The sequence below is a fragment of the Condylostylus longicornis genome, unplaced genomic scaffold, assembly GCF_029603195.1.
Source record: "Condylostylus longicornis isolate FDR11 unplaced genomic scaffold, ASM2960319v2 ptg000016l, whole genome shotgun sequence".
In the NCBI taxonomy this organism is placed as follows: Eukaryota; Metazoa; Arthropoda; class Insecta; order Diptera; family Dolichopodidae; genus Condylostylus; species Condylostylus longicornis.
Window position 1 is genome coordinate 5801583 of NW_026577985.1, and position 144179 is coordinate 5945761.

Here is a 144179-nt window from a genome sequence, read left to right on the forward strand (position 1 = left end):
CCATTTTTAATTTGATATTAAAATATTTTTCCTTTTAATATTATAATGCAGCATTTTTAATTTATACATATATACTGAGATTAGTATTGAATATTTTAGTATTAGGTATACTTATAATATGTTTTTTTATTGTATATATGTGTGTAATATTATGTAGGTATTTGCTGTTTTAAAAGAGAAAGAATTTGTATTAATATTCGATTTATATTAATCCATCTATAATCTTATTGTTAGAAATGAATCAATACATGATTTAGTGATTTAATAAGAGAGAAAACAACAAATAAAAATTTTATTGAATAAAATTATAAAAATTAATATTATCGCCTTTTGTTTTTTTGTTTTTTTATAAACAATAATGTTTTCATTTATATAAAATCTATTTAGCGATTGAGTACATATCAATACTTATATATGTAACACTTTTGTCTATTTTTCGATTTTAAATTAAGAAATAATTAAAATACTGAATAAACACTTAGTATAAAAACGATGAAATCTAACCTATTAATTGAGGATTAAAAAAAGTAATGGGCTTCTTTTTATTTCAAAATGACTTTTTATACAATCATATATACGTATATATACAGGTATATTATGTAAACACGCTTGTTCGGGTCGCAAAATTAATTTTAAAGTTAAAATTTATTTATTTTAAGAAGCAAAAATATAGTAGAATACGGTTTATTTGGTAAATAAATTAGATTTAAAGAAATTTATTTTTGAAATTAAAAAATTTCTAAAGAATAATATTAAAAAAAATAACTATGCATTCATTAAATATGCCTAATTATTATCAATATTTTCTAAAAGCAGATTATTAGATACAAACTAAAATCATCAGATTATAATCAGATGAAAATTTTGAAATTAATCTTTTATTTTATAGTATTTTCATGTTTTACACATTAATTGTGCTAGCAATAGTATATATACGTGTTAGCAATAGTATTTAAAAGGGATATTTTAATTAATAAAATAAATTATTTTTTTATAAGAATTAATAGAATTAAAATACAAAATCTTTCAATTGTTTTTAGAGCTCCTGATCATCCTGGGCCATTTGTGAAAATGCAGTAAATTAAACTCATTAATTGTACCACATATCTCCTTTGTTCATCAAATAAAGTTTAGAGTTTATGTTTGTTAAACCTTTAGGTCACCAAAAGAACTCTAATCTATATGAAAATTGTTTTCTCATTATAATATTGTATACTTTTTAAAAAAATCTTAAGGTAATTATTTTACAAACGTTATGAAAGGATTAAATTTATTTAAGACTTAATTTTTCTAAAACATGACGATTACCGTTAGTCGTTTGCATTTATTAAGTTTTAAAAAAACTTACGGGGGCCAACAAATTAATTGCAGAAAATTAATTTTTTTTTTTTAATTTATCTTCTCATATCGTAATCGGACGGCGAACAGCAATATATATTTTTGCAACAAACAAAAAAGAAGTTAATAAGTACAGTTTTGTAATTTTTTTTCTTTAAGAAATGTGCTAAAAGAGCTCAGTTTTTAAAAATATGTGAAAAGAGATGACACTTTTAATAATGTTGGAATGTTATATAGGTATGCGCTATTGTAATTAATATAAATAAAAGCAGCTTGGAATTTCATCTTAAAAAACTCAACTTAGATTCAGTATGTAATCAAAAGATTTCGTGATTTTTTTGCCCTTCAATTCAACTACCTATCAGAAATATATAAGAGGTCAAAATAATATCAATAAATTACTTATGATACCATCGAAAATCATCAACTCTATTATCTTTGAAATTAACATTTTTTTTCTATATAGTTTTTAAAATCCTAAAGAATACCTAAATATATATTAATATATGATCCACATTAAAAATAAATATCTAAAATTGTTATTTTAACTTGTAAAATAAATGTAAAAAGAATAATGTATGTTTGTATGCAGAAAACAAAATATTATCACTTTGTCATCACGATTTTCTATATTTCATTTATCTTATTATTTTTAAATCTTATATACCTATAAATATCAATAGGTAATTCATAACACCTACCTTTATATTATAAAATCTATTCAAAATGATATTGGTAATATTGTGTTAGCTTATGTGTATTGAATATGTTACATGAATATATTATTTTCTTATACATACAAACATATATTCCTTATGTATTATTATATTTCGATATATTATATATCAGGAATAAGGTGGCACTTTTTACAAAAAAAAAAAAGAGTAGCACTTCTGTCTATTTTTAAAAAATGAATTTTCAATCAATTTAAAGTTAAGTAGTAGAATACGATAATTACGATAATAGCAGCATATTACTATCAAATGCTTGGACAGTTTTAAGTGCTTAACACTGGGAGTCTTAAAATAACAAAATCTTAAAATAGAATTGTTATTGAGATAGAAAAACAAAAAAAATACCGAAAATAAAAAAATAAACTTTTGAACATTATAATTCAAGTAAACTGTATTAAAAAATAATTTCAAAAATCTTTGAATAATAAAATAATGGTGATAAAAATAATATCAATTGTGGGCATCATTCCTTTAAAAAATTTGTTGAGTGTTTTTGAAAAAGAATAAATCAACAATAAATCAACAAATAAAAATAACAGAAATAATTACAATAAATTTCACGTCCAGTTAACTCAGGCTTAACAGGAGGGTATTCTAATAAAATATTTTTTAAAAAGTAACTTCAAATTAAACTAACTCTTTTATCGTATTTCATTACGATATTTTATCAGATGAGTCAAAGCTGTAGGATGCAGATAATTAATGTTGAATAAAAATAATAACACTGCTAATATTTTTTTCGTGTTGCATATTTATGGGCGAGGAATTGTAAAATCTTCGCGTAAAACGATAAAATCTCAAGGTGACGTTTTTCCAAGATTTCGAAGAAAGTCGAAGCTAGGCATTTTTAAGGTTTTCAAAGACTGCAATTTGATGGCAAGGGAAGTTAAATAAACATTTTATTTTGAAAAAATTTTGAAGTTTTTCATTTCAAAATGTTCACAAAAGTTGTTTTGTCACATATACTCTTTCATAATTCTAATTTTATTTTGCAATCATCCGCTCGGGAAAATAACGTTACTGAACATTTTTTTTTTCTGTTTTTTTGCACTCATTTCATTTCGTTTGTTATTTTAATAAAATTATGAAAATATTCTTAATTATTGATTCATAATGCCAACAAAAATCTGAAATTATAAAAAAAGTTCCTGATTCATTATCATATCATAAGAGAGAGAAAAAAATATAACTAAAAAAAATTTTTTGTTCGTGTCATTTGAGAGTTTTTTTTTGTTTTTTTGCATTTGAGAGTTTTTTTTTGTTTTTTTGCTCGGATGGTTCATTTTACTTCAATTTGTAAACTAACTTAAAAAAAATTAGTGAGTCAATGAGTGACTCAGAAAAATATTTAAGCGCACAGAAACTTATTTACATTGTAATGGGATGCGTGGAATTTGGTTTAATTAATAAGGGAATTTCTTCTTAAATGAACTTAAGCCACCTATAAATATATTTCTTTCGTATACTAACTTGGATTTAGAAAGAGAGAGATGAATAATTTGTAGAAATTGAAAAAAAATTTCTACTTGCTTTTAAATTTTCATGTCATTGTAAGAAAATCTGTTGAAATCAAATTTAATTTGGGACAGAAAAATAAAAAAAAATCACATTAAAAATGCATAATATTTAAAATGAAAAGGAAATGACAATATTGTAATTTCGATAATATTGTATAAAATGCGTGAAAATATAAAAAAAAATTTATTTCAATTAAAGTAAAAAATTGAGGAGTGAAGAGAATAAAAAATTGAATTCAATATTGTACATGAATTTAAATAAAATTAAAAAACAAAAATTTAAATGGTTCGCAAAATAAGAATTACAAAAAAAAAAAAAAACGAAATAAAAATTATTATTTTTTAATTTTGAATCCGGTCCAGGCGCACCTTTTTACATGCACATAGTTGAACGCGTCTATAAAAATATTAAAAAAAAAATGCGGTTCATTTTAAGAGTTTAAGAAGAAAAAAAGAAATTGTGTAGTGATGTTCCACCTTCACATTATATTGTTATTGTTATAGTTTTATTATACAAGAACGATTTTTAAGTGATGATATTACTGACCTACATTTTTAATTTTATATCATTTATTATTATTTTCTTTAAAAAAGGATCGTAAAAAGTCAAAAAAAGCAACTTCTTGTTTTTTAACTCAATTGTCTCTTTAATACTATAAAGTAATTTTAAACGCATATTTTAAAACTATGGGGAGAGGGTGCAAATATACCAGAGTCCGAGGTACAGCCTGTTGAAAAAAAAATACCAGATTTTTCTTTTATCTTATATGATAAGCATATAAATAAATGAACTTTGAAACGAAGCGACATAGAGTAGCGATCGGGGGGTGTTTTACGGGCTATTAATTGTTCTTTGTTTTCGGCTTACAATCAATTTGATGTTAGTCGTAGTTTTCGATATAAGGCTCGTAAATTAACCTGATAATAAAATAAAATGTTATTTATTTTTTAATATTATGGTCGCCATTTCTATGAGACTTATTTATGTTACAAAAATTATATTTGTTTCAGAATTTGATTTCGCTTTTGATTCCAGCAAAGTACAAGTATTGAACTCCAACTTCACTTTCCCGACTGTGACTTCACATTATAAGCAGCTCTATTAAAAAATACTTCATAAAGCTACAACTATGTATTGTGTTTGTTAAATTAAACTAAAAAAAATTTTTCTGAATAAAATTTTTATTAATATTTTGTTTATACTACAAAATTCATATTTCTATGGATCCACAAATTTATATTTAATTTTCAAATTAAAAAAAATAAGAACAAAAATCAAATTTATTATTTTATTTAAGTATTGAAAATTGATAAAATCTTCAACATCTAAGCAAATAATACTTTAATTTTACATAAAATTATTTACTAATGCCTTTTCTTACCATAATAAAATTATAAAATAACAAAAATTTACATACTTAGGCTACATAGATCTCATGAATTATAATTCTTCCGGGTAAAATATTTAAATATTTAAAAGTTTAGTGCAATAACAGCGAAAAAAAATCACAAAGAAACCGGTCCAATTTTACATGCCACCTTCGCAGTCAAAATGCAACTTATAAATTCAAAATCCGCCAAAAACAAATTTCTATATGATAACATTTATATAAAACAAAAAAATTTCAAAAATATTTCTATCTTTATATTTCTTTTGATATGCAAAAATCTGATTATATTGTTCCAAAAAAAAAAAAACTATTTCATATTTCAACAAAAAAAGTTATTAAATGTTTAAAAGATGGTTATAAAACTTTGTAATAACAATAAAAAAAATATTTTTAAACTAATACACAAGAAAAAAAATAAAATGAGTTCATCTATAAATCAAAATACCATTAAACGTCCATAGACCTACAAGCATTAAAAACTTTAAAATTTAGGAAAAAAAAATTTTTAAATATAATAAATAAAAAAAAAGCAAATATATCGATTCGCAATAAAATTCGATTATCGATTTATTAAAAAAAATTTCCTCTTTTTCTAAATAATATTGCAAAACAAAATGGAAGCTAAATAAAATAATTTTGTCTGTCTGTAATTCTGTCTAAAACGTCGTTGAAATCTAACATTAATGTAATATTAATTTGATAATAATAAATTAAAATTTCATTATTGCCTATTACTAGGTTTTAAGCTAACTAAGCTGAAACTCAATAATAGGTGTAAAGTTTATGTGTTTATTTAAAAACAAACAATTCGACAAATTAATGCTATAATTCGTTGCATTAAAACTTATAGTAAAAATTTTTAAGAATCAAGATTTAAATTTATTATCAACTCCTATTTATTTAATTTATCAAAGTTGTCCAATATAGTTAATAGGTATTCAAAACGGTTAACTTTTCAAGTGAATTAATATAAGTATTTTAGCCACAAACAAACAAGCGTTCAAAATGGCTTTCTTATAAGAAAACTTTGCAATATAATTTTAGTTGGTGCTAACTTATTATAGGCAATTTAGTACACATTTTGTTTTTTAGAACTGTTCAGCAAAAATAAGTAAAACTTAAGAAAAAAATTAATTTCGGTTGCTTAAATTTTTAATAACTTTCAACCTGCGTTTTTTAAGAGCTTTATCAAATTTCTGCTTTTACAATTTTCGTTTTACTTGGGTTTTTTTTATTTTAAATTTTTGTTTTTTAATAATCATAATCATTCTTCTATTGTAAACGCGCTTATCGCATTTCGATAGTATATAAATCTAGCGTTGTTTTTTTTGTTTTTTTTTTTTCACATATTATTGGAAGAGGTATGTTATTTTCCTTTTTTCTTCATTTTTACTTACATATACACAGATAATGCCGAAAAAAGGCACATTTTCTAATGCTTTCTATAAAAGTAATATATTGGGTACAATAACAAAATAAAAATCAAATCAAATATATTTTTTAAATAATAAAGAAATATTAAAATAAATATTTTGATCTCTAATGGTGTTAAGATATTTTTATAGCTATTTGTTCATTGTTTTAGACCAACGAAGAGATTTGTTTTTGATTTTAGAATTTATTTTTATTGTGCTGTATGTGTATATTATGCATATATTAAAAGAAATATGAATATATTTATAGCACAATAAAAATTATAGAACAAAAAATAAATATGAAAAAAATAAAATGGTGATAGATTTAAGTTTGTGGCACCTTTTTAGCTGAACAAACTATTTAAAGCACTTAAAGAGTTGAAAATATTGATTGACTTTTAGTATTTTATTCTGTTATTTTGTTTACACTACCGAAGACACGGAATAATGGCTCTCTCAGTAGTCGAATAATGCCTTTCTCTTAATCCTATTTGGTTTAATTGTAGTATTAGCAACATCAATGTTGAGCATCTAAAAGAAATGATTTTCTTAAATTTCTGATTAAAATCCCAGTAAATTAAAATTATTAAAATTCTTAAACAATTTTTTATTCTTTTCAGCAATTTTAAGCTCTTTTTATACAAATAATAAGTTGTTAATTATTTTAATCAAATTTTTTTGAATTTGATAAAAAAATTCATCAAATGAATTGTAAAAATATATTCGTCAAATAAGGAGTATAAAACTTTAGAAACAACCATACTACCGAGACAAATATGAAAGTTGTAAAAATGCAGACAAAAATAATAAATACTCATACCTGAATCTTTATGAATTTTTGCCGATCGAAATTTGATATCACGCTCAAATAAATAAAAAAAAATAAATACAAATGAGCACAAATAGAAGTTTCTATTGTTTTTTAAATATTTTTCAATAATACCGAATTATATTTTATAATATTTTTTATAACTTTAACATTGTTTAAACAATACAAATTTTATGTTAGATGTTAAATGTTAACAATAATAATCACGTATAATGTGAATTAATTTGATATGTATGATGGCTTAATAGGCCTTAATTTTAACAAAAAATCAAAAACTGTTTGTTGTATATGGATGGTAATCGATCAAATAGAATACTCGAAAGAATTTGGAGGAAATCAAGAAAATTTTGAACAAAACTTTATTGTCTTCAACATCTAGATCAAAATGTGTAATTTTATTGTTTTTTCAATATTGAATTTATCAAAAAACTAATATTCTCCAAATACAACTAAATAGCCATACGTATTTTAACGGTATTTCGATTATAATAAGATTTTATAATAATAATTTTTATAGCGTACTTAGGTATAACCGTCGAAAGTAGAATTGCGTCTGTATAAATCTAATCAGAATGGAATAACATTCATTAGTTTTTCCTAACCAGTGAGTTTTTCTAAAGTTTTTGTTATTCAGATATTTTTCGGTATGAGGAAACTGTATTTCAACATTTCTCAATCAAAGGAAACTTTGCATAATGTGAAATGAAAAAGCCATGCTATATTTGGAAACTTTATAACAACTTTAATTCACTTGTAGAAAATGTAATTTATGTATAGGTATGAGAACACGTATTTAATAATTTTTTTTTTTAATTTAACTGCTTTTATATTATTAAATATTGTAAATCCTAACTTTTAAGAAAAAACAATGAATCTTACCATATAAAGAGTCAAAATATAATTCCAAATTTTGTAGAAGAAGAAGAACTAACAAAAAAGCAGCAAATACCATAATATGAATTTATAACCACTTAACCTAACTATTATAATATCTACCTGTAATATTTTAGTAAAAATCTATATAAAAAAGAAAAACAAAAAAGGAAAAAACATAAAAGTTATCGCATTTTTCAAAGTTTTTTGATCTTTGACCCCCCTCTTCGATTTGATCTTTTAAATAAAATCAATTTCTTTAATTGATTCTAAGCCCAAAAAACCAAAGAAATAAGGACGTATTGAATTTTATTCTTATTTATTAATTATTTATTCGCATAATAATTTTATTTTTATACATTTATAATATTTATATTTTATTATACATACACATATACATATACATAAAAAATATCAAATTTAAATTTTTATTAAATAATTCAAACAGAAAAAAAAATAAAAATCTATAATAAAATCAACATGAAGATCAAAAAATTTATTACAAAAATAAAAAAAAAAAACAAAAAGAATAAAAAAATATACTCATTTCAAATGCAGTACACATCTTTTAAAAATGCAACCTGGAAAATCAAAAGTTTTTAAATTTAAAAAAAAAATAAGAAGAAACATAAATAAAAAAATATGACAAACTAAAGAGCAAAAATGAAAAAGCAGCACCAAACAGAATGACAACACAAAAAAGAGAAAAACAATTTTTTAATACAATTCAGAATACCAAAAATGTCGTCTTTGGTAGCATTTTAACAAAAGCAACTGTAACAATAATAGCAATAATAATAATACTTATATTCATAACAATAACAATGACAGTCTATATGCAACAGAAAACTATAACAGCAAAAGCAAAGATCAGAAGTAAATAGTGTATTGCTCACTGTTTTGCTTTTCTGATGTATTTATTCATTACAATTAATGCTCTTAATAAATGCACGTTCTTGGCTTACTGCCATTGCAAAAATTTACACACAACAGAAAAAAAAAGAAAACGCAATAGAAAATACAAAAACACAATGATTTTTATATATAATATTTAATATAATACACATACATAATAAACTCAATAGCGATATTAATTGTACCGACGCAAGAAGCATATTATAATATTTTGAAAATTTCATTGCAGATTTTGAAAAGTATAGTTTAAGATCAAATTGAACAGGTTTCGAACATTCATCATATTTCTCATTCGATATAGCAACATTATTTTGCGATAATAAAAAACAAAATTCCTAGAGATAACCTGTCCTAAATTTTGCTATTTTAAACCATTTTCAGGAAGCTTAATTGACTTAAACTCAATATTGAATATAAATTACATGTATACCTATATATTTTATTACAAAGTGTAAAAGTTCAAGTCGAACATTATTTTAAAAGGCTGCTTCCTTAGGAATATTTTTATTTTAAATTAACTTGATTAGGTCAACCAATAAAGAAAAAAAAATTTTTGTCCAACTCAGTGCTTAAATTTATTCTTAATCATATAATGTGGACAAATTTTTATCCATTGATTTCAACGAGTTGTACAAACTTTTACTCAGAGGTGCCACATACTTTTGTAGTATGCATAATTATGCGCAATGTATACATACATGCAAACCGATTAATATAGATAATATTCCTTTATAAATTATTTTTTTTTTTAACATTTATTAATTTAACCTCATAAATTAGTCACTTAAATTGTATTGATATTATTTTCTTCAAAATCCATTTTGTCTACTTTTGATTTTTTTAGTGTGCAATTTTTCATTCCATTGTTATATTTATTAAAAAATAAAGTAAAATAAAAAAAAAACGTAGCAAAAACCATAAAAAAATGTAACGTATATTCATAACAAATTAACATTATTCAGGGACGTAACATTTCAATGATGTAGGGTTGTGTATATATATATATTAATTAAAGCATTTTAAGTATGTATGTGCGCAACATTTTTACGTATACAAAATTATAGCGTTTGTTAATATAAAGTGTTGAAAGTGTACTTTTGCTGAAAGAATACACAAATTGAATTGTTATTGAAAATTAATGAGTGAAAAAATTTTGTGTAGGTTTTGTTGATGAACATAAGGGGAAACTCTATATACATATATGTATCTTATAAAATTATATAAAAACTTTTAAATAAGGAATTTATTTTAAAATTTTTAATTTTAACATAACGTAGTGAAAATTAATAAATTATTATTTAAATATTTTAAGTAAATAACTGCTTTTCGTATACAAAATTAGCCGTGAAAAAGAAACGAGCAAAATTTGAATATCAAAATGTTGAAATGTACTATTTCAACATTTTCTGTAAGGGTTAGGATATCCAAGGTCAAAACCTTGAACTACATTTTAACTAAATTACCAAATTATGTTTTTTTTATCAATGTTATGCATTAATCAAACAAAATCGATTAAATTTTCACATCAAACTTTCAACAATTTCTAATCATATCGAACGAAATTTATTAATTATGCTTTTTTGTAACATACCCAACAATTATGATACTGTTATACATAGTAATTAAAAGCTTCATGTAAAAAATAACACTGCTGAGAACGTTAAAATTGTCATATAATGCGAGTGGTCTTTTAAAATGTAACCGTTCTGTTTTATCAAATTAATTTTCGTTTGTTCGATTCTACCTAATGGCTTTCGAAAGAAAACTTTTTCCATTGCAAAATATTTAAATATAAAATTTATATCAAATATTATTAATTTGTCGGACGACATCTATTATTCGTCCTATAAGCGAAAACTTATAATTTGTCAATATTGTTCTCCCTCGATCAATTTTATGTTCAACGAGAAAAAAAATAGAGTTGACCTTGTCAACTCTGTGATACCCGTACGAATTTGTTATCCTATGTGCGAATAACTAATGTGCCATAACTAACTATGGGACAGACTATGACTTTAAGTTGCCATATTACCATATTAATTTATGCAAAATTTCAGTACTATGTGTTATTCAAAATACTGGTTGTGCCAAACTACCATTGATGTTGTATGGCAGCTACCAGAAAGAGCCAAGAAATTTTAGCGAATTTTATCAAGCACATCGGCCCTACTAATATACTCACTTGTGTGAAATCTCAATATCACAGTTTTTATAGTTCTGAGATATAGTCAAATAACTTTTGAAGTTGTATGGCAGGTACCAGAAGGAGCCCAGTAATTTCAACAACTTTTATGAGACACATTGGTCCTACTAATATATTCGTTTGTGTGAAATTTCAATACCATAGCTTTAATAGTTTCTGAAATATAGTCAAATAACTTTTGAAGTTGTATGGCAGGTACCAGAAGGAGCCAAGTAATTTCAACGACTTTTACCAGACACATCGGCCCTACTAATATATTCACTTGTGTGAAATCTCAATATCACAGCTTTTATAGTTTCTGAGATATAGCCAAATAACTTTTGAAGTTGTATGGCAGCTACCCGAACCGGTACCCCGATCATGTCCAATTTAAATAGGGTTCTGCCACTTACTACAATAAATCATTTGTGAAAATTTGGTGAATTTAGCTCAATTAGTTTTTGAGTTATCGTTCGGACGGACGGACGGACGGACGGACGGACAGACAAAGCTAAATCAACTCAGAATTTGACGCTGATCAAAAACATACACTTGAGTCTATATCTAACACCGTTATTTCTTAGCGTTACAAACGGTAAGGCAAATTTGGTATACCCTTCGAACATACGTTCGTACGGGTATAATTACGTAAATATTTATATCACTTTCACTTAATTTTCTGTTTTGTTTTACATATTTCCTAAAATGTAGGTGTGCACCCTTAATACGTTTTAATAAATAGTAAAATTTTGCTTTATATTCTCTAATACTTTTGCAAAATATTACTAATTCTATAAAGATTGACCCACTTGGCCTCTCGAACTATTCATTTTTTTCAACCTTTCTACTCAGTCGTCTTTCATTATCGCGAAACTTAAAATCATTGTTAGGCATTTTTCCATAAAAAATTAGAAAAAAATATTAAAATGTTAATTAACAACAATTTGTTAAATTTTTTAATAATATTCTTTTACTTGTTACAATACCATAAGTGCATTTACCATTTTGCTTTTTTACTTTTTTGTTGTTGTTTTCTCAATTTCTTTTTTATATGTGCCTTTCCAAAGAAATTTAACTGCAGTTGGCGTGTGCCAATATGAATATTAAATGTTTTTTCTAGTTTGCTTTTATTTGTTCTATTACAGTTCATAGTTATAATTTCAGGTGTTAATTTGTTTCTAAGTTGCTGTCTTTGTCTTAAAAATAGAAATACAAAAGAAAAATTCTTTTTAATATTCAAAAAAATTAATATGAATTTTTTTACTGTCTCTCTTTTGTTCATTCCAATTTTTTTTATTTCATTTACCACAGTTCCCTAATAAAATGTGTACACTACTTCTTTTTTCTTATTTAATTTTAATTTAAAACTCGCGCGTGAGCATTACGTGTCACATTACAACATTTTTAATCTGTATTGAAATACATAGAAGAAAAAAATAGAAATAAAGTTGGGTTAAACCAATGGTTTATAATATAGCACTTTTCCTAAATTCTTTTAACATTACTTTCATTTAGACAGGAACGTATTTTAATAATTGCATACATTTAGGATGAGTCATGTATTCAATCTTTGAAATGAAACAAAAAAACAAATTTGTTGCATGATGCTTAAATTTAAGGGCTAGATGGGTGAGTTAAGAAAATTAATTCTATTTTTATTTATTATTTTAATTAAATAATTAGATTTACCGTTAGCTTTCTGCATTTATATAAATTTGAAAAAGTTTGCGGTTGCGGAAATAAAAAATGTCACAAAGTCAAATTTTACAAATTTTGAATGCGATAACTTGATGAGGAATGAGGGTGGAAAAAAATTTTCTTCTAGCAAAATCAACTATTTATGTCTACTGTCTAAAAGTTACTAAAATTTTAGTCTCCTACAACTTATCGTCTAGGAGAATAGCATTATCAAAAATTTGAAAAATTGGGTTTTAGATAACATTAAATTTTAACAGCTATTTTGTTTTTTAAAAGTTCCAATATGATATGCCGCAGCAGAAGACAAAAGCCACTGCTTTATTGGTTTCACTGTAATAAATAGTTTAAAAATCGCATTTTAAGGGTTTTAGTGGTATAACTTTTAAAGGAGGGGGAGATAAATCTACAGAGTGAAGCTCATAAGTACTTTTTTCTGATTTTTTTTTGGAAAAGTGCTAAAAATGGAAATAAAATGAAAAATAAAAGAGTTCTAAAAGACTGAAGAGGGAAACGTTTAATTTGTCATTTTTTTACTTTAGTAAGATACAAGCAACCCAAAATTGTAAATGTCAAAGTATTTATATTGAACCATTGAGTTTTTTTTTGTCTCAAAGCGTATCGGCGGTATTCTAAAATAAAACTTGTCAATAATATTGAAAACTTTCACTTAATAATATAATTTTCATTAAGGTGCACTACATTAAAATTTATGTTCTACTATAGATGGAGTTTTAAATTTATGCAAAAATCGGAAGATGCAGAGTACAATGCCAAAAATCATAACTATTTTTGCAATCTCACAATAGGTAGGAATAAGTAAATTTACGTTTTAAACATTCTCATTGTTCATTTAATAAATTTCTAAACATTATATAATAACGTAGCTATCCCATAAAATTTAAATCTTTCATGAAATTTAATTTTTACATTTATTTTAAGTAATTTTTCAAAAGATTAACGAAAAAAAGTATAGAAATTGATAGCTGCTAACAAGTTATGTAACTTCATACATCCAATGCAACATAATATTAAAATTCAAATTTTGATAAAACAGAGTAAAGTTGAGATGAAAAATGGGAAGCAAATAAAAAGTATTATAATGCGTTGCCATATTTTAAACATTTAATAGTGCGACATAAAAATCAGTAGTTAATATATGCAGAAGTCATAATAAAGATCATATTATGTGTGGACTACATTATAATATTATATGGAAATACAGTGACTTACAAGATTATTTAACAGATGATTATTGACAAGAAGATATAAATTAATAAAATGAACCTAGATGATGACGTAAAACTTCGATATTTAATTACAATTGTACTTAAAAATACATTCAACTATAAATAACAATTTGATGAATTACAAACATATATTTTTCTTTATCATCTTATTTGTAATATTTGAAATATGTGTACATTAAAACTTACTGCTTACACAATTGAATAATTTGATACACCTTAAAATTGCTGATTCAAATTATTACCATTAACGAAAGCACTTACATTTAAAATAAAAGCAAGATTTTCAAATTGCTTTTACATAAAAATATTAAAGCCACCGGTTGTTATACGTGTGCCTAACTTGTTCTCACAAATACTTTATTTTTATCTGAAATTGGAAACTGATGTAATTTTAAGTGTTAAACTTATGTTTTAAGAAACAAAGTCTCCTCTTGGTAGACTTTAGTTTGAACTCTTCTCTGCGTAATCATATAAAAATTGGTGAATACAATTACAAAACAAAAATACAAAATATGGAAAATTTGAAAGGATGAACAAATTATTCAAGTATAAATCATTTGAAATACCTTTGTATATCAGAATTTTTTTTATAAAATAATTTTGGCAGTACACTTCTTATTTTAATGTGACTGTCAAGCTTGTACAAAATTTTCAAATCGTTTTCTATATTGTAAAAAATATTGGTGATGTTGAAATGTAGCAATTTAGATGATGTTTATCTCAAGTATTACAACAAAATTAATAATAGTTTTTCAATGCAAATTTTACGTGTACTCTTGTATAACATATACAACATATATGTATACACATATATTATTACAGTATTATTTACATTGTATTTGGATACCTTATATACATATATATGTATACATTGTATATTTTAATTAGTATAAAAATCAAAAATATATTTGTACACAATTTTATTTTTTTTATTTTATATTTTATTAAGTTTTACAGGGGAGATGTTGTAAAGTCAAATATAATAAATGCAAGATTTATAATAGACTCGTTGTGTATGATACAATATTGTCACACATTTCAACTTTGTAGCCTCTTTATATATATACAGGGTAATTAAGAAAACTATACAACAACTTATACCATTAGAAGATCGAAAATTGGTAAAACTTTTGATCCGAACTGTGTGGCAAATCTCAAGGGTTTTCAAGTTCCAGGGGTTTTAACGATTACATTCATTCTGAAAAAGATAGGAAATTTTTTAAACCTTGAAATTTAAAAAAAAAAATACTTTAAATACTGCCCTCAGAAATATTAAAAAATTTTTATGGCACAGAAGTACATATAGTACAAAAACAAATATTGTGGGCAACAAATGATCAAAATCAAACTAGATGTTAATAAAACTAAAATTAAATTCAATTTAATATTGCTTTATCAAAAAATTGGGAAAGATAAGAATTCCTTACCCAAGAAATGTACGAATTTCTCAAGACAAATACCAAATTCTCCTAGGAAAGTCACCTAATTTGGGAAAAATATATGTTTTTCTTCGTTCAAATCTATTTCTATTCAATCGCATATTTTAAATTAATTGCTTTACTGGAACACTTCTTTAGTTGCATCAACCTTATGACAATTTATTAATCCCATTAACTTATTTATTTATTACCTTCATAATGTTAATACCATATCATTTACAAACTCCATTTTGTTAAAAAAATTATATTTTGCTGTTAAGAAAAAAAAAATTCTATTAAAATAAAATAATGTCAAAATTTATATGGCATACCTTTAAAAAATCCCTCCAGCTGAATAATTTTAATAACTACAGATCCTAAATAGTGTCCAGATTTCGAAAATATTTTTTTCAAATTTTTAAATTGCACCCAAACTGAGAAAAATGCATTTAAAAATTTCAAACCATATAGGTACCATTTCTTACAAAAATTGGCAAAAATTAAAAACCTAACAATTTTCTTTACCAAGAAAAGTTTCGAAAAAAATTTTTTGATTACTAGATTTTTTACTGTTTTTCGTCATACAAAATTCTAGTTTTTCTTTTCAAAAATTTCAAATATTTTAAAATCCATTTTTGTTTTTCAAATTAAAAGTTTTTACAAAATTTCGCCTCAATTTTATTACTACTTGTTAAATTTCAATAAAAATATTAAAATTCAGATTTTTTTTCAAAATAACGGCTCATAAAAATGTCAACTGTTTTTCCGAGTGACTCTTGCCATCCAAAATTAATAATAGTTGATAATTAGAGCGTTTAAAATGAATAAAAATCAAAAATAGTGAAAAATAAGGCCTTTAAAATCTTCACTTAGAAATGTTTTTAGTGCTACTTCTTTTTAGTGTATATCTTCTGTACCATAAAAAAAATTTTAATACTTAAGAAATTAAATTAAAGCTTAAGAAGCTGGGAAAAATTCTATACAAAAATTTCAAGGCTTTAAAAAATTTCTTACGGGATCCATTTGCAAAAAACTGAAAAAAATCGAGGGAAAAATTTGATTTTCCCTAAAGTTCGAAAGCTTGGTATTCGGAAGGTACATAAAATATAGAATTAAGCAAGATGTTTTTTTAAGCCCTATACTAGGCCTTTCATAAACTCTTTGTTTGAAGTTCCTATTTTTCCAGAACGGAAGTTATAATCTAAAAAACTTGGATAAGTAAAAATTTCGTGAAAATTCGTTAAAACCCCCGGATATTCGGAAACCCTTGAGATCCGCCACCCAGTCCGGAACAAAAGTTTTAGCGATGTTTGATCTTCTAACCAATGGTATATGTTGTTGTATAGCTTTCTGAATCACCCTGTTTATGTTTGTATAAGTATATTTTAATATTATATTTATGTTATAAATTTTTATTTAAAAGAAAAAAAAACCATTGAATTTAAAATAAATTGGAATAAAAATTATTATCAGATCAAAATCATTTAAATTTATATTGATATTAATTCTTCTTATAATGTTCAAATATATGTATATTGTGTAATTATTATAAAAATTCATTATGCATAAAAAAATCATTATACATTTTTATATTTACATGTTATATTGGGTTTGCATATGTCAATAATCATAAATTTTTATATTAGAGATTAATCCCCAATAGGGGGCAAATGTGTCTTGTTGATCCAAAAATGAAATGTAATGAAACAAAGTAAATAATATTTAACCACATTATTAAGAACAAAACAGTTTGTTAAAAGAAAATTTCGTATTTTGTTCATCTTGTATTTTATCACACTTACTCAAATTTTTAAATCAAATTAAACATATTTCAAATAAGAAAACTTTGTACAGATTCCGACTTTTAATTCTTATAATTAAGAAATATCACTTTTAAATTTTGATTTAGGTATTCACATTATAAAACATTTTGCTTAGTATAAAAGAGTATTAACGATGCACTAAAATCAAAGAAAAATAGTAATGAAAGAAATGTTTTTGGTGAGGATGTTCAGGAAGCAGGTGCTCTTTCGCTTACCGATGGTTTTTGCGAAAAGTTGTTTGATGAAATACGCTTTTTCTATTATGCCGAAATTCTGCGAAATCTGCTACGAGAACTGAATTGTGTACGTCAATTTTTGTGTAAGTCCCAACACTTAATGTTTGAACGTAGTTTCTCACTGTTGAGTGATCCCAGAAATTGTAATCTTTTAGTGTTCTATCCAGGTACGAAAATAACATGTTGCGACTATTATAAAAAAATTTATTAGCAGATTGAGTTTCAATTCACAAAAACTTATTCAATTATATTTTATTAATGTTAATTACATTAAAACCACATTATACAATAGATAAAATTTTCACAATTTGTTAAGAAATTTCAATATTCTCAAATGAAATATATTTAAATAAACTTAATGAAAATAAAACCATTAATATAAATGAACGACTTTATTATTTTTAATTAAAATTAGTTTCTTTCCTTTAAAATTAATTGAACAATATTTTAAATCTTAAAAAGTTCAATTAAATTAAAACAAAACAATCAAATTTAATAATTTATTTTTCTTTTTTTATTTTACAGGTAACCAACACTCTTATTGCAACAAAAATATACAAACATATGCAAGAGTCACATTTAAAATGTTGATTATTATCACCTGATTCAAATTAGGAACAGAAAAAAAACAGAAAAGTTCAGTTATACAGGTAATCAAAGAAAACGAATATCGTAAAAAAAATTTGAAATAAAGTGAAACTACGTTATTGTCACGATGTTTTTTAAATTTGAAATTACTTACATATTTTTATTTTTTTCCTTCATTCTTCTAAATTTTTTTTTACATGTCTTATTTAAAAAATAATCCAAATTAAATAAATTACAAATTAGTTAAGATCTTCATACATGTTTGTGATCATCTTGTGTGTTTTTATATGCTCTTTTCCAATTGTTTTTTATTCGGTTTTAGATATTTTACACTACTTTAATATATACGTAACAGTAAAAAATATGTGATATGGAGTTGTTTCAATTGAAATAAATTGAAGATATTTTATCAAATTGAAAAGTATTAGTTTCGTAATATGTTAAAATTATAAAATGTTACGCATAGTATTAGTAATACATACAAGCAAAATGTCGCCCTAAAAATTTCTTGGAAAGCAAATATGCTGGTAAAAAAGCAATAATTTTTGAACTACAGACAGAACGCTGAGGCTTTGACCTGTGGAGTTTCTTTTGCAACGCGAACTTTTGATTTTGTTAGGACATTCTCATAGGTAGCAAACGTTTGAGTTAATTGAGTATATTAATAAGTAATTAAAAAGTAAAAATACTTTTTCCCGCTAGTAGAAGGGTTTTAAATGTATATTTTCAAAAATAGCTCTACACATTTATCTTCCCTTAGAGGAAAATGCATTGAAAAGAAAACAAGTTGCTAAAATTTCTTAATGTTAACAAAATTATAATTATAATTAAATGTGGGGGTTTCCCAGTGTCACCATTTTTTACGTTTCTAACGAAATTCTTCATTTTTTCTCGATTGCAATGGAATGCAAGAGCAAAAATATTGAACAATTTTCAATTAAAAAATATAGCAAAAATTGGCCACGAAGTTTTCCACGGTGGTCTCTTGGCCTTGTTGTTTATTTCTCATTAGGATAAAATTATATATCAAAAACAACTAAATTGTTCAAAATTAAACCTAAATATTTCAAATTTTAATTTAAACGCAATCAAAAGGCTTGTCTTGCAATATCCTTCATATAATAAACCATAGATTGTAAACACAATGGTATTTTAATACCTCAACTTATTTAATCTTTACACATATTCTAATTTTTAAAATAGAAAACGCGAAATTTAAAATTTTTTTTACAATTTTTAAAAAAGTTATGTAAAAAATGAACTTAAAACAAAAAAAAAGTTATAGTTTTTTTTTTAATTATTTGTAAAATAATCTAAATCGTGAATGTAAAAATTAAGCTTTAATGTTCACAAAACAAAAACCAAAGGCAAAAATAAATAAAATAAAATTATAATTGGAACGAATAAACAACAAGAAGAACATCAATAAAACTAGTAAAAAAGATAATGATTTTACATAGTTAATGGTAAAAACAAAAGCCAAAAACCAATTTAAGTCATCCTCACTCTTGCACTTAATCGAATTATAACTGGAAGATATGAAATTTATCCCAAGTTCCAGTAAAAAACAAAACGAGAAAAAAAGAGAAAGAATTAAAAAATAAAAGTTAAAAAAGTGAAGAAAATAAAATAGGAAAATAATTTTTCCCATCGCAGCAATTTGATCACAACAATTTACACTAAGTTTTTTACACATACCACAAAAAAAAGTAACAGTCTGCATTTGGTTCTTGTTGTTATTTTTTTTTTTTTTTTTGTTGGCTTGTTCGTGAAAATTTGAAAAAAATTTCTAATCTTTAAAAAATCACTTTTTCTCTTTTTTCTTTTTCACTCTCTCCCTCTCTGTTTTCTTTCATTTATTTTGTGTACTACTCCTGTGAAATGAAATTAATTTTTCCTTACAGGTGAAATTTTTGTTTTTCCTATTCACTTTTATTCTCAACACCCTCCGCTTTATCTTTCAGTTATTATTCTACTTTAGTTTTTGATTTTTTTTTAAATACAATGACATTTTCTTTTCGAACTCTCGTTTGTTTTGGCTTTTTTTATTTTTGCAACTTGGGACAACTAAAAATTATCAAGAGAAGCGATTTTCATATTAGCACAATAAAAAAGAATAATAAATTAAAGCAAACATAATAATAACAAGAAAAAAGCAAAATGCTTTTCAATTATTGTAAAGCTTTTTTTAACGCGATTTTTCTCTTGATACCTTGATATTTTTGCGATATGAACGCTATTTTGAAATCATGTTGCTAAATGAATATAGAAAATTATGTTGCACTTTCAATTCCAATTCATTTTTTTTATGTATAATAAAAATCGATTGAGTTTTTTTTTATTGGAAAAATTCCATTATTATTTCTGTGCTTATTTTTGTATTATTTTAATGTCAAAGAATTAAATTGAATAAACAAATAATCAAATCAGGTGAACATTCAGGAATAAAAAATTAATGTTAAAAAAATAAATCAATTTTTCTTTATAAAAACAAAAATGTGGCTTTTTTTCATTGCAGTGAAAACGTAATTTGTAAATGGAGAAAAAGCAAATATGAGTTGTTAAAATTTGTCCTTAATTTGTGATTTTAAGGCTTGTTTGTGAGTTAATATTAATAACAGGTTTTCTAACACTTTATCCCAAAATTCGGAAAATACAGCTCAAGAAATTCTTGCATAGTTGAATATTGCTACATTTGGAAAATGATTATTATAAGTTGTACAAAAGGAAAGTCATATGGTTTCCAAAGCTATGCATTTTCTGTGCTTAGAAAGACCAGTTTTGGAAGAGTTTTCCGATTTCCTAATCTGTAATGGAATATATTATAGTAGTATGGTTGGAAACAAATACAAATCAATACTTGAAATAAAAATACTTGAAATAGAATTTGCTTGAATTTTTTAGTAAAATTTCTTTTTAATGCTGATTATAACATTTGTTGTACATTTTTTAAAAATCTTACGTATACAAAATCCGAATGTTATCCGAAATGAATGTGAATGTGTTACCTGTAATGCTCGCCAATTAGTTTCGGTAACAACCAGAACTCATATATTAAATTCTAAGAAATTAATTTGTTCCATAGATATAATAAAAAATGTAAATTAGTATGATTTCCGAGTCCAGCTGAAATTGAGATACACTCGTGCACACCTACAGACAGACAGACCAACAGGTTGCAAAAAATAGTTTGTTTATACTGCCCCACCATGGAGAAGTGTGTTCTTACCGCAAAATCGATATGCAAAATTCGATATAAGCTCATTCGATTTATTTTTTCAATTATTATTTATGAATTTTATAACATTCGAGTCGAAAGTAAAGTTCATTTTTATGATTACAGTTTAAATTACAAAGGCAGGGCTTAATCCAGATTTAAGTTTAACAAAATTTCTAAAAAATTATTGTCCTTAGTTTCTTCTTATTATAAAAAGAGTGTAATATTGTTATTCTAAAAGTTAATTCAGCAATTTTGTGGACAAAGAAGATTTCGGTAACACTCATTATACGCAGGGGAATATATCAACAACCTATTTAATTATTGCAGTACAACCAGAAATACTCAAAATTAAGTAATTAATTACTTAATCTATTCATGAAGATATTATTTAAAAATTGTTTAAATGGAAGTTCAGCAAATATAAAATCCCGGCTTAATGGCTAGAATAACGTAAATGCCACGTCATTATTTCTATCAGGAATGTGTCAATATTATATTAATTAATTTATTAGGCTCACTTTGATCATAGTTTTTATTATTGTTATTATTATTGATTTTATGTTTAATTTCCATGAATAATTGCCAAAATATATATATTGTTGTTTTTGTAAATAATAACTATTCTCGTCATTATATTGTCGTTAACGTTCACTTGATTTTGTTGTCGTCATCGTCGTCGTCATTATCTGTAAAACGCATTAACTATACATACATATGTATTTATATCTAATTGCAACAACAGCACCACAATTCTTATGAACTAATTCCCACGGCTATGATCTTTTATGCTCTATGTTCTTGTGCTATATTTTACAATAATAGTTGTATAATTCGTTCGATAGTTGTTGCACTTCATTGGTTTTCAACTTTATAGCCGATTTATATACATACATATTATATGTATAGTAATGATGGTTAAAATTTTTATAATCTAATATTCAATAAATGTTCACTTATACCTATATTTTGCATTTTTGTTTTTTTTTTTTTGTTTTTGTTTACCTGTTCATGTTGTATTGTTAATGTCGTTATTTTGCATTTTTTTCCTCTTTTTCACATTTTGTTATAGGGTTATTGAAAAAAAAAAAATAAATTTCATTTATTCTTTACTCTGACTCACCCAAAAGTCAAATAATTCGAAAAAAGCGCGCCATTTTTTGTTATTTGTTTTTGTTTTTCTTTTGCTTGCATGAATTTCTTCCTTCTTTTGATTTTTTAAAGCGTTTTTTTGCACTTTTCATTTACGTTCACGTAGCAAAATTAAAACAACAGATCTCGATGAAGAAAAGCAAGAGAACTGAAATAACATAGAGAAAGAAAAAAAGTGAACGCGATATTTTTGGTGTTCTGTTTTTATGTTATTGGGATGTGGAGTAATCGCGACAGGAACTGAATGCAATGCAATTTTATACAAAGTAATATACCAACGGCAACAGGAGCAGCAGCAGCAGCCAAAAAAGCAGCTGTAAAATCTTTTGCTTAACAACTCGTTGTCATCGTTTTTCTCATGTTTGGTTTTTTTTTTTCAGTTCTTTATTTTTTTTATTCATTCTTTCGATTGGCATTTGCTCTTTAAGTATTTTCCTTTTTCTTATTTGTTTTGCTTAATTCATTTTAAAAGCCCAGTATTATGTATGTACTTTGTGCCTTATGGAACTCTGAAAGTGTGTCTTAACTTTTAATAGAAAATCTTTTCTCTTTTTTCGATTTTTGTTTTATTTGTTTTGTTCCGATTACAAAATTCAGTAAGTGAATCGAATGGTTTTTAGGTTGAGTACAGCTTAAAAAAGATAGGAAGAAAACAATGTAGAGGAAAGTAAAACGAAAAAATAAAACATAAAAATTGGTTTTGTCTACGGGTATGTGACGGTAGTTTTAATGGTGTCAAAAAATATTTTTTCAAGAAAATTCCAGTAGAATTTTTTGATAAGAATTCGATTAAATGTTTCAAAACAAGAAAAACTAAACAAAAAAAAATTGAATTTGACTTTTGCAAATATTAATTATAACACCATATTTTTTAATTTTTGTGTTGTTAGTTTTTTTTTGTGTTTTTTACAAAGAACATGATAAATGCGACTACAAAAATAAATCGTGAGAAGAATTAATAGCAAGGGAAAAAGTGTTTACTCTGATTTAATATTCTTGTACTATAATGCTCTCGACAACTGAAAATATGGAAAACATTAATGACTATGCTTAGCAAAATATAAATAGGGCATTTTGAGAAAAAATATCTTCTATAAACACTGACATTGCTTAACCTCAAAGTTAATAGTAACAGTACCTAAATATTTTTATAAATTAGATTTTTATTTAGAAGTAATGACCTTTTACGAATTGAAAATTTTTTAATTTTGTAACACGACAATTCATTTTTAAATTTTATATGAAAATATTCGTTTCCTAAAAAAAGTGCAATTTATTATATTAAATATAAAATTGGAGATAATCCTTAAGAAAAGCTGAGCACTCTACTGTATTAATTAGGCAACTTGCAGAATATTTGACTTGCTTACAAAAGATTTCGTAAGGCTAGAAGAAACTAATTTTTGTGAATAAAGTGAAGTATTCACAACATAAAAAATATAAATTTGTTTTGATTTATAAGTAAATCAAATGATAAACTTAGTAGTCTAGACTTAAGTAACATGCAGACACTAACTATGTAGATACTAAAAATAAGTGATTGATTCAAATTCACCATTTTTTCTCTTTTTTATACTATGAAAATTATGACGTTAAAATATGTGTAATTACTAGCATAGCAAATCTGTAATTTAAATATTTGCAATGTAATTAGTTTTTGCAAATTAATGTTCGTAACTTTATATCGCATACTGTTCGGGTTGGTTAAACAAATTTGAGCAGTCAAATAAATTTCAGATTTTATTTTCAATATTTCTGCGAAAGTGATAACAGCTAATTTTTATATACTTAATACATAGACTCATAATGCAAAAAATTTAAAATTTTAGAAATCTGAAAAATGAAGCTCTTGTAGTTTTTAATTTTCCAGCAATTTACATGAGGACCTCCTGAGATTCGCTTTAACAAATTGAACTATCGTAAATGCATTTAATTTTGCTCTAGAGAACTGCATCAAATTTATGCTAAATAAAAAGTATCAACTATTTAAGGAAATGTTTATTATTACTGTAAATTTACAATATTGCCAATAAAGTCATTAAAATTTTTATAATTTGCCATACCACCTGTACATAATATACCTGTACACAAATTAATGTAAATATCAAATGACTCTTTATAATAGTCAACTTTGAAATATATCAAATTGACAATAATAAATTTGTTACACCAAAATACAAGATTACAATTTTTTTTGCTTCAAAGATCACATTTTTTGTAGTTTCAGTGAAACTTTATTGTACAACAGTCTGGAAATTGCAATGAATTTAATAATCTAATTCAAATAATATTGCACAATAAAGCTGCAATTAAAACTGTATGTAACGCGAATTTTGTCTGTACTATAAATGGGAGTAAATTCTTATAATATTTTTTTTTGTATTATATTCAGGGGAGTTTATTATTGTACATAATGATTGTTAACTCATATTATTTGATAATTTCTTAAACAAATTATGACTCATTTAATTTAATTTATATCCCATATGAGATATGTATTATAAATGCTTATACATACATACGTTGTTAACAAAAAAAATTAATTATTATTCTGCGAAAAAAGATAATAAAATTAAAAACTAAAAGAGACTTTATTAAATTCTATTGCAAAAAAAGTACAAATAAATTGGTTACAACCAACGCATTTTGAACATTAAATTTTCATTTTATTTAGCATATGAGCAATAGCAATCAGAGAATATGCTTGAATAAATATGTGCTAAATTGCAACATTTTATTCTCTAACTTCATATCTCAAAAATAAATCTAGATTAATCGGTGAACAATTGCTTAATATGAATGCAATAGAAAAACAAAATTAAAATTGTAAGACTACGAAAACACACAAAAAAAAATAAAATAAAATCTAGTATTTTAACCACGCATTTTATCATTTCAAAAACTTTTCAATTTTAAACATCAACAATATTCTTTTCTATGTAGATTTTTAATTTGACTGCTTTAGTTATATTCACTTTTCTAATAACTGTGAGATTTTGTCATTTTTAATTTCCATAGACAATAAAATAATATCAAATATTTCGTATACGGTATAACACATTTGCACATTATGTTTATAATGGTGTAAAATGAATATAGCAAAAAAAATCAAATATTATTCACAAAAAAGCAAATCTTATTTATTATATTTCGTTGTCACATGTACAAAATACATTGACAAATACGTACATTATTTGTCATATGTAGCGGAATAAGAAATCCCGATCTTGTTCCGCCCCAAAGAAAAATATGGGCTTAGAAATTAAGTATTTTTAAAAAAATCCTGCTTGAAACATTATAATTTAATTCAAGCCGCAATTACAGCCACCTTCTAATAATTGAAATTCTATGTAAAATTATTTTTTGAAGTGCGTAGCTGAAACTAAAGTTTCATTCCATGCAATAAATAATATTGGAAAAATACTAAATCGGATTTTGATTATTTTCTGCTTATCACCATAATCCAAAGGTTCGTTTCCACTTAGTACTCAAAGTTAACACTATATATCGTAAATATATCCTACAATTAGTCAAATTAAATTTTGCTTTTTTCTCTTAATTTATTCTCCTTTTCTTCTACGAATGTTTGACGATCAGCTATTTATCATAACAGTAAATATGCTCGGCAATTTTTTTTCATATTTTTTTTATTTTCTCTAGTTTATTTTTATGTAGACCATAAAGTAGTAATAATAAATTTACTGTAAATGTTTTTTTGATTAAATAATAACAATTTAAATAAATCGGTAATATCACACCTTAATCATTTTTCTTTAAGTTTGTTTTTCTGTTTTTTGTTTTTGTTTTTATATCAATTTTGTTAAGTTTCTCGGTTAAGTTTTTTGGTTTTGGAATAATTCACTGAAGCAAATCAACTGTACATGTAAGTTTTAAGTTCATTAATAAGTAATGTCAAGAACTGAATTTGTTGAGTTGAGAATAGAAAATTTGAATATATTTCAATCGATCACAAAATTTAACCCTTGTAATTATATTTGACAAAGATAATATTTATAACCCTCTTTAGGAAGAAATGTTGTATATTTGGGGAAGTCCGCATGCTACAAAAGTATTTACACGCGGAACCAAAATATTTATTAGAAAAATTTTCATCTTAAATCTTCTTCAATTTTTTTATTTATTAATCTTAAATAATATACAAATTAATACTGATGGAATTGAATTGAGAACTGTTTGAACTATACCATTTTTATTATATTTAATAATTTTATTCGCATTTATGTATAATGCGCACGTTAATGATACTTAAACTAAACATACTAAATACTACCTAATTTATACTACACCTTTTGAAAATTTTAACCATCGAAAAATAATTTGGAAAAAGAAATTATGTGAAAACAGTCCAGATAAGAACACAATATAGCGTCATGAATTTTCATAAGTCACAAAAATTTCTTAATTATGAAAATTATAGTTAATGAGATAACAATTAATTTGCTTTCAAGATATGCATAGCTAGTATCGATTTCACTCTGACGAAACTTTGAGCAAACTATTTCTGAGCAATATAATAATAAACGATTAACCCATTTAACCTTGAAAAGATATGGTCTTGTACATCAATTTTTTTTCAGTGTCTACATTGAAATCTTTTTCAGAAGATTGCTATTCCTTATATTTTGCCCTGTATTTGTTATTTATTTTTCATTATTTTCGGAGTTGTTTCAAATGCATAAGAAGGAGTTACAGAGTGGGTATTCTTTACTTTTCGTTTTTTTTTATTTCTAGTATTTCATTTTTCTTTTTTTTTCTTTTCAACTTGAGATGTACAAAGATGGGAAAGAGAATCCGCACCCTAAATTCAAAAGTGACAGAAGAAAAAGAAAAGAAAAATTGATTTTAAAAATTGATTTTATATTTTAGTGTCTTGTCTATTTTTGGATTTATTACAGACATTGATATAGTTTTGTCTTCATTTATAAAGCAAACTGAATCATCAGCATTCTATAAAATATTTCAACAACAACAATAACAATAAAAATATAAAAAAATAAATTAAATAAAAAAGAAAACCGTGCATAAATTATTTTTTTATGATTTTTTATTTTTAATTGTTATGCAATTGATAAATTTTATTAGGAATTTTAAAGTGATATTGACATTAATTTGAATATGTATTAATTTAATAACATTGTAAAAAGTAATGGTGAGAATATTGAAATTTGAATTTTTTATAAAATCAATTTCGCTTAATAGAAGTTTATTTGTTACAAAGGTAAAAGTTAATTTTACTGATTGAAAATCGAATAAGATTTTTTAAAGTATAAATAAATCTTTTATGAAAGAGAAAATTAAATATCTCGAAAGATTTTAGTTATAAAATTTATTCTGACACATTATAGCAATAATTATATAAGTATATACAATATGTTAGTCAGTTAAAATTTTACTGTTATAATATGAATTAAAATTAAATATTGGCATTCATAGAGAAAGTGAAATGTTTTCACTTTTAATTCAACAAAAAAATCGAGATCAATATTAAGTTTTTAAAGTCCTTTATTAAGAATGGTGGGCAAGAGCAACAAATGTAGACTCATCATTAAAGCTATTTAAACGACCTACTAAAAAATTTTCCGAATTTTAAATGTTTACTCTAAATAATATATCAAATTATTTCTCCACTTTTGATATTTTTGCATACAGATTTTTATTTTAATTGTGGTCATAACTTTATTTTTATTTATAAAAGTATCCTTAAACTTACAAAAACTGAATTAAACCTGATAATATTAAAAATTATTAATTAGTTCATCATCTCCTATTAAGGTACTTCTTTTAAATTACGTATTTTATACAAAAAATATTTTTAGGCATTCTGCTACAGTTTTAAGGTGTGATTTAATTTCTTATGGTCTTGTTTTGTTAACCATATGGATTTATACTTTGATATTAATAGCAAGAGAATCTGTTAATAAAGTGCAGTTTTATTTGTTTTTTGTTTAAAAATTAAATTGAAAATTTTGATTAAATCAAAAAATTAATCACTTTAATACTAAAAACATCAAATTTTTCAAATTAATCTTAATGTAATATAAATATTGTGAATATTATTACTGTGAACAAAGTGTCAAAAACATATTCAGCAACACAATAAAATATGAAAAAAAATATAATTGTTATGACAGTTTAATTCATTTTAATTTTGAATAATAATGTGGGTGGTTATGTGAATTTTATTTGAAATATTTTTTATAAAACAATTACATGATTCATCATACTTACCTTTATTACCTTATAAATTAGAAAAAAAACCTTTATTTATTAAGTATATTATTTTAATAATAATTTATATTATATATTTTTTTTCTTGTTCAATAGATTTTTGATATTCAATTATAATCTTTAAATAGAATATAATTTTCATTATAATGCATTTTATTATTTAACATTTCATATGGTTTAATTGTATGTTACCACACATTCTGCAAAACTTAGATGAGGTTGACAGCACCTAAAGCAGAAATATTTTAGGTAAAGTTATCAAATTTACATATTTTGTTATTAAGACAAATTAATATGTGGGAAATTTTTATTAAATTTTCCATTTTTTTTTCTCATTCACCCCTCAGGTTAAATTTTAATAAATTATAGTATAAGATGGTATAGAATTATATATAATGTTGTTATTCATTTATGTATTTAATAACTATATAAAAAGATATTTCAATCACAACAAAGCCTTCCTTCTTGTCTGCCTTTTTGTTTCATTTTTCTAGATAAGTACTTTGTAAATGAATCAATTTTTAGAAATAAAAACCTGCATGGTAAATTGTAATATCAAGTAATTTATAACAAGAGTAAAATATGATAGAAACTCATTAATCATAATAATTTAAATAGCCATTCAATAAAAAATGTAATTGGAGTTTAATCTTATAACAGAGTTTTTAAAATATGACCAAGATAATAAAGACATGTCAATCTTTTGTAATTTTTGTTTTTATTTTCTTTTTAAATAAATGCCTTTCTGTTAATTGACCTGTTAAAAATTGAACATAAAAAAATGATTTTCTTTTAAAATATTGAAATCACCACCACTGTGAATATCATATTGTGCAATATTAATTAATAACAATAGCAACTAGTTATTGAATTTCTTTGTTATTATTCATAAAGTTAATAAAAGAAATGATCATGAATAGGAAATTATTTCTAGAATTATTTCATATACAATAACAATTAATTATTAAAATGTTATCAAGAAAATATTTTGTTAAAAAATAATAAATAAAATGCTTTTTATTTATTAAAGAGAAAATATTAATATCGCAATATCAAAATATAAGATTTGTATAGATTTCAGAACAAAAGATTTAAGCGGGAAACTCTTATGTTAATTTTAATTTATTACATTATTGTTGAATGAGTTGAATTATGTTTCATGGAATGAAGAATATTAATCTATTTTATTGTAATCTACATGTTAATTTTCCATATAGCTCACTCTTTGTTTATGGTTTTGTTAGTCAATTTAAAGAAGTTCAAATATCACATTCACACATTCTTTTTCAACAGAAATCTAATTTGTGTGTTATGATTTTATTTTAAAAATGTGCTATTTCTTTTGAAAATAAACTAAATGATTTATAATAATAATAATATGAACTTCAAACTCAACTCCATAAATCTCTTAGCAGAATATAACTCAAAATGAAAAAAACGTTATCACTACTTATTAGATTCAATGCAAAAAACAATATACATAAGATATATAGGTAAACAAACACTCTTATAACTCAAAGTTTTCACCTCAAAGTTTTCTGTTATTTTAATTTTGTTATATTTTTTTTCTTTTCATTATTATTTAACTGTCAGTTCCTAATTGAGTTATCATCATCAATATATCCTAATGCAAAATAATATCCTAATACATGCATAATACAACACAAAACATATAAAAATATATATTAAATTGAAGATCATTAAGACATCATATTGCAACATAAAAGAATTCAACAATATAACAAGAGAAGTATATAAATAATAACAATTGTTATACACATAGTTGTAGTACTGTGCCAGGTATCCTCACCACAACGTTATTTAATATTACAAAAACTTTTTCTTCAAAAAAACTATTTCGGAATTATGCTGGAAACTTGTTATTTTACATGTGTGTATGTATGCAAATGCAAATTTTGAAATCTACTGCAATATTATAATAAATTTAATATTTAAATATGTGTAGTAAAAAAAATGTTATATATTCATGTACAAAATCTTAAAAAAATAACATTTTACCCGTAATTTATATTCATTATAATCCAGAAAAAAAAGTGGAAAAAAAGAAAAGTGCTGACTAATTATTGTTTTGGAATAACAATATTATTTGCACATGTATGATTTTAAAGACATCATAACATTACACTCTAAAAAAATTTTAAATTATTTGGCTACAATAATTAGACGATTCTGATATCCATAACAATTCATGGTAATTATATTAACAAACTCGATCGATTGTTAAATAGAAAATCTCAAAACAGTTTCTCTTCGGGATTTATGAGGCTATGATTTAAATTTAATGATTTAAATCTATACTTAATTGATATATTACCTGTGTCATCAAGTTTAAAATTTACTGAGCCAATTCGAAACTTGCAATTCAATTTTTCACTATTTCCAGAGGTACAAAAACCAATTTCTTTAAAATTTTCATTTTTTTTCAAGATTACGTTAAGAAGTGTTTTTGATAATGTGGGGTATTCTAAACCAAAAACAATATAAATGAATTTAGTAAATGTTATCATTTTCGTATCACAAACTTGAAATCAGGTTTTCACAGAATCGAACAAAATCACTAGTTTCCATAAATTTTCCCAAATTTTACAAATTTGCTCTGCTTTAATGTAAATTCGACCGGGAATGAAGTACATTATAATTTCATTAACTAATCAACTAATTTTTATAGTGTACCTTGTTCATTTTATGCATTACTACACACTACCATTGTATTTTACATTAAAATTTGTCTAAATAACATATACATGTATATTACGCTTATTATAAAAACAAATTTCGTTTACTGTATGACTCAAATAGCGCATGAACGAAAAAATATTTTAGAGATCATCTTACAAAAAAAATAAGTTTCTATATTAGGTTACATAGCTAATATATTATCTTCCACTTGTGCACAAAACTACTTCACTATAAATTATGTAAAATAATTTTAATTTTAGTTAATTTATTTTTTTTTTTAATAGTTGCATATGTAATTACAGCAAAAAGTATATGGTTTTTTATATGTACAAGAAAAGCATTTGTTAAAAACTCTAGTACAGAATTTGAATAGCTTTAGTATTAAGGATGCGTGATTTTAAAAATTCACTTGAAAATTTGTTAAAAAAAAAAAACAAATTGCTTTTTGCCTTTTTCCTTTAATATTTTTCATGCAAATTATGTGAAAAAATTGTAGGAGTCATATTAAGTGAATATGAAAAAATAAAATCAACAGAATGGATGAATTATGCTAGATTTCATTTTCAACTTAAAACATTAGATTTCAATTTGAGTTTTTCTTTAATAAACAACTTACTTATATGCACGTATAGGTACTTGTAACCAAGCTACAGGCAAAAAAAAAAACTAAAAATGTTAAATTGAATAAATTTTTAAGTAAAACAATTTGTCTTGTTTTTTTTTACATTTTGTTAACTGATTGAATATCAGGATATATTTTTGAAAACTTCAAAAAGAGAATCTTAACTTAAAAAAGTTATTACGTTTTTTTCTTTAATTAAAATTAATTATTTACTGTATATAGGATTGACACTAACTTTCTTGGAGATTTATTCCGGCCATAATCATTCCAAGTTAGATCGTTGATAATTGATATAGTTGATGATGAAACAGAAAAAAAACTATAAGCTGATATGGATAACAATATTACAATATAAAAACCAAAAAAAAATCGAAGATATTTAAATATTAGCATTTTGCATACACAAATAGTGAGGTTAAACAAGACTGTAAGAGGTCATTTACATATTTTGTTTTATATAGTACATGAATACTAATTATACATGTATAGATATTGGGTATAGAGAATTTGAAAGATTATAAATTTTGTTAAATATTTGTAGTCAAATTATATTAATTTTCTTTTGATACTGAGTAAGATTTATTGTTCCCATCTCTCAAAAGAATACCAAAAAAATGGAATTCTAACTTGTGATCAGGTTAAAATTTCTTTGTGTCAATTTTTAATAATATCAATTATATATGAGTAATTTAATTTAATGATCGTTTACTAAATGTCCTGTAATAAATTATTTTTGCCGAAAAACCAAAGTTTTTAATGTTGATTTCAAGTATTACAATATATTTAATACTATTTTTAAAAATTTTGATAATTAAATATGTTTAGTACTAAATTAAATTTATATTTAAATCTAATCAAAATTAATATTAGTGAGGTTAACTCTATAAGGTTAATGCCTGTTAGAAGCAGTATACGTGAAATTAAGTGCATCAATAACAATTATTAATTAATAGAGAACTTTTTAAAACATCTGAAATTTAAATAAGTTATTTTAAATGTCATGCAGGGAGCTTACAAGTATTTAAATAACATTATTGAATTATGCAATATTTTTCAATTTGTAATAAATTTTACATTAAAATTTTTTGACTAAATCATTTCATAAAATTCGCTAATATAATGAAATAATCCAATTACTCATAAATAACACAGATAAAAATTCGGAATCGGTTCTATATTATATGTGTAACGTTATTCAACAATTTACGGTATTTTTAGGAAATCAAGTCGGTTACTTACTAATTTAATTTTCATTAAACTTAATTTTTTTATTTTCTCAGAGTAATTTAAAATTTATTTTCAAAATTTTTATATTTCTAGATTTCAAAAAAAAATATTTCAATAATTACATTTAAAATTTTCTAAAATTATATTATTTAATAAAATTTACAAATGTACTTAATTAAAATTTTTTAAATGAATTATTTTTGGGTTTTTATTTTGTACAAGGCCTGCATAAAATTGTATACTTGTAACAAATAAAATTCATTAGAATAAAAATGAAAAAATTTAATAACTTAATTATTTGAAATAATAAATCAATGGTATATAATTAAATTTTTTCTTGTAAATAAAAAATAACTTTTTGAAAAATCATACGGTAATAACATTTCAAAGAAGTAATCATAAGAAGTAAATGTTAATAATTGGATGTACATTGTAGGAATACAATGTATGCTTAAAAAAAAAACCAATCCCTGAAGATAATAAAAGAAGAACATTCAATGTTCCATCTTCGATCATTAATTTTTAATTTTTTTACTTATTTTTTATTTAATTTTTCCTTATTTTTGTTTTTCTAAGCATGCAAATAATTAAAAAAATGAAATCTCATTCGATTTTGTTCTTTAGATGTTTGCTTGTTTGCGTTAGTTGAATTCATAAAATTAATTTCGTACCATGTAGTTATATATGTAAATTTTTATTATTTTATTTGTTTTTTTCTTTAATATATAGTAATTATTATTTAAATTATAATCATTACTTAAAACTGTATATTATTTGTAAAAAAAAAATAAATTTGTTGTTCTATTAATTACTCTTGTATACTAGCATTCAATCTAACCTCAATTACAAAATAAGTGAACTCGATGGAACCAGAAACTTGGCATGCAGTCTGTCCTGTTAAATAGATTTAGAAAAGGAGATAAAATAATTTTTATGGAATCTGTTTAAAAATGTATAGCTACGATAAAAATCTTGGCCAACGCATTAGTAGATTTTTGTCCGTTATGTATAGACGTAAAGTTCAAAATGAAATTTGATTGGGGACCTCAGTAATCAATCATTCGATCAATTTCAGGATTTATTGTTTAGGCAGTCGTTTAGGTCTTTGGCAGATTTAGCTCTGAGCTTTTCACATTAGTAAAACCATTAAAATTGTCATAAAATAATTTAAGACAGTAATGGCGGAATTTCTCGAGAAAATTTCAATGTTTTTATTCAATATAATTTGGTAACCTTAATTATAAATTTTTTTTATTTTTTACTGTTTTTTTTTCAAAATAATCTTTATCGCTCCAAAATCATTAAATTTTAATCAAAAAAATATTAATATTTAGACATTAAAATCAAAATAAAATTTGAATTTCACAATTCACTCTAATAAGAAATACGATTGTAGAAAAATTAAAACTAAATACTTGGCAGTTAGAATGGTATGTACAAACATTTGTATAATACACAGGTCGAAAAAATAAAAACAATCAGAGGAAAACAGTTAAGTCTTCTTTCTTAATTAAATATCTTATTAACAAAAGATTACCTCAAAAACAAAGAATGGAGCAAAAATACCGTTTCTTAAGAATATTTTTTTTTGTAATATTCATTTTTAATTTGATTATGATTGATTCTTTCTCTTTCTAGCTGATTACCTTCCTAATATTATAATACCTCATAAAATTTTAATTAAAAATATTTTTTTTTTGCTCTTTTATTTACTTATCGAAAAGTGAACGTGATAATTACAAGAAAAAGAAAAAAACTGTTATTTAAGATATTGGTTGAAGTGCAGGTGTTTTTAAGTTTTGAGTATTACAACAATTGGTAAATATATAGTCATGTACACATATTCATGAGTCCTCAAAATTTATTAGTTGTAAGAAATCAAATGGGTAGATTCAGAAAAAGCCCATTTCATTTTAACTTGAATTGCATTGTTGATACTATAAAATTTTTCTTTTAAAATGTAAAATTCTAATAGAAACGGCAAGTTATTATTCACAGAAAAAAATGAATTAGATTTTTCAACTAATCGTAATTAGCTGGTTTCAAATTAGGTGTTTTATATAAACAATTAGAAGTATTGACAACTTCTTTAGCTATTTTAAAATTCACTATTAGCTGGCTCAACTATTTGGAATTAGTTGAATGCAATATTAAAAAGATTAGGTGATTTGTCTACTCATTTAGATGTATTATTTAAAATAAGTAGTTGATAAAGTTCAACTAATTTAATTAGATATTTCATCTAAACATTTAGTTATTTTAGAAAAGAAAACAAAAAAATAAGTTTACAGTTTTTATGTAAATTCCTAATCAATAACTATATTTTTAAATATTTTGACTACAACTTTAGTTGATTCAGCTATTTCATTTTATATCAAAAGATTAACTAAAACATGAGCTGAACTACCGAAAACATTAGTTGAGTTATGAAAAGATCAAAATGTTTTATTTAGAAAAAAAACCAAAGTACCGCTACTTTTCTTCTTCAATAACTACTTTTCTAGATATTTTAGCTATAACTTCAGTTAATTCGGCCACATTATTTTACTTAAAAAGGAATTAACTAAAACATTAGTTGAAATATCGGAAACATTAGCTGAATTTAGAAAAAAACACTTGTTTTATCAAGAAAAAAATTCAAAATACCGCTACTTTTTTTGTATTCTAATTTTTAAAGTATTTGAAAAGAAGCTAGTATATGGTGAATATTGGTGTAGTAAACAAGCATAGTTTACATTTTCAAGATTTTAAACAGTCAAGAAATAAAAACAGTGAAAATCGTATTAAAAGTAATACCAGCAACTTTTTATGCAGAAAACACAGTAGGATATTCGAATGAAATTTTTAATTAATGGCTTATTCTATAAAACAAAATTTTGGAGATTCTTTGGTAAGTTTTTATATAATCAAGTTATTTTGTTTAACTAACGAAAAATATTCAAATGTATTTTAGATTGAGTTTTGGCTTCGAGAAAACATTTTCAGTGAAAAATTTGTTACTCTTTCGAAATGGGAATCTTTTAAACTTAAAATTATAAAAAGGAAGGATCAGAAAAACATTAAACTTTTATCAATTTTATAACAAGATATTCAAAGGTAATTTGAAAAATAATTTTTGACTAATTTTTAAAAGTTCTATAACAATTATTATTTTTGATTTATAGATTGTAAAAATTATACTACCACTATTCTATTAAATGCTATTTTGAAACCACAAATGGTAAAATTTTACATACGTGGCCGAACCAAAAAAGCAATGGAAAACTTAAAATTTATTGTAGATGGACAGAAATCTTTTGTATTTACATTAAAAATAATGTGAAATAACTAAAAAAATATTAAACAAAATAAAATTACTCGTAAATGAAGTAAAACTTAATTTTTAATTTATAGCATTCTTTTATTTTCAGGATTAAACCTAAATAAATTTAGAAAAGAGCCTAATTTGTTTAGATACTTTTTCTAATATAATAGGTAAAAACCCTATTATAATTAACTAAAAAGTAGTTATATTTTCTATTTTCTAACTAAATAATTAGGTATATTATCTATTGTTGAGAATATTTTTTAACTACTTATTTAGGTGAAATTCCTATTTCTTTAGTTAAATGTCAAAAAGGTTTTAAAATAAATTAACTAAATGATTAGGTGAACCGACTATTTGCTTAGTTCTAATCCACCTAATTTTTTAGGTATTTTAGCTAGTATTGTAGATAAATCAGCAAATTTATTTGGTTAATTTTCCTAATTATTAAAAAGTAAATTCAGCTAATTTAAATTAGGCAATGTAGCTAAATAGTTTAGGAGGCTGAAAATCAAGCATTTCATTAAGTGATTTATACTATTGTTTTAGCTAAATGTTCTACTCTTTTTTTTCTGTGTTGTAAATCTAAGATGGTTTTTGAAAATATTTAAATATTAAAATATTTCAATATTAACCTAATAAAAGACAAATTTTACAGCTTTGGGAAGAAGTTATTAATTTAGGCAATCATATTTCATGTACACTACTTATCAAATCTTAAATGAGCTATAAGTTGAAATAGTTTTATTTAAAATAAAAAAAAGTCAATAGTGTTGTACGAACCTCATTTTGGCTTTAAGAATAATTCAATACAACCTCCGAATAAGTAAATATTTTAGTAGAAAGCATTTCTTACGAATTTTTAATTGCCTGATGTTAGGATTTATTTTATTTTAAAGTAATAGTGTTTCCTTTATGAAATATTGGGACGGACTGCAAAAGAAAAATCAATAGTTAATAAAATTGTATGTAAACAAAATAAAAAAGCTTACTTAAATAGTCTTAATCTTCTTCAACTGCAAATTATCCATAATGTACAATATTAGTTAATTGGATATTAAATTGTACATTTTTTTTGTGGTTTAAGCAGAGATGATATTGAAAAAAAATTTTTGTTCTGATTTTTTTTCTTCTATATATTAAAATACAACATAGCTGGAACCGAAAGTCTAACACCTAATTATTAGATTTTAAGTATTTGTTTATTTATTTTGTAATTAATGTTGTGCAACTTGTACGTGGTGGTGATGATAACCTATGAATAATTGTATGTGATCTTCATACTCACACAATATACAAATATATGTTTGTATATTCCCACTGTATATGGTTATTGCGAAACTTAAATAAAATATATTTGAAAGTCATTGATGTTTAATAATGATTTTGCCTATAAATTATCAATAATTTTATAATAATAACATTAAAAAAGAAAAAAAAAACATTAAACCAATAAAAAACTTGAATAAAACTTTTAACTTTTTTATATTTCAAGATTTCACTCTTATGTCTTTTTATTAGTTTTGAATGTTTAATTTTAAAATTTAATTGCTTTAATTGTTTGGACATACACCGAATATATGGGATTTTATTGATTTTAAATATTTTAATTGTCATTTAATGGTTAAAAATAAAATAAACTTTTGTAATTTGTGAATGTGTGATTATAGACCATATGAAGTTTAAAATATCAGAAGGTTTAGTTTACATTAGTAATTTGTGGTTGTACATTTAATTTTATTTTAAATCTTTCCAATTCTAGCCTGGAGGCAAACTATTTTAAACACATAATATTAAAATTGTGTTGTTATTACTACTAGATGATTACTAAATATATTTGAGGGCTTGAAAAGTTAAAAAGATAATAATTAAAAGATTTAAATATTTTAAGTTGCTTATTATGTTTGAAATCCAAGCTTTAGGGCAAAAAGAAACCTTTATCAAAACTTCAAATAACATTTATTTTATAGTCTTATATTGTTGTGTACAAGAAATCCTAATTAAAATATAATAATGTTTGTCAATTTGTTGACAAAATAAAATTTAGGTTTGCAATATTAACAGCTACTCAGTTTCAAGCTTCGGTTTTTAATTTCACTTTTTAGTCACTTTCAAGTCAGAATTCTTTGCTTTTTCTTGTTTTCATCTTCTGCTTTTTAAGCATTTGTACAATGTCATTTTCATTCCTAAAACCAGTTAATATTTTTTGACAATATATTATGAAGTGTGTGTTACAATTAATTTGTCAGTTGAACCATAGTTTTACTATTTCAGGGGCTGAGCATTCTAAAAAGACCAAACTGATTTTTGTTTGCAGAAAATCGTAAAAAAAGTTTGCAAAAATCTATTTACATCTTCAAGTATCCTGGCTCCAATCAGAATCAATTATTGAATTCGGATTATGTAATAATCAGAAAATAGTTTTTTTGTTTTTTCTTCTTTTCTTTGACAATGATTATAAAATAAATGGAAAATTATCCTTCAGACAAATATTTCAAATAGCGGCTCCGTAAACCAAAATGATGTAGAAAGAGAAAATGTGAGTCATCCAACTCTAACAGATGATCAAAAAAATGAGAAATTAAAATTTTAATTTTAAATCAATAAATTATTATCTTTACAATTATTAAAAGCGAATACAGTAAAATTTATTTTTCAATATCGCGGAATAATATGAAGTGCAAAAGAAACGTACAATACAATTTCCAATGAGAAGTATATACGCCAATATACATACATACATGCCGTTAATAATGCTACAGTAAATTAAGATAATCCACATAGGCTCCTCATCATTCATGTGCACATATCTCTGGGTAAGTTTGTATATCGAAACCTTTCAAAATGTGTAAAGAAAAAATACAAAAATATTCTTTTTAATTTATGACCATTCCACCTTATTTGGGCGCTATATTAATTTTGGAATTCGACTTAATTTGTTTTTTTCTTTTTTACATTTTTTCATTATTTTGGCTTGCTTCCTTTTAATTTTAAGTGTTATTTTTGTTCAGACACAAGTTATTTGTAGTTTTTTTTATGCTTCAATGTTTTGAATATATTTTTAATGAAAATTAAGATAAATGTTTGAAAATTTGACGGGCATTGTTAAGATTATGAAATCAACGGAATGGAAAGTGTTATTTGCTTCTTAAATTTTTTTGAGTTTTCATTTTTTTTTTCATAATTTTGCACACAAAACGTAAAATTTCAACATATAAATTGACAATTTCTAGTAGTTTGTTTTGTTTTATTCAAATATTTGCTTTTGTTTAAAAAAAACCCTCACTTTTGACAAATAATCAAATAATAAAAAAAATATGGAGCGTTAAAGGATTACTGTTTTAATGCCGAACAGAAAAATTTGCTTTCTTAATCAAGAATATTTAATAACCACACCTATACTCAAATACACCCAAACCTATTAACATATTTTGATACTCGGTTATTGGAATATTTTTTGGTTTCTTGATATTTTGTAAAGGCATTTCAAATTTTGAATTTTTTTGTTTTAGTTCACAATTATTTTATAATTGAACGTAATACTGAAAATTAAAGAAATATATATAGAACAGATTCATGAGTATAGATACAGGCAGTTTAATCTTTCTCTCTTCTGTGTTGATTATATTGATTTGTATGAGTGAAGCAAATATTTTGTTATTTAAATTATTTTATTTGAAATATTTCAAGATTGCTAATTCTGCGTTCTAACACAATAATTTAAAACAGTGAATTAATAAATTTCCTTATTGTCAATATATATTGCAGTTTGTCGAAAAGTTTTCAAGCAATATAATACATATCTATTTAAATTTATAATAAATTTTATTTATATAATGTCAAACGACATTTGCTATATCATCGGAAATCAGTTTATCAAATTCAAATTTTATACAAAATAATCAAGTTTATTTGTTTTTAATGTATCAAGTTGCTATTCTCTAAACACCAAAAATCCGTCTTTCACCTATCAATAACAATAAAATAATCAAATTTATTGCATAAACGGTGAACATTAAAAGTTTTATTAAAAAAAAACAAAGCAAAATACACGGCTTCTAATCAGAAATACCATTACTTTAATATTTTGTTGAATAATAAAAAAAATTTTTTCATAAAGTCTAGTTTTGTTATCAGTTAAATTACCTCTTATAATAATAAATATATTATTTAAAATATGAATATTTTGAAAAAAATTCAAATACCAAGTTATTTAAAATCCTTGTTTTTAATTTTATGAAATTTTATTTTATTTTATTTTAAATACACACATGTTATATATTAACAGATCAAGTTTTTATTGTTAATTTTATTAAAATACATAAATATGGGTATATCTATATTTAGATAATGGTTCTTTTTATATTTGTTAATGACATTTATTATTGCCTCATGTGTTCTTCTTAAAAAATGAATTCATTTTTTTTATTTAAAAATTCAGCTTACAAATTAACGCAATCCTCTTAATCAACTATAGATAGAGCAGATAAAAAGATTAAAAATGGTATAACTGGTTCAAGTCGATAAAAATTTAAAAAAATTACAGAAGACAGAAAAATTCACAATTTTGAGTGAACAAACAAAAAGATCTATTTAGACATAGATACTTAATTCCAATTTAATTACTGATTTTTAAAATGAATTGATTCTCATTTAACTAAATTATAATGTTCATTTTTTAGATATTTAAAAGGAATGTCAAATTTTTACCCTTTATAGTTAATAGTAATGCTAGAATTTATGCAATAATTTAACCTCATAAGGAAATTTTTGCCCATACTAGCGAACACTTTGAGAGTTTTTAGAACATATTAAATGTAAATGACATGATTAATAGTTTTGATATCAAGCAACGCACACTCCTATATTTAGAACTACTTTGAAGCCCCATACAAATTGCAATCCATATAGAAGTTGAAATGGAACAACGTTCTTAATATTTCGATTGGTCTCTGTATGAGGATTAGCAAGTTGATATATGAAAATTTTAGAAAAAGAAAACTACAAAGATCTTAATCCTTATGTACCTCAGCTAAATTTACAGTTATAAATTTTGATATTGAAGGAATAAAAAGATGCCACTAATTTTATCGAACAATTTCCGGAATCACAAATTTCTGCCATATTTTAAATTATCCATCTTTAAACATTATGCCAACATTTAAAACTGAAAAGAGAAAAAAAAAACTTTCTTTCGTTTTTGACATATTTAATAATTTTTAGCACTTTTCCAACAGAATGAGAAAAATGAGAGTTCGTGTGTCCGTACGCCAGTTAAAAAAAATGTTTGCACCCCTTAAGATAGTTAACTTTAATTTTATGCCCAAATATATAATAATAATTTTATATTTTATATATTATATTTGATAGTTAATTTTATTTTATTTTTTTAGACTTTTAAAAGAAACTCATTTCACCAGACAACTAACGAAAGTAACGAAGTTACTAGACAAGTAACGAAATGCTTCTCTTATTTATTTCATTGGGTCAGAAATTTTTTTTTTCTAGCTCCATCCATTCTCAAGTTTCCCCTCCCGAAATTGGCAAAATTTCAATTTTCAGCATTTTATATTTGCGAAAACGAAAGCTTTTGCAAATGACCACAAAACCAAAAAGCTAACGGTAAATGTCTTACAAAAAGAAATTATAAATTTAATAAAAAAATTTATCATAACTCACTTAATTAACCGACGAATTCGAGTTCTATGTTAATGTTTGTTTTAATATTTCTTGTTTTTCCAAAAAATATGCAATAGTTTTGTCTTAAATAAAATAATTTTTGCTTTATTAATGGGAGTGAAATAGAAGATTGATTTTTAAACATCGTATTTTTATTTGTTCTAGGGAAAAATGCTACTTTACAAGCATTTATTTGATCAAAATTTTAAAATCTTTGTAGCTATTTTAATTTAATCACAAAGACATTAAAAATTATAACTAAAAGCTTTAATTACGTTAATTTTCTTTTTACATTTTAATGACATTTTATGTCATAAATGATTATATACCATTTTAATTGCCATAAAAGAATGATAATAACAACATTATATTAGTATTATAAAAATTAAAATCAAGTTCCAATATAATACAATAAAAAAAAATTAATCCATTTTCTAATTTTTCTCTACAGCACCAATATTTTATTTTGTATTATTTTCGAGTTTTTAAAGCATGGTATGATTAGCAATTCGATTGTAATGATAACCTACTCTACTAATAAGTGATAAAATATAAAAATCTAAGAAAATTTCAAAATTTCAAAATCATCTTTAGGATACTCTATCAATGTGCTCGAGAACGACGATGTATTATAATAAAAAAATAATAATTATCAAATCTCATTCCAAGACATCGTCACAAAATAATGCTTTACAATACGAAGTGGTAAATACAATGTACAATTATTTATAAGTAAAAAAAAAGAGGTGATGAATCTAAAATAAATAAGATTATAGTTTAGTTAATTGCATTCAAATAGAAACGAAATATCCACATTCACAGAAAATCTATTTCAAAAAAATGTCTTACTAACAAAGAATCAAAACTCCATTGTTAAATTTCATTAACGTCATATTTTTGCTGAAATTTCTCTCTTTATAGATCTCATATACTAATAAATTCAGTTCACTTATTGCGCTGCAGGTGGTGACTTACGAACAGCAATCACAATACTATAAAAATAAGAATAATATAAACTAATGACTTGTCAAATAACTTTAAAATTCAACATTCACAAAATAATTTTCCAAATTAAAGAACTTTAAATAATATTCGTAATTGAAAAGTTTAATTTCAAAATTTTTCTCATTTTCTAGAATCTGATTATGTAATTATGAAAGTAGTACTCAAAATTGAAAATATTTGATAACTAAAAATAAACAGTTAAATTCGGTAGTTCAAGGAAATTGTAACATCACAAAAGTGCATTCAATTTCATTACACATCAACATTGTCGGTCCCTTAGTCATTTTATTAATTTAAGGCATAGAATTGAAAATGTAGAGTAGCCTTTATTCAACGCTTCTGTTTTGAATTTAATAACAATTATACAAAAATAAAAAATGGGAGAAAAGAATGAAAAACAATAGAAAAGAAATAATTTCTAAACGCTTACTGCTATTGTCAAAATGTCGATCGCGTATCATCACAAATTTATGTCTAACACAAAAAACTTGATGATTTCGTTTATAATTTTCTAATTCTTATGTTAATTTTGCTTTAAGATTTTTTTAAAGTGCTTTTTCTTTGTTGGTTTTTTGTTACCTTTTTCTTTGAATGTTATTTGATTGATAAAATATAAAAAATTTTTTTAATATTTTAGACAAATAGGTTTGACAGAAATTTAAAAATCAAAACAACACTAACAAAACCATTTTTGTATAGTTTTTTTTTTTTTTTCTTGAAAAATAGGTTGATGGCTTTTGATAAGTTTTAAATATGAATACGCATTAACTAGTATGTATAAATTCATATATACTTATGTTCTATTAGTATTTTATATTTTGACTTTTATTATTCATATATACTAGTTTGTTATCTTTATGTCAAAAGATTGGTTCTTTTATTGTTATTAAATAGATTGAATGTTAATTTTATTTTAAATATTATATGGAAATAGACATGGTCATATTATTATCAGGTTTTGGATTTTTTTCTCTTTCAAATTTAATATCAATTAATGAAGTTTTTATATTAATTCAATTATCATTTTTCATACACGAATATTTAAATTGTGAATAAGGAGAAAGTTCAATTAGTTCAAGCTGTTTTTCGAAAAATTTACCATATTTTGTTAAATTGTTATTTCAGCATATGGAACTGTAAGCGATTTTACTTTAAATATTTATAAAAATAATGATGTTCTTAAAAACTCAATTGTCCTTCAATATATTTCAATAATAATTTTCTATAATTTCAAGTTATAGCCATCTATATATAAATAATATACCTATACTGTGTAACCTATATACCTATATTTTTCTTACCAAAATTTTTTATGGAAAAAAAACAGCAAATGTGATTAACATTTTTCTTGTGAATTCTACTATATATCGCTGGAAAATTATTTTAAATTATTAGATGACTACATTGCTATTCTAATCTAATTAATTTTTTATTGCATTATCAGATCAATATGTTAAATTATAAAGCAACATCTCATATAATTATAATATCAAATAAGTATTTTACTTGGAATTTTTAATTTTTTTTCCAAGATTTTATTCTAAATTAATCGGTGTAGTTGGTGAATGAGCAATATTGGATTAAAAGTATATTAGTTTATTAATTTTTTAGTGACGTTATAATGTGATTATTATTTAAAGAATAATTATTTTAATATTTTTTTAGAAAATGTCCATCGAATCATCATATTATATTTTCTATATAAAACTTAATCATACTAGAAAATCCAATATTCAATCAGAATTTATATTTTTAAAAATATGTGACTAATTTTAAAAAAGCAATATTTAAATAATAAAAACTGAAAAATTTCAAGAAAATTTATGACTATCGAAGACAATTTTGTTGAATATATTGTTAAGAATAACCAACTTTAAAAAAAAAACATAAAAATTAATTTTATTAGAAGTAGAGCAGAAAAATAACAACACAGCTAATAACGATTACAAATAAATTAATTCTAATTTTAAATATGACGTACAACGCGGGTTTGGGTGATTTTGTTTTTTTTTTTTTTTTGCAAATCGATTTGCTATTATTAGGTCGTTTTATTTTATATAATCACTTTGAAACGTTTAAAGCTTTATAATGATTATCTATATATAACAGTATATTGTTAAACGTGAAAGATGATTTAAATAAAATATATTTGTAGATACCGGAAAGAATAACAAGTCTAGTTATTTATTATAGTAAAGAGAACAACGTTATAGATTAAGATAATTTTTCGCATATGAATTGTGTATCATATAGATAAATGGTTATCAATTATAACATACATATACTTAAATAAATAGCAGAACTCTAAAATAGAATACCCAATTATTTCAATATGTAGTGTATTAGTATTAAACTAGAGAGACTAGACATACATAATATATCCTTTAATTTCGTAGTTGTGAGTAAGTAAGAAAATGTTAGCTAAATATCGCTCCATGAACCTATTTTCAACTGCGTTAGTTTTTATGCGAAATTTATTCTTTATTTAGAAGTTAATTTAAAATAAATTATGCAAGTTGCGAAAAGAAATAATTACTTAATTAAAAGACTGTCTTGTAGTTAAAATTTTAGGCAACTTAGGAAGCAAAAAGGTGTAGTTCGTATTGCGTTTTATACGTACATTTTACTGTACTGGACTAAAACTATATGACAGAACTATTTTAAAACTAAAACTAAATTTTCTAAACTCTTAATTCTACTTGAATTTTATTTAAAACTGGCAACAAACCTAATTACGCAATAAAAATCTCAACATTTTACAGTTTCACAAACAATAAACACGTAATTAGAAACGTTATTTGTTTCTTCTCTTCCAGAAATTTAATGTGACAATTTATTAAATTTCTCATCATATTCTTCCAAATTATTTATAGATATCAATATATACATAAAATATTATTAAAGTAAATTTTATTGCAATTTCTTTGATTTTCCCATAGACAAAATAAAAGTTTATAGTCCAATTTTTATTTTTGTCATTAATATTAGATACGTATTACAAGATGGCGCTATACGTCAAAGTTATAAATTTATTCGAAAATAATATGTATAAAACTTGTTTTTTTAATATTTTCCTTCTCTCAGTTCCTCACACTTTTATAATTTTTCTTCCTTTTTAAAAACCGACAACAAATTTGTAGCAAAAAAACATAGATCTATTAAATTTTTAAAAACTAAAATTCATATTGAGTTTGTTGAAACAAAAAATGCTTATTATTTAAAAATGCAAATAAGAACTATAAAACTATTGGAGAAGATTTTATTTTATTTTTTGTGTTTTGGAGAAAAGATGGCATAAAATTCCATATTAAAACTTTGTTGCCTACAAAAAATAAAACATTTTTTGAAATATAAACTTAATAAATTTTATTACCTTATTATCAGTAAAATTATATCAAAGTTTCTATTACACGACTTAGAGGTTTATTATATTAAATTTTGTGTCATATCAGTATATAGATAAATATTTTTTATATCAATACATTGTAGTTGTCTTAGGGATGGAGCTATGTGAAAAATAATGTCAATGTTAAAATTACACATTAAGTCAATGATCGTATTTACGTTAAAAATTTTTTAATTGATAATCTTTAAAGAAAAATTGTTTTTTTTTTTTGGCAAAAAACATGTTGTAATTTTGAAAATCCAGTTAAAATTGGAAAACAGATTATATACAAGCCACTTTTTAAACAGAAATATAAAACAAAATTGCTAAATCAGAAAATTTTCCGCAACAAAATAAAAGGAAAAACTACTGCTTACTCAAAACGAATTTAGGCCTGAAGGCTCCACTTCACTCACTTACAAAAACAATTTATGTTTCATATTTTTCTAAAAATAATTTGCAATCTCAGTCATTCAAAAGTACATGTTCAAATTTAAATAGTTTTTCTAGATTGTAACAAAAATTATATCTAATTCCGTCCATTTGCAGTTCATTCATAGGCTAACTTTTATCATATTCTCAAACAATAAAATTTATTTGCTTGTAACTTTTTACTTAAATTGCTTTTACTTAAATCACAATATTGTGTAGCTAGAGCTGTAGAGAAATTCTTTTTTAAAATTATCTTCAAACATTAATTAGCAGCCAGTAATAATAAATATCTGATCAATAAAATTTTATAAAATTAAAATTCATAGTATTTAACTTTGTGGTTAAAATTTTTGTACTACAATATTAAAAATTAGTAATAACAGTGGATTTAAATCAGATTATTAATTATTGCAAATTCTCTTTTTGAGATACTTATTATAGTATATCGTTTGTATTCCGTATAATCTAAGAAAACTTGCATGTATTCACAAATTCTTTTACATAAAATTATTGCTGTTATAGCTCTAGCTTCTTTATAAAACACAAAATCAATAGAAAGTTTACAAATTTGCAAATACCTACCAGCTATTTTTTACAAATTTTTTTTATTATACCAGAATAACTATAACAATTTTTACACACCTGTATTTAAACAAAAAACAAGAACGGAAATTTGTGTATTAACATAAATCATAGTATTATTAATTAAAATAAAACGGTTTTATTTTCCACATCACCATGTACAAATGTGGTCTAACTATATATATATATGTATGTATTCACATACTATTATTATTTTACTGTAGAAAATCATAAAAAATTTTTAATCTTCGATAATTCGTAAAAGTAAAAAAAAAAATTAAAACCAATTTTAAAGTTCTTAAAAAAGAGTATAGAGAAAATGTATAATAAAAAAAGCATAAAATATTTATACATAATAATACGAAAAAATAAAAATATAAAAAAAAAATATGAAATATAAAAGACTTAAGCGTGAAACTTAGTATTTTATAATCATTTAAAAAAATGCTAATATTTGTACTATATAATTTTTTTTATATCTTTTAGTTTGTTGTAATTTTTAAAGTGTAAAATTATGACTTTTAATCTAACCATTTCAATAAAAATTTTAATCAAAACAAAATATTATTACCTTTAAAATATAATTTAGTGTTATCGAAATTTGGAATACATGTATACCTTTAATATTATAAAAGGTAACAAAAAACCAAAAAAAAGAAAAAAACGAAATAGAAAAAAAATTAAATCAATTTCCCTAATTTTTTCTTTCCTCAAAGAATAAATTTAATTTTACGATGTCCCCTTCTTTTATATCGTAACATGCTGTTTTTTTGTTCATTTTATTGATCTCATTAAATCGATGAAAAGTGAATATTTTATAAGATTTGCACAAACAATACACTAGAAATCGTATAACATATTTTTTTATAAAAATAATAAAAATAAGAAAAAAAACTACTCAGTGGTGCTTGAGGTTCAAAATTATAAACTCGTATAATTTCATTTTGTTTTTTTCTAAATAAAATATCCGATACGTTAAATTTTAAAAATAATTTCTCAATTTTAAAAATCTTTAATAACTTGAAATTTCTCACATAGCATAATACTTTGCGGCTGATGATTCGGCGTTTGTCTTCTGAGAAATGAGAAAAAAAACAACAAGCAGAAAACAAAAGAAAATCAAATTCAAATTATGATGTCACAATATTTTGGATAATTTCTTCAGATTTTCGTAATTTTCGTAAAAAAAAAAAATTTGTAGTCTCCTAATAATATTTTTATTTTTTTTTAACTATTTATGTATACAACACAAATGTTTGATTTTTGCCTGACTTTTTAATAATTTGTATCAGCACAATAAAAAAAAAATAATATTATAGCGATATAAATAAACACAAACACAATGTATAACACAAAAAAAAACATAAAAAAAAATAAATCTCATTAAATTTAATAGGTGTAATAAAAATATAAAAAAAAAAGAAAAACGAAAATGTCAAAATTCTTATTATTCTGTGAATCACAAAAAAAGGCAACTTAAGATTATATAAAAGTAAAAAATAAATTTAAATAAAAAAATTGGAACAAAACATACTCGTTTGTGCGCCGTTGCGTTGTCCACAGCAAGAAATTATTGTTCCTCATATTAAACGAAAATTCTATATTGAGCTCAAATTGCTATATGATCTAATTTTAATGAACTAAGAACATTTTATATAATTTTGATTTTTATTTGTGTTCTTTCTCGCTATTATTCCATTAAAAAAATAACCGTGCTATTCTAAATTTGTCTTAATTAAGATGATATTTTTTTTGAATATACGAAAATAAAAATCATGTTTTTATTTTTGAAAATTTGAGTTATTTGTTCATGTTATTCATGTTAATTTTAATTTTGCCTTAGTTTATTTAATATGGGAATCTAATAATAATCATGACAGTCTTATTTATAGCTTAACGACACATTATATAACTGTGCTTAGTATTCATATACGAATTAAGAGTATAGTGTACAATTTTTTATGATTATTTCATATTTTTTGATTTTTTTTTAATCTAATTGTGATTTTTCAAATTGGTTATGGCATTACTGTTTTCAATTTTATTATAGTATGCCAATGAATTTAATATTTATAACTACATAATGTGTATAAAGGTTTCGTATATTGTTTGTTAATTTCCAATTTCAATTGTTTAATTATTAGACAAATTAAGAAAATAATTCAACGAAAATTTCGGATATGAGTGCATATTCCACTCACTTCATATTCAAATATTGCTTTGCAAAATTACATTTAAGAGAAAATTAGAGATGTTGATGGTTATTAGAATTATTTTTTTTTTGTTTACTTGATAAATATGCTCGCAACTTAACTTTGAATTTCACTTAGAATTTTATGTTGAAAGCAATTTTTTCTATGTTTTTTATTTAATGCACTATTTAATCCAACGTGCATTGGATAGTCGTTAAATTGAATAGTCGGGTAGAACGGTGTGCGAGCCGCAGCGTTATACCCGCCTAAATATAATTGATATTAACTACAAAAAAAATAATATTATTAATCCCTCTAAATTCTGTCTAGATCTATAATATTCCTAGGTTCAAATTTTCTAAATTAACTTTTGAATTTTTTTTTATAAGTTGTGTAAAAATAATCTAAAATAAAAAATCTTGTATTAGAATATGTGTGTTATAGCCTTCGTACTAATTAAACGGTCGTAAAATTAATTTGTTTTTAAATATTAAATTTACTATATAGACACCATAGCTATCTTATGTTAATCTAAAAAATTAATTTAAAATTAAACATAAAAATTTGTGTGAAATCTAGACTATATGTTAATTATATTGATAGATTGTTGTTAACAAAAAAATAAACACCAATCTTGTAAAAGCATTGATGATAATTTGAAAATTTGATCTGATTTTCTTTGACTATTAAGTTCAAACCATTAAAATCAAATTAAGAAATTTTAATAGAATTAAATAAAAAATGTTTCGAAATTTCAATTGTTTTTTTCTTCATTATGGTTGCGTAAAATTTTCGAGCATAAAAACTACACAAAACATGAAAAAGCAGCACGTTATTGCTATAACACATAGCTGGAATATAGTAATAAAAAGTTTTTCTACAAGATTTGAATTATTATGTGGGTGATAGACGTTAAAGTAAAAACGTACATATCAGGAAAATTTTAATTTTTTATTTTCGAAAAACATTTTACGCCAAAGTGTTAACATTATTGATTCCATTTTTTTTTTCTTTATGACATATTAAGTTATGTTGAGAAAACCATAAAAAAATAAATGTTAAAAATATTAGAATAAGTTTTATTATTTTAAAAATTCTTCATTTGCATTTTATATATTTGAAAAATAAAGCAGTAATAAAATTTGGGGGAATGCTAAAGATATTCAGTTATCGGTGATTTGTGAAATTTTGAAGAAACTTGGAAGCTAAATTAAAATAATTCATTAAAATTTAAAACTATATTGCAAGGATCAGAAAAGTTAATTTGACAATAGATATAGAAACAGCAATATAATCAATTTAAAATCGGTAGCGAATTTGATAGTATGTAAAAAAAGTTGAAGTGCCCGCAACCTGTTAAACCACAAATGTTTGTTGGTAGACTTTTGATACCCGTGCAAGAAAGATAAAGAAAAATCTGAGTTTTTTATTTGAGCGAATTTTATCTTATAATAATGACACTATAACCAACCCATTGTGGCCCTTATGATGTAAAAATCTTGATTAAGAAAATTTTTTTCGTTCAACTTTTAAAAGTACATTAACTTCCTTTAAAATTAGAACATTTTTATTTTTCTTGAAATTTATAGCAAAAAAAAAATTATTGAACAACATTTGAGCAAGAATCTAGCGAAAGAATAAAATTTATCATTTTTCAATTTATTACTTTACATTTTTGGTTTTTCATCAATATTCATTAACTATTAAATTAATTCAATAGCCATTTTTAAAGTAGAACAAAAAGTTTTTTTCTCAATTTTACTTTATTCTATTAGAGCTTAATTATAGTATTGGTTAAGAAGTTTATTGTTAAGAAAATATTAATAAGAACCAAAGGAAATCAATGCTAACTAGAATTAAAATGATGATACAAAATTTCGTAATTTGTGCTTTAGAAAAAAATTGTACAATGAACTCTAGTAGTGCAGAGTACACAGATAAAATAAAATATACAAAAAAAAACTTTAACCGACACAATAAAATCTCATCCACCTAGATCTTCTCTAAATAAATGTTTCCGTTTACTATATGCTTCATCATGAAGAACCAAAATGGAACCAACAAACACAAAAAAAAGAAAACATAATTATACAAAATTCAACTCATAAGAAATAATTTAAACTTAAATGCAACCTTGGATCTTGTTGCAAGCAAACATAAAGCTTAAAAAAGCACAAACTGAACAATATTATGGGTAAAATTTAAATTTAAAATTTTGAAAACAAGTTAGTGTAATGTCAAAATATCGTAAAAGGACATTTTAATATTACTTTGGTAACAACACAATTATTTTATACAGAGTGATTCAGTAATCAGTAACATAACATATACCATTATTTGAGAATTCAAAAATGAGTAAAATTTTTGTTTAGAACAAGGTGTCAAATCTGGAACGGTTTGGAAGGTATAGGGATTTTAAAGAATTTTCACAAAATTTCTACTTGCCCAAGTTTTCTTGTTTTCTGAACTTCCTTTCTGAAAGAGATAGAAGCTTCAAATAAACACTTTTTGAGAGGGGAAGTACAGGTGAACTTGGAAGAAACATATTATGTGATTTTGTATTGACGGGGGATATAGTATAAAAATCATTTCTATTTCAAGATTTGAAGGGCCCTAATAAAACGTAAAAAATCAAAAAATTGTCCCTATTTTTGGATTTTTATTGATTGTAAGTGCTGTAACTACCAACTATTATTAGTTTTTGATATTCACTCTAAAAAGCAGCGATATTTTGAAGAACCGTTATTTTAATCTGAATTTTAAAATAACAAACCAGATATTAGACTTTTGTATAACAAAAAGTCGTATATTGTGATAAATTAAAATATTATATAGAAATCTTGCAAGCATTGAATTTGCACTAACATCAAACTGGAAAAAAATGAGAGAGAAACAAAAGTCAACCAAATGTCGATGACACAACAATTTTCAGAAAAATTTCTGTTATAATTTATAAACTATAACAGAAGGGAACAAAAGTAACAGACCAAATTCAATAGTAGTAATTTTTTAAGATCAATTTTATTTGGAATGTGCTAATAACGAAACAAACGCATCTCTCTTGAACATGAAATGATCTCTTTACTACCAAATACAAAATTCTAGTTAAATTTAAGTTGAACCAACCCAAAAAACTTGAGCATAATTTAGAAAAACAAAAAGAAATAAAAAAAATAACAAATGTACTAATAAAGCACAACACTCTTATAGAATGTTGCATAAAAATTTTTAAGAATGCTTTTTGTTTTTTAGTGAAATAAACAATGTTAAAGTTAGAAAAATTATTGAAAAAATTTTTCAAAATTACTTTTGCTTTTAATTCTGTTTCTTTTTGTTTGTGTGTTTTTGTTTTTATATGAAAAGCGAAAAATTTATCATCATGGTACATCAACCATAGAAGAAGAGCGAATTGTTAGAGCGCAAAATTATGTAATAATTCATTTAAATATTTCGTTGATTTTTATTTAATAATTTATTATTTTTTTTTCTATACCATTTTTATTTATTATTTAAAATTAGAATAAAACAAAAACAAAAAAATAAGAAATAAAAAAAAAATTATGATTTCAATTAGAATTTTTACTTAAGCTTTGATATTGCAATTTCGTTTAATTTTTCCTTTGTTTTCATTTTTATTTGCAAATTTAAAAAATCTGAAATCAAAATAGCTCGCCAACAACCTTTAAGGCATGTCTATATAAAAAGTATTACAGTAGAAATCTGCTCGAGTGAACATAATAAAAACACAGGCTGTTCGTTCTATTGAACCTGTTCACTGTATTAAATGTCAAATAAATTAATCTAAAAAGTAGTTTTTAAAGCTTTATTGTTTCGAAAAGTATTCAGTTACTTTTTCTTGAATATTTTTTTTATTTGAAATTTTTAAAACAATATTTTCTCTTATATTTCTAAGTGTGACTTGGTCGGTTAACAAGATATCGTTGTCTGCAGCCCATTAATCGCGCACACGGTTGATTTAGCTATACCAAATTTCTTAGATAATGTTGTAACACTTACTCCTGACTCTAAAGATTTTATAATTTTAATTTTTTCATTTAAACTCAAATGTTTTCTTTTAATATTTGTTTTCGGCATTTTAAAAAAAACTTGAACACTTTTATTTTATCGAAATTACACTTTAATTGAATGCCATTACCTAACACAATGTATGACTTATATGTTAAATAAACAAAATAATGCTCTCTTTTGTAATTCAACTTGAAAAATCCCGTTACAATGAGAAAAATAAAAAAAATAATATAAAAAAAAAAGCAGTTTTGTAAAATTTGTTCACTATACTGGGCACTTATAAAAATTTTTGTTCACAGTGTAAGGCAGTCAATGCTAAAATTTTTGTGTTCACTCGACTGGGAAGTTCATAAAGTCGGGCGTTCACTAGAGCAGATTTCTACTGTATATTTAAATTTTGTTTTTTTTTTGTTTTAAATTATGTTTATATTTTGTATATTAAGAAAAGCAATGCATTAAACACAACGGTAATTGAAGGTAAATTAATTTAATAAATTCCTTATTAATATTAGAATATTAGTGATTAAGGTTTAAACCCTATGGGGATATTATAAAATATGAAAATGTCATTTTAAACTAAGTATATTGTCAATAAAATCATTTATTCTTAATTTAAGTCTAATTATGATTTATTGAAAATATTTTGTTCATTATGTCCTATGTATGTATATCGCAGTGTTGCAATTTTATTAATGATAGTTTTCCAAAACATGCCTGTATAAGATTTGAATAATTTTATTTAAAAATTTCAAAAGAAACGCATTATTCTTAAATATTTTTGAGGTTTAATAAATTTGCACCTAAACAGAAATTTAAGATTTATGCAAAATTAGTATATTGTGAATTGTTTCACAGTTCATTACAACTTCAATCAAAGGCTAAGTAAGTGAAGAACTTATTGTAAGTGAGAGCAAATTAAGTAAAAGTTTGAAATTAGGCAATTGAAAGAGTTTTCTATATTAGTTCAATATTTGCCTATGCGATAGCTTTAATTTGAGTAATACTTTATGTTGTTTGATTTTTGTTTATATTTTGCATTTTTAATAATTATTGTAATAGTTTTTTCCCAAAATAACTTTGTTTAAAACAAGTACCATTATTCAATTACTTATCTGATAAAGTATGTCTCTTAAATTTTAGTAGATCACGTAGAAATATTAAAAAAGTAAATAATTTTTACAATTTAATTAAATAATAAATAAGTTGAAAAAAATAATGGTTTACATTTCACGGAAGTTACACATTAAAAATTAATTAAAATTTTCTTCAAACTACAATTAAAGAAAATTAACTAATCTTTAACGAAACTTATTTTAATTAAACTATATTGTATTATTAAACAATCATCTAAATTGTCAAAATATGACATTTCATTATCACATACACTAATAATAATAACTCATATTATAAGCTTGTGTACGAATAATTTATATTTTGTATAATTCAATTATACATTATTCATATTATGCCAATGAATTGGTATATGGTGTGAAGAGGAAGAAAGATAAAATATAAAAGAAAATAAGCAATTTAAAAAAAAATTATGACTCCTTCCTTGAATTCTTTTAACATTCTCATCATCATTATCATCATCATCATCATCATCAATCATCACCATAATCGTCATTATTAATAAAATCATCCTAAATGACTATCAATATAAAAGCATCAATGCAATGAAAATAATTAAAAAAACAAACTTCTTAATCATGATCTCATGATTTTAATTATCAACATATAAAAATTTTAGCTCTGTCAGATCTTTATTAATATAATAACCTCAAATTGAATATTATTAAATAAGAAGAAAAAAAAATTTAAGCATAAATATTTAAAGAAAAGCGTAAATAAGAACAAGATTAACCTTGAAATTTAAGCGTTCAAAGAGCTCTCCGAAAACATTTTCGAAAAGAACAGTAAAATAATTGTTTAAACATTTATTTTTTTTTATTCACTAAATTAGCTATACACGTATAACATACCGAGAGGTAAGATCGTTAAAAAACTGCTCTCATTAAGATCATTCCATTCAATTGTAATGCGATTCATTGCCATTCAGGAAATTTTATTTAAATATTTAATTGTAATATTTCTTTTGTTTTTCTTATTTTAGCAACTTGAATAATTTGATAATTTTCATTGATAATAATTTAAGATGGAATTTGCCTCGTGTGTGCTCTGTTGTATTCAAAAACTCTCCTACTTTCATCATTAAATGTAAAGCTTAATTATGGTTTATCATATAGCTCGCATGCTCAAATTATTTTACTTAATAAAATTTATTTAATTTTACAAGTTCAATCGTTAATTAGTTATACTTATGTATGTACTTGTAGTGTTGTCATTGTTATTACAACACCATAAAGTACTGACTTTAGTTCAGATAATTTAATTACCGATGACGTCAAATATTGTTTTTAATCTTTTTCCACCAAAATTTTGAAAAAATGTGCTTATTAGTTTCACTCTGTCCGCCATACCATCAATTCTTAACTAAAAGTATGCAATAATTTCATTTATTTTTGGATATTAATGAAAGCAATTTAAATATCCACTAAATTGTTTTTTTAAGGAAGTTGCTCTCACTTGATCAAGGGAAATGTGCTGAAGGTGTTAGTTTGATTAAACTTTATCAAAATATTGTTTAATTCGGTAAAAATTTAAAGAAAGTTGGCACTCTAATATGTCAAGGATCTTTATGGCTAAAAAATGTTCATTAAAATAATATTTGATGTTTAGAAACATTTGCTCAAGTGAAATCCAGCTTTATGCAGTCGAGTACTGGTTATAAATAAAAAACAAAACAGTATCACAACAAATAGTTCCAAATTCGTTTTGAGGAAATTTCACTATAACAAATACCTTTTCCTTGAATTACTTTTTAAGCCTTACGTTATGTTAAAATTAATTTCAACTCTTTGGAAATTTTCAGATAAAATAATAATAACATATTTGTGAGAATTCGTTTAATGCAGTTCAAATTTTTTCATTTTAAATGTCGATAAAACTTAATTAAACTTAGATAAAATTTACTTAAACTTAGAATCTTTAATATGATAACTTAAATATTAAGAAATTCTTTGCAATAACAGAGCTAAAGCTTTGTTTTAAAAAAAAAAATTGAAATTATGCGAAACCAAAAATTTTTATGGAAATATTTTGCAATAATGTGTAGAACAGTGATTATTTCAATCCCTTTCCAATGAACCATTAGAAGATGTTAAAAATAATAAGCTACGGAAATTCAACCTTTTCATGAAACAAAGCTTTTGTATTGCACTATAAAAAGCGCTAACACCTTTCAATATATAAACTAAGCAAAAATTAACACCCTATAAATTTTATAATTCCCCATTTATAAATCATTCTTATATACAAAGATGAAAATATACATATGTATGTACAATTTGAAAAATTAAAGTCAAAGAATAAAATTAAAATTTTTATTGTTTATTTCGTGATTTTGCACTTTCCGCAAAACTTTACTGCACAAATAAAAACTTTAATACAAAAACAAAAAAACTAAAAATTTAATTTTTTACATTTTTCTCGTTTTTTTTTTAATAAAAATTAAGTTCAAGGTCAAAGAAGATCTCATTATTTACTTGTGAATTGCGCTCTAAGAATATGTAATTTGAAAGGAATATAAAGCGGCAGTTATATGATGTGCTTTAAAGCGAATTGATTTATTTTTTTTTTTTCTTTAATGTTTTCAATCTTTTCTTATGGTTTTTGTTTTAATGTTTTCTTTAAAATTTAACTGCTGGATACCCGGTCTTCTTTTTTATTTCTTCAACTTTTTAGGTATTTTGATTCGATTTTATGCTTTGTTTTTTTTTTCCTTTTTTTGTAGCTTTTTCTATTTCTGCAGAGTCTTTCGATTTTTATGCTATTGTTATGGTTACATTTTTTTAACTTTTGATTTCATTCTGCTCTGTGAACCATAGTGAATGAAAATAAATCAAATGAAATTTTTGTTTTTTTTTTACAAAATTTGTTGTGTAGTGCAACATGAATTCAACAAAACTCCTCTTAAATATTTAATATTAATATTTCATAAAGTATTTTTAAGATAAAATTCTCCTAGCAATGACATGCATGTACTTATCAAATTGGGATCAATAGATTTTTTGATTTAGCCGATAAGAAGACTCTTACAATAATAATCGGCTCAGATATTCCAACTGATTAACAGAATAAATTATTAGAAACAATTATGTTTCGAAATTGACCAAATTCAAAAGTTTTGGCAATTTTTTTATTTATAAATTATTTTTATTCTGAAAAGCTATTGGAGTGCCATATTTTTCTTTATAAGAAACGTGGTATTTTTTTTCAAAATTTTTGGAAGGAATTTACTTAGAAAGAAGTCATCTACATTTTTTTGGTGCAACAAACAAAAGGCTTTGATATAATACAGATTAATAATTAGAAAACTGTTCGGTGTGCCTTTAAAATTCCACACTATTTTTACTTTAATCGAGACTTTTAAGCTTTACAAAATGAATACTACTGAAGATGCAAAAGAGGCAAGTATGACATCAAGTGTACTTTCATAATTTTCAAACATTAAATTAAGATGATGATTCTAGTACAAATTTTCCACAAATATGGCTGTGATACATGTATACCTACATATGTATGTACATGCAAATTCTAAACTAAAAAATCGTATTTAATTTTATACTTTGCCTTATTTTGTTTTACTTTCATATACTTACATTCCTGTTATTACCTACTTTGAAGCAGTTCACTTGTTACTTCTTTTTAACAAAATGATCTGAACTTGCTGCATATACACTTACACAATAAATATAATGTTATACAGCTGTAATGTTATATATAGTATTATTAATTCTGTTTTTATTGTTATTTTTATTATTGTGAATTGTTGTATGATTCTCAGTTTATTTCAATTGTTATGGTTAATATATGAGAATATATGATTTTAAGGTTAATTGTTTTGCATTTATTTCTGTAGAATTTTGTGTTCTTATATGTTTAGGTTACGTTTTTTTCTTTTTATTTTTTCAACTGTACACACCTTACGTTTCTGTATTTGGTTAAATTTTATATAGAAGATTTGTTTTTAGTTGACTATGGAAAAAAAAGATCAGTAAAGATAAATTCAAGTCGTTTTCTTCAATATTTTTTTTCTATTTTTTGTTCACTTTCGATTTATTAAAGAATATTATGTGTGCTTAAGTGTACAATTGTGAATGTTCGTACAAATTATTAACTAATAAGGTATTATCGCTTTATAATTTTGATTTCAGAAATTTTAAATTAATATTAAGCTTGTGTTAAGTGCAATTTTGAATAAATTTTATGCAGTGGGTATTATAAATATAACTAATTTGATAAATATTTAAAAATATTGTACTATAGTCTCATTAAAAATTTATTAAGACTCGTTTGTAAAATACTATACGTAAGGAAATGCTTATCAAATATTTAGAATATATATACATATATTTATTAATATATTTTTTAATGAGTATTTACTTAATGAAGAGTTTTGCATGGTAATAAAAAGAAATTTATTTGCAATACTATTCAATATTATAAAACCTCGAAAATATGAATTATTATTGAACTAGCTTATTTTATGCACCTTTACATTTAAATTTACCACATTTATTTTCAAAAATTAATTTTTAATAATTTATTTTTAATTAATAATTTGAATATACCATAAAATCGTTGTTCTGATATAAAATATTTTATAACATAAATAAATCTTATATATTGTTAAGACAATGAGAACTTCTTATATTATAATCTCTGGTCATAATTTCGTACAAAATTTTAAACTATGTATATCTATATTTTTTGTTAATTTCCTGTATTCACTTAACATAAATTTATAACACGAAAGTATTGTACCCATAATTAAAAACCAAAAATTGATCAGTTTTATAATAATAGTTTTGATGATTCAAAATACTAAATCTATAAACTCATAAGAGTTTAATATTAAAAGTGATTTATAATTTTGTTTTAAAAAGGAATGCAAACATTTATCATTCATGATATAAAATGAAGAAAACCGGATTCCTTTAATCAATATAATGAAACCAAAATACCAAAAACAAAAAAAATTCATTTTTGCCCACCAACAAAATAAGAAATCTCTTCATTTATTGTTAATTAATTATTTCACGCTAAAATACCAATTCCTATACGTAATTGGAATATTAAGGTATACCGCATATATACTAACATTATATTGCTACATAGTAAATTGTAAATGACAATAGTAGCAATAAAGTAGCTCTAAATTAAATTTAATTATTTCAAATTTTTCATAAAATCCAAAATAAATTTTAAGTAATTTTTCTTATTTTTTTTTCTGTGGCTTAAATTTTTGTTTTTTGTGCTCCCGCACAGTTTTTCTTTTGTTTAATTCTATTTCTTTCTTTTTATTATTGAGCTTTAAAGACGTCGTTCAATAAAATTTGTTTCTACACTTGTTTCCGTTTGCTTATTATTTTGTATCTCTGTGTATATTTATACATATGTACATATATAATATTATTATGTCTCTACATTGTCTGTTCCTTATGTATACTTATAAAATAATTTATTTCTCCAAATTTGTTTTACAAAACAATAAAAATATAAAACAGAGCAAATCTATCAAGCATTTCGAGGTCAAAGTTAGTATTTTTTTTTATGATCACTAAGAATGATATTCTTCATTCAATAATAATAAAAAAAAATTATAAAATTAATTCTAACGACAACATTCATATATACTAGTTATTTACCTCCAATTTTAATAATATTAAATTGTGATTGCGTTCTAATCGAAATTAAATAATCAACGAACCAATTTTATAAAATAATAATAATAAAAAAAAATATTTGAACTAATTTTATTTAAGTGTATAATAATAAATACGTAATAAAATTTTAAATAGAAAATGGGGAAAAAAACGAAAACAAAAACAAATAAGACGTTTGAGTTTGAAATGAATTATTTTTTTTTTAAATCTTAGAATTCATGTTTTCAATTCACATATATAAGAACACATGTGAACAACACACACATTCTGGGTTAGAAAAGGAAATATAAAATTAAAATTAAGAAAAAATTCTAGATACACAATTTATAAGCTTTATTAATTTAATGTGATTGAAATTGTGTTGGTTAGTACAACAAACATGGTCAAATTGAAGATATACAAGTTATTGATAGAAAACGAATCAAAAATTAAGGATGCTAACTTTGTTTTTGATTCGGTGTTTTTTAGAGGAAAATGCAATAATTTAAAACAAAACGCGCATCAAGACATTTAGGCAGCAAATTTAGATTTAATTTTAAAATTGTAACTTTAAATGTCCTTAATTTCAAAACTCAGTTCTATGATCTAACTAAATTTCGACTCGAATTCTGAAATAATTATTATTTATATTTTTTTACTAAAACATTAAATAAAAATTTTGTAAAATTAATAGTTAAAATTTTTGAATATTTTAAGGATATTTTAAGGATTTACTAATGAATCATTTAAAATTTCCAAATGTAAAATATATTTATAAAACAACTTATGCAAAAACATCATTTTAATTGTATACTAAAGTTAAGGCAAAAAGATATCAATGATTTCGATAAAGTTGGTAACACTTTCGAATTTTATTGATAGTAACCTATATTATATATGATAATGAAAACAGTCCCAATTGAGTAAATTCATAGAACTCAGAAACATTGTTATAAATTGAACAAAAAGTGTTTGAAGTAAAAGTCTTTCAAATTTATTAAAAATTTTAATTTCATTTTTTACAAACCAAGTTCTCCACTTAAGTCTTTTGTTTACGAAAAAAAAATCAATTAATTTTATGAATTTTAGTTTTATTTAAATTACTACTTATGAAAAATGTGTACATTTCTAATACCTTTATAATAGTAGAGATTTTGGAAAATAAAATTTATTATTTTTATTAACAAAATCATTTTGGTATTGCAAAACTAAAACTTTTTCCCATGGGAATTTTTTTTTACTTCGTATAAAAAACAATCATAATTTCCTGAGCATATTATTTACCTGTTTTACTTTTTTTTTATTATCAATTTGAAATTTTAATTTAATTTGGTGTTTTTTTTTCTGTTGCCCTAAACAAAATACTTTAATATTTTAATGCTACTCCGTTTATCAATTTATTTCACTTTTATTTTTTTTATTTTTTTCTTTCAAACTTTTCAATTATCTTAATAATATTTTAATAGTCATGTATGAGCCAGTCGTCTCGTTATGTATGATAGTATCAATTTTTTATGACGTTTTCATAATAAAATTTGTACTTGAAAAACCATCGGAAGTTTCAAATTTTTTTAAATTAAAAATTATGATTTTTTTCCCAATTTTTTTTTTATTCATATTTTTAATTTTTTGCATCTATTATGAAAATCATCTTCTTTATTCAAAGAAGATTTTTTTTCTGTATATGTAAAATTATGTACTTTAATTCAAAATAAGTAGGTAACTATGTACACATTTATGAATTTACATTAGAAAAATTTCAAGAAAATCAGTAGTTTGTTAGTAAGTCAGTGGTTTTTTTTCATAATAGTAAAAAAACAATATAAAAAAATTATACAAATTTATGAAAAAAAAAAATCTATTAAAAAATACAACAATAACAATTATAATAACAGTGGAAGAAATAAAAACACAAAACAAAATATTAAAACTGACAATTTGGCCTCAACTGTCATTTATACATGATTACATATATATATATATATATATGTATATTAACGTACATAAATCACTTCCAGCCAAAAACTATTATTTTCTGCTCTAAAATTTGAACTCTTCTGCTTTTTGTTTTTTTATTGTTTTGCATGTTTTTTTTTTGTTTTTTGCTCGCGTCAGGAGAATTCCAAAAAACTCAAAAAACAAGAAAAAAAAAATAATAAGAATAAAAAGCCGAGGCATGTGTGAGCTTTTTTTGATTTACTTTTTGCAGCTACTTCAACTATAGTAAATTTTTTGGTTAACTATCATGGACTTGATAGCTAGTTACAAATAAGAAAAAAGCAAAACATAAGAAAAATAAAAGGAATACACACAAAACAAAAATCGTAACATAGAAATTTACTGTGAAGCAGGTGAACTCTTTGTTTAAAGTAATAAAAAATAAAAGCAACATAAAAGAACAAAAAAGAAAAATAACCACGAAAGAAAACAATCGACATAGTCATTAAAAAAGCTCTGAATTTTTGTTTTTCTTCTTTTCATATAGTTTTTATAAAAAATAAGACATGAAAACTCATAAAATAAAAATAAAGTATCTAATAGAAAAACTTAGTCAACGAAGAGCAAGGAAAAAATTTAATAATAACATTAAAATTTTGTCAAGGTCACTTTATTTTTTTTTTGTATATTTAAAGTAGTTGAACACCAAATAAAAAAAATACTCAAATACAACTAAATTGAATTTTTAAAGAAAAATTTTCAAAAATTTAATTTAAAATTGTCCAAAGTTTTTGCCAATAGTTTAATTATAACAATTTATGAAATAATTATAATAAATAGCGGTTAATACAAACCCGGACGGGAAATCCAAACAATCAACCCCATTACTATTATTTATTCATAAAAATAATAATTCAACTCGTATTTATAAGTGAAGTATTTATTTCCATGTTTTTGGTTTTTTTAACGATTTGATAAATTTTTAAAAAATTCGAACCGATGATTTTGCAAAATGTTCATTTTGTTTCTAAATTTACCTCTTTAGGCCCCTCTTGTTCGGTACCTGTTGAGCTGTGAACATCGTCTCCAAATAAAAGTTTTGGCTAATCATCAGGTACTATACAGCGGTATGTAGAGATGCACTATGATACGAGTCACCCTGTATTTTTGTATGTATAATATAACTTTTTTGAAACCTTTAATTTTGACAGTATTAGAAGAATTCATTTTTCAATATATGAAAGTAAATTGAATATTGATTGGACACAATGGTCTCATGTATTGGCCAAAATAATAATAATATGTCTTATTATTTTGATTTTCTAATAGAAATATAGCTTTTGTTTCCATTTTGATTAAAAAGCAATTTTGAATTTTTTTTTTTGGTAGTGTAATTAAATTTTGGGTTGATTTCCGTGGTCTTACGCGCATTTAAATTTAAATAGAAAAAAAATTTTCGAAAATATCATAACAATCGCTGTCATAACACATTAGAAAACAACACTGTGAATCGAAAATAAAAAAAAAAATCAAAAAGAAAATAAAAGACCATAAAATTTTAATTTTGATATATTGATTGTTATGAGTAACAGGCGCCATTATTATTCGTATAAATATTGAGAAATATGATTTCATTATACCTATATCTGCATAGTTGTTATATACAGGTACACATTCGGTACCTGTGAATGATAAGTCTATAAGTATATTATTGTATTCAATAATTATAACAGATTTATAGAAGTTTTATTGATTTTAATAATAATTTAAAAATTATTTAACTCTGGTATACTCAAGAAAACAAGTAATTTAAAGCTATAATAAGAAATTCTTAACTTCAAAAAATCCAATTTGTATTCAATTTGCATCTAATGAATTTCCAAAATTTGCAAGTTAGCATTGCAAAACCGGTTCATTACTTTCGAATCGATTTTGTCAGAGTTTAATTATATGAGCAAAATTTTGTATTTTATTAAGATTTTTGGAATATCTTTATACATTTAGTTATTAAAATTATTAAATTTTGCAATATTCAAATCAATAACACGCTCCGTCTCCTTCACTATTTTTCGTTCATCAGATGAAAATCAGAGATCCATATTCAATAACAAGATATTTAGTTGAAAATGCAAAGGAAATATAAAAGAACTGAAATTTAAAATATTAAAAGTTTTACAAATCTAAAAAAATAAAATATGAGGTCCTTAATTAAAATAATCTGTATTCGGGATTCGATTTGAAAATAACGAATTAGAACTCAATATAATTTTCAAATTGATTATTTCTGATTCAAATTATTTCAATTTAATTATAAATGCTAATATTATACAGAATTTTGATGTTACAATTAATCCATCACCGCCAAAGTAAAATTGAAGATTATTTTAATTAATATTAAAACTGAGTTACAATGAATTTAAAATTCGATGAGTTTTTTTATTATATTTGCATTTGAAAACGGAAATCCGTTTTAATTTTCATATATAAGTATATAACTTATTTAATATAACAATTATTTAGTATGCATGAAATATAAATTAATATTTTATAATTTTTCTATACCTAATTGTGTATATTTTCATTAAGCTGTTATCTAACAATATGGTATAAAATTTTATTACAAAAATAAAAATGCACCCCCCTGAGAATTTAATTTTTCTCTCAATAACGTTTATTAATATTTGTTTTTTTTTTTGTTCTTTTTTTTCAAACAATCATAATTCTAGAACAATAACTTTGTCATGAATAATTCAAAGAAAAAATTTTCGCCTTTAGAAATATGCATAAAAATTTTTTGATAGCCTATTTTAAAAATAAAATTAATTTGTCAATATTCAAATATAATTATATTATCATAATATTATTACCGTGAAAATACTCTGTTCATTAATCCAGAATGACCAGCTTTTTTTTTGGATATGGCATACACTAATGTGCAAGGTTTTGTTCAAAGCATAACGGATAAATTCGAATTATCATAAAATTGTTTTGCTTACTTTTCGCGTTTGGTCTAAGAGAATCGTTGAAATTTAGGATAATAAAAAAATAAATTTTTGAATCTTACTTTTTATAGGCCTATAGATAAAGCAATTCAGGAAATTCCCATATTTCGTTGGTTTTTTCAGAGATTGGAATTGGATCAATAGCTAAGTCCTATAGTTTCTGATTTTCATTGATCAATAAGTGTCATAATTAAATTAAATATATTTCGGACTGATTTTTTTTTCATATCATTTCAGTTAACATTATTTAGCAATATTTTATTAAATTTTAAAAAATAGTTTAAATTCCAAAGATAACACCAAATTTAATTAAAATAATTGGTTATACTTTTGATAAAATATTAACCCAATATGGAACTAGTTAATGAGAAAGATATTAAGAGTAAGGAACTGAAATAATTTTAATTAACTAGTGAATTAATCTTTATATTGAAATCCAAAACAATATTTTGTGGAAGTAAACATGTACGATAAAATATCAAATGAATTTTTAAGGGTGTGATTCATTCAATATAAAAACTAGTAATAAATTGTCAAAACAAATTCGATTATTAAATTTAATATAAATAGACATTTTCTAACTCATGGTTAATAGGTACAACATAAAACAAGTTCTTTGTGTCTAGCTTAAATCTATTTAAACAATTTATAACAAACTGCTTACTTGTTTGATTGATTGTTAAGCTATACAATCTATAAAGGCATATAGAAGATGGTTCTTTTTAAATGAAACTACTTATAAAATATTTAAATAGGCCATTTCATTTAATCAATTTTTAATACATATTTAAAAAAAAATCAAGTTTCTCGCCTAAATCATTTGTTCTATTTTTAAATTCTCTTCTTTTCAATTAATAAGAATATTAATCTTTTCACTTGTAATCTCTCTGTTTGAGTTTGTTATTTCATAATTAGGGAGATAATGTTTTTCATTATTAATTAAATATTTCATTAATCATGAATAATGTGATTAATTTCTTTCATTAAGAAAAAAATATTTCCAAATAAAAAAATTTTATATACTAGCACAATTTTAAACAATAACAAAAAGAAGACTCAAAAAAATTTGGAATTATATTTGCCAATTCTTTCTAACTTCGAAAGTAAGTAATCGTTTTAATTTGTAGAATCCTAGGTAAAAGAAAAAGAAAAAAACAGGAACTTTTTAAGAACTCATAATTCTTAATTTGATCTTTAAATTGAAAAAAAAATTTTCATCGAATTAATTTCATTTAATTAACTTGGCGCCAATTATTTTTTGCTTATTCACACAACGAAACAAAACGAAATTGATTAAATACCAACACTAGAATTTTTTCCGTTTTATTCTTAGTATTAGTAACAAATAAATAAAGATTGCACTAGAATTTGGGGAGCAAAAAATTAGTGAACGTTTTTTTTTGTCTTAATTTTTTATATAAAAAATAATATTGAAAGAAATAGAACAAATTTAAGAAATTGCAAAATTTCATTCTTAAATCAATTAAAAAAATAATATTAGAATAAAAACTTATATATCAAATTTGTGTTTAATTGAAAACAGTCTTAAGGGGCTGACCTTCGCAAAATTTAATTCAGAATAATAAAGTTTTTATTCGATATAAACAAAACATTAATCGTACAAAATTTAAAGTAACTCATTATACTTAATAAGTATCAAAAATACAGAACTTAAAAAGAAGAAGAAGAAAAATATCAGCAAAATTTTTAATTATTTCCTTAATTATCTCAAACCTACCTCACAATTTTATGTGATTGCCCCCCTAAGGAGTCAATCATTTGATTTTTATTTTTATTTTTAAATTTTCATAGAATTATTGTTGAATTGTAGATTTAAAATATGACACATTACAAAGACCATTTTATTTTTATATACAATTGATTTTTAATAAAAATTATATTGAATTGGCAATTATATAATTACAATCAGTAAATGTAATATTAGGGTTATCTTTAATTCAAAGAACAACAAAGAATTCTTAAGCCCCAAACTGCAATTTTGTAAAACATAAAAAAGTTCTTTTCAGTAACCAACAGAAATCAAGACTTATGAAAATGCACATAAACCTGAAAATTATTGTTTCAGTTAGAAAAAACCTGTTGGTTACAGCTTTCTGCTAACAAAAGTGGAATTTCGTCTTCAATTCGCATAATTTAAACATTTGCTTTTCCTATTTCGAACAAATTTAATTTGCAAAATATTTTTTAAGCAAATAATCAAAATGTAATTACTTGTCTGAATACCCAAACTCTCAGAGTGTTTATCAAATGTTGTGATAATTTCATCCCGCAATAAATTAGTTGCCAACTTTAAAATTCTGTTCTTTTGACACTTTGTAATATTTTCAAGTGCTTTTTATACTTTTCATTGCTACAATTTTAATAAAACATTCGAGAATTTAAGTTTTAAAAAAATAAAAATTGAAATCGAAATTTTTTTTCCATAATTTAAAAGGAAAAAATGAAGTATGCGTTCTTATTTATTTTTCTTAAAAGAAAAACAAAAAAAAATAAAATTATTACTGTTTGTACTCTTTTACACTGAACTTTATTATAATTTTTTAGCCTCCAAGCTGTGTGTTATGAATTTGTTTGGATGAATAAGAATTAATCACAATTGGTGGTAAATTATTATATAATCAATCATAACTGGAGTTGTGAATGACTTTGAATTCACTGTGATCATTTTGGAATTTTTTCCTATTTTTTCTCGTTATTTTTGTCTTCTTTTATAAAACAATAATTAATAAATATTTTGGTAACTAAATAAATCTGAAATTAAAGAAACAAAAAAAAAATTATTTAGTTAGAAAAATGTACGGAACTAAAAATGTCAAGATTTATTAATGAATAATTAGGGGAATTTTGTGCTTTTTAAAACTTAATTATATTCTGATAGTCGCTTTTTTTTTTGAAAAACAAAGAAGAAAAATAATAAAAGTTAAATTTAGAATTAATTCAGAGATTTAAATATAAAAAAATGAAGCAATCAAATTTCGTTTAAGTGTGATGATGATTTATCGTGTAGACATAATTAATTTTTTCTTAAACATAAAATTGAGTCAATTGTTTGAGTTTATCAGATTGTATAAAAACAATTGATATTAAATTGAATCAATTTAATTTTCACAAAACTAGCTATATTTCATTGTTTTAAGTTAAATGCTGAGGAAACAATGAGTGACACCTAATAAAATACTTAATTTTAAATTATTTATAACATTATGTTTACTCGATTGATAAGCCAGATTGGGCCAAACTATTTCTGATTCAAAAATATTCTGCAAAGCAGTAAAAATTTACTTTTTTTTTTTTAAATTATACTTAATCACGTTCAATAGGTTGTTATGATTATTTAAAATCAAGTATAAAATCCATTTTCTCCGCAAAGAAACTGCATAATTTTTTTTTTAAATTTCAAACCAAACACACACATTACATGTTTGTTCATCACATTATAGAGATCGTAGAATGTACCACAATTAAAACATAAAATTAATTTTCTGAAATTATCACGAATAATTTTCAAAGAACGAATTTCATTAACAATCAAATTCAAAAACTAGGTTTGAAATGAAATTATACAAAAAAGAAAAATATCAAATTATTTCTTTTGAATCTGTAACACCTTGCCATTATCTTTTAAAAAATTTAACAGGATGAAAACAGAAAAGGAAATTTGATTGATGATCAATTCCTGTATGACAACAAACTTTAATAACTATTTAACAACACCTTTTTTATGATGACTCCTCATTTTTAAAAAAAATAATAATAATATATTATTTTTTATAATTTCTTTTCAACTTAAAGTTGATCTGCGATCATTCATCATCACATTACTATCCCTCCTGATAATTCAAACCGTTTCCGATTAATTTAATTTTTAAGAATTTTCCCCAGAGGTGTAAAATCTTAAATACATATTATTCAACTTCTTAGTCATAAAAAGAACATTATGATAAATTATCCAAATAAAATATGTTAGGATCCTTTTCGCAATATTTTGAAAATCAATCCCTATAATGAGTAGATTTTAATATGGTTCGTTGTCACACACATAAAATAACAATAAGTGGTACTGAGAGATTTTTCAAAATTTTGAAACTATAATGTTTTTAATATTTTCAAATATTATAATTGTAAATATTATTAATTATATATTTTATTTTTATGGGATTTAAAAAAGAAACCTTCGTTGTATTTGAAATTATAAAGCAAACATACTTTGCTATTTATAACATAGCCATTATACTTCGGTTGATCATTAAATTTTAGCTTTGAAGGCATGAAATCAGAAGTTCTATTTTAATCGCCTTAAATTTAATATAAATCCATATATAATATCATTATAACTCTTTGTTTCATTGGGAATAAAGTATATACAATATTAATGAAATATTGGGGTATAGAGATCAAAGGAAATGTCTATGAAGCCAAAAACAATAAACGATTCAATATTTCATGCAATACACAACCATGCTGATACGAGAAATATTTAAATATAAAATCGATTTAAAATAAAATTTAATATATAAAATTACAAATCGAATTAAATTACTTTAGCTTAAGGTAATTTATTGCAATTTAAAATTCATATAAGAATACAAACGTTCAATTTTATGGAACACAATTATAATTATTTATACCAAAAATTAAATAAAACTCAATAATAAAATTCAAATCTCATATTAATTATCTCACCTTAATTGAATTTTATTTACACTGATTGAAGCTTAAAAGTTTTAAACACCGAATTCTCATTTGATTTCTATAGTGACACATACATAATAAAAATTTATTCCAGCACAATATTCTTATTTTCAATCCGATTATACGATAATACCAATAACATTTACACTATAACATAAATCTTCTCTTCTAACTCTTCTTCATTCTAATTCTCCTTTTATTTAATTTATTTTTTGTTTTACCTTTTTACCTAGTTTTAGTGACAACAACTAATTTGATTCTTATCATAATTACTACAATAACATCTTCGTCAAAAAAAAAATGTAGAAAAACTTATTTTTTTGCTTTAATATTTAAAATGCTGATCACAAATTATCTAACTACCTTGATCGCTTCCCATATTTAATTGATAATTATCTAATAAAAATAATAAGTAAAACAAAATAAAAAAAAATTACTACGAAACAGCAAAATATGACCACCACAAGTGTACATGAAAAAATTTTTTTAACTTTATTTATTGTTGCCTTTTTTTTCTCTATGTTATTAATTATTTATGCAACATGTTTAACTGAATTAAGACAATGTGTTTTTGCCGCAACGCAACATAACAACAATAACCCAACATGCATGACATTATAGTAGCATAACAATTTTATAAATAAGAAAAAAAAACTGAGACGGAGAGCTTATGTGAATGCGAGAGAAAAAGTAATGATAAGATGCCCACACGTCTGATTCAACATAAATACTCAAAAAAAAAAAAACGAGAATAAAAAGCAAATAAGTTTACGTACTCTCGCATTTTTTAAGTAATCAAAGCGGCAAAAGTATATCAAGGAATTTTTCAAGAATTCACGTTTATTTTTTTCTAATACTGAAACTGTCATTCAAATAATCACATATACACACTAACTATAATTATATTATGTTATTGTAAATAGTAGTACACCAAATTGTAGGCACAATAATATTTTATAATACTTCATGTATACGGTGCGTAATATGAAAATTTCTATCTTAAATTAAATAAAAACTCTTTATAAGTCGCGTTTATTGTGAATCAAAATTTAATTATACTTATATGTTTGTTGGTTCTTAATTTGAATAATTGAAACTCAAATTGTATATAAAATATAAATGAAAAAAGCAATAAGAAAAAAAAAACTTAAAATTAAAATTAGAAACCCTGGCATCAGTACAAAATTTTCATACAAATTACTTAGTTAGTTAACAATTAAAATTATACCAAGGTTAATAGATTTATTGGATTAGAAAATTATAACAACATGGAAAAAAAAAACGAATAAGAAATACTAAAACAATAATAGAAAAAAAAATATTTGTATTCTTTTCCAATGAATACAGCGGATCCGATGCGGTTTGAGAATTTCAAATTAAAAAAAAAAATTCTAAATATTATCTTCTAACATTATACAATTCTGAATTTCTAGCACCTTATTACCTTATTATTCAATGTTTTCATTAAAGTTATAAGTTTTTGTTCTAGTTTTTTTCCTTTTCGTTTTTTGTTTCATGTATAACTGCATATATACATCAAACTACAATAATTTCCAGGTAATTCGCTATTATTTGGTTCTTACTATTATATTTTTGTGCAGGGGGTTTCAATATATGTATTTCTTTTAATTCACTGCAGTAGGTACCTGTTTTGAAGACATTTTAGAGTACGATCTGTAATTGCCTAATATAACATATTCTTGCTTCTGTGCCTAAATTATTGTGAATTCTATTTGATGTAGAATATCTTCATAAATTGAACTGTAGAAAACTTTCATAAATTTTTGGAACTATTTTTTATTGAAAGCAATATTTAAAAAATTCGTAAAGTTGTAGTAGAGAAAATTAGATATTGGAACTCTAAATAACTATATTATAGGACAACATACAAGAAATAGATTAAGCTTTGATTAATAATTTTAATATTTTAATTTTATATAAAAAAAATAAATCAGAATAACCCTAGTTAAAGGATAAAATCTGTTTTTATTTTAAATAAATTTAAGAAATCAAACTTAAACTAAACAAACAATTACATGTGCATAAGTTGCAGATTTTCAAAATTCACTCAGACTAAAATAAAATATTGGAAACCCCTATCTATATTTTTTATTCCATCGCTTATTTTAATGAAGTGCTTCAATTTTTATATAGAATTGTCGTAAGAATTAATATTGTACTTGTTCTGTGTTTAATTTTTTTTTTTAGTTGTATAATTGAACTCTTTAAACCGTGACCAGAATCTAATTAAATTCGTGAGATTTTTTTATTTGTTTTTTTTTTTTTCAATTTATTTTCATTATTATGTACAAAAATTTAATTTGTAATTGTTCTGTTTTAGTATTTATTTTAATTTAATTAAGGCATAATTTTGTTTTTTCTTCCATACATCTACTACATTACGAAAATTTTATAAGAAGATTCTCCTCTATAACAATTAATTTATCAGAATCAGAAATATTGAAAATAACCTTAAATAATTCTAAGAATTTCATTATTACATGTAATTATATTAGTAATTTAAACTATTATTGAAAGTAATGCAACAAAAATTTATGTAGTACTTATTTTTAATTTAAATTTGAAAATAAAATTAAATTATTTTTTTATTACAAATTTTCAATTGTTTAATTTTAATATTGAAAATATTTTTAATTCTAGAACAAAAGATTCAAGTGAGAAACTTGGAAAATTAAATGAGAAATTTATGAATATAAGAAATTATTTTATGCTTTTTTTTACACATAGCTCTTTAAAAAATTTAAGCAAAATTTTTTTTTTTAAATCTTCAAGGTCAAGGTATTTATTTTTATTAAAATAAAATCTAAAGTGAAAATTTTTAAATTACAAGGTGGAAAATTTTACATTTCAAGAAGCAAGTCATAACTTACGACCTTGACCTCATTGATCATCATATTATTTTAAATATATAAGAAAAAAACAAAAATTAGTAGAAAAAAATTAACTTTAATTTGCTAACAAATTACATAGGAGATATTTTAATTTTTTTTTTTTATTATTTTTGTTATTAACTATTGTTACATATAATTTTCAGTTTGTTTGTTTTAAACTATTTTTTTTTTTCGTTTTTTAATATGAATCGGTTAACTATTTATTAGAGTGTAACTACCAAAACAAAATAGATAAAGAAAAAAAAAATTTACTAAGAATTCCTACTGTGATTTCCTATGCCAAGTTCAAATATTGTTGTTTGTTTTTTCAATACGGACTAAAATGAAATTGAAATTAAGAAAGTGGTAACTTAAGTTAGAAAATTACTTAATTTTAAAATTTTTTTTGTTTTTCGAGTTAATTGTGGTTTATTATTTGATTTAAAGTCAAAATAATTTTTATATTATTTTGATTTTCTTAAATGATTTGCTAAGATTATTATACTCTAATTTGTCAAATTTCAAATAAAATGACTTGTTTATTTTACAAATTAAATTATAATAATATTATTTAGTAAATATTTTGAATTTAAAATGATGAAATTTTCTGTTCCAATAATTCATCTGAAAGTTCAATTAATAAAGATGATTTGCTATAAATTGTGATGACACAAATTCAACGAAAACATTGCTATTTAAAACTGAAAATCAAGGTATATAAAATTAGAAACTTACGTTTTTGACTAAATGAAAACAAAAAATATTTACTTTTGCTTCTTCTATTTCTCTTTGGATTCTTATAGGAAAAAATTGATGATATAAATTGTAATTATTTAAGTGATAATTAAGAATAAATTAATCATAAAAAGTTTTGATCATTTGAAATGTTATTAGTAATTAATTTGAAATTATTGTAACACTTTCAATTTTGAGTAAATATTTTAGGTTTCGATTAAATAAATGTGGAAAAAATTATAATTAGTTTATGATCGCGTTACAAGGTGTTGCTTCATTCACTTGTCAATCAAAACGAAAAATGTTAAAAGTAAATTCGTTTCTTAACCTTTAACCAGGGTGGTGTTGGTAGTTTTACGTCATGTTGTAAGAGTTGCTCGTCTTTCCATGTATCCATTCCATATGCTCAATACCTTCCCAAAATGTGTTTTTTTTTCATTCAGTAATACCTTTGTTACGGTAGTATAAATAAAAGCAGAGAAAATTGCATTTGGTTTAAAAACTACTAGTACTTATTCTATTCTTAGAATATTAATTTGTTTGAAATCATTCTTTTCTCATTTTAAAAATATATGTATAGCATTGATAGTACTAAATAAACATGAAACAGTGATGAAACAATGTTTTTTTTAGTTTTGAGAAAAATCTCTTTAAATGAAATATTCATACGTTCCACCACTTTGAGGCGATGTTTTCATATTAAATTTCACATTTTATAGCTGAAACTACTATATCTGAAAAGATAAATGCCAATTTTCTGCAAAAAAAATAATTAGAAAAGGTGTAAAATTTACTACGAATTCCGTCAGATTACTTGTTGTACTACCTTAGTGAATTCCTTATATATTATTCTGATAATGTTCATAGTGTAAATTACGAAAAGACAGATAATTCATTTCAAATTTTATCCGTATATGCTGCATTTAAAAAGAAAATTAAAATTCTTTAAGCACTTTAGAGTATTGATTAGCTCAATTAAGAAAATATGAAACATAAATTTCATACTGCTTCAAAAACTATACCGAATATCTGCATATTTAAATTTAGTTTTCTTTCCAGAACGTCTTAAATAAAGCGACATCTTTCTATAACTGCTATATAGTCGGAAATCCAATTTTCAAATCTTTTATATTTCATAGAAAAAATTCAAACTTAAACTTTTATAATAATCCTTTATCTTTGAGATTTATGAATGACATAAGAGAGTGATATTCATGAAACTCAAAAGACATAACAATGAAACGAATTTTAAGGTCTTTAGTTTTTAGGACTGTTAATCTTTTATTGATGCATATTATTTCTTAGCCTATTTGGTGTTACTATTCAAAACAAGTTTAAACCTCTTTTGACGACAGAAACTGTATAATATCTGTTGAATAGAAATTTGCTTTTGCCTAAAGTTCATATATAATAAATATTAAGAAAAAATAGTTTTCTAAAATATTCAAAAGAAAAAACCACCCAGTTTAATTGAATTTTAAATTCAATTTAAATTAAACCGCAACACTTAACAGCAACTATTGATATTCCCCAAAAATAACAAAAAATCAAAAAAATTATTCAATACCTGATAATTATGTAGATCATCTTCTGCAAGTAAAGAAAGAAAAAAGCAGCAGTCATCATCATTCATTTTAATTTTTTTCAATTGTGTTTATTTTTTTTTTTTCTGAAGAATCACTTTTGATTCTAATCAATTCTATCTTTTATGATTTTTTTTTCACGGAAAATAATTGTATATGGGTGCCTTAAAGCTAATTGTATAGGGTACCGCCGACAAGAGAAGGAACAAGCATAAGAATAACAAAAATATTAAGAGAATGAATGAATGATATCACGATATGTTAACCTTGAATTATCACATATTATTATTATTATTTATAAATGAAATGAGCCATATATTACATGCCATTTTGAACTTAAAAAAAAAAAATAAATATGAAATAGTTTACCTGGTTTTTGAGTTTGTTTTCTTTACCTTGCAATTAAAATATAAAGTTGAAATTAAATAAAAAAGAAAACAACAAAACAAGCATTTTAATCAAAATGATCGATACACGATTTCATTTTTAATTCAGATCATCAAATATGTGCTCACATAATACCCATTAAAATCGGTATAGATAAAAATCATTAATATGTCAAAATTCCCTATTTCTAAACATAACGTTTTCAATATTTTCAAATAAACTGTTTTAAAAACAAATGTGTATTCAGGCATTTTCAGCCCCCTGTTTTTTGCCATTTCATTAATTTTTGTGCATATCTCTTAAAATTCAGTTTTGAAGTAAAACATTTAATAATAACTCCTGAATTTCCTAAACTGAAGTTTCGGCAACGTGGAAATGTTTTAATAAATTGAATTATTCTGGTGCTCTGATAAAATATCGGAATGAAACAATTTATAAGAAAATTTCGTTTAATAATGCATTCTTCAAAAAAATGTAGAATTTTAAAACAATAAAATTTGCTCTTTTATAACCCCATAATTTAAATTAAACTTGCTTTTATTATAAATTTTTTTACTTTGTTAAATTTTTTGAACAAAAAAAAATTAGAGTAAATTCAAATAAATTTTTCAACATAAAATTTTTATAATTTTTTTTTATCATTTCAGTGATATTTCAATAAATTGACCCAGAACTGTGTAACAAAAACAATGACATGCAAATTAAATTATAGGAAATTGAAAATTATTTTTATATAAAAAAATAATTATACAAAAAAAAAAACAATTTCTTAATAAAAGGTACCAACAATTCCACAACCCGTAGGTATAATAAATGTCTTCTTTGCAAAAAACACAAACCACCAGTTCCCCCAGTCCCCCAGTTGTTTAAAACATCTTTACTCTGTAAGAAATAATTCTAAATTTTTGGATTATTTGAAAATGATTGACTAATGATATTTGTTTGGAACAATTACAAACTGCAGTTTTCACTGGAAAGTGAAATCACCCAGTGGAATTTACTTTAATTAAATTAAACAGCAATGCTGAATCTGCTATTAATACGAATTTAGACATTATTTTGTTTCGGAAGTGAATTTCTCTAATTTATATTCATCCTTTGGTCCTTCAGCACAAGGAAAGTTAAGCAAATATTATTGTTAAATTGAAAGTTACCTTAGTTGAAACATTTTCAATATTAAATAAAGTTGGTAGGTGTAAAGAAATACTTTAAAAACAATTCTTACGAAGGTCATCGGGCCGTTAATTTTCGGATGTTAAAACATGGAATAAATTTTAATATTTTCTCGTTGTATCTCTTGTAGATGGTATATCTACTATACAAATTTTCTAAAGAAATTTCTTAAATTTGAAATCAATCGCATCTAAATTAAAGTAGCACAAGTTGTGATGAATGCCCAAAATCAATATGGTCAACTACTAATTTCCTCATAAATATATTTTCTTCTCTTTTTCTGTGTTGCTTAGCTTTTGAGAATTTTAATTTCAATAATTTTAAAGTGTTACGATTTTTATCTTAATTCGATCAAAAAAAAAATTTATATCTTAATTTATAATAAATCATTTTTGGTTTTATCTTGACTAAATTATTTTTAATCTGAATTTTTGCACTGTTTGAATTGTGTGCTATAGATTTTATGATAAAGTAGTTTGTTAAATTTTTGTTTTATTGTAATTGTTTTATTTTTATATTTCTTTTTTTTTTTTGGAGAAAAATGTGAAAAAATTTTGTATTCGAATCGATAAAATTTTAATGATTTTTACATATAAATCGGAAAATTAATCTATTTTAAGTTTCTTAATAAAATTTTCAAAGTTATTGTATAATATGTAGTATCTATTTCACGTGTTCCAATTTTGTTCCGAAAACGATTTGGATGATCATAAATTCATATTTTATTAATCCTTGAGAGAAGACAAGAAGGCGTTTAAGAAGGTAACAAATTTAATTACGGAATAAAGATTTTATTAAGTAGGTGATAATATAGTGATAAATTTTCAAAAAAAAAAACATAAAATTTAATCTTACTTTTGAAATAATTTAAATAACTTGTAATAGTATTTGTGTTACACTATTTCTTTAACTTGACCAAAGAATAACTATCGAGTTATGAAACATTCTCAATTTTTTAAGCAACATATTAAATTTGTACGTAGTACTGCACAAAGTTTTTATTTTTTTAATGTTCTGACCGAAACTTTAGCAACAAGTCAACAATATTATTCAATTAATTTTATTACAAATCACCAACCCAAAAATTACTACTAATTTTCTTATCCAGATCAATCTTAAATTTTACTTGAAATATTTCTGAGATTATTAAGAACCTTTTTTGAATTACCAGAATATAGGTTAAATATTATTAATATAAAAATTCTACCTAAATTCCAATTTTACAATTTTGATTTCCTCATAATTCTCTTTAAAATTTTAAATATAAAATAATAATAAGAAAAAACGCCGTTTTAATTCAAATTTAGTCTATTAGAAACTTAATAATAACATTTTATATACATTATTATAGATTATATAAAATTATAATAAAACCTATAATTTTCATATCGAGAAAAAAATAAAGATTTATTACAAAATTTTTACTGATTCTTTCAGCGAAATTCAATGTTGAAACCAATATTGTTTTGGTCAATTCTACGTAATTTTCCTGCTAAATGTAAAATGTTCGTCAAAAAACACAGTTTTAAAAGACATTATGAATTTCGTATTTCAGTTCTACTCAAAAAGTTTAACATAAACTTTAGTAACAGTCCTTTTTTGAATTAAACTAATTATAAGTTAAATAGAACCGTCATTTAGCTACCTTTGGTACCAAGTACAAGTCAATTGGGTAATATTGCCAACTATATTTGATTAAGATTAAATCTTAAAATAACATCAGCTAAGAATTACCTTCTGCATTAGAGAGATTCTGCTATATTAACATTTTCTGTAAAATTCTTTGACATGATTTCAACGAAAGATAGGTGCTTATATCTTGTTTTAGAAACATGAACTTGCTTGAAATAATAAAAGTATTAGAAAAACTATAAATTCCACAGTATTCGCGTTCTATATGTAATTTTTGTTATATAATATATTAGACTTATATGAATCAATTTTATCTTATTTTTTCTGCTTTCTTGCTAAAAATCAAAAATTTCCAAATGAATTTTTTATTGACTTGATCTTTAATTTTTCTTAATATTATAAAAATATCAAACAAAATTAAGTATTCCTATTTCACCTTCAAGGTATATAAAAATAAGAACAATTAGAAAAGGAAAGAAAATTTCATGGAAAAATAAAATGTTTAAAAATGAGGATAAGAAAATCTTCTTTTGATTTTGTTTTTCTCTGTTATAACATTCAAAAGCATATATAAATATTTTTCAATAGAATTTTAAACACACAGAATAAAAAATTAAAATGAATAGACAGATAGAGTACCTAGGTATATTGTATTGGGTGGGAGGACTACTAATTGACTTTAAATTGAGTTTAATAGTTGTATTATTATGTTAAAGGTTGATGATTATATTCTGTAAAATTAATGTTAAATGCGTTTATTTTGCTTTTAGGTTTTTTGTTGTCTTTATTTGTTAACAACCAAGATATTCAAAATCAGAGTAAGAAAAAAAAGGTACAAGCCAAAAAGTAGCGCATTGCTTTTTCTGTTTTGTTTTTTCTTGTTTTAAGAAGGGCGATGGTTTATTTAGATAATAGGTTTGGTGATTTGAAATTTTTATTAGAGACCTTCTTTAATAAATAAGTACATAACATATATTTTTATATTATCGTGGGAAAATATCTTAAGAATTTAATTTGAATTTTAAGATAAAAAACTTTTGTGTATGCAATTACTATAATCATTTGTAATTTACATAGAATTCTGAGTACATAACAAGACAATAATAAATAAATGGAAAATTGTAAGAACAAAATTTACATAACATATTATGTAACATATGTAACTAATTAAAGTGGACTTTTTCGGGCTTATTTTTTGTAATGTTTTAAAATAAAATGCGTTCATTAGAATATTATAATACGGCAGCCCCAAATATTGTTACTTATTTTCAAATTCTAAAACTTATCTGTTAACTAGTTATAGGACTGTCCTTAACTAGTTATAGGACATTTGAAATATTGTAAACTAAAATAGACTAATAAAAAAGTGCATCAGAAAATTACGGTTTCCAAATTATTCTGATGATATTAATAAAATTCATTTTAATTTTCATAGATTTTTACAAAATTTCTGATTATTTTCAATAAAATGATCCTATTCCAGAGTTCGAAATACAATTTCTGGTACATAAAATACCGATAGGTCCATTTACTTAATGGTATAATTAAATAAAGTTTCTCACTTTAGTCTTTTGTTTTTTGTCTATTATTTGTTATTCATATTCAATTCGAGAGATATTTTTATTACAAATATATAAATTGTGAATATTTAATATTTTGATATAAAAAATAAATATTATTCAAAAATATGGAAAAAAATGTGTATTAAATGTTTTAGAAACTCGTATATAACATTTTTACGACGTTTTTTAATGAAATATTTATATTAATTTTTTTTTTTTGGGAAAAAAGAAATCATAAAACTACCACGTTATAAAATAATAATATAATTAAAAAAAAACGAAAACAGAAAAACAAAATACCACCTGAGTTTTAACCGCAATAAAAATATAAAATTAAATTTTTTATATCATTTCCTATTTGAGAACAAAAATATTCATTAAAAAAAGAAACCAAAAATCAATCTATAATTTATCGCCAATTCAATAAAACGCTTAAAAAAATATTTGACAAATTTTTGCATTTTATTACTATTTTATTGGACAAGATCAAGTTTTCTTCAAGTTCTATTACTTTTTATTAAGATTTTTTCTAAAATTCACAAATCAGATTCAATATTATGAACATATCAGCAATTTAGCACGACTTACTAGTTCAATAAAAAAAACTTTTAATTTTCTTAAATTTCCTTAATAATATTTTCAAGCTCTATTTTTAATTCACAATTAAAAATAAATTAAATAAAATTTAATAAAATTGCATATTGTGTTACAATATTTTATGTGGTAGTGAAAATCAAAAACGAGCTATTTATATTGAATTGATTTTATTTACTTAAACTTTAGTGTTTAGAAAAAATTTGACTTTAAAGTATGTAAAGAAAAGTTTTGCTTCGAAAACGTATTAAAGGTGGATAATATTATAATGATGTTTTGAAAGAGATTTAAAGAAAAATAAAATTAAATTGTTATGGCGAGCATCATGTGAATACACATTTCAAGCTTAATTGAACTGAAAGGGAACAAGCTTAATTCAAGTTTAATATTAGTTCACAAGTTTAATACTCGAAGAAAATGAAATAACTGCTGAATAATTCTTCTTTACAATTTTGTTTACAGGATTAATTTAAATTTTTGTAGATTTGTGTAAGCCGGTGCATAAAAACGTTGATTTCTATACCTTACGGCAAAATAAACTGAACGTAGGAAATCTATAATGTCTGCCGATAAGTTCCTAATTTTAAATTAATATTATAATTATTCCATTACTCCATTTTTAAAATATTACGAATTAGTCTTCTTTTGATCCCATAAAAGGGATCAAAAGAAGACTTGAAAGTATGATTTTCTCATGTTCATATTGATATTTTGCACTACATTTTGTAAGGCATTATGCCCATATGCCTTACCCATTATAAAATATAATACATGAACCTTTACAAATTTTATTTTATTAGTACCTTTTTCTCCTTATGATGTCGTTTTTTTTCACATCTCATTCTCATTCAGATCTTGATCACAAACATATGGTATAATTTTTTTCCAATTTATTGATTAATAGTTTTTCCGCCATTTATAATTTTTTTTTTTGGTTTATCTACTTTTAAAGTCCCTCAAAATGAAATTGGTTGTTAATTAATTGCAAAGTCATTTCATATTTTTGATTTTTTATCGTTATATTTTTAATATGTTGAACAAATTTTATTGTAGATCTAGATGAATTTTGCAATTTATCAATATGTTTAGATTTTTTTTTGCCTTATTTAATTTTAGTTCAAAGTAACAAAAAGTTATTCATTGAAATCAAATTGATCGTAGGGAATATTGATATTCTTTTTTTATTAATTTTTTTTAAAATGATTTTAATTTAACAATCACATTTCATAAATAATTCTTTAGAAATTTGGTTGCTTTGTGAATTACATTTAAAATAAATTTGTTCTTATTTATGTTTAAGACTTTATTCTTATTTGTTCTTATTTTTCCATAATATAAGCAGTCCAAATATTGCTGAATCATTAAAACATATGGAATTTTTTTCCTTCATCACTCTAAATATAATAAATTATGATTAAAAATAAATTGTGATTTCAACATAAATCATTTCTTTGGATATAGATTTTGAACTAGTTTAAATTTTCTATAAATTTCGAATAATTTAATTTATGTAGGAATACAATTTTTATGCTTCCAATTATAAGTAGTTTTTAAAGTATTCAGTAAATTACGGGATATACAAAGAACCAGCATTGTCAGAAAAGCAGAATTTTTGTCCCAAAATAGAATTTACTTTGTTTTACTAAATACTGTAATAAACTAAAATATTCAAAATTTTAACAATCAAATTTTATTCTCAACTTTATGCAACACATTTCAAATTCAGATAAATTAACCAAAAGTTAAAAATTTATTCATAAATACTAAGACAAACAATAAGTTTCAACTAAAGTCGCACGCACATAATGTAATTGTAAATTAATAGATTTATCGTCACTCTAAAGTTTATTACCGAAATTTGTTAAGAATCTTTAGCAAAATCCAATAATACAGTTCTATTTATTTATAATCAGAATATTTGTTAATATTTAAGAACATTTTTAATCTTTAAAATAACTTCAAGTTAATTTTAATAATTTCTAACAAATTTCAACAAAAAAAACTCGTATTTTCAAGAGATAAACAATGTTATTCTATTTAAAATTTCTAACAAATTTTTTACGTAGTCACAGAACTACATAATAAAATATAGGGTCTTATTACTCGAATCTAATTTTCATTTATGCAACTTTGTTGCTAATATTTAAAAAAAAAAAATCCAAAACTTCATCCTCTTTATTTCCATATACAATTTATTATTACTTTTGAAAATCTATAATCAGTATTCGAAATATACAAAATATGTAGAAAAGAAAATCTCCGTAAATATTTCATGTGTAAAAGAATAATAGTAAAAATAGCATATAAACAAAATTTATGTGCAATAAAAAAGGTTTAAAAATAAGATTTAAGATTTCTTTTTATTACAAAATCACAAAATTCGCCAAATAAGCAACAAAATATGAACAAAAATTTTAATATATAATTTATTAGAAAAAATTTAATTTGTTTTTGATGTCTTATGATTAATAATCTCATCTAAATCTACATATTATATGTTTTGCCAATTAAAATTTGTGTGAAAAATAATTTTTTTGAAATTCATATCATCAACAATACCATTTTTCTACATAACAAATTTGAGCTCTTTTTTAGCAATATTTCTTGATATCTAATTGTAATTTGTTAATGAAAAAGTTCTACTTTACTAATGAATCATTGCACGGAAAAATGCTATAGGATCAAACAACAGAAATAAATAAATTTAATTTTAATTAGTAATAATTCATTTTTGCCTTAAAATTCTATATTTCCCATTTTCTTTATCCCCTTCTATGGACCTAATAATATAGAATTCATATGTATAATAACAGCAATGCATATATTATTCACTCAAAGAATAAGTTGGCGGCTACTCTAACCTACCATCATAGAGGACAAAATAATAGCTCGTGTGATACGATAATAGTATGATGATGTCGACAGATGCCTTTAAATACATTTTAGTTTTAGTAAAATTCTATAAAAATTAAACCAATGTAAACTATATATTAAATGATTTAAAATGTTTCTATTTAATAATATTCCGTTCATTACTCATCATATATACCATCATAAATATAAAGAATGTAATAATCTTTTTGGAATTATTACTGACATTATGATGATGATTGTGAATTGCAGACGTTATGATAATAAAACATTCATTTTAAATCTAGGTTTTTTATCATTTCACTCAAAAAACACTCAAAAAAATTAAATAAAGATAAAAATTAGAGAATAAAAAATAAGAAAAGTATAAAAATACAAAAGGAAAAATTGAAAAAAAAGTGCAGACAGAAGAGATCACTGATTTCGTTGTTGTTGCAAACAATGTCATAATATTGAAATTGATGGACTTTTTTCTCTTGTAGTGTTCTTAGTACGCCATACTCTTAATTTGTTATTTGTTACTGTTATATAAAAATGTTGTTACAATGAACTCTATTTGCGTTGTTAAATGAAAAATTTATATTTCAAATAATCCTAAAATAATCATAAAATTATTATATGTACGAGAATTTATGCTTGTATTTTATGAAAAGATTGCCAACTGTTTAATATTCTTGCAATAAATTATTACAATAATTACGCCAATCCCCAATTGCAACCGTATGGAAGCTGTTCAATTTTCAAAAAATGAAACTTTTAATTAAAATTAACAAAATTACTTAAATAATTTAGTTGCATTCTGGGGTGTATCATTTTTTATTCATTTATTGACTTTTTACTATTTATGAATCTTTATAAGGTTCAAATACTTGCTATCATCATTAATTTTTTACTGGGTAGTTCTTAATGTGGGCAAATAGAGTTTAACTAAATTAATTATTTTTCAAGTAAAACTTTTACAAAATACAAAATAAAAAATGCTTTTATTTTTTATAAGAATAACACAATCTGGTAACTCTTGTAACAAAATAAATTTCAAATGAACAAGTGAAAATGTTTTCTTCTTTTTGTGTAATTTTTGCTATAACTTAAATGATTCCGTTTTATTTTTATAACTTTAAAACAAAAAAAAACAAAAGCAAAGAATTCGAAAAAAAAGCCTTGTATTCAAATAAAAATTTTAAAATCTCATAATCTCTAAAGTCCATATCTGAACATGCGTTTTAGTGGGAACATAAAAACGTAAAATGTTTCATGCGATAATTTTATTTCAGAGATGAACTTTTTCTATTCTTTTCTCTTATTATTCTTTTCGTTATTATTTTTCTTTAGTGTTGATGTCGTACTCCTTTAGCTTTCAATCTCTTTCCCGTCATTTTTCAATTTCATAGATTACAAGATTTTCTTTTTCTTATTGTTTTCTTCTTAATTTTTGTTTTAATTTCTTAAACTTATATAAAACGAGAAAGAAAATAGAGTTGACCTTGCCAACTCTGTGATACCCGTACGAATTTGTTATCCTATGTGCGAATAACTAATGTGCCATAACTAACTATGGGGCAGACTATGACTTTAAGTTGCCGTATTACCATATTAATTTATGCAAAATTTCAGTACAATGTGTTATTCAAAATACTGTGTGTGCCAAACTACTATTGAAGTTGTATGGCAGCTACCAGAAAGAGCTAAGATATTTTAACGAATTTTTTCAAACACATCGGCCCTACTAATATATTCACTTGTGTGAAATCTCAATATCACAGCTTTTATAGTTTCTGAGATATAGTCAAATAACTTTTGAACTTGTATGGCAGGTACCAGAAGGAGCCAAGTAATTTCAACGACTTTTATGTGACACATTGGCCCTACTAATATATTCGTTTGTGTGAAATTTCAATACCATAGCTTTAATAGTTTCTGAAATATAGCCAAATAATTTTGAAAGTTGTATGGCAGGTACCAGAAGGAGCCAAGTAATTTCAACGACTTTTATGTGACACATTGGCCCTATTAATATATTCGTTTGTGTGAAATTTCAATACCATAACTTTTATAGTTTCTGAGATATAGCCAAATAAATTTTGAAGTTGTATGGCAGCTACCCGAACCGGTACACCGATCATGTCCAATTTAAATAGGGTTCTGACACTTACTAAAATAAATAATTTGTGAAAATTTGGTGAACTTAGCCCAATTAGTTTTTGAGTTATCGTTCGGACGGACGGACGGACGGACGGACGGACGGACGGACGGACGGACGGACGGACGGACGGACGGACGGACAGACAAAGCTAAATCAACTCAGAATTTGACGCTGATCAAAAACATACACTTGAGTCCATATCTAACACCGTTATTTCTTAGCGTTACAAACGGTAAGGCAAATTTAGTATACCCTTCGAACATACGTTCGTACGGGTATAAAAATGTAAAAAAAAAACTATTTGACCGATCTTAAAATACAATTTATATGGACAACTATTAGAATATGAGTTAAAAAACTCATAAAAAATATGATGTGATCGTCTTGTAACCGATCCATGTTATTATATTTTTTGTTGTAAATTTTATAAGAAATTTGAATCATGCAATAAGGTTAACCTAGTTAAAAGCGCAATCATTTTGAAAATTCAATTTTTCTAAAAATTGAGCAGTTTTTAATTTTACATATTTTTTGGTCAATTAAACTCAATTATGCCTACTTTAAATATGAATTTTGAATAATATTGAAAACTTGCGTGTGAAACGGTACAAGTTTGAAATGTTTCAAAATATCGAATGGACACAATACCTCTCTTATTTTATGAGATACAGTCAGTTGAAATAGAATATTTTTTTCTCTTTGCGAGATTTTGTTTTTTAGCAACACTGTTGTTACATCACAATAAATTTTTTAAAGAATATTATAAGAAATACAAAGAATATAGTAAAAACATACTGACGAAAAACACTCATAAAAAAAAGAAATATAAAATTGAAATAAAAAGCAGAAAAAAAATATTGCTATAATAAAAATTGTCCATCGCATTATTAGAGTTCAGAGTATAACGTTGATGAATAATTACTGTATTATGTAATGAAGATGAATACAAAAGTATCGTCAAAACATGACATTTAAAGTTTTAAGACCCTACCCACAGTACATTAAAAAATTTGTTGTATGTTCTAAATTTGCTTAATTTTCCTTTAGTTTTGTGAGTACAATTAAAATTATACAATAAAAGAAATCATAAAATTTTGATCTAAATTTATTTATTTGTTTAATAAAATGTAAATAAGTTTTTGTATTAAAATGTTGTATTTTTTATTGCAAGTGTACATGATTCTTGTTGAAGTTACTATTGAGAGCAGTTTGTTAATTTATCTCGATTGTAATATGAGCCCTTAATTTTTCAATAATACCGCAAAACAAAGTTGCATAGCTAAACAAATTTTGATTTTCAATACATTTTTTATTACTTAATTTAAATTGAAATCTCTTGTATATTGGCATAAAGTTACAATTTAAATGTTCTATAAATCCTGAAACAGGATTTGAAAACTAATCACAAATATTAACCAATCGCTTTTTTATGCGTAAAGAATTGAGAGTGTAATCGATGAATTTAAACAAGCCGTACTATAATAGAAAGCTCATTTTAATATAATTTTCAGTATAATTTGAATCTTCAGATTCTCAATGCTTTTTCAATCTATATTTGAACGGGTTAATTAAATTTAAGTGCTAGTCCTGAACAAGTCAACAGCGCTGTACTTTCATTGTTGCTAAGTTTAATGGAAATACTAAATGAATAAACCCAAAATAAGTTAAAAATTTTGTAACTCGTTATTTGTAAAAATAAAGAAAGCAGAAGTTTGTCAAATTTATAATGAATTTTAAATAAACAAAAACTGAATGCGGTACATTTATAAAAAAACAAAATGGCGACCGTATTTCTCTATTTATTTTTTTTAGTTCAATATTTTATTTATAATTTCAAATTTTCTAAGAATTTGAACTCCTAATATCAAATTACAATCTTAAATTGTGAAATCTATACACAATTATAAAAATTAAAAACCAAAAAAAAACTAAATTCTAAGAAAATTAAAAAAGAAACTGCTACACCAATATTATTTACAGACTTTGCGAGAGTGGAATTAAAATAAATCCAATTAACAATTTATTCTTGAAAAAAAATTATTCTGTTCGATTTTAAGATATTTTAATTTTAATTTAAAGCAAAATAAGAAAATGTCCTCAATTTTTATTAATAAAGCAGAACCCTAGATAAATATTTTATAAATAATCTTCAATAATTTTCAATATTTTGCAATAAATTTCATACGACCATCTTTTTTTTATTTTGTTATTTACTTTTCTTATATAATTTTTATATTCTCACCATTTAAACTGTCGTTCTACAATATTTCGTTTTTGTTTTTTTTATTTTTTATTCTTTTGAAAAAAATTTTCGCACGAAATTTATATGTTCTTTAATTTCGAATATGATTTGATCTAAATAATAAATTTTAATAAAAAAATAAGTAAGTATAATAAAAATTAGAGAAGTAAAATAATACAAAAAAAAATATAAAGTTAAATAAAATAAAATGTTATACAAAAATTACACAGGAACTTTTTAGTTTCCAATCAATAAAGATTTTTTTAATCTAAAATATAAAAGACTTAAGTGAGAAACTTAAAAAATTTATAATTTATTTTTTGTTTTAATGCTGTAGTAAAAATTTTTATTCGGTTTTATTCGGTTGTTTTCGAATTACACTACTTTTATCTTATATAAATGTTAAATCAACAATTCTAGAAATACTAGATCTTGCCCCAAAAACTTTATGTTTGTGTCAGAAATAGTCAGAAACTATACTAATAGTTTCTCATTAAGTTTATTTTAATTTTATTTTAATTTCACTTTTCCATTTTAGTTTTCTTTTTGTTTCAATTGCAATACAAGTTCTGTTCTTTTTGAATGCAAATATTGTATGATTTTCACCAATAATATGTAAATGTTAAAGAGTATCTAAGGAAGGAAAAAAATATTATTGGTTAGTTACAGAACAAGAATTGAAAATAATTTTCCTGACAATAATTTGATTTTATGCAATTGATAAGACTCCATGTCTGCAACATAAGATGACAACTTAAGGTAAAATAAAAATTTAACATAAAAAAATAACAATTTTTTTATAATTTGAATTACGCGAATGCGAATTTATGTAAAACTAGTCGTCGCTATAGGTGTTAAAACGATAACAAGAAAATATAATATAAATAATATTGTTAAAACAACAACAACAATAATAACACCGGACTAAATTATAAAAATAAAACAACTTTCCATAATTTAATAATATACTTATGGTTTTTCTTCTTAAATGAAAATTAATTATTAATTTTATGCGTTTTTTTTTATTTTACTTCTTAAGATTATTAAAAGTTTCATATTTTTAATAATATTAAAAATAATTCTCTTATTAAATTTTCTTTTGTTCAAATCAATGTTAATTTATAAGTATAAGTGAAAAGAATCAACTTTTCACTTCGACTTTCTAACTATATTCCTGTATTTCTTGCTACTTTTTCACCTTAAAGTCTTATAAACGGCTATTTCGTAAGAAATAAAGGAAAATAACAAAGAAAAAATTTTAATGTTCATTTAACACCATCATCATTTTTATTCACCCTCATGTATTTATGATCAAAAAATTTAGTTAACATAAATATGACAGATTAACGATAAATTTATTAAATATTCACCTACTTGGTTATAATATTTGAGCATATTATATTTTGTACATTATACGCTATAATATCATCATCATATTATGTTAAATAGAGAGAAAATAAAAACCGAGCGACAGAGCAGCATATTAATTCATTTTTTTATATTTATATGCTATATTAACATTAAAAAAATAAAAAAGAAACAAAAACCATTCGCTATTCTTTAAAATCGCGATAATATTTTTTTTCTTTTAAAATGTTTTGTGCTATTTTTTTGGATTTTCTTTTCATGAGTTTTGTTTTTTTGTTCTTAATAACGAAATTTAAAAGGATTTCCATAAATATGAAATACGGTAATCCATTTTAAATGCATAGTCCATATGCCGAATTATTGAATATTTTATTGACTGTACAGTAGAATGTCAATAATTTTGAACATAATGCCATTTTATGCAATATCTAATCTATACAAAGTTTTGTTTCGAATCTTACAATAACTTTGTTTTGAAATCATTAAAGGTTAAAAAGAGTCTTAAAACTGCACTGAAATTATTTTATTACTAATCGGATAAAACCTACGTACATATTGTTATAAGACAGGCTTTCTGAGTACTTAAAACCTTCCAAAATCACATCATAAATGCAAATTTTAAATTTCGAATATAAATATTCATCACAAATTCTTATTCATCATATTATAATAAATTATAATTTTATATTATTTAATATCGAGCAGAACATTATACACGTAATAATTATTTCAACAAGAATAAAATGGTGGCGATGCACATCCCACAAATAATAGCACATAGTTGTGTAATAAATCACATGAAAAACTATAATTTTTTCTCAAATTAATTTATTTTTAAGTTAATAATATAGGATGTGAACTTTTAGATTTAATTACAGTACTTAATTTAACGATGTTTTTCATAAGAATATAACAAAGCTATTGTGTTTTTGGAATATATTATCGAATATTATGGAACATATTACCGAATTGAATTCATTAATTTTGATTCCATAAGAATAGTAATGGCTTTCATATATCCACTTCAAATAATAATTGAATAAATATAATACAGTACGATCATAAGTTGTATTGTTAAAAAGGTGTGTATCAAAAAATTTTAAATGAAGAAAGACGATAAATTAAGATCAATTAAGATTAAAAACAGTTTTTAAAATCGAATTTTTTGGCTGGCATCACAGTTCTTTTAAACACATTTCTGTAAATTAAAATTAACCAAAATGGATATCTTAAAATGAATTACGTCACTACAGTTGAAAAATATTTAATTAAAAACTAGATTCTACTGTTATTAATCATTTAATTTTTTGTTTTAAGTACCATTTAAAATAAGCGACCGCGAATTTAACTAAATACATTACAGATTGGTTTTAAGTTGAAAATTGGAAATTTTTTTTTCATCGATGTACTATTAAATATTGTGTATATTAAAGTAAATATGTATATGCAATATATTTCTACATATATAAGAGCCTAGCCGAAGCTTCAAGTTATTTTCCTTTTTTTTTTCCTGTAAATTTTATCTATGTACCTACATATCTAAATATGTAATGTGTGTATGTGCCATTTTTATTGTATTTCTTTGGATGAGTGTGCATAGCTGTTATGATCATCAATGAAAAATAAATAAAAATAAAAAATTAACCAAAAAAAAAAATAGTAAAACAAGAAGAACAGGGGGAAAAAAGGCATAAAACAACAACAATAAAAAGAACATGCAACTTGACTCTTTAAGATCGTTAGTTTTTTCATTATTTATTTTTTTTGTGTTTCAAGTAGAGGTGCTAGCCAGCTTGCATAGCTACAGCTCCTTTTTTTTGCTCATTCCATTTAAACTTTTGATTTTTTTTCTATTTTTGCTGAAGTATCATCTTGTTTAATGCATTTTGTTTTTGTTTATAGTGTTTCAGTGTTTTTTTTTTCTTTTCATTTTTAAAATTTTAATATTTTTCATTTTATATTTTTGTTTTAAATATTTTTTTTCTTTTTTCGACTTTAAAGTATTAAAATTTATGTGAAAAATATATAATTCATCTTTTATATGGTGTAACGAATTGCTTTAAATGAACTTTCTTTATAAAATATTATGATACAAAAAAAAAATAAGAAAAATAAGAAAACTCAAACAAAACTATAAAAAGATGAGAACAACTACAAAATCTATAATAATAATAAAATCTAGTATGTATGTGTATAGAAAAATATTAGGATATAAAAGAATATTATTATTAATAAAATGTGAACACACTTACCAACATTTATATGTATATAAATATGTTAAAATGGTACAATATAGTTAGTATGCAAACATACATATTAACATTATGTAGTTTTCAATATCTTATAAATATTTCTATTATAAGCATCTTAATAAAATGTACTCATCTCATATCTTCTAACCATATACACATTTGCACATATTATTACTTTTCAATTATGTGTATGAATCATAAGTATAATTTTGAAATATACCATACATATGTATATATATATATTGTATATTATGTATTTGTAATGAAAATGGAACTAACTATATAGAAAATGATGGGAAAATTTCATATTTCTATGCCAATTTTAGCATATCAAAGTAAAAAAAAAGTTATAAAAAAAATTAGAGAGAAAATAAAGCTGAACAAAAAAAACTCATCGAAAAAGTGGAAAAATCTTGTTTGAAAAATATGCGACGACGACTTTACCACTTTGGTATTTTTTTTATTTTTCACCTAAACATCAAGTAACAAATACTGAAAAGATTATAAATAATTGTTTGTGTGTTGAAGAAGAAAAAAAAAAAGAAACCAATTTATGTACTTAAAAATTTATTAACTTAAAGAAAATATTAAAATTAAAATTATAAAATACAACTTTGTATTGGTAAAATCGTATATAAAATATTATTAAAGAGAAAATGTTTATTATTATATGAGAATTAGAAAATTAAAGAGTATAAAGCAAGCGGAATGAATCTGGGATCCAATAAAATAATCTTTGAATAAAATTTATATGATAACATTTTATAGCACATGTTATACACACACACATGCAACTCTTACATTATTCACATATATAATAAAATAATAATGTGTTAACACATATTATAATTAATTGGTAATAAGTTATAAATTTCCATAGTAAATTATTTATGAATTATTAATAATAATATAATATTTATTTAATTCTTTTTATATAACAAATTTAATATAGATTTTTAATATTATAAAAATACAAACTAGTTTCAGAGTTTTAAATTAAAATTAGAATAAAATTTATACAATAATATTTTAAAATGAAAATAATTAGCGACAGATATAAAATAAATTTATAAATAAAATTTGAAAGATTTAATAAAAATTTGATTGCTATTAAAAATAAGTTCTTGTTAATTGAATTTATTATATTTCAACATCAATTTCTTTCATTTTTAGAATAATAAAAGTCAATTTTATGGTTTTTTAGAAAAAAAAAAAAATTGTTGCGACGAAAGGAAAGAATTTATTAAGTTGAAATTTTTTAAAATTGAATATGAAGCATTTAAGCCTATATCATATTCTTAAGTTTATATCATATTGAAGTAAGTTGTTTACTACTTTTCTGGAATGGTTAACTTACAGTAACAAAAAAGGGAATTTAAAAAAAAAATTTACTACCTAAATGAGTTTATTTTTTTGTTGAAAAATCGTAATTCCAATTTTTTGTAAATCAAAAAATAACACTCCTTTTTCAATAAGAAATTTTAATTTTAACTCTGAAAATTCTTTAAAAATTGAATAAAAATTTAAATTTAAAAATTCAAATTTTCGCAAATCACAAACTAATTGCAAATCACTAAACTAATTAATTGTTATTTGAAATCATTGATGTTAATAATTTTCCATATTAAATTTTATGTTTTGCAGACCAATACTGATACTTGTTTATTTGGGTTTAACACTAGCCTCTGTGGAAAGGTGTAAGATATTAATTTGGGGATCATGGGTGTTTGGTATATTAAAATATTATTTCTGTAAAATCTAGCTAAGTTATTATTTAAATTACTTATTTTTGTCATATACATACTTTAATTATTATATTTAAAAAAATATCTACTGACGTCATTAAATTTTTTGTTTAAAAATATTTTCTCCTAGCAATATGCAACATAACCCTACTAAAGTTAAAAATTTATTCATAAAAATATTATAGTTCATATTCTGTCCAATATCAATGTTAGATCAATATCACGAGTCCAATTTTTCAATGTTATGTTATTTTAATTCAAAACACGACACGATTTCATAAAGAAAACGAATTTATTTTTAGAATTTTATGAAAGCGCAACGAGTTTTGAGTTAGCAGATTCTCTATAATCTCATTGTTTTGTTAGTTAACTTACTTGCTCAAGAAAATGAATATAATATTGAAAATTATTTTATAAAGGTTTTAAGTTTTGAACTTAAATTTTTCTTCGTTTCACTTTCAATTTGATTCTTATTATTTAATTTTTCCATTAAAATTTTTTTTGTTTTTCCTTTTCAGATGAATCAAACGTGTAAAGTTTGTGGTGAACCAGCTGCTGGTTTTCATTTTGGTGCATTTACATGTGAAGGTTGTAAGGTGAGTTATTAATAATAATTAACTAAACTATAAAAATTAAAAAGTTTACAAAAACAAAAAAACACATAAGAAATTCCGCAAACTAATTAATTTAAATTATTTCAAGTTACATTTTATAATGTTGAGTTACCATGTATACAATACAATGGTAAATTATAAAACTACTAGATAAATATAAAATTTTATACAAAACCTGCAACAATAATAATAAATAAACAAAAAAATTTCCATTAATTTTTCAATTCTCAAGTATAAAATCTCAATAATTCACAGTTTCATATACATACCTTTACATTATTGTTATTATTAAAAAAAATAAATACATGTACGTATAATTAGTAATTACATAATTACATATGGTTAACAGTAAATAAATCATGGTAATAAACTTATTTCATTTTAAAATTACTTTAAAATTAAGTTTTATCTTCTTATATCTATAACATAGCTGGTTACCTACATATATTTAGCTGGTTTTATATTTTTATTATTTTTATTTTAAAGAAGCAGCAATTTTCCGCAATTACATTTCTGACTGAGTTTTGAGGTCAATTCTTAATCAAAATTATTATAGTAAACTTAAAAATAATAACAAAAAAAAAACAATGTACTTGTTTAACATAAGGGTTTATTGTACACAGAAAATAAAAGTCTGTAAACTGTTGGTAATTAACATCAAACAAATTTTTACAATAGAGGAGCATAATATGGTTGAATTTGAATAATAAAAGAATATTGTAATGAATTTTCTTTAAAAGTTTTCAGAAGCGCAGTAATCATCATAATCAACATCACGATCATTATATGACCATCGTTATTCCACAATTCAGATCAGTTGTTTTTGTTTTTTTCAGTTTTTTTTTTGTCTTTTGAACAAAACTTGGCTAAACTGAAATTAGATTTGAAAATTTCGTAAAATTATTAAAAGTATAGAAAATATAAAAACCACATCTAAAGAACCACAGAAAATTTTTTTGAACATAAAAAGAAGAAAACATACAAACGCTTCTGTGTTGCCAGAATCTATTGTAATGTAAAATAAAGCTATTCAAGAACGGTAAAGATTACCATTTTATACACGTTATAACATCCGTTGAAAATTTACCTAATAATAACTACTATTTTTATATTTAATTATTTTTTTTCTTTTCGTGATTATTCGGCAATGAAGAATACTTGCGCATATTGATTTAATCAAAATATCTAAAAATTTTCTACGTTCGTCTTCAGTTGTACATGCCTTTCTTAGTATATAACGTATACTTTGTACATTTTTTGCAACAATGAATATTTTTACTTGATTTCTTAAATAAGTTAATTTTTTTTGCATAAAATACGTGTTTAATTATAATCTCTGAAAATGCCATAAGAATTAATTGTATCCAAATTAAATAGATAAATTTTAATTTTCAATCTAATTTTATGACTTTATTTAATATTTTTAGTTATGGTAAAAATGTACTCGCATATTATTAGATAGTAAGTACAGGAAATCAAGAATTTTTTATTATATATTTAATTTAATGCGGTTGCTATTCAGATGCAGATTTTAATAAAAAAAAGATTTCGGGAATAATGTAGTTACTTTTTATTTTATTAAATTATCTAATTTTAAATATTTTATTGCTGTGTTTAGTTCTTCCAGATGAAGGTCAATTTATTTTAAATTAATAAGAAAAATACATGAATGTTTCAGTTTCCTTCTATTTCTTTTGTAAATTATTATAAATATAAGCTGGCGTATAGATTTGTTTAAAAAACTAATTATTTTTTCTTAATTTTAATTTTTGCACATGATTGATATTTTTAAATTGGAATTTATTTCAGCTATGTGTACATACTTATAACTTCTGGTTTAGTTTATAAAAGCACTTATATTGTACTAAAATGGCGCTCGATTTGAGCTATCCGTTTACAAAGCATTAAAACAGGAGTTATTTCCACTCGTCTGCAATATGACTCTTCGTGTGATCGTATAATAAAATTTTCAACTTCTCTAAAAAAACAAATAAAAATTTATTGAAAAAAATGAATGTTTCGAATAAATTTATAATTAATTGACGAAATAATTAATAAGTTTATGCAAATATAAGTAAAAATTGATTTCATAAGATTTTTCACGATTGGATTCAACGCCCTCTAAGATTCATTTTAAAATATTCTTTTATTCTTTATTTCAAAATTTCATCGAAAAAAAACTAAAAATTGATTTTTTTTTTTTTCAATTTCCGATTTTATAATGAAATCTGCTCTAAGGAATGTGATGACATAAATTTCTCACTCATTTTTCTGCTGTGTATTCCTTTTTTAACAATAATCTCAAACATCTTAAAATAAATCATAATTCAGCAAAAAGAAAAAAATCATACTATAGTTTTCATAATCACAATAACACTCAATAAAAATTTGAAGGAAAAAAAAATTAAATTATATTAACCATAAAGTCGGACCTTAAGGAAACGCCCTACGAAAATTATTTATTGTGTACTAAAGTACCAGACTGTAAATATCAAATTTAATTTGAAGAAAATCCTTGTAAGCCAAAAGAAAAAAAAAACGAAACTTTTTTTCAAACAAATAAATCAAATGCTATGGAGGTGGTTTGCATCATACTAACTTTTAAGAAACCAAAAAAAAATTTTTAATCAATGAGTTTTTGATATTTTGTGTTAAAATAAGAACGGAACAAATTATATTGAATGAAGACCAATAACAATCATCATCAAATAAAAAATAATGCAGAAAAAAATTGATAAAATGCTGTCTACAATATTATATGCTGTTAGCATTTCTGATTTTTGTTTTTTTTTCCTAATATTTCTAATTGAAAGCAAGATAAAAAACAACAAAATAAAACATCATGCTCTTATTAAAGACAAACTCTACAATTGCATAGATTGAACAAATAAATTTTGTATTGGTGCAATCTATTCTAGTACTAGCAACTAGTGAATTATGTTAATGGCAATGGAAAAAAAATATATTGATGCAATTCTTCTCTCTTGTCACCTCTCCGAAAACTATTCATTTCACTGTACATTTTTTCTGCACTTTTTTCCTGTAGGTACCTTTATTTATTATAGTGTTTAAATTGCTAAAGTGATGGTAATATTTTAATCTCAGAGAAAAAATTACATAAAATTAGGTCATTATTCAATTGTGAGAAAATCTAGTATAATAACTGATAATTGTGGTGAAGTCAAAAATTCTAATACTTTTATTCTTTAAATTTATTAAATTTTGTGTTATAGAAAAACAATAATTAAAACGTTAATTTGAAATGCTAAGTATGAATTCTTTGAAGCTTTATTTACGATTTGAATAAAATTGAAATTTTTATAAAAAATAAATTAAATTTATTAAAGGTGTTAAGAAAAGCTGTAAGGGGCGGGTGTAGAAAATAATAAAATTACACTGATAAAATTATGAATGTAAGAAATAACATTCATTCCAGTTATAAGTCGCATATAACACAAATGAAAGAAATAACAACTGCATTAGAAAGAGCTTTTTTAAAAGCCTGTTATATAGTATAAAAGTACATAAAATTCCAGACTTTCTTGGTTTTTATACCTATACTGATTTTTAAGATTTTTTCGGTTCAAAGTTCAAACACAATTCTTTATATTTAAGGATTTACAACTGAGGTGCTCAGAAAATTAGGGATCTACTTGCAAATATTTAAATATCCAATTTTTAGGAAAATTTCTAAAAGGCAAAAAGGAACTTATGTCAAAATAATGTAAGTAAAATAAGTATTTTGAAAATAAAGAACAATTCTTTAAATCAGAATAATAACTAATTTTTGCAAAAGTATTGAATAGGCCACTAATATGCTGAGCGCCTTAATTTTATTGTAAGTAATATTATTAAACTAGTCACTTTTAAATAATTCCAAATATTTTGTTTCCAATTATAATGAATGCTTATTTAAACTTTAAACTTTTTTCACTATTACACAAATTTTTCATGACAATAGTAGTAGTAATTAATGGCTAACAAATTTAGTAATAAACTAAAAACAAAAGATTCAATTTTGTTTTTATTAATCAATAAGTATAGCGAAATTTAAATAAAACATTTAATCTTAATAATTTTATGTTCCAAGTTACATAATAGCATTTATTTGTTTTCAAATCTTATTTACTGTTTTCAATTCTTATATACATTTTAAGCATTTTTACGACAACATGTAACAAAAATCAATGCAATGGGTATCATCCCATTTCCGACCCAGTTATCTCGATGCTCAATTAACCTTAACTAAATCGCAAGACAACCAAACAATAAAAATCATTGTTGCACCGTTTATTATTATTTTAAAAGAAAATGAAATAAAAAAAATAATGCTGCATCAATTTTTAAGAATAACCATACAACAAATACAAAATTTAATAATATTAGAGACCAAAACAGACCCCTATTCCTTCTGAAATTGAATTTAATCTACTGAATTAAAAAAAAAAAAAAAACAAAACTATGTAAAATTCAAGGCAGCATTGTTTCATCAATAATATTTTTTAACTAAGTATTTAAACCTTATTATGCAAAATATGTAAATATGTATATATTAATATCAACATTATATATGTATGTATATAGTCAATTTAAATGAATATTCAAATATCATTTTGAAAAATGAGCAACCAACAAAAGTTAAAATTGTAACAATAAATTTATGTTTTTAGACTTTAACTCTAACTTATTTGTGTTTTCATTTGAAGACCTTTAAAGGTTGAAAGAATTTATAGAGTAAACAAATTATACAATGAATAGAGTATATGGTGGTTTCACGCTCTATTGATGACATTTTTCTGTACAAATAAGCAAAATTTTTGTTTTTTCTTCTAGTTTTTTTTTTCTATCGTATTTTTCGATTTTGATTTTTTCGTTGGTTGATTTGATTTTAGATTTTAAGAAGTTCAGAACTAAATCTTAATAATTTTTGTTTTTTTTTTTTTGCATTGCAAATTTTCTGGCTTTTAAACAATTCATTGATTAATTGGGTTATTAAAATGATTAAAAAAAAACAAAAAAAGTAAAATAACATTAACACAAAATTTGTTAGTAACATCGGATTTACATAGATGAAGAAAATTTTCCTTTACATACAAAATTTGACTATCCTTGAAAAGAAAATGTTTTTTAATACCACATTGCAGATTACTAACACTAACAACTATTTTCTTTCGATTCAAAGTTTGAGATATTTAATTTTAAAGCAACTTTTGCCTTGCAGATATTGCAATAAATTGTACTGAAACGCGGACTGCATATTTTGTTATTTTAGGCTTATTTTAAAATAGAGCTTAAGCTGTAATTAACTACAACTGTAAATCGAATATATATAATATTTTAGAAGAATACTCTTGCAAAAAAACAATTCCACTGTCTTGAAGTATAATTTTTTAAATACAAACAAATTACTACTGTGCTACTGTTATTTAATGTCGTCATTATTTTTATACTATAGTCTCGTTTATACACATTTAAATTAGCGTACATATTGCATAAGATATTTTAAATTTAAAATAATATTATGTTAATAATCATTATAATGTTATGATCATGAAAATAGTAATAATTATGGTAAATAATAATATATGTATAAAACATGAACATTTAATGTAATATATTTTTGTAAATATACATATTATATGTACACAGTCAGACAAAATTATTATATGAGGCTTTAACTTATGTTATTTCAAGTACAAGTGTTTTGATAATGCAATATGCTTTCGCCTTTCTAACTTAGAACTTAAATAAGTTGGAAAATAGAAAGACAAAACTGCAAAAACTACAATCTTGAAAATTTTTTTTTAGTTGTAAATAATTGAACCCCGTTAATCCGACATTTCTTTTTTATTAATTCCAAAGTAGTTTCCGCTACAGTAAAATCAAAACTGAGTTGTTACGCGAATATTTTAAAAATCTTAACATGCAATAATTGTTATTATAAAACAAACTGCAAAAATAGTACTACATTATGAAATAGTACACTTTTTTGATAGCACGCGCACAATTTTCAAACATACCACACATTTAGTAATAAGTTAGGACTGAGTTATCAAAAACACAGTACCTTTAAATTGTTACGTCATTTGAATTCACTTCAAAATTAATCTTGATAAAACTTTGAGGTCTTAGTACATGAACTACGCATAAAGAAAATTAATTTATAAAAACAATAACCAAATCTTGTTAATATTTGGTATGAAAGAAAAATAAAATTAAACGGTTCATTTGAAAACAGTTATTTTGTTGATTTGCTAATTTGCCAATTTATTATTTATATAATTGTTATGATTTTTAAACATGATGGAAATACATATGTAAACTGTAATACAGAAAAGTTAATATTGTAACCTAGTTTAGAAAAGTTTGCATTATTTTGCCCTCTTGCCTCCACATTTATGAAATTTGTACTAATAAGGGTATGTAGCATCCTTGGTATACCTGTTATAGTAATAATGAATTTTTAATATATACTATTTAAAATTTTTCGAAGCCTTTTCTTAAAAATGATACATCGTTCTTATCTTTTTTACGCAAAATGAAAACAAGACTGAAATTTCTCTTTTAGCAGTAATGAAAAACCACCTGACTGTCAATTAAAATGACATACATATTTAAAAATTTTGGAAGAATGTTATTTTGGTTAATTTAATTACCATAATTTATCCAAATTAAACTGTAAATTTTCAGAAAAATTTACATAAATGTTTATTTTTTCAATGAATTTCTCATAACAAACAACATTAGCCCAATCTAATATTTAAACTTAATTTCATATAAAATATATAGATACCTATTGTTACAAATTTATTAAATGCGTTATATGTGGAAAACCCTAATTAACTTAAATTAATTTTCATATTTTAAATTAAAAATTTTTGGGTTTCTGTATTAAATATTTCAATTTTTATGTCTTTCTTTTAAAATTTTATAAATTGCGTGCATAAAAATAATTTTATTCAAAATTTTTAACCATTTTTTTTTTTCGTCAAATTAACAATTTACTTTAAAAAAATTAAATCAAAAATGCTCTTCTTCATTTAAATAATAATTATATGTGGGGAAAGAAAATAGCGTGTTTCAATTGAAATTCAAAAATAAACCAAAAGCTAAAATTCCAAGTTGCTACTATTATTATAACAACTATTAATTGGGTTCATCAATGTCACTAATAGGTCTAATTATAATTATTTTTTCTATTTCTTTTGCTTTATACCAAAAAATTTTTTTTTTGTTTTATTTGGAGCTAAAATTAGTTGCACCAACTTTTTTTTTAGCTTACAGCGACCTAGCAAATTATTTTTATAACATTTTTAGATTTAAAAATGTAACTTTCTACCCGGTATATAAATAAAATTATTCAATTCAATTACTTTCAATTTCGATTAAAAAAAAAAACAAAAAAATTTCCTTTCTTCGCTGCCAATTCAAATGTCAAAGCAAAATTAAACTAACAAAAATAAAACGAAAACAGAAAAAAAAACTGATCTACAATAGAAAAACTAAATTAGAAGATAACTGTTCTTTGCATAACATTTACACAATTGAATCACACAATGAAATTGTTAGGCAAATTAAAAAAAATAGTAAAAAAGTTGCGTAAACATTTTTTCTTTTTTTTCCTCAGATTACGTGGAAATTTTCTTCATAAAAATAGAAGAAGAATGAAAAAGATTATAAAAAGAAAAGAAATTAAAAAAAAAAAATTTAGTCACCTTTCACACCCTTTTAAATTTTCTTGACATGATAATTAGATTTGAACATGAAATACAAAAATTTCAATTCTCTAAAATTTAAGTCAATTGTTCAAATAAAAGAACTACCGTTTATAGTTGAAAAATAGTTTATTTACTTTTAATGACATTCTTTATTCGATTACAACTAGATATTTCACTATTATTTAGCTCATCATAATTATTCTTTAGATAACCTCCAAAAGTAGGTTTTTAACTATATTATATTATTAAATTTATGTATGTTATATCCTAAGTCCTTATACTGATAGGTCCGTTACATAATATGCTAAGGCTTGAATAGTAGTTACTTGTAGAATTAATGTGTTGCATTATAATTTATAAAGAATATTTACTTATAGTTCAGAACCTTAATTCTACACTAACGATTTTATCTTTAAACACCATTGTACTTAAACAATGTTTAACAAACAAGATAATCGACAACACTACACCTTTTAAATTTTCCTAAAATAATATCTTTTTCTTTATGGTTAACATTTGATACAAATTTTCGAATTTAAATGTTCGAATTTTTGAAAATAAAATAATTATAAAGGATGATGAAGAAAATTGTTCCGAAAGAAATTTTATTACACTACAATTTACTGAAGACATGAAATTACCATCCATAAAATTAGCGTGACCAACCCATATCAATGAAAAGAAAAACAAATTTACTGTAAAATTGAAATTTTAGTGAAAACTTGTCTACATATACTCTTATCGGCAAACGAACAAATAAATACGAACTTTAAAATCGTTTCTGGAAAAATAATATTAATGAATAGACAATTTTTTTTTTTAAATGGCACAAGCCTAATTTTAATTTTCCATTCTTTTTTTTTAAGTTACCTTAAATATCATTTACATTTTATTTTAAACTCCCCTACCGTGATCTACTTCAGATATGTTGAAATTACAGCACGTAGGCTCTGATTTGATATTGTTAAAATGTAAAAATAAAAAAAAATTGTTTCCATACAATCACTTTTATTATTACTTTATATCTAATTAAAAGTTAAACCCTCAACAATAACAAGAAGAGAGAAATATAGTTTGCCACACCTGTCTCATACCTCAATAATATTTAAATTAAAATTGAAATTAGGCCTTCTTCATAATTTTTTTATAACAATATATAATTTTTTTCATTTAATTAATTTGTAATTTTTTTTATTTACAGTCATTCTTTGGACGCTCCTATAATAATTTATCATCAATATCTGAATGCAAAAATAATGGCGAATGCATCATCAACAAGAAAAACCGTACAGCATGTAAAGCATGTCGCCTAAGAAAATGCTTAATGGTTGGAATGTCAAAAAGTGGTTCAAGATATGGTCGACGTTCAAATTGGTTTAAAATACATTGTTTATTACAAGAGCAACAACAGCAAGCTGCAGCCGCAGCGGCTGCGGCAGCAGCACATCGCGGACAGGGTGGATCAGATCATTTAGGTCCAAATCAAAAATCTCCTCCCCCTCCAAGTTCAGCAACAGCATTTTCAATGCTAGGACATCCAGCATATTCTCAAGGTTTATATGGTCCACCACGTACAAAAGAAGATTTGATGATGCTTGGTATTGAAGAATATTCAGCAGGTAAACATCCAGTCGCATCGCCTTCGGTCAGTTCGCCAGATAGTCATAATTCAGATAGTTCAATTGATATTAATATACGTAGTAATTCATTATTAAGAAATCGTGATGCTGCAGCAGCAGCAGCGGCCGCTGCAGCAGCTTCTGGTCATCCACATAAAGATTTATTTTTACCGTTACCCTTTCCTGGGTTAGGTTCATTACCTGTTATGCCCCCACCAGCATTTCTGCCACCGTCACATTTACTATTTCCTGGTTATCATCCAGCTTTATACCAACATCATCAAGGTTTGTTGAAACCAGTAGGAAATGCGAATGATTTACATCAACAACATTTAATGCAAAGTCCGGGTTTGGCTGCAGCAGCTGTTGCAGCGGCACATGCTGCAGCTGCCAATCATCAACAGCAACAGCAAAATAATAGTCATAACAGTAATTCTGTATTAAATCATAACAATACCAGTCGTTATACGCCGACACATAATAGCGATAAAGATAGTGATCGAGGTGCTAATAGTCCTATTATTAATCAAAATTTACATAATAGTAACAATAACAATAGCATAGGTAGTAATAATAATAACAATAATAGCATTAATCATGTACCTAATGGAACAAAAGCTGCAGAAGAATTAACAAAACGTTTTTATTTGGATGCAGTATTAAAATCACAACGTCATTCTCCATTGTTATTAAATAATCATGGAATTACGATACCATCAGTAACACCTAATTCAAATACGTCAGCATCGACGACAACAACATCTAGTGCAGCAACAATTACCCCTATTACGAATTCTGCTATTATTACACCAAACTCTGATAATGGTGGTATTAAAAGTGATTGTGGAGATGAGTTAACAATCGGTCGAGCCGATGATGCTGATAGCAATTGTGATGAAGATTTAGTTGTATCAATGACACCACCAAGATCTCCCATTCTCAATGTTGGAGGTAATGGTGATGATGACGATGATGAAGATGATGGTAATAATTGTAATAATAACAATAATAACATTATACATATAAGTAACAGTAATGATGAAATTGAAAATGATAAGAATTATAAAAATAATAATAATGATAATAATATAAATTTAAATGAAAAGAAATTAATTGGTTCTAATATAATAAACACAACAACTGTGACAACGACGATAGCAACATCAACAACAACAACGTCAACGACAACCACTAACCAAGATAACCCAATTGACTTGAGTATGAAAGCTGGTAGTAGTGTCAGTAGTCGTCATAGTAGTAGTAGTCGCAGTAATAGTAGTAAATCAAGTACATCATCAATTGATGAGATTAATCGTCATTTATCAGGTGATGGAGAAAGTGATAATGGTGCTGGATTAAATAGTGATAATGAAGATGATGAAACAACAACGAATACAACAATAACAACACAAATTCATAAAAGAAATAGTGCACATATTTTAAATAACAATAATAATAATATCAACATCAATAATAATCGCTCTAATAGTTTAGAATTAAATTGTAGTGATGATGAAACAAATGAATATGAACACCATAGTATGAAACGTATGAAATTACAATTAACTACACCTTTAGATTTGACAACAAAAGTTTGAAATAGAAATGAAAAAGCAAAAATTGTTAAATAATATTTGTAATTGTTGTAAAATAAACTCATTATTATTGTTTTAATATTATTATAATATATTTAAATTATTGATTTTTTTTAAATTATATTACACATTTTGTGTGTACTGTTGATATTCAACCAAATTTTTCAAAAATTGAATCGATTATTCAAGAAAAAATTGCTCTAATAAAAATTAGAAAAAATTCTAGTTATCTTTAGTATTATCAAAATTAAATAAAAAAGCATACCTTTCAAATTTTAGTCAATATGAGGACTAATGTCAATTCAATAAAAATTTCCATCTTTTCCTATTTCAATTTTAAAGAATACAAAGCAAATATTTTAATAATTCTATTTGATTAAATGGCACCACAATATTAAATTTAATTAACAGCAAAAAAATTTAGAGAAGTTTGCCATTTTCAAAAATGCAAATAGCTCTTTGTTCCGCTTTTGTTTTCAAAGAAAGCGCATGTAAGTAATATATAAATACATAACTATTATTTTTTTTAAATCAAACCTTTATTATGCAAGTAATTTAAAAAATATAAATCTAAAAACTATGTTAATATAACACATATGGCATTAGAGAAAGAATCCCAAAAAATATTTAAAAAATATTTATATATTACAAAAATATTATATTAAATTAAAAAGTATATATTTATAATTAGAAAGTATTATACAAAAATAATTGTACAATAAAATTTAATTTTAGAATAAAGAAAAATAAATAAACATTAAAGAAAATTAATAATAAAAATGTAGATGGCGCCTTACACAATTCATTTGAAATTTTTTTTAAAAGATTAAATTCTTAGAAATCTTAAAGTTATGTTGAGTTAATAATTATCATGATAGTTGAATGATATAGGTACAAATCTTTAATTTTATATTTCCTCTCTTATTTTTGTATATTTCAATGAAAGATGAAGTGCTTTTAACTACATTTTAATGAAATCTTTTCATAATAGCAATAGCAAATCGCAATTCAGCATATTTTTACCTAGATACTCTTATAGAAATGTACAATGTTATAGAAATATACTCTTTATAATTACAGTGGAATTCCCAAAATAAAAAAAAGTGCCAGTATTACGGTGAAGTAGAGAAAAATAAAAAAAAACTAAATATAACAAATGTTTAAATTAAATAAATATGTTTCAATTTCGATTTACATTTCTGAGAAAATTTAACTTATTTAAATTTGAGTATGGTGGTCCTGCTGTAATTTCCTGTTCAAATTTATATGACAAAATGTAAATGACAATAAATACACCGCTTATTTCAGAAACAAATTAATTTTATGTCACATAAAATTTAAAATTTTTTAAAACATTTATTAAAAAAAGAAATTTATAGTAAAATTTTCCTTTAATTTTTAAAAAATTTTACCTAAAAATAAAATTAACTAAATCAGTAATAGCTAAACCGATTACTTTCTTTTATAATACTAAATTGTTGATTAAATGAAGAAATTTTGATTTATTTCAAACTTAACTATGAAAATTTATGTGAAACAGTAAAAATGTTCATAGACTCGAATTATTAATCAATAAGTAATAGTTTCTTTTATTTATACACATATATGTACATATAATATGATAACTAATAATAGTTTAATTAAACATATTGCTAATTTTTTCTTAATTATTTATATAAGCTTATTGTAAATACAAAAAAAATAAATAAGTTTAAGTTCGTTTTTAGTTATTTAAATAGATAAATGATATTTTGGAAAGAAATACAGAATACAAAAAAAATTACTTTTATCCCCTCCTTATAGTCATAAATTTTATTTTTAATTAAATATTTTTATGTTAGTAATTTTAATTATAACTTTTAATTCGTATCTATGTTGTAAAAAGGTATTTTTCTTAATTATGAATAATTTAGTTGAAAAGTTTTAATTATATTATTTTTTTATACATAATAAATATATATAATATACATATTTATGTTCATATTATATAGTATGTATGTTTGTGCATATACAAGATACAATGTATACCATATTCATAATGTATAAATAAAAATTTCACAAAAATTAGACGCTGCAGCATTAATTTTTGAATAGATATTCCACATGTAATTTGTGGGTTTCTTATATTATTATTTTTTTGTTTGTTAGAATTATTTTATTTTAAAATATTATGATATTTTAGAAAAGATAAAAAAAAACATGAAGATTGAAATGAAAAGCAACATAAATATTTAGTTTATTATATATTTGTAATTAGATTTTATTAAAATTGGCATTAAAATACATATTATATATAATTATATAAATTATATAAAATACATATAAAATTTATTTAAAATTGAAAAAAACGATATTGCATTTTTATTTTCTTATAATAATAACACTCCCACAATAAGAAAAATTTATATATGAATTCATTATTGAAATAAATTTTTAATGGAAATATGAACGGAAATATTCACCATTCTTTCCACATCATCAGAAATAACATTATGTATTCATTATTAAAAATAAAACCAAAATTATCTTGTTATGACATTAGAATTAGACGAAAACAAGTGCAACAGAAATATAATTGATTCTTCCACATGAACAATCCATCAACAACTGCTCAACCTCTACTCAAGTCAAATTTACCCCATCTGAAGACATACTGATTGCATTGCGTAAAATATGGAAAATTTTCTGATTGTACTAAATATCATATGTACGTTAATAAACGATTTTTAATAAAATATTAATTAAACACATATTGATATATTCAGCCCTATCATGAATTTCGTTCGTAGCTCTAAAATTATGAAAATTACGAATTTCATATTATCGATTCCGAATAACTAAAGTTCTGTATATTCTTAATAGAGTAATCTATATTCCGATTATTTTTAATTCCGAATAATTCTTAATAGAGTAATCATAACAATTTAATTCTAAATATTCAACTCAAAAGTCTACGTAGGCTTCTGTGAGTGGAATTATTGATAGGGCTTATTAACTTTTATTTATTGATATAGTTTAACAGTATAAAATAAAATATACTTTTAAACTATATTTAAAACGATTTTCACACGATGCAAAAATCCTTCAGAGACAAAATATTAAATATTCCAAAACTATACACAACTGTCGACATTTACAACTGTGTCTTTACAATATCAGCTTTTTGGTACTATTTGTTTAACTTAATCTAATATTTTGTTACAATTTATGGTTGTTTTAATCTTGCAATAATATGAGCAGCTATTTGAAGATGAAATGGTTGTTCACATGATGGCAGCTAACATTTTTCTATAAATCAAGCAAAAAAGATTTGTTTACAGAAATTACACAACAATAATTTATGGTTTAAGAAGGAATAAACCTAATAAAAATTTAATTAGCTGCATTACAAGTGTTTATTTGATTGCTCTATTTAAAACTTAATCGAAGGGAAGACCAAATCAAAATATTTTTTGCATAAATCATCGTTTCTCACTGTTTATGATTTCAATGACAAACTTATATTCAATTCTCTTAAAATATGCTTTTAATATTTAAAATGTCAGTACAAATTCAAATAAGAGTCAAACTCATACATATTATGCAAAGAATAAAGATACTTTAAATTTTCTTGATTTTTGACTAGCTATTGAAATAAGTTTCTCGTGAATTTTTAAGTGCAATTCTAATAAATGCAAGGGTGAATTATGAATTGTGAAAAAAAAGAAAGTTTAATGCTATGTTAAACTAAAAATGAAAAAACGTGCTTTTAAAATTTATTTTTCTTTTTTTTAACGCTTTAGATTTCTTTGCATCGTTCCATTATGATTTTATGAGAATCTTCAGAGACAAAAGATCAAGATTATATTAAATTCGAGCAAAGTATCCAGTCAAAACTCAACTTTATAGGTTAAAATTTAAATCAATAAAACTTTAATTCTTGAATATAAATTTCGTTTTTTCTTCATTTATTTAGTTGAAAATTTTCCTTAAATATAAATGATGGTTAAGAAATTATTGCTCGCGTTGCCATTTAAATTGAACTTATACCAATATCGAAAAAAGCTAAACTGTGTGCAAGTATTTAGAAATAGATCTCGTTCACTTTTCATGATCTTTTATATAAATTGCTTTGCATCGTACAATTTAAAATTGTTCTTGTAATATTGTAAGTAAATCTATTATGTTTTTTTTAAATTGAAGTGTTTAAAAAAAATTCAATCATAATGTATAATGTATCATTATTTCATTTTAGGGTGGCACAATGAGAATTCATATTATTATTATAGTAAATTTGATTTTTCTGAAAATGTGTCAAATTTACATTTAAAGGTCAGATTTTGCAGAATGTATCCGCAAATTCTTTAACGTCAAAATTTTGTTTTCAGTCTGCAAACTGTCTGACGTATAAAACTTTTACGGGCAGAAATGTAATAAACTTTTTACCCGTAATTGACTGTGAATTTTGATCATCCGTAAACCTCAAAACAAAAAAAAAATTTTTTTTAGATTTAAAATAATTTTATACTTACATATTAAAACTTAACAAAAAAAATATTTTTTATATGATTTTTAACGTAATGATAGTCACTCAATACATCAAATTTATTTACTGAATTACTACGTCAGACTGTCTGCATGTAAAAAAAAATCTACAATTTTGACGCTTGACTTTTTTTAAATGTTTAAGAATTTAAACTTTGACTGAAAGTAAAAACTCAGACAACTCAGATTTTGTAAAATTTGACGTTTAAGAATTTACCATATTTTCACTTCCCCTTACTTTTCTAGTTCCGGTAAAATTTATTTCCGTTAAGTTTTTTAAATATTTGCGTATTGTCTACCAATAAATCAAATCGAATAAGTTCAGAAAAATCATCTAATTTTAGAATCTTAATTAAAAGTGAAATTAGATTTTCTTCGAGATTAAAAGTTGATTTTTTAGATTCAAGATGTTTTTACATACATGTATTAAATATATATGAAAAATATCAAATTTTATTATAATATGATCCTAATATTTATATTTGTACCACAAGCTAGACTTCCTTTGCTCGTTGCGGTTGACTTTAACATTTAGATTTCGCCCATCCCATTCGTTTTATGACCTAAATTAATCTATAAGATTTGAATCTTTTATCTTAGGGTGCTTTGCACTTGTTTTATCACGCGGTTCTTTTCATTATTATATTTTTTTCTTGTTACCTTATTTCTCTTCTTGTCTAGAACTCAAACACTTTAATATAAATGTGTATAAAAAATAAATACGTTTTCTATTTTCTCATATTATTTGTAGGTTAAATTATATTTTTGAAATTCGCAGTAACACATAAATTTCCCAAAACATAATATTTTGTTTAGTATATTTTGTTAAAAGTACTATACATAAGTTTTTTTTGTGCGCTTGCTTGAAAATAAACCGCCTAAGAATAGCAAAATATTGGACAAAAAAAAAAAAGTACATTTTAAAATTAATGGGTATAATTCTTTTTATTCTAAAATTGTTTCTTTTTTTTTGTTGAAGTGTATTACTGAGACAAATCCAGAACCGATCTCACAGAAAACTTATTTAAGAGAAAGAATACTAGTTTAAAGTTAAATAAATTGTTATATCACAAGAAAAAATAAATAAATTCGGATAAAATCAATGGTTTGCAAAGTAGCACTTTTTTCTTGAAAAAATTACTTTTCCAAAAAACAAGCTACTAGTTGTTTAAATTACTATCTTTAAAATGTCAAGATGTTTCAAATCTTTGAACGCATATAGAATGAAAGAAAAAAAAACCTGATGCAATCAGCACATAAGTGACTGCAATGTGTATTACCTAGTTTAGTGAAAGTATTACAGAATATTATAAAAATGCCTTTTGCTTTTAATTGATGATTTCTGTTTATAAACGCAAAAATGTAAAATTGGTCCACAAAAGGGTCCAGTTACTGCCACCACATAACCTCACTTATGGTATGCAATCCGGTTAGTAAAAATTGAGAGAAAAGCTTTAACATAACCGTCGAATTCGACGGCGGTCTAAATAAGTTTGTGCTTTTTTAGATGTTGGGAAAACTTACAGTTTCAGAAATACAAAATGTCAAAAATTGAAATTGTATAAATTTCGAAAGCTGATAACTTAAAAGGCGATGGAAGTGCAAACAAATCTTGCCTTACAAATATAAATTATTTATAAGTGCCCAAATATTACAGACTTCTACAACGTTTCCTCCTAGAAAAAAACAACATAAAAAAATTAAAAAAAAAGACACTTTTAAATATGGTTAATAATTTTAATGGTTATTTTGTCATTCCAATGTTCACGTTACAAGATGATGCACAAACTGACGGATGGAGGAACACATTGAAACTAAAAGTCATTTTTTTTCAATATTTTTTTTGAAAAAGTGCCAAAAGGGAGAGAAGTAAAATGAAAATAATAATTATTTTTTTGCATGATGGTTGTTGTTTTTTGTAAATTTATATTGAAAATCCCAGACCTATGGTCTCGCTTATAATATTTGTATTCATTGATTATCATGGGAAATCCTTTTTCTTTTTCAATTGCAATTTCTGTTGTATTGAACATGTTTTGACCAAATAAAATTACAAATATGTATCGACTATTATGCATATTAAATTGATTTAACCTTTGACGAGGTAGATTCAATAAAAATATACGTTTTGAATAATAAAAGAAAAATTCCCGAAAAATTTTAATGACTGCTGTAAACAATATTATTTTCCATATTTCAAATTGTTTTGATACTAAGTAGACAATGGCTATAGCTGAGGCGTGATTAGTATAATTAGTAGAAACCGAAACATTTAAGACATCCCATGTGTTAAAGCCAAACTTGGCTGGAGACTCCTGAATGGCCTTCAAGTGGACATTGTTGAAGTCTCCTTCCACAAGGTCGCCAGAGTAGACTTCTTGTATTGAATGGAATGTTCCACAATCTGAACGGCATCAAGTAGTGCGTTGTCGGTGGGCCAGCCCATCCACCCGAAAGAAATCAAACTGATCGGTCCAAAATCCTTTGGATTTTCATGGCAGAATCCATGAAGAATCATCTCCTTCCCAGTTTTGGGATCACCTGTACCCATATTCAGGTACGTGGCAGAATGAAATTCCTAAAAACTTTTAGAAGCCATGTTTTGCAGCATTGCTGGATATGCCATCCATTCCATCCGCCGCATACGATGAAAAGATTTCCACAGCCCAGACAATCCTCTAGCCCTTATAATCTCTAAATAAGATCTCTATCTCAATTCGTTACAATTAGTTGTTCTAAAAGATATATCTGGAACATATTCCCACCCAACAAAGCTGTTTGTGATGGGAAAAGTAAAAGTGGAAATATGGCGTCTATTTGCTATTTCTAAACTACTGTTTAAGGTAAATCATATAACACTCACCTCTTTTGTCTGTCTCCAGGCTCGCCCTGTGGGTGTGTTCGGCGTTTCCACCGTAATTGCATTATTTTATTAATAACACTTTTAGTTTAGAGCGTTTGAATTTTATATTTTTGTTACCTTAAAATAAATGTTGAATTTACATTTATAGACAAGGAATATTTTTACGAAAGGTTTGAAAATTTATAAAATTGTTATTATGGAAATTTGTATCGGAATTTATTGACGAAATATCAATTCCAGATAAGCTTGAAACGAGCTCCAAGGATTTGGAGTAAAAATGGTAGGTTTAAAAAGATATGAAGTTGTACTAATATTGGAGTTTCAAGGTATGAACTTTCGTGTTTTTGATAACAATCGAAAGTTACTCAATGTGGTTTTTTCGATGAAAGGCTTTCAAATATTCCATGGCTTTTGTACGGAGGCAACTGATTTCAAGTGGGCCCATACATTGAAAAAAATACCAAAAGACCCCAAAAAACAAGTTATCAAATAATTTTGCAGCTTACTTACTGCTAATGCTTACTTACATACTAATAATATGAGGTTTTTTTTCAATTACTGAACTTTTGCCACTTGAAACAGAATTTTAATTTGAAAGTATATATTTAAGGCAAAAAAATTAAACTAATCCCGCACACTTAAGGGAAATTTAATTTAATGAGCGTCTGAGATATTACTTTGGAAAACTGTTAGTTAATCAATGAAATATAGTTATTTTATTGATTAATTCTCTGCATTATAATTATTTCACTCTTTATTGTTTATTCTTTCTCCGAAAATTGTTTGATTTTTATTTATCTGAAAATTGATTGATTATTTCCTTGCAGATATATGACCGAAAATTTAAAATCATTACTACAGGTCCAGCCCCGAAACCTAACATAATCATAAAGGTGTCTGTCTCAACTTCAAAGCAAAATCAATTACAAATTTTTGTAAAAATGTGTTCAGTTAAACTTAAAATACAGACAAACAAGCGGATGTCTTTTCAAAATAGTTTTTTTACTCTTTGTTAGCTTGGATAAATGCATTTCTGGTAAAAACTTCAAATACAAACTCCACACTTCACATTTAGTGACATCACATCACATGTCCTCCCTAAATAAATCAAAAGGAATTGAAAAAATCTAAGCCAGAATGGTCAATTATAACCCTACTTGAGCTGAATATTTCACAGGTAATTTGAACTCTGATGAAATGGCTATCATCCCTGTACGGTGTCATCAAAAAATTCATGTATATGAATATGCAGAATCTCCTAATATGTAATAGGTATTTTAAAAATATATTATTCAGCAATTATAATATTCAGCATTGTAGAATACTTATACTTCCACAATAATTTCTTAATTTTGAATAATATATAAATGAATTTTTGGAATACGCAACCATCGTGGCAAGATCGTGGTTTTCATCACATATTTCTTGGAATAATATATTAATTTTTTTGAGAAGCCGGATTTTTAGGAATATTACTCCTATCGATTGCATCTAAAGTTTTTACCGACCGTATTGTGTAAACAATAGGTAGGTTATGTGATGGCAACAAATTTTGCATATCGAGTTTTCGGTGGGAACGTACTTCTCCATAGTAGGGAAGTGTAAATAAACTATTTTTAGCAACCTGTCGGTCTGTCGGTCTGTCGGTCTGTCGGTCTGTCCGTCTGTCGGTCTGTGTGTGCACGCGTGTATCTCAAGTTCGGCTGAACCGATTTTGATGAAATTTTATATGCAAGTTTATTTCCACCATGGCACGGATCGATCAACTTTTGGTATATATCAGGTCTCCGGAACTGCACTTTTTAGCGGGCCTGTTTTACATTTTTGAGCATATTGAAGAACATATTCAACCGATTTACTTGAAATTTCATATATAAGTTTTGCTCTACCGGCGATGAAACCTCCTAACTTTTGGAAGAAATCAGGCGTCAGCAACTGGACGTTTACTACGGGCCAAATATACATTTTTGTGTATATAAAGAGAAATAATCAACCGATTTCATTGAAATTTAATATATAAATTCCTCATATGAAAACTATGAACATATAAATTTTTTGGAAAGATCAGGGCTCGAAAACTGATTTGCGGGCCGATTTTACATTTTTCACCATTTTGAAGAAAATATTCAACCGATTTACTTGAAATTTCATATATGAGCTTTGTTTGAGCGTCCGTGAAAATTCCTAGCTTTTGGAACAAATCAGGCATCGGCAATTGGAGGTTTACTACGGGCCAAATATACATTTTGTGTATATAAAGAGAAATAATCAACCGATTTCATTGAAATTTAACATATGAATTCCTCGTATTAAAACAATGAACGTGTAAATTTTTTGGAAAGATCAGGCACCGGCAACTAGACGTTTACTACGGGCCAAACATACACTTTTGTGTATATAAAGAGAAATAATCAACCGATTTCATTGAAATTTAATATTTGAATTCCTTGTATTAAAACAATGAAGATGTAAATTTTTGGAAAGATCAGGGCTCGAAAACTGATCTGCGGGCCGATTTTACATTTTTCACCATATCTACGGAACGAATTGATGGAGTTTCTTGAAATTTGATATCTGAGTTCTGGTTGTTACCGGCGAGCATTTCTAACTAACTAACTTGCGAGCATTTCAGGGAATTTGGGTAGCACAAAGCGAAACTCTACTAAGAGCCAAATTTACATTTTTCTAGGTATGTTAACTATAAGCTTACCAATGTCCTAAAAATTATAAAGAAGTATTTAACAGACATTTTTATAATATTCTGTAACACTTTCACTTAACTAGACAATACACATTGCGGTCGGTTATGTGCTGATCACATCAGATTTTTTATAATGTGGTTATAAAAAGTTGAAAATATAAATAAGTACTCCAAGAATTTTAGTGTAAAATGTGAATTTTATAAATAGCACCTTATATTTCCAAAATCGCAAGTTTTTTCAAATTTCTAAAAATTCAGGAAGCTAACTTCTTTAAATTTATTTTTTCCTTATTTCAAGGACTGCGTAAATTGTTCAACCTAAATATATGCAATTCTGGAAATAATTTCTTATATGAATGAAAGTAATTTTAATAGTGTAGTAGGTATACATAGATTGCTTTTTAAAACAGTATTTTTACTGTTGGATCACTTTATTTTCTCTTGGCGATAAGTGACGTCGCATTTTTCCTTTTTTTAAATTTTTTCAAATTTTATACCTATTATGTAAAATGTCAGGTAAATCGACGATTGTTGTCTAAAAAACGCCAAACCGACCTGAAATAAAGATCCAATTCCCGAGACCTGATATATCCCAAAAGTTCAACAAACCATGTCATTTTCAAAAGAAATTTAGATATACTTTTATTAAAATTTGAGATACAGGTCTGCACAGACCGATAGGCAGATAGATATCTTCCTAAAAAAAAATTATTTACGCTTGCATAGAGAAACTATTTTCCACCAAAAACTTGATATGTGAAATTTGGTGCCATCACATAACCTTCCTTATTGTATACAATGCAATAATACATTGTATACGGTCGGCAAAAATATATATTTTGTAGGTTATATAATCAGGACGAATCTAAATAAGTCAGAAATTGTTCAAATAATTGGGTAGGGATATCATTGGATAGACAACTCATAAGTTATAACAAAATTTTCCATATTTTTCAATCAAGCCTAGTTCTCCTTTTATTGGGTTTCATTTTGGGATATAATGTATATAAACATACGTTATATGTATGTATATTATAATACTGATTTGCAATCACTAAATTGATTTTAATGTTGGAGCTATAAAACTTCAACTGTAATTCAATAATTTTTTTTAAGTTTGCTTTTTCGTTATTAATTTGTTTTTCTTTTTTTCCTTTACCTTGGTTATTTCTGTTATTGTTCATTCTGTTAAAATATTTGACTTATTGATTACAAAACTCAAGCTAGAATTTTAATATGCATTCAAGAAAAATAGAGAATTGTGCATTTTTTTTAATCTTATTTTAACGTTTTTCTATAAATATTTGATTTTTTCCGAATTGATATTCAATAATAATAATAATAATAATATCTAAGTGATGGTATACAGCGCTATTTTCTCAATATGGTAATAATATATAACAACATGTACAATATCTATAATAATAATATTATTTGATATTGAATTATAACTATGTTTCCGTGGTAAATTTAGTGCAAAACGACAGTCGCGCCACGCCGTGCAACATTTCATTTTTTTTATTGTTGTTGTTGTAGCAGTTCTCTTTCAATGATGTTTTTTTGCAAGTTTAAAGGATTATTATTTATTTTCTGTAGTTAAACGATTAGCCACGATAATGTTAATCATATAAAAATAATCGAGAATGGATTTTATTATTATTGTGTTTTTCTTTTTTTAATTTTAATTTTATTTTGTTTTCAATTTAGTTTAAAATAATTCATTTTGAAATATTTAAACAAGGATTTATTTATAGAGATTAAAGAGAAACCTGTTAAAAATAAATTTATTTCAGAAGATTTGATTTTCAATTGTTACCTGGCGCTGATCTATAAATTTTATTTAAAATGTTTTTTTTTTTATTTTTTTTTTTTCATTTTGTAAGGCACTCTCTTTCTCTCTCGTGTTTATAAAAGTATTATCAAATTTATCAAAAATAAATCAAAATAGCACAGAGAGTGGGATAGCATTAAATGAAAGAAAATATTTTGTTCCATGGTCTTAAAACTTTTGTTTTTTTTTGCATTTTTTAAATATGAGAATAATTTTTGTGAGAAAAAAAGTTGTTTGAATATTTTTGCCCTTTTTTGAAAACATTAAGAACATCAATTTAAAAAAAATGAAAAAATTTTATAAATTTTAATAAAATTGAAATGAAACTAGTACATTATTGCACGTGCAAAAATTATTGTAACTTCCGAGTAAAATACTAAAATGGTTCATTTCAAGTCAAGGGACAATTTTTTTTTTGTGAGTTTAATTTTTTTTTATAAAACTTGTAAATAAAAAGCGGATTTACATCTTTTTTATGCATACAAACCCTCACGGACGTGTGAAGCGTAGATACAAAAAATCTGATGTGGTCAGCACATAACCGACCGCATTGTGTATTGTCTAGTTAAATGAAAGTGCTACAAAATATTATAAAAATGTCTGTTAAATACTTCTTTTCAATTTTTAGGACATTAGTAAGCTTATAGTTAACATACCTACCTAGAAAAATGTAAATTTGGCTCTTAATAAAGTTTCGCTTTGTGCTACCCGAATTCCCTGAAATGCTCGCCAGTTAGTTCCGGTAACAACCAGAACTTAAATATCAAATTTCAAGAAATTCCATCAATTCGTTCCGTAGATATAGTGAAAAATATAAAATCGGCCCGCAAATCAGTTTTCGAGCCCTGATCTTTCCAAAAAATTTATATGTTCATTGTTTTAATACGAGGATTTCATATATTAAATTTCAATGAAATCGGTTGATTATTTCTCTTTATATACACAAAAATGTATATTTGGCCCGTAGTAAACGTCTAGTTGCCGATGCCTGATTTCTTTCAAAACATACGAATTTTTGCGGACGGTCGAGCTGAGCTTATATATAAAATTTCAAGTAAACCGGTTGAATATTTTCTTCAAAATGTTCAAAAATGTAAAACAGACCCGCTAAAAAGTGCAGTTCCCGAGGCCTGATGTATACCAAAAGTTGATCGATCCGTGCCATGGTGGAAACAAACTTACATATAAAATTTCATCAAAATCGGTTCAGCCGAACTTGAGATACACGCGTGCACACACAGACCGACAGACGGACAGACCGACAGACCGACGGACCGACAGGTTGCTAAAAATAGTTTATTTACACTTCCCTACTATGGAGAAGTGCGTTCCCACCGAAAACTCGATATGCAAAATTTGTTGCCATCACATAACCTACCTATTGTTTACACAATACGGTCGGTAAAAAGAGGGCAGCGTAAGTAAAAAAAATTTTTCAATGAAAAAGTTGATAATTTTTCCGAAATATAACAATTTTTTTTTTAGGTATATGAAGAGAAAACTCCCTTTTATTCAGAATAAAATACTTTTATTTTTGCTATATTTATATTTTATGAGCTTTATCAAAGCTGATTTTCTTCTCTGCATAAATAAACTATTTTTAGCAAGATGACCGTCTATCGCTCTGTCTGTGCACTCGTGTATTTCAATTTTGACTAAACCGATTATTTTTTTATGATATTATATCTAAAGATATCAACTAAGACGCAGATCTAACGTGAACTTCGCTTATTTACCAATATAGTTTTAATTGCTTAATAATTGAAATCAAAGTTAGATCTGCATTTTGGTAGATGCCATCAGCTTGCTTTGGCCAAGCCACGGATTGATCAACTTCTGGAATATATCAGATCTCAATACTTTTTCTTTCGAATTCTAATGAACAACTATAATTCAAAACATAATAAAAAAATCTAATGTAGTCACCACATAACCAAACCTAAGTGTATCTATTTTCAAAAATTTTTTAAGTTCATTGTTTTAACAAATTAAAATCATATATAAAATTTCAAAAAAATTCTTTGATTATTTCCCTTTCGACACTCAAAAATGTAAATTTCGCCAGTAGTAAATGTACAGTTGCCAGCACCTTCTTCCAAAAGTTAGATAGTTTCTCGTACCGTCAAGCGAAGCATATATATAAAATTTCAAGTTAATCCGTTCAATATTTTCATAAAAATTATCAAAATATAAATTCAACCCGTAGTAAACACGCAGCTACAGAGACCTGACATATCCCAAAAGTGACTGATCAATTCGTGACATGACAAAGTAAACTCAGACATAAATTTTCATGGAATTTTCATCGGGTCAACGGAAATTGAAATACAGATCTGCACCGACAGACATCTTCTCTACAAATCGTTTATTTACGGTAGGAAGTGGATTTCTGCCAAAAAATCGACATGCAATATTTGGTGCAATCATATAACCTCCCTTACTGTATGCAATTGGGTCGGTAACAAAAAGCTTAAGGTGTTCAATCCATGGTTTGTATTTTTTTTTAAGATTTCCTGCATAAGACTAGAACAAGTTTATTAAGTCATATTTAATATAGATTAAATAAGTATCTAGTAGTTATAATTTCATTTAAATCTGAACTTTCTTAAGATTAGTGTCGAGGAATATATTGTAAAAGCAGCAATATTAATTTTATATACTTTAACCTATAATTTAAATATAAGGAAAATAAAGGTATATAATATAGACAATGCAATGTCTTCCTGTACGTAAGTAATAGGGTTCTGTGAGTCGTTGATTTCTACTATCGTCACCGCAGTTTAAAATAAAATTAAAATTCTGTCTACTCTAAATAAATTCGTCAATCCTATTATAGAATACATAAATATAATATTAAAGTCATCATAATGAACAAAACCAGAACACGCATAATAATTTGATCGAAAAATTATTATCCACTAAAAAATTACTCATCTTTGTCATCTACACTCAATCTTATATGCATTAATTCATTAATAATTCATTCTAACATATAAATTTAAAAAACAGAAACAAAATAAAATTCAAATTACTAAATTAGAATCTTTTCTCGATTAAGAATCCACCCCCACATATTGCTATTGTCGTTTTTTCTACCAAATTTAACATTGATTAAGCCCATGTGTTTGAAAAATATCAATGCACCCAAAGTATACAACAATGATCAACAATATGGTTTTTTTTCATTAATACATTTAATTTTAGGTATTTGTAAATGTTTTGATGTTAGCTTCATTTCGTCTTAATTTTTCTCCCTTTTTTCACGTTTTTTTTATTTTTACATCTTCTTTTGTTTTCTGTTTTTCTACTAATTTTCACTTTCAGGTTCACTACGTGGGCGAGCCCATACTTCAAAATTTATGTATACAAGTATCTAAATTTATATAAAAGGTTATTTGCACAACCATTTAAATAAAATAAAAACAATCAAATACAAATAAATAATTCAAAATATTGCGCAAGAAAAGAAGAAGAAAAAAAATATTGCACCTTCTTACATACATTAATTCAATTTATTTTTTGTGATATTTTTTTTGTTTTATTATAAAAAATAAATCGGATCAGTATCTCAGCATCAAGTCACACATTATATTTCAAAGCATCAAAAGCAAAAATTTTATGCACAAAGTGATGAACCAATCCCGTATCCGTTATGAGCATATATGATGTAATAACGACTATTATATATGTGTATATCGACAAATGTGAATAACACAAAAGCCATAATTCACCATACCAATGTAGAAACGAAATAAACTTAATATGCTAATAAGAAAATATTTTCTAGGCCGACCTTTTTTCTGGCTATACTCAACAAAAATTTAAATTTTCTTAATTTTTTAAAAACTATACAGGAAAAAAAATTATAATCAAAAGAGAAAATAAATTTTTATAAAGTCACAACACTGGCACTAAAAAATTAACTTAGATAAAAATTTTTTTAGTCTTATCAATTTCAATTTCAAATTAAAATGAGTTCGCAAGTTAAAATTGTTACTCTTGTATTAAACATTTTAAGTTTATTTTCATCTCGATTCATTTCTAAAATATTTATGTGGGGGCACAAATTTTTTAGCCCATAAGAACATTTAACAAGTTTCATGCCTTCCGTATTATGACGATTTACAATATTAATTTTGTTCGGTTTAATATTTTGATACTCACAAATTTTAGGAAATTTTCTTTTCTTATTCAATTATTTTCTTAACTATTTTGAATGCAAAATATGAACATATTTTAGGAAGTCTTGATTTTTATTTCTTGTTTTTACTTTTTCGGTTTTCTTCATTTTTTATGTACGTAATATTTATTGTTTTATAGGTGTAACTTGACATGCAAATTAAAAGCTCTAGATTCAAAATGATCGCATTAATGTTATTCTTTTTTTCACAATTTTCTATTAGATTCGATCATATATACTTTAAATTTAAATATCCCTCAACATTATATGAAAAATTAATAAAAAAAAACGAGAAAAAATAGAGTTGACCGTGTCAACTCTGTGATACCCGTACGAATTTGTTATTATGTGAGCGAATAAATATGTCATAGCTGACAATGGGACAAACTATGACTTTAAGTTGCCGTATTACCAAGCAAAATTTCAGCACTGTGTTTTCAATATTTTAATATAAGATATAACCAAATTACTATTCAAGTTGTATGGCTGCTAAAAAACGAGTCAAGAAATTTTAATGATTTTTATCCCTAATAATACACTTGTTTTCACGAGATTTCTATATATATTATAATATATATTATAATACTATTCTATATATAGTATAATAATAGATATAGTAAAATAAATTTTGGAGTTGTATGGTAGCCACCCGAACCAGTACTCTGATCATGTCCAATTTGAATAGGGTTCTAGCACTTACTACAATAAATCATTTGTAGAATTTTGGTGAACTTAGCTCAATTAGTTTTTGAGTCATCGCTGGGACGGATAGACAAAGCTAAATCGGCTCAGAATCCGACGTCCATATCTCAGATCATTATTTCTTATCGTTACAAACGGTAAGGCAAATTTAGTGTAACCTTCGAATACGTTCGTACGGATATAAAAATAAAAGTTGAGAAAAAAACCAGACAAAAAAAACTGTGTAGAATTAAAAAAAAATCTGGTGTGGCCAGCACATAAGCGATCGCGAGGTGTATAGTTACATGGAAATTGTTACACAAGATTATGGTAAGTTTTTAGTTAACATACCTAGAAAAATGTAGATTTTTTTCTGAAATCCTTGAATTACTTCAGGTATCAAGCAAAATCCAAATATTAAATTTCAAAAAATTGTGTCAGCTAGTTCCTTAGAAATGGTAAATGATGCAAAATGAATTACAGATGGTAAGTAAAAGTTCAGTTTCCAAACCCTGAGATATTCCCATAAAATATTAGTTCTTTGTTTTCACACGGAATTCATATATAATAAAATTTCAAAGAAATTGGTCAATTATTTCTCTTTATATGCATATAACTTTATATTTTTAATCGGTTTTACCGAATTTGAGATATTAATCTGCATAGAAAAACTGGCAGACAAACTGACAGAAAGACAGACAAAGAGGTTGTCGGATCGATAGACATCTCTCCAAAAATAGTTTATTTACGCTTCCCCAACATGGAAAAACGTATTTCCGCCGAAAACTTCACATATGAAATTTGGTGCCATCACATAACCTTGTTGTATGCAATGCGGTCGGTAATAAAAATTGCTTCCAAGCTGGGAATAATGTAACAATGATGTAGATATGTTATGGATTAAAAAAAAAAAAATAAAGCAAAAATTTTAAATTCGCGCGGTTGCGGTTTTCACGATTTGTGTTTTGTTATGTTTTCTTTTTTATGTGGTGCTGTGCTTTAAAATTCATCACTTTTTTAATAATTTAATTTTTCTTTTTTGATATAATAGTGTAGCCATGTATCGTATACATACTTACATAAAATATTATATAAAATAATGATGCTATTACATAGAAAAATAAAAATAATCAACAGGTAAGCTGCATTTATAATTGAATTTTAGCATAAATTATTAATCGATTTAACTTAATTGTCTAACAACAGTATGTGCTTTATAAGGTATGCCTGGTGAATTATCGCACGAAAACAGTAAAACTCAGATATCGTGTAAGGAAATAATAGTGTAATATGTCAAACAAAGGGTAACATTATTTTCAAGTTTAAATGCTATTTTACAATTAATTAATTTACAATTTTAATATCCTTGATACAGAATATTTAACTACGTATAAGCCAATAAAAGTTTTTTTATTGTATCCTTTGTTAGTGTAAAATCGTTTCCTTCTTTAAATTTGTAACACAGATTGAACATTCTATGACAGGCTGACATTTCCTATAATTAGTTTTATGAAAAGTGACAACAAAAAGATGAACAGAACGAGATTTGACATTAGTTTTAACAATCATTCTATTAAAAATGTCAGGAGAGACTACGTCAGCTTTCATAAGTTGAAACATCAGATACTCAACATCATGCCTCTTGCTCAACATTGATAAGGTTAATAGTTTGAGCCTTTTCTCATATAGTGGGAGAATAACAGTGTCCTTCCAAGGAAAGTTGCAAAACGCAAATCTAAAGAATTTTTCATCGATTCAATCCAATTAAAATAAATGTTGTAATTAGGTGACCAAACTTGTGAATCGTATTCCAATGAGAAAGAACAAATCTAGCATTTAATAAAGCCCAACATTGAACGTGCTTTGTCATTCATATAGTAATGATGATTGGCAAAAGTCAATTAACGATCAAATGAAGCATCCAGCTCCCTAAATGAATCAGACTTGTAAGAGTCCGACTTTAGTAAGGCTTTGGTAACTTATTATATAACATGATACTACTGGTTGTCTCAGTCTAGAATAACACATTAGTGGACACTTATTCATACTAATTTTCATGTTGTTATTAGTAAACCACCTGTAAAATTTAAATCATTTTTAAGACAAACTGCATTACTTACCGTAGTAATCATTTTGAAAATCTGCACATCATCAGCATTATTCAATACTTCTGCAATTCAAAACAGATGCAAAATCATTATAAGCGGTAATGATCCCAAATTACTTACGTAATTTCAATTTTAAAATGATTACATAATGTTTTATACATTGAAGACTTCGTCTGAAACCCTTCTTCTTCCACATTATTCAGAAAAATAATAACTGTAGATTTTTTCGTACCATTATTGTTGAAGCATATAATTATAATGTTTCTAATAAAAAAAAACAAAAAGTTCAATTGAAACATTTTAAAATCATTGCAAGGAAATTAGAATTTAGAAGTTTTTGCAAGAATTCTAAATCGTGTAAAAGCTGCAGGTCAGAAAAATTCGAAATTTGTTTAAAGAAATTTGCTTTAAAATCTACAAATTCGAATTTTCTTTCACTAAAATTTTTAAAACCTTATATTAAGACCAAACTGTATTTTAAGATTCTTATATTCAACACATCAGACTGTCGATTATACTACTATATCTATCTATCATTATTTTACATTGTGATACAATGAAAATACAATAGAGTAAACAAAAAAAGAAACATGTATAATAATTTGAGGTAAAATTGTGGGATAATGTGTAATTCAAAATAATTAATAACCGATTTATATTTCTCAAATTACATTTTTGTGAAGGTGTTATTAAGTTTTTTGCTTCTTCATATGGATAAAAAAATAATAATAAAAATACGATCAACTATTCCTACATACGTACATATGTGCCGTTATAATATAAATTTCAAAAGTTCGCGAAAATAAGTTAACATCAACAATATAACGCTAAAAATAATCTTCAACAATATAACATTTATAATATTTGGTTAATATGGTTAATTATTTTATATTCTATTTTGTAATGCCTAACATTAGACGCTGTTATATTAGATACATAAAATTTAAATCACCTACTTAAGTGTTTGTTGTGACACACAAAATTCTACAAATTTCAATGATTTTTGACTTGTACGCATTATTTACAACTTCTCTTCAAAATATTATGAATTAGAAATTAGGTTATCGTAATTCATATTTTAACTATAAGCTTGTATTTTTTAATTCTTGTGTTTTTACTGACTATTTATTTAAATAGTCAAACTTAATAAAATTTAACTTACTTTTTTATGCACTTTTCCAAAATTTTCTTTTGAAAAAGGTGTTTATCAATTTCACTTTGTCCGTTCGTCAATGCTATTTTTATATTTGACGATTTAAGACCTATATTCATTGATCCTATACTATCAAAAGCCTTGGAAAAAGTAGTCTTTAATGAAATGTTTTCGAAAAATGAATATGGCTTCAAAAGAAAACCGAGTAAAGAAACTACGATTATTGACATAATAACAAAAGATAATATTTAAAAGATAGAAGGAAAATTGTGTCCTTAATTTTTATAGATTTATTGAACGCATTTTATTAAAACAACTACATGGTTTTTGAATTAAAGTTATTGAATTTAAGTGGTTTGAGTCATATTTACAAAATCGTTCGCAGTTTATTAAAATTTATGAGACTAAAAATTTAAAACGATATTAAATTTAGGAGTTCCGCGAGGTAGCATGTTGGGTCCATTACTTTTTAGTTTATTCCTTGATAGTAATCAACTGGCAAGTGATAAAGTCGATTTTTTCCTATAAGCGGATGATATTAACATAATACTTTATGCAGAAACACTCAGTCCAGTGGAGTTTAAAATGAATTGCGAACTAGATTAAATATCTATGACTGAATGACAAAACAAAAAATCAACATCAAAAAAACTAAATATATGATTATTGATTCAACTTGTCAAAAAATTAACGTATATTTAAAAAATCTAGTTCCCCTTCAGATAACAGAATGTAAATACCTTGGTTTTTGGATTGATTCTCAGCTTAAATAGAATGTTCACACACGTTAATTAAGAAAAAAATTGTCTGTGGTTGCTGAACTATTTTAGAGTCTCAACATTAATTCCAATTTTTATTCATTATTTAATAGCCATATAAAATATGGCCAAAGATACGAAGGTGCAGGGTATAAAAAACTATTAATTGTACAAAAACCATAAACATTTTTAAATTCTATAAACGCTTCTTTTACCGCGGTATACCATATTTGCGCTTTAAAAAAAACAAAATAATCGTGAATATTTATCTTTATCTAAAATCTGTTTTCCCCAAATTTATCAAGTAATCTTTCGAAATTTATAAAATTTGAATTTTTGGCACTTTATTTTTCCGAAACTGCAATGCTTTTCAAATTTTTATTCAGCTAACAGTAAATGCTATGCCATTAAAAAATATATGGAAATATTTTTCTTAAGTCACGCAATTAACCTCATTGATTTTTTTTTTTAACTCATCCTAAATGTACGCAATTTTTGAAATATTTTCGGGTGTGAAGAAAAGTTTGACAAGAAAAACTTCCATATACTCCTACATAAAATATCCGAATTCGCTTAATAGAAACTTTTTTAAAATCATGTAATTCTTGACATCAAAATATCTATTTTCATTCAAATTCACTTGCTTAAGATCGCAAAATTAAAATTTCACAAAAAAAAATGCAAAGGAACAATTCTTACTTTTTTTGAACAAAAAATGTAAATCTGCAGTTTACGACATCTGTAGGCAATTTTGTTTACAAAAGTATTGAATGTAACGCATTTTTTTTAGAATATACCGGTTGAAAAAGCTGATCTTAATTTCACATAATGTGAATTTATCCAATCGCTTAATTTCAAAAGTCAATTAAAACCACAAATTTTTGTACATTTTTCTATTATATTATATTATATTATATTAAGTGTTTCGACTGCACATAACTAGCAATATTTTCACTTGTTGAATGGAAAAGTGCTACATTATAAATCACTGTTTTTCTTTTTAAAAATTAAAAAAAATTTTTAATTTTTAAAAAAATTAAATTTTAAAACTTTAAACTTTCTTGAATTTACCTGAAGAAATAAATGCCAAAAGCAATTTGATAATTTTCTACATAAAAATACGAGTTAATAAATTATATAAGATGACGAAGGTTTGTCATAAACCAGTATGGCAGAAGATAAATTGACAAGTTTACAGAACTTTTTACTTATAGTTGAATCACGTTTAGTGGAGTAGGTTATTTTTATTATATAAAAATTGCTAAATTTACATTAAGCCCAAGGATCTTATACAAAATACAAAAGGGGTTCGATTAATAGTAGAGAACTAAAAATAAGAGTAATGCTCGCTTTTCAGTTTTGTGTTGAAAATCTGTAAAATTGAAGTTATTTCAAATTTGCAACAAGATATTAAACTTAATAACGGATTTAATACCAGCTACTGTAATAATATCGTACAGAAACATTATTTTAAAATTTATAATAATAATTTTTTTTAGAATTTTATAAATTGCAAACGAATCGAAATACAAAAAAATCTGACTTATTTAAATAAGTTTTCATATTAGTGAACGTAACACCTATACATATATAAATATAGGCGTAACACTTGAATTTGAATTACTAAAAAAAACAATCGTGTCGCAAAAATTTGTCTGACAAATCTAGAAGATTCCTTTTTCACCTAATCAAAATAATGTAAGGTGAACTCTTCGACTATAAGTGATTGGCAAATTACTATCTTCATCTATCAAACAATGTTATTGTTCGTCAAATTATGTTTTTTGTACCCGTAAGTTGTAAGGTTGTGGTATGGTTATAAGACATACAAATTTGTTTTTTAAAGTCGGAATTTTTTTAAACTTTTCGGAAATCACTTCATAATAGCGTACTGTTTTCTACCTTAAGCAACTTTACAAAAAGTTGATTACTATTCAACACTTGCTTTATTTATTGCTGATTCAAACTATGAAGGAATACACAGCTCAGAAAATATATTGCATTACTAATGATTTATAAAAGTTATAATCAAGTTTTTTAGATCTATATCATTATTATATATATATATTTATTTGACTAATACTAACGCCTTCTTCTGTAATTTAATCATTTAATTAATAATTGTATGTTATCAAAAATCTGAATCGATAGTTACATCTGCATACTTCAACAAAAATAACAACGAGAATAAACGTATAATTAATGTACAGATGATTCACGCGAATGCACTTATAAAATAGTATAGAAGATTAACTACTGCACTTTTGCACTTAAAATTTCCTACAATTGTACTACATTAAGAAATATCAACTAAAAGGTGTGTAAAAACATATAATTTCTTATAATCAATAAAAATAAGTAACAAAAAAACGAATTGTTACAAAAAACGAAAATAAATAAAATGCATCTTTAACAACGCAAATACAGCACTAGTTTTCTTCTACATTTTTATAAAATAGTAAAAAAGATAATACAAAAAAAAAACAAAATTTAAAGAATAAAGTCCAGTTACAAAGAGAGCAAAAATACGACGGCAGAATAGGTACCTTTATTTTTACATCCGAGTATTAAAAAGAAGATCATCCATCAAGTTATCTCTAAAGTGTTGAATAAAACTGTCAAACTAAATACATACCAAAAAAATCGCATCTAACTACATTCTTAATTCATTATTTCCCACATTCAGACGGCTGCATGATGGAACATCGTGATAATTTACAATACCAATACAGAAAATATATAAATTATATAGTATTTTCTATTTAAAAATTCTTTAGTTGAATTAATTTAGGACCACCTTAATAATCACAACTCTTCCTTGTAAGTTAATTGTGAATCTAAATTTTTGTAATATAAGGTTCTAAGTAAAATACTATATTTATTAGAATGGTATCTAAGACTAATACATAGTAAAAATATAATTGTACATAAGATACGTATTTACATTATTTGCTATGTTCCTTGGCAAAAAAATATAAGGGACGTCGAATTAATTTCCAACTCTTCGAGAATATGCTTTGCGTTTTTTATTTGACATAGGTAATAATTATAATAAATTTCTATTGAAAAAGTATTTCATTAAACTTTTGTTCTATTCTAACTACTCAACATATTAAACTTGAAATTAATTTTTTGTATTAATCTCGTTCAAAATAAAAAATCAGCAATATCCCATAATTTCTGGAATAAATCTTGGAAACGCTTTTACATGGTCTTTTACTTAGTATCATTTGATTTTTTCTCTATTAAATTTTTTGTTGTTCTTACAGTTTTTATCGAGCATCCTACTTATGTTCAGAACACATCAATAATAATTGCCACACATCTTTTCCTGTCTGTTGAATAACTGATGTTTATATAGTTAGCACAAAATTTAACTATGTATTATAATTACATATTTTTATATAAATCGTTTTATAGTTATGCATGTGCATATGTCGTACTTGAAGTGCGAAGAGTGCGAGCACAACGTTCATTACAATCTTCTGATTTAAAAGCCAATGTTTCTCATGTAATCATTGATGACTATAAATGTGCACTTAAGTGACTTAAGTGTTAAATTAAAAGTGCATATTAAAAAGATAAAGAAAAAATAACATAAAAATACCAGTTAAAACAAAAGTAAACGTCAATTATGTATGAAACATATGTGTTTGTGTATGCAAGATTAATGGAAAGTTGTAAGAATTGGTGTTGGGAAGAGAATATAGATTAAAAGTGCAGAGCAAAGAAATAAGAAAAAACAAAACGATTGTATCGTATATTTTAAAAAATAATGAAAATAATAATAGTGGAGAGTTAAAGGAAGAAATTAAAGGTATAAAAAAGTGGGTAAGCGAAAATATGAGAAAACAAACAACGACCACGCACTATTCTGTTGCAAAATTATTGTCTCGAGTCTATATATTTAAGACAGTAATTTAAAAAAAATTAGTCTGATGTTTTTCTTATCTTTTATACAAAAAAGGAAAACATATAAAAAAGGACAGTGCAAAGCGGAAGCAAAACACTGACAAAGTTTTCCGATAAGTTTTCTGTTTTTTAAGACTTTTCACAGCTTCTTTTCACTTAATAAAGAATATCATCTGATTTTTAAATGTTTCACTTGCCTTTCTGTCTGCCGATAAGAAATTTTTTTAAAATTGATTAATGTTCTAAATTTTCTTAAAGGTACTTACTAAAGTTCTTATATGCAAGCTCGCTGTTTGCTAGCTTTATGAATCCATACTAACATTAAAATTCTTTACAAATTTGTTACAACTAGTACAAACGTACTTGCGAGTGGAATTTATATGAAAATACGAATTTTTATTTGTAACTTACGTTTGCTACTATAATTAACTTAAAGTCTTGTTCAATAATTGTAATTCTGTATTTTAAAAACCGACTATCGTAAACGCACCTCAACGTTTTTAAGTAAATGCGCTGCCGTCCGAAAAATTTCTAGTACTATAACAACTTGACCTTGATATTTTTGATAAAAATAGTGTAGTGCGAATAATAAAAACTTCTTTTACTGCTAGACTTTGATTTTTTTTTTATTTTTATCATATTAAATATAGCCTGTTTTTAATAATATAGGTAGTATAGAGGTGAATATTTAATTTTCATACGGTTTTCTGTTGATGGACAAAATTTTCATCTCAATAGACAATATATGTGACAACAAACTCTTTCATGAGTCAATGGAAGATCAACGATAGTTTGTTGTAGAAGTGATTAAATCAGATATACACATGATATCTGTAATCTATCATTGTAAAACAAATGATTGTGCTACGTTTAAGGAAGTTGTGGAAGGCGCCTATTAAATGTGAATAATATTCTGAAGAAAGCTATATTAAGAATCTGTACTTTTTTATTTGATTAAAAAATTAATTTAGAAAAAATTTAACTTTGGTTTTTTTTCTTAGGTTTATAACTTTATTTTGTTAGATAAAATTGATTTCGCTTTGTATATTTCGATATGGTTAAGCTTTCAAAGCTTACGAGTTGTCGCACATGTGGTGAACAATGATTTAATCTCAGAGCCCGTAAGTTATAAACAGGGATAATATTTGTACTATATATTCTTCACTTTTAATAATATGACTTTTTACCAGATAATATTCTTTTATATGCAAGGTTCTTTTTTAGCACTTTTCCAAAAAATTTTTTGAAAAAAGTGCTTATTAGTTTCACTCTGTCCGTCCGTCCGTCCGTCCGTCCGTCCGTCCGTCCGTCCGTCCGTCCGTCCGTGGACACTTTTTTTGTTTACAAAACTTCTACACCCTTGAAGATAGAAAGCTGAAATTTTGTACGTGCATAGATCTTCACTAGAAACTTATTTCCGTAGAACAAAATTTTTACCTATCTTCCCCCCTCTAGAAGTTATACCCCCCCAAAACCCTAAAAATGGCCTTTTTTAAATATTTGTTGCAATGAAACCATAAGCATTTTTGAAATTTTGCAAACGCAGAAAGGCAGTGGCTTGCTTCCCCTAGCGCGGTATACTATAGTTAAACTTTAGAAAAACAAAATGGCCGTCCAAATTTGCCGTTATCTAAAGTCCTTTTTTTCCAAATTTTTGACGTCGTTTTTCTTCTAGACCACATACTCTAGAACTTTGAAATTTTAGAGGCTTTTAGACATTAACAAATAGTTCATTTCGTTAGAAGAAAATTTTTTTCTATCTCCACCCCCTCGCAAGTTATCACCTCTTGAAATTCGCAAAATTTGAATTTTTGACACCTTATATTTCCGAAACCGCAAGCTTTTCAAAATTTTTATAAACTCAAAAAGCTAACGGTAAATTCCATGAAATTAAAAAATATAATTATTTTTCTTAACTCACACAATTAACCTTTAAAATCGAGCATTATGTTAAGCCCTTTTTATGTTAATTTTTGCTTTATTTCAAAGACTGCATATATGCGTCATCCTAAATATATGCAATCCTATTAATAGTTTTGTATATGAATGAAAATAATTTTTTTAGCGTGATAGGTATACATAGACTGTATTTAAAAGCAGAATTTTCACTTGTTGAAGGGAAAAGTGCTACAATACAAACCATTGGTTTGACCCAACTTTATTCAACATGGAACCAAAGTTTTATAATTTGGTTTTATATTTTTTTGTGCGAATCGGTCTTTGAAGAATATATTTCATGTTTGTTTGAACAATATGAAACCAGGATAATGTATGTGAGATACGTGTTTGTATCATAAGATAGTGGTCACCAAGAAAGAAACACTAAAAAACTTCTCATTTTCAAACTTTTTCCCTTTTTATCTGCTTCTAAATACATAACGAAACTGAGGTTTTGAACACTTTTTATAACAAAAGTATGAATTTGATAATTTAAAATAAATACTAGAAGTGGAAAAACTTCACTTAAACTTTTAAGCATTAATCTATCAACAAGTTAATATTTATATTAAATAACGAAATTACACTTAATATTTTCAGCACTTTTCCAAGAAAATTTGAGAGTACTTATTAGTTTCACTCTGTTTGTCCGTCGGTCTGTCCGTGTGCCTGTTTACAAAACTTGTGCACACTTTAAGAGAACAAGCTGGAATTTTATATATAAATTGACCTTTACTAGAAACTTTTTTTCACAGAAAAAAATTTTTAGCTATATCCCCCCTTTGAAAGTTACCGCGGCATAGCTTAATTGAAAAAAACGAAATTAAAATTAAACTTTTTCTAATGTCTAAATGTTAAATGTGTAAGTGTCTAACAGCTCTTGGGTACTAATAAACAGTTCATTTTGCTAGAAGAAAAAATTTTTCTATCTCCATCTCCTCTCAAGTTATAGCCTCCGGGAATTTATGAAATTCCGACATTCAAGCTTTTCCAAAATTTCTATAAATGCAAAAAGCTAATGGTAAATTCCATGCCCTCAAAAAATATGATTATTTTTCTCAACTAACACAGTTAAACTTTGAATTCAAGCATTAAATTAACGCCTCTTTTAATTTGCTTGTGCTTCATCCTAAATGTATGCAATCTTTAAAATATTTTAAAATATGAATTAAATTAATTTTAATTATGTAGTACAGATTGTTTTTAAAAGCATAATTTTCACTTAAAAAAATAAAGTTGGGTCAAACCAATGGTTTGTATTGTAGCACTTTTCCCTTCAACAAGTGAAAATTCTGCTTTTAAATACAGTCTATTTGTGCCTACCACACTATTAAAATTATTTTCGTTCATATTTAACTATTTCTAGGATTGCCTATATTTAGGATGACGCATATATGCAGTCTTCGAAATAAAGCAAAAATTAATATAAAAAGGGGTTAACATAATGCTCGATTTTAAGGGTTAATTGTGTGAGTTAAGAAAAATAATTATATTTTTTAGTTTCATGGAATTTACCGTTAGCTTTTTGCGTTTATAAAAATTTGGAAAAACTTGCGGTTTCGGAAATATAAGGTGTCAAAAATTCAAATTTTACAAATTTTAAGAGGCGATAACTAGAGAGGGGGTGGAGATGGAAAAAAATTTTCTTCTAACGAAATGAAAAAAAAATTTTTGTAAAAGTGCTAAAAAAAAGAGAAAAGTGCTCTTTATAAACCATTGGTTTGATCCAACTTTGTTTTCCTTTCAAGATTCGAAAATATTGTATTCAAATTATAATCACCAAGTGCAATAACAATAATGAATAAATTGACGGATCCAGAATAAGCAATTATTATAATTTATTTTTGACAAGAAATTACTAAAAAAATGAAATATTACAAGAGAATTGAACTATTAATTTCATAGGGCGATATCTAACGCCGTTATGTTAAAGATTATAAAAAAACATACTACATACATGCATACATAAAATTCTACATATAATGACTACATAATGTATATATTATACAATACATGTAAAATTTTATGATAAAATATTTACTTTCTTACCTGTTGGTTTTTTACCTTATTGATATCAGGGTGAAATAGATCAAGTGAAAAGATGATGACAATGGGAGAGTCTAATAATTTTGGTATTTTTATATTTTTTTTTAATTTTTATTTTTTTATTTTTGAAAAAAAATACTATGTAAGTTTCAGCTTTGAATAATGTTTCTTTTTAATTCTGAAAATAGCGAAAAAAATATTAACCAATTTAGTTAATGTTTTTATAAAAAAAATTAAAGTAATATTGAGAGAAAAATTATATTTGTTTTAAGTAGATTTTGTAATAATAATAAAATAGGCGTAATTTATTGTAATTTTATCGCTTAATATATTTAAAGTAATCTATGCACGCTAAAAGATAATTTAAGATGTTTTAGGAACTATAAAAAAATTTCGAAAATTTTCGTGTAATTACAATGTTTATACAAAAAATAAGTTATTTTTAGGTAAGTTTATTTTTTAAAGATAGAATTAAATGATTTTGCTATTGTTTTCAATATGCTTTAAAAAAGTTCAAACTGCATGTATAGGTATAAATTTTAATAAATACCATAAATATAACCATGACTTAGAAATTTTTATTTTAAAAGAACGTAAAGAAGTTCTTCATACACATATTACTAATGTTCAAACAAATGAGCATTATTGAAATCTTTAAAATTGTATGATCACATAATTGGAAGATAAAAAATACATGAACATGAAATCAGTGTATAAGTATAGAAAAAATATGATATATATATAATTATGACAGATTTAAAAATTTTGGGATAATAAATAAGGAACAGAAAAATATGTGTATTTCGAATAATTGAGAGTCAGCGTTGAGTAAACAGAATTGCTCTTAGAGATTATATTTCACAAAAACAAATATTGCACATTTTATGAAAAATGTTAATGAAAAATGCGAAATATTCTGATTTAAATAAATTCGAGATGATTGACCATACCGACTTAATTATATATGTATGTGTATGTATAAATAATTCTAGTTCTAATGTAGACATAGGTGTTTGGGTACAAAACGTAAAATTAACAAAGAACTTGCCTTGGAATATTTCGTTGTCCAATTTAAAAAATATATATTTGGTTTGTTCAATTTCCTAAAGGTGTGCTTAAAACAATTCTCAAATTACATTTGTATTGAATAATAATAATAAATATTTCACTTTTCTCATCAAAATATTTAGCATAGTAATTCCACGTATTCCACATCATGTGTTAACTATTATGAAAATTCTCATTTATTTTTCAAAATAATAATGTATTGTTAAACAATGAATAGCTATATTGTATTCTTATAAAATCACACCATCATACATTAAAAAAATTTTAAATTATTTAAAAAATAAGTTCTGAAATTTTGAATTTCATTCAAATTGTAATAAGCATTTTCTTTTAAGAAAAAACATACAAATTCTAATCGATTAAAACAGATTTTGCCATTAAACCGTGCAAATGGTATTATGATATGTAAAAATTATAAAAATATAATATTCAGCAATATTAAAATTTTTCATATTAATGTACATACCAGTTAATACAAACGAATCTATGAGAAATGATCATTTTCATTATTTACACTTTTGTATGTATTGTATCTGTATGTACCTAAATGTACGTTATAAGCTAATATATAAAATACGTAAAAATGAATAATCGACCGAATCGAAATACAAATTTCATATTATAAATCTCATAAACTAATCATGTTCTTTTTAAAATTAAATTTAAAATCATATAATCATATAAATAAGTAAAATAGAAAAATAAACGCAAATCAGTTTTTAATTGTGATTCTGAGTATTCAGAAAAAGACAATTTCCTCAAAAATGAAAGAGATTTCTTTAGTTCGTTTTATTTTTAGCTCGTCAGGTAAATTAAGTTTAGAAAAAATTATATAGAAATTTTCAATGGATTAGAAAATTTATTTATCAGTAGTGCCTCTTGTAAATGTTTTAAAAATTAAATTCTTAAAATTCTTAAAATGTTTTAAATTTTTTATATACACGTTATGCTAAAAGATCAAAGGCATATTATAACAACTATAAATTTCCCACAAAACTGTATAATATCTAGCAGTACGAAGTTATAGCAGATTTTTTAAAAATTTTTGCATATTATAATTTTAGGATATTTTGATAATGCAATGTAGTTTCGCGTTTCTAACTTAGAACTTAAAGAACTTGGACAGTAGAAAGACAAACTACAAATTTGACATTGGCATTAAGTATTTTATTATTTCCACTTCACTGAAATATAAATTTAATTTTTTTATTAAAGTAATAACAAAATTTAAAAGAACTTATTCTAATAAATCCTGTAAATCTGACGTTATTTTTTTTTAAGTACAAAATAATTTCCGCGGCAGTAAAATCAAAAATGAGTTGTTACGCGTGTATCTTATAAATCTAAACATGCAGTTGTAGTTATAAAACAAACTGCAAAAATAGTAATGCATTATCAAACAACTACTTTGGACGTGCTATATTAGCATATAGCCAGTACTAAGTTAGAGCTGAACTATTATCAAAAACCCAATTACTAAATTGTTGTTTTTACTTTAAATTTTTCAAAAATGTATTGTATGGCAATCATCTTTCTCAATTTCTTATTCGAAAGAAAAGTTTATCAGAAAGACTAACAAATAATAATTAATTAGACAGCATATTTTAGTTAGCAACAATAAAACAACCCTGTATAATGTATAATTTACATTTAATATGTATAGTACAATAAAGTTTTTAAACGAAAGCTTAAGTTATTATGTATAAAAGATTTCTTTTATTCTTAATGTTCATATGAGTTTCGTACTGAAGATCGAAGGGAATATTGGTTTTTTGTTATAACCAGAACAAATCAAAATAAAATCTCGTTGAACTTTATACCTGACAAGTATTAGTTCACATTCATAAGGTAAGAACTCATATTTCTATTTTTCCACCTCTTATTTAATGTTTTTTATACATTTATTCCTTTGTAAATATAATCTCAGCATTTGCTTTTCAATTTCTCATACACTATTATAATAGATATTATTATACATTAGCATATACATTGGGTAACATACTCATATGTATATAGTGTCGTGCACCCAACATAGTTGGTATCAATAGATCAAATCGATCAGATCAGATTGATCAGATATGCTGGTGAAAAAAAAATTATTTCTTATATGGCTTTTTGTACTTGTATCAGGTTAAATTTTTATATTGATGTAATTTCGTTTTTGAAATTATGGGTAATCAATTCATGTGATTTTTTCATATAATATGTGCATAATTTTCAATTTTGAGATTTCTTTTAATTTTAGATTACTACGCATGTATGAACATGTGCACATTAATTTTTGATTCCTAAATAAAATTGAATTTGGTTTAAAATATACTAAAAATCATCTATTATGAAATTATTGTAATCGAATGCTGTTCTTTTATTATGAAACAAATGCAGTTTATGCATAAAATTTATATTTGATGGGCAAAATGGAAATCGAACTGCGTCGTCTCTACATGAAGGACGATTAACCAGACGATGAACCATTTATTGCGCAAGTTTCAGGGATAATAGCGCACATGTTGATGCGTCGATGAGTCGTAATTTGTAGATTTCAAGGAAATCGAATAAAAGCAGGAGGACATGTCCCCTCGACCACCACAGCTGAACGCGACTTACTGAAGGCGTCCACACGCTCCTGCCAATAGTATTCTTGTTCGAAAGGATTGCGACTTCGGGCATCCTACAGCGATTGTTGGGGGCAATCACAAAAAATGTGTATTGTAGTCAATTTTCAAGATGTCCGGCACAATCCTGGTTTCTATCTATTCTCAAAAACTTTGAAGTCAACTTTCCTGAGCACAATGAAAAGGCATTTGTTTTCATAACGACGCCTATCCATATCCTGCTGGAGGCGACCGCATTCCGCTTAGTCCTTACAGCAGCAGAACATAGCCCATTGAAAAACAGGTTTCAAAAATTAGGCCATAAGTTACAAATGATTCTGTTATTTCATCTATAAAGAGCCGTAAAAACACATCTATGTATGTATACACATTATTGCACCAGAAATATCTATAATGATTTTATTTTAAAAAAGTTCGCGTTAAAATTTATATCTGGTACATTTAGCATAAAATTCAAATTGAATTTTCATTTAACTGTCGTTAAATCATTTTATATTCCTCCTAAATTTATGTAACTGTCATTCGTTTTATGTTATCATCCAAAATTTATGCAACGAGAAAAAAATATAAAATATAAATTAAGTTAATAAAACGCACGTTTTAAGTATTCTGATTTTAAATCATAAAAGCACTAGTTTTCCACTCAAATTTTCAAAGGAAAATACAATATAATAACGCGAGTCATTATTAAAAGATTATAAAAGAAAAGAAAAACAAAAAAAATAAAAATTTTCAAAAAAGGAAGTTTTATGTGAACGTACTACAAAATGTATCATAGTTATAATACCTAATTTTTTAATGTTAAGAAAATTTAGTCTGTTTAGGAATAACGTAATTATTTTATGATGCAAAAAAAATTGACTTAAATTATTTTCATTTCAGCATATTAATTCAATTTTTTACACGCAAAATTAATTTAATGTTACATGATCAACCTCATGTCCAAATAATATTGTGACATCCCACTATACAAAATTTTTGCATAGAAAAATTATTTATTGATCATAAAGTGATAAATTTGTTTGTATACATACAAAAAATCAATTTAAATTTATAATGACGTGTAATAACACATATTATGAATGTACACCAGTGACTTTATTCAATTATTATCTAGTATGAAAAATCACGGAATATGCATTTAGAAAATATTCAAACTTATTGCATTTTATTACTATGCAAGAAACTTAGATATAGAACTATGTACAAACAATAGACATAGGTGGAATGACATTATAACAATATTATATAATTATTTTTATTTTCACAAGCGATTGATACGAGAGGTCACCGACAAAAAAATCACTAAAATCGATTTTATAAGTATGAAAGCAAATATTCGTATAGAACAAAGGAGAAAGAGAATGTTTTAACTGCAATATATTTGTAAATTAAGATAAGTTGATTTAATGGATCTATATATACATATATATGTATATACATAAGAACTACTAAAATAATAAAGATGTACTACAATCACAAGTTAGAATTTAAGTTTAATGGTAAATTAGAATATAAAATGCTGAAAATTTTAGCAAAAGTATTCGCGCTTTTATAGAAAACGTATAAACCATAACCAATCAAAATCAATGCAACACATATTTCTTTTTTCCTTTATTATTTTGTATTTTGAATAAAATATTTTAAAAATATATTCTGAAATCGACGAAACTGATGTGAACAACACATTAACGACCACAATGTTCATTTTCTGAACAATTTTAAAAGACCCGACTGATTTAATCTCATTAGTTTGAAGGAAAGGTTGCACAAAATTTTGAAAATGTCCTTCGAACGTTATATTTCAAATTTCATCAAAGTTATCACTTTTTTAGTTAATACACCTAAAAAACCTAAACTTGGCTCACAGTAAAGGTTTACAATTTGTGATTCGATATTCTTCGAACTCTTCGTTCACAAACAGAAATGAAATTTAATATTTAAAGAAATTTAGTTTGTAAACTAGTTGGATGTTTTAAAGAATCTACAGTTAACCGATAGTGAAAGTCTGGTTTTGGAGCAGCTATATATTTCTAAAAAAATTGCAGATTGATCTTATTAACTGCAATTAAAATATCAAGAAAACCAGTTGATTTTTCCTTCATATATAGACACAAATGTAAATTAAATTACAGTTTCGGTTATTTGAAGCATTTCCGTACCTTCCCCCACGGAATTTAATTAACGGGCAAAAATACGATAGAGTTGAAGTAATGGCTATTCAATTTAACTAGTTTGGGTAGTTTATGACCATTGACGCGTTTTAGTTTGCTTTAAAGCCTTAAACTCTTCATAGATCCAAAGCGGTTCAGCCAAAACTGAGATTTATGAGTGCACAGAAAATCATATAAAGCAACAATATCGGTAGTATATATTCACACAAAAAGAAATCGAAATAATTTAATTCGAACATTCGTAGTTGTATAATCGAAATTTATTATGCTCCTTCTGGTATCTGCCATACAACTTCAAAAGTTATTTGGCTATATCTCAGAAACTATAAAAGCTGTGATATTGAGATTTCACACAAGTGAATATATTAGTAGGGCCGATGAGTTTGATAAAATTCGCTAAAATTTCTTGGCTCTTTCTGGTAGCTGCCATACAACTTCAATAGTAGTTTGGCAAAACCGGAATTTGAAAAAACACATGGTACTGAAATTTTGCATTAATTTATATGGTAATACGGCAACTTTAAGTCACAGTCTGCCCCATAGCTAGTTATAGCACATTAGTTATTCGCACATAGGATAACAAATTCGTACGGGTATCACAGAGTTGACAAGGTCAACTCTATTTTTTTTCTCGTTTTTTGTTAAATTTTTCATGTCAAATTTATAAATAACATATATGTATATCCCTCCTTATCTGGGTATACACTCATATTTTACTAGAAAAATGCAGACCAGAAGGTTATTTTAACCTAACCTACTTCAATTTTCGAAATCACAATATGGATTTTTGAAAATTAAAAAAATTTCTCGCTTCTAAATTCGAAAGAATATGGTTAAACAAGCTCATATTTCACCTCAATCTTCTTTACATTAGATTTGTTATAAATTACTTCTCAAAATATTTATTGAAGGTATCGAAGTAGAGATTTTATAATAAATACATAAGATGAAAAATGAATGAACGTCGAATATCTTGAAGTTATCGATTCTGTTTAATAAAACAGAATTGTCTAGTTAATTCATGCGCTTAAAGGACTAATTATTTTGTAATTGAAAAAAAATTATGATATTACTCAATAATAATGAAGGAAAATAATCTGAAAATTTATTTTTAACACAATTTTGAATTGCTATTTTTCAAAAATTATTGAAAATTCTATATTACTTCCACGTTTATATGAATTCGTTTACAGTTTCAATATATACATATAAATTTCAATATCTTACATATATGAAAAGATATGAAATCTGATTAGATCTGACAAAAATCTTATTATTGATATCACACTATATTTCTGAAAAGACCACCAACGAAAGCAGGTTTCACCCTATAAGAGAAATTTAAAATATTTTTAGCGAAATTTCGTTTCCTGAGTTTCCTGAGTGAACATGTGTGAATGATGCAAGAAACTATCTATCCAAAAAAATCACGTCGTAGAAACAGTACTTCTACGATGATATTGATTTATGCTTTTAGAAATTTCTTGAAAAATATCCTTTACCAATTTTACAATCCTATCCATTATGTGCTACTCATCTGAAATAGAGTGTTTTTTTTCATATTAATAAATTTTTAGTACTGATAATTGAAATATTATTGTCACCTAGTTTTGTGATTTGTCGATAGTTAGTTCCCTCTTCAGATCACTGTTATGTACTATGCCGTTACTCAGTATATTACTTTACCACATTATAATTATGTGAAATAATTAAATTGTATAAATGTAAAAATATCAAGTAGATATCAAGAAGATAGACATGCATAATTTCCTTCACTTAAGTACACTTTAGATTGCTTATTCCAAAATTTAACATAGAAATTTTTTATCTCTTATACTATTCGAAAAAAAAAACTAAAAAAATTCTCAAATCTAGTTGTGAGTCATCAAATATAATCCATTCATAAGTATGTATGTGCATTTATGATGTTTATTCATTCTGTTTTTCAAAAAGTGCAGAATAAAAAAATTCCCATACTGAACATTATTACCGACCGTATTGTGTAAACAATAGGTAGGTTATGTGATGGCAACAAATTTTGCATATCCAGTTTTTGGTAGGAATGCACTTCTCCGTGGTAGGGAAGTGTAAATAAACTATTTTTAGCAACCTGTCTGTCCGTCTGTCGGTCTGTCGGTCTGTCGGTCTGTGTGTGCACGCGTGTATCTCAAGTTCGGCTGAACCGATTTTGATGAAATTTTATATGTAAGTTTATTTTCACCATGGCACGGATTGATCAACTTTTGGTATATATCAGGCCTCGGGAACTGCACTTTATAGCGGGCCTGTTTTACATTTTCGAACATTTTGAAGAAAATATTCAACCAATTTACTTGAAATTTTATATATAAGCTCAGCTCGATCGTCCGCAAAAATTCCTATGTTTTAGAAGAAATCAGGCATCGACAACTAGACGTTTACTACGGGTCAAATATACATTTTTGTGTATATAAAGAGAAATAATCAACCGATTTAATTGAAATTTAATATTTGAATTCCTCGTATTAAAACAAGGAACATATAAATTTTTTGGAAAGATCAGGGCTCGAAAACTGATCTGCGGGCCGATTTTACATTTTTCACCATATCTACGGTACGGATTGATGGAATTTCTTCAAATTTGATATCTGAGTTCTGGTTGTTACCGAAACTAACCGGCGGGCATTTCAGGGAATTCGGATAGCACAAAGCGAAACTCTACTAAGAGCCAAATTTACATTTTTCTAGGTATGTTAACTATAAGCTTACTAATGTCCTAAAAATTGGAAAGAAGTATTTAACAGACATTTTTATAATATTCTGTAACACTTTCACTTAACTAGACAATACACATTGCGGTCGGTTATCTGCTGACCACATCAGATTTTTACTAATGGTTTATTATACCCATGTCTGTTGCTTGTATTGTACACATATGTATTAATCGTGAATAAAAAATTTTGCTCCCAATTTTGATGAATTCCAATGAAAAACTGAAATATTGTAATCTCTCCCACACCTACAACAAAATTCAATAAGATTTAAAAACAGCAGCAAAACACCAGCAGAAGTAATAGATAGAATTGATCAATAGCAATAGTATATTGTTTTTGGATCTACTTTTTCTATGCTGCACTAAAGACACATTTAAAGATAAAATTTCGATTTAAGTAGGTATACGAATCTGTTTTTTCTACCTGCATTCAAATTTAGACATACATATGTACATATGTGTGTATATACTCAAAGAAACGTGCAAAATACACACATTTATGTATATCAATATTGCTTACCTTCTTCTAGATCAACATCATCACCTGTCTCCGTGACTTTGAATAACTTTTTGTTATAAAAAAAAGCAAAAATTTGCAGACACAATAAAAAAAAAAAAAATAAACAAAAAATATTAAAATTTTAGAGCTCAAAGACCTTTTCTTATTTATTATAACATTCTAATAAGTTTTTCCAGGTGAAAATGAGAAAAAAAAAAACAAAATATACCTTAATAAAAGAAATTCAGTTTTTCAATGAGAGATCATGTTAAGAAAAATGGAAATTGCAAAAACTTTTTGTTGGTTTTCTTATTGTTTTCGCGTGAAATAAATTTACCTATGTAGATATATATACATTTTTGGTAGGTATATGCAAATATTTTTTGAAAAAAGTGCTTATTAGTTTCACTCTGTCCGTCCGTCCGTCCGTGGAGACTTTTTCTGTTTACAAAACTTCTACACCGTTGAAGATAGAAAGCTGAAATATAATACGTACTTAGATCTTTGGTAGAAATTTATTTCCGTAGAACAAAATTTTTACCTATCTCTCCCCCTCTAAAAGTTTTACCCCCCAAACCCCTTTTATAACTATTTGTTGCAATGAAACCATAAGCATATTTGAAATTTTGCAAACGCAGAAAGGCAGTGGCTTTTACTATAGTTAAACTTTAGAAAAACAAAATGGCCGTTCAAATTTACCGTTATCTAAAGACCTTTTTTTCCAAATTTTTGATGTCGTTTTTCTTCTACGCCCCAGCCTGTAGAAGATTGAAATTTTAGGGGCTTTTAGACATTAACAAATAATTCATATCGTTAGGAGAAACATTTTTTCCATCTCCACCCCCTCTCAAGTTTTCGCCTCTTGAAATTTGTAAAATTTGAATTTTTGACACATTATATTTCCGAAACCGCAAGCTTTATCAAATTTCTATAAACGCAAAAAGCTAACGGTAAATTTCATAACATTAAAAAGTATAATTATTTTTCTTAACTCACACAATTAAACCTTAAAATCGAGCATTATGTTAACCTAACTTTATATTAATTTTTGCTTTATTTCAAAGACTGCATAAATCGTTCATCCTAAATATATGCAATCCTAGAAATAGTTTTGTATATGAATGAAAATAATTTTAATAGTGTGATGGGTATACATAGACTGTATTTAAAAGCAGAATTTTCACTGAAGTTGAAGGGAAAAGTGCTACAATACAAACAATTGGTTTGACCCAACTTTATTTTTAAATATTTTT

At 24.4% G+C, this 144179-nt stretch overlaps 1 protein-coding gene across 1 annotated transcript; it reads left to right on the plus strand.

Annotated features, from left to right (window-relative positions):
• Positions 1-28997: 28997 nt before the first annotated feature.
• On the plus strand, positions 28998-105239 carry LOC129605915 (knirps-related protein). Its single transcript, XM_055515936.1, has 3 exons — positions 28998-29071; positions 94096-94173; positions 103111-105239. Exons 2-3 carry the CDS (start codon positions 94096-94098, stop codon positions 105124-105126), a joined length of 2094 nt encoding a protein of 697 aa, XP_055371911.1. The 5' UTR covers positions 28998-29071; the 3' UTR covers positions 105127-105239.
• Positions 105240-144179: the final 38940 nt, after the last annotated feature.

Excerpts from the sequence above, each read along its gene's own strand:
- LOC129605915 (XM_055515936.1), top strand. The coding sequence starts at position 94,096 with ATGAATCAAACGTGTAAAGTTTGTGGTGAACCAGCTGCTGGTTTTCAT. Across the intron at positions 94,174-103,110 it reads TTACATGTGAAGGTTGTAAG|TCATTCTTTGGACGCTCCTA; the intron begins GTGAGTTATTAA and ends TTTTATTTACAG.